Consider the following 144,179-nt stretch of genomic DNA (forward strand, 5'->3'; position numbering starts at 1 on the left):
GGAACACATGTACACCTATTTATTCATGTGATTATCTAATCAGCCAATCGTGTGGCAGCAGTGCAATGCATAAACTCATGCAGATATGGGTCAGGAGCTTCAGTTAATGTTCACATATACCATCAGAATGGGGAAAAATGTGATCTCAGTGATTTCGACTGTGGCATGATTGTTGGTGCCAGACGGGCTGGTTTGAGTATTTCTGTAACTGCTGATCTCCTGGGATATTCACACACAAAAATGCTTTAGAACATTAAAATCTTTTTGTTTAAACATTGGCCCCTTACACTTACTTAGTTTACTCATTTAAAATCATGACTTGTACTACACTAAATAACTGACATTGGCATTATATTCATGCTGTTTAGCCAGAGGGGAACTGGCCCCCACAGTGAGCTTGGTTTCCCCCAAGGTTATTTTTCTCCATTAACCAACACCTTATGGAGTTTTGTGTTCCTTGCCACAGTCATCTTAAGCTTACTCACTAAATATAAATATAATTTGCATATATTTTATTATTTATTTTAAGGTGCAATTTACAATTTACAGCTTTTTCAAGCATAATTTTCTGTAAAGCTGCTTTGAAATTATGTAAGTTGTGAAAAGCGCTATACAAATAAAAATGACTTGACTTAAAAAATGACTAGAGTTTTCTCAGAATAATGCCAAAAACAAAAAAACATCAAGTGATAGCCAGTTCCGCAGACGGAAATGCCTTGTTGATGAGAGAGGTCAACGGAGAATGACCAGGTTCGAGCTGACAGAAAGGCTCCGGTAACTCAGAGAACCACTGCAATCGTGTACAATTGCAGTGAGCAGAATAGCATCTCAGAATGCAAAACACATCCAGTAGCGGATCCTGGCATAGGTGATATAGGCAGGCGCCTAGGGCGGCAATGCTCTCTGGGGTGGCACGAAAGGGCACCTGCCCAGCCACCCCTGCACAGAGCTTGCAAGATCGCGATAGGAGAAAGGTGCCCTGAATTATGCCGCAACGCCCCATGGCTCGCAAGATTGCAGTGAGAGAAAGGTGCCCCGATAGGTTGCTCAGCCTTAAATGTTCTATATGGTTAGGATTATAGATGTTCATTATGTATTCTTACAACAAACATAAGATAACCATGATCAACAGTATAGGTAGGTTACACCATGACACAGGATCGCCTCAGTGGTCTTGCAATAATTTGTATCTCAACCATGTGATTGCTGGGCAGATATGACGAAGTCATGATGATTTTGCATCATTGAAAACTAGGAGGGGAGGTTAAATTTGAAATGAGGTATTAGATGTAATAGCACAGAGTAGCAGCAATCTGTAAGAATTCTGACATTTTCTTTATTTATTGACTCTGTTATACATATATATGCCCCAGCGTAAATAGCATGTGGGCAGATATCATGAAATGTAAGAACTGTTCATGGAGAGCATGGGCAGATGAATGGTGACCAGAACGTTGAAGCTGCCCACATGCTATTTACACTGGGTTATGCTGGCTTACATGTCACATTATGCAATTTTCAAATTTCAATTTTCAAAGTGTCATCTCTGAAGAGGCACAACATAGGCATTTGTAGGTAGTATAGCAATTCGAAACATGTCCATGCATAGTGCACTGGGCACTGCCTCCTGCTATTCTGGAAGGCTTGGGGGTGGGGGGGTTGTTGTTAACGGGAGGCTCCGTGTCGGATCTCGCCTAGGGCATCAAGTAAGCCAGAACCGCCACTGAACACGTTGAACCTTGAGGTGGATGGGCTACAACAGCAGAAGACCACGTCGGGCACTTTATTAGGACCATAGTGTTCCTAATAAAGTCCTCAGTTAGTGTATATCAAAATACTGTGGGGTTACCACACTGCACCATGCTAGAGCAACATACATTTTTTGAAGGGCAAGAAAAGTCGCAGTTGTCCCTTTGCAGTGCTGTGTGAATATGTCATGCCATAAAAAATGTGCCATCCTTTGTAATCATATTATTGGGGAAATAATTATTTCAGGGTCATTGCATAATATTCCTGTATTTTAGTTTTCTTCAGAAAATGTGAGAGGTTTTTACCACAATGTTCAGATTGCCTTGATTTGTAGAAAACCTGTACAGCAAGGCATCCTCACAGTATATTCCAAATCCAGGCAGCCTTGAAGCTGTGAGCCTCTTTTCATGGGCCCATGGGAGAACATGGTTCAATAGAGAAATAGGGAAAGAAAGAAAAAGGTAGAAAGAATAGCTTTGAGCCTTTGGAGCACAATACAGGGGCTCAGACTGAGTTAGCTAATGGATGCTCTTTGGCTATCTGAGCGGTGGAAGAAAGACAGAACAGTCCGCCCTTCTCTGTTGTCATCCTGCATGATCTGATGGCTTTAATGGAAAAGGGAAATTTTTTTTTACTGTTTGTCCGTGTAGAGGGAGTTGGACATAACCGGAATCAGCTGCAGTAATGGGGAGCTGTGATGGGATGTCAGGTCAGACTCCTGCTTTAGAGATGTCATTAGACTTGTCCTGCTGGTATTGCCAGTGACAGAGCCAGTGGGCTGCACCGAAGCAGGAGGCAGGTAATGGGACCAGCTTAATGGGACTGTCCTCAGGACAAGTCATCGCAAAGGTCTCACGAACACACCAACAAAGAAATAAATACACTCTAGTAGTGCGGCAAGCCAGTGACTTTCCCTTCTATAATGGCAGGTCAACACCTGGTTTGTTATAACCAAAACTTTGCTTGACAAATTTGGGATAAAAAAAATTATGGCTGTTTTCATGCTTGGTTCCAAAGCTTGGTCAAAACCTGAGTTTGATTCCACACTCCTCCACCTACCCATGCAGGTCCCTTGTTTTGTTTCGTAGAGCACTTTCACACTAGATATTTTAGTCAGGACCTGAGTCATTTGGATTTCAGAGTCCAGTTCATTTGGTTGGTGTGAAAGTGGTTTGTTATCATCATGAAGACTTGTACATTCCAATGAGCTGTCTGAGTCTGATGCCAATTCTTTATTTTATTCTTTGTTTAGTATATTTCAAAGAATATGGTGAACTCTTTGCCTACTTTCAGTACAGACTTTGCATCAGGAGTGCACCTATGATGCCTTAAATTGCTGCCTACATAGGCTTTGGAACAGAGCCAGGGGCTGGAGACACTAGCCACTGCAACTGAGACATATACAGAGACCCCAAAATTAAAATACTTTAATCAATATGGGAAAATAAATGAATCCTTTGAGCTATTAGACTTGTCCAGAGCACCAGACATTCATGCACACACAGAGCCACATTGTATCATCTGCTGCATCCTTCTAATTAAATACCAATACAACAGTGAGTGATTAGCTTATAGTGCATGGTATCTGTGGTATGTAAAATATTCCAGTTTTATACAGTAAATTAGCTTAATTATTTATGATTAACTTCTGTTGTCTTTGTTTTTTGTGTGTGTGACCCCACACATTTATAACAGTCATCCAATCGTTATACAATCAGACCCTCATTAACTAATTATTCCCTGCACCAAATATGTCATTACCATTGGCCTCATATCTCATTCTTTAAGCATTTTCCTCTTTTGAAGCTTTCAGCTAAACTTGTTGCCAAACGTTCTGAAAGGTGCACTTCAGTCACTCAATACTCAAAGTTCAGTTCGGTTCAATTCAGAATAAAAGCAAGCTTCTGGTGATTGAAACTGATACTTTGTTCTCATTTAAATGCTCCTGTCAACATCTCCATTGAAAATGGCATAAACAAACAGAGTAATTTTTAAACACTGTAAAAAAATAAAAAAATAAAAAAATAAATCCTGTTGTTTTTACAAAGAAGAAAAAATACTGGAAGCTGTGGTTGCCAGAATAATTATAAATACAGAACAACCTTTAAATTGTACAGATTAAACTGTTTTGCGGTATATTTTACGGTGCAGTACCATCATTTATATTATTAAATGATAAACTTAATACGTTAAACTTCTGAAACTGTAAAAATCTGCTTTTCACTTTATAATGTATTGTTAATCACCATAGTAGCTACAGAAGGGCACATGATGACATGAAGCTCACCAGTAGTGGCTTTTCCAGGAGCAATTTCCAACAAACATGTAGCGACAGTGCTCAGTGTCACTCACACAAACACTAAACACCATCAGGGTAACACATGTAAAGTTAAAATAATGCAGTAGACATTAAATAAACTACATCGAATATAACACAAAACACCCCAAAGTACATAACTGATATTAAAAATCAGAAGAAACATAACTATTCCCATAAGATATAATTAAATTGAATGGGTCACGCAGGGAATTCTGGGATTTTAACAATAATTTACCATAAAAAGTACATGTTCTCTCTTGTTAAACATAATATAAATTTTAATCGTTAATTATACAGGAAAATCATACTTTTTACATTTCAAAAATTATTACTTTTTTAAAAAATTTTACCATAAAACTACATGTATTGTCTTTTTAAATATATTTTAAGGTAATTACTCAATCAATTTACGTTTTTCTTTTTTTATACTGTAGCATTTTCACAGTCTTTTACCGTTAAAATTACGGATTTTTTTTAAAAGTGAAGGTTTCATTTTATCTTGATTATTAATTCAACATTTTAGTTGAATATTTCATCAGCTCAGAGGAAATGACTCGAGCTGTTCATAGAACAATGTTAGAATAACTAACATCTGATGACTAAATCAAGACAGCTGATTTACTGCCAAATTACTCAACAACAACAAAAAATCACAACCTTATTAAAAGCTTTAAAACAGAATGTTGAAACCTGATCAATTGATCAACACTACATAATTTGCATCAGTAACAAACATATAACTACTTTGAAAGAAAATGAGTAAGACAAATCCTTTAAAAAAAGGTTTAGATCTCTTGTTTAGGTCCAAGAAATTGGGAGCAACAGATGCCAGTGGACAAAAAGCAGTGCTTTCATCAGGCATCAGAATTAACTTAAATATATTCTCAGTCTTTATCAGCTAATGCTTTTATCGTATTGACTTTGCCTCTGAAAAAAAAAACATGGATAGGATGAATTAGCGTATAAATGAGATTTTGGAACTTGCTTCAACTGGGTAAGGTTATGAACAGTTTTCTGCACTCTGTGGGGTTCTTGCAGACTTCAAAGAGGATTAAGTTCTTATAAAATGAGTGTTCTGTTGTGATAGAATCAAAGGGGGGCTTCAAATCTTATAAGTCAGGGAAAAGAAAAAAAAAAAAAAACAGTAAGGAAATAGAATGATGGTTACAGTGAATTAGACAGATGTGAGCTTGTTTGGGCTTATCTTTTTGGTCCAAACAAAAACCTAAGGCTGTTTGAATAAGGCTTGACCATTTCCTAAATACTAAAGAGAACAATTTAGAACAGATCTTAATACAATAGAGAGATTACACAAGAATCAATGAGGATCATTGGATACTCATTGATTCCATCCTTCTTTTGTATTTCTTCTATCACAGATCAATAAAGTGTAGATCTGAGTCTGGGAGGGATCAATACAGCTGCTGATTATTCTTGTCACTGCAGCTCAGATACTTGAGCACAGCTTCAAGTCTGGACATTGCTTGTGAAAACATCAAAGAAGGCAGACACACTTGCAGTGGCCATGGAAATAAAATGTGAAAAAGACTGTATCCTGAAATAATGGAAATAAAATACTAATATTTATATATTTATTTTAAAGTAAATATACAGTACATCAAAGACACCCTTATGGACAAATACTGTTATAAAAAAATTAATATATATATATAATTTATTTTTTAACAGTATTTGTATATATATATATATATATATATATATATATATATATATATATATATATATACAGTGGTGTGAAAAAGTGTTTGCCCCCTTCCTGATTTCTTACTTTTTTTGCATGTTTGTCACACTTAAATGTTTCACATCATCAAACAAGTTTAAATATTAGTCAAAGATAACACAAGTAAACACAAAATGCAGTTTTTAAATGAAGGTTGTTATTATTAAGGGAAAACAAAATCCAAACCTACATGGCCCTGTGTGAAAAAGTGTTTGCCCCACCTGTTAAAACATAACTTAACTGTGGTTTATCACACCTGAGTTCAATTTCTCTAGCCACACCCAGGCCTGATTACTGCCACACATGTTCTCAATCAAGAAATCACTTAAATAGGACCTGCCTGACAAATTGAAGTAGACCAAAAGATCTTCAAAAGCTAGACATCATGCCGAGATCCAAAGAAATTCAGGAACAAATGAGAAAGAAAGTAATTGAGATCTATCAGTCTGGAAAAGGTTATAAAGCCATTTCTAAAGCTTTGGGACTCCAGAGAACCACAGTGAGAGCCATTATCCACAAATGGTGAAAACATGGAACAGTGGTGAACCTTCCCAGGGGTGGCCGGCCGACCAAAATTACCCCAAGAGCGCAGCGATGACTCATCCAAGAGGTCACAAAAGACCCCACAACAACATCCAAAGAACTGCAGGCCTCACTTGCCTCAGTTAAGGTCAGTGTTCATGACTCCACCATAAGAAAGAGACTGAGCAAAAATGGCCTGCATGGCAGAGTTCCAAGACGAAAACCACTGCTGAGCAAAAAGAACATTAAGGCTCGTCTCATTTTTGCCAGAAAACATCTTGATGATCCCCAAGACTTTTGGGAAAATACTCTGTGGACTGACGAGACAAAAGTTGAACTTTTTGGAAGGTGTGTGTCCCATTACATCTGGCGTAAAAGTAACACCGCATTTCAGAAAAAGAACATCATACCAACAGTAAAATATGGTGGTGGTAGTGTGATGGTCTGGGGCTGTTTTGCTGCTTCAGGACCTGAAGACTTGCTGTGATAAATGGAACCATGAATTCTGCTGTCTACCAAAAAATCCTGAAGGAGAATGTCCGGCCATCTGTTCGTGACCTCAAGCTGAAGCGAACTTGGGTTCTGCAGCAGGACAATGATCCAAAACACACCAGCAAGTCCACCTCTGAATGGTTGAAGAAAAACAAAATGAAGACTTTGGAGTGGCCTAGTCAAAGTCCTGACCTGAATCCTATTGAGATGCTGTGGCATGACCTTAAAAAGGCAGTTCATGCTCGAAAACCCTCCGATGTGGCTGAATGACAACAATTCTGCAAAGATGAGTGGGCCAAAATTCCTCCACAGCGCTGTAAAAGACTCATTGGAAGTTATCGCAAACGCTTGATTGCAGTTGTTGCTGCTAAGGGTGGCCCAACCAGTTATTAGGTTTAGGGGGCAATCACTTTTTCACACAGGGCCATGTAGGTTTGGATTTTGTTTTCCCTTAATAATAACAACCTTCATTTAAAAACTGCATTTTGTGTTTACTTGTGTTATCTTTGACTAATATTTAAACTTGTTTGATGATGTGAAACATTTAAGTGTGACAAACATGCAAAAAAAGTAAGAAATCAGGAAGGGGGCAAACACTTTTTCACACCACTGTATATATATATTAATCTTGGTAATAAAAATGTATTAGTATGTTGAAACTAATATTAACCGTGATTAATAAATGCTAAACAATAGTAGTTCATTGATAGTTCATGCTAACTAGTCAACTAATGTTAACATACACAACTTTAAATGTTAAGAAATGCATTAGAATACTGTATGTAGAAATTAATATGAACCTAGATTAATAAATGCTCTAAAAAGTAGTGAAGTAGTGATATTTGTTATTTCTTGTTAATTATTGCATAAACTAATGTTAATGTATACAATTAACATTATTGTAAAGTTTTACTAATGTTGTTTGGTCTGCAGAAGTGTTCCACAGAATAAACCACACACACACAAACACAGCACACACAGGTCTTAACATAGACCACAAAAATAAACTATCAACATCAGATATAAGCCCACAGCAGTGTTTTGCAGTCTCTGTGGGTTGTGTGTTGCACTGATAAACAAAATGAACTGCCCTCCTTGTTACCATGAGTTAATTGCCTCTGGGTTCCAAAACTGGACCACAATATTTATTTGTGTTATGTATTCATGTAGTTAGCTATCAGTATTTATAAGTCTCACTTTCCCAGTCCTGCAATGGTTTGTAATGTTCCATAAACCCTCAAGGGTCAGGGATGAGATCATTGCTATTTTCTTTTTGCATGAATAAATAATTGACCCATTTACATAGCATTTAGCTGCACCAGAAACATCACTCAATAAATTGTGCTAAATAAAATAAAATAATCATAATAATAATAATAATAAATTTGTGTAATTAATATGCATTCTAGTTGGACAACATGAGAAAAATTCAAGTTCCTTGAAGGAGAGGAAAAGATCAGTGCTGGACTGAGTAGACCTGATTTTATCTACTCCAGTTAAGTTCAATTCAATTCAATTATTTCCATACAATGAAATTAACTTTTTTTTTTTTTACCAAAGAGGCTCAGACTTTTCAAGTCCACAGATCTATGTCATTTCCTCTCTGTATCTTCATCTCACTTTCATTCTCTGCCTACTAAACATTAGCATGCTATGTCAGAACATGAGACAGACACCTCTGACAGCACCAGGAGAGTCTGTGCTCAATATATTTGTTTTTATGAAGCCATAAATACCAGCCCATCTGCCACTGCCAATGATCGCAACAGCAGAGAGAAGCGCAGGTTTATGACTTCATACACAGCCTCAAGCATGGCATGCAAACAAGTAAGAGAGAGACAATCTGCAGGTGATGAGAGAAACTCATGGAAGTTTGGTTAAACTTTATGAGTATTAAAACATACAGATGAGATGTCTTGTTTGGCTTTTGTGGGAGCAGCTGTGAATTTACAAATGCAACATACCATGCACAATACGTATATTTGGACAATACAGTATAAGGTATAACCCCAAGTTCATTTCCAGACTCTGAGAGAGATTTGCATGAATTTCGACAATATGTGAACGCTTTTTAAAGCCAACCGAACTCAGAACATCTTGTGAGGTTCACTCGGTTCATTTTAAGTCTGGTGTGTGGTTTGCTAGTCATATTTGTTCTGATAGCAAAGAGGGATCACTTTATTTTCACAATGAAGCAATGGCAAATATTTTATTTCTATGGAAATGACAGAATGAGGAGCATATTAAAAAAAGTACTGTAAACTACACACAGATTCTGAAAGGTCTTTTGTGAAATGAAGGCTTGTTGCTTGCAAAGCAGCTTAAACAGTATATTTTGTATAGCCTGATGCAATATGATAATATTCAACATAATAATCATCATGAGAAATATGAAAATTGGGCGAAAATTAGATACGAGTTAACTTTCCAGGCCTGGAAAAGTGGGAAATTTTCACTTTTTGGGTCACTGAAGGGGACTGATAAGTGTGTCTCTGTTCCGAACTCTGCATTGTTCTTTCTCATAAAATAATTTCTTCCATTTTGAGTTTCAACAACTCAAAAATGGCTGTATTTAATGAACTCAGGGTTCTCTTTGTTTTCATCCATTTCATGGATTGTTGTGCTTTCAGTGTACAAGATTCCTCAAATGAAAAGCTTACTAGTTTGAATGATAATGGATGTCAGAAGCTTTGTTGTCACACTAAAAAAATGTCTGGCAAACCTGTCTGATGAATGATAGAAGACAATTGTGAATAATAATGACATAGTGACCTTGATCAGCAGATCACACCTGTTCCCCACAAAAAAATAATTCATTATCTGTTGCCCTGAACAAACAAAAATATGAGATATTCCAGAGTACATGCATGTGTAAGAGAGGTAAAAAAAATTTTTTTAAAAAAAGGGTTAAATAGATAAGCCTAGTAACTTACTCGAAACACTAACTGCTTTAGATATAAACAAAAAACAGATGGCAGTAATGGCTGCTGGTTTGATATAATGGCTGAATTGTCAGTTCTAATTGGAGCTGGGATAGTCTGAAATGGTGTCACTATTACGGTGAACAGAAATGATACACCACTAACCCCTTTAACCTTCCTCTACAGACCACATATGCTCTCTCTTTTTACATCGCTTAATTGCATCTCGCCCACTGAGGATATGGGTAATTCAATATAAAGTCATGTTCTCACACTGGAACCGTCTGTATTAAATGTCCATCAAACTGCTGCAGTTTATCACAATACATGTTTTGTGGTTACAGAAAAGATGTGTTCAGTCACAGTCAGGGAATTTGTGTGATGAAAAATGTTTAGTGTTACAAGATAATATAAGAAATTGTACATGGAAACAGATCCTATATTCCATTTAAAGGTCTGTTTAAACCAACTGAAATTAATAACTGCTACATCTCATGTGGCAATAACAAGCTGCCTGTGTTACTGTCTAATCAAACAATAAAACGTACAGAGTTTTAAAGAGAAAATACTGAATCAGTCGTCAGTGTGATTAAGATATGGTCATCATCATCATCATGTCTCCATTTGGGGGTGTCAGTGTCTCATAAAAGGTAATATAAACCACTTTGAGAGGTTTTACAGTGTGCTTTTAATAACCACCCCAGAAGCAGCTATAATAACAGTAAACCTGTCCTCATCCGATCCTCATAAACATTTACATTTCCAGCCATTGGTTTGGACACATTTTACTAAATTAATGTTTCTCATGATCAAAAAACTCTTTGATCTAAAGGCTTAAATTATTGAAATTAGTTCTGTAAGAATTCGATGGGTTGGACCAGATAGTAAAGGAAAAGCAGTCAACAAGTGCCCAATATACATGAAAACTCTTTCAATACTCGCACCTCGTGAAGTTGTTTGTGAGAACGAACAGTGCTGTAAAATATAGGCAAAAGGGTGGCTTCATTGAAAAAGCTAAAATTTAAGACAGTTTTCCTTTGATTTCTCTTTATAATTACAATATTTCCATTCGGGATATTTCAAAGTTTTGATGACTACTATTATTCTAAGTTATAATAAAGAATGAGTAAGTGTGTCTAAACATTTGACTGGTGGCATACATGTCACTTACCCATATTATGTAAAGGATATTGGTATTATGCTAGATGTCAGAGAACGTAATCTTGGTTTGTACTTTACTGTAACTTGCCATGTACACACTAGAAACTGAACGGCAAAGCAAAAGATGCCAATAACATTAATTTAACTTTCCTTGACAAATGAATAACTTTCCCTTTTTCAAAGTCCTGCTGAGATGCGTCTGAAAATAGAGGCAAGACGTTAGCAGGCGGTGATGACTGATCATGAAAGTGAGTTTGACTCTTTGAGAGCAGACTTGTGTGGTGTGATGTGAGCATGTAATTCAAACTTTAATTGCCTACCCTGTGTATCTGTTCCCTCAGGCAACAAGGTGTACTGTCTTCAGAACAGAGCTCCCAGAGCCATTATCTCTTCTGTCTGTTCAGTAGATGAGAGCAGGGTCCCACTGTACATTATTAGTGTTGGCAGGTTAATAAGAGGCGGTTTAAAAGCACTCTTTAAAGCACTAATAAGTACCACACACTACAGTAATGTGAATTTTCTGCCCATGTATAGTGAAATTGTGCCTGATGTCTCTATTTAATGACTCTATCTGATGTATTACTTTTCAGGTATGAAGATTCCAACACAAGTGCTGGGATGTTGCATGCAAATACAAAGTAAACCAATGTATGATCTAAAGACAATGTCGCTTTAAAAGATAATAATTAAGGTACGATTTTTTTATTTATTTTTTTAGTTTTACAGGCTGCACTCAAATTTGCTATTTGAGAGTTGCTCAAACTGTACAGACTGACACTCCCATGCAGCATACTTGGAATAAGCCCCTGTCTGGGGCATACAGTATATAACTCAGAGTACAACCGCCATGCTGTGTTGAAGTCCTAAAAGCATGTCATTAATGTGCTATTCGAGCAGAAAACAACATTAAAAAAACTCTAAATGGAATCTGATTCAGCTCTTAGGAGCTTTTATAATGCTGTAAATGCCACTTTTTCTTCAGTTAATGCTTCCAGGAATTAGTCATTTGTTCAAAACTCATTGAGAGGCCAATACATGACTTTGAATTAGGTGGTTTGCGAAAATGAAACTGCTTTTCTCTAAGATTTTCAAGGGTATCTGATACATAAGCCATACGATGGTATGCATCTTAAAATTGCTGTGTTGAGGATGGGCACAACGAATTAGGCATGGGCACCTTTTGAAAAGTGAGTGAGAAGGTTCATTAAGATCATGTTTCTTATAGATCTCAGACAATTTATTACCAATGCTCTCTGCTGGTCAGTTTTAATAACAGCATGAACCTGTGCATCTATATCAGTAAGAAACCAGTTAGCTATGTAAAAGATCAAATACCCCATGCTTCTCTAAATACATTAAATGTTACATTTGAATCAAGGTCAGATACAAGCTTCAATGAAATCCATCTTCCTATCTTTTTGTAAAACAGAGCATCCATTAAGAAGAAAAATGTATGCAGCTCTTACATACCAGTTGTAAAATCATTTTGGCACCCATGATATGACAGTGTGAAAATACAATCACAACTACTACATGCATTGTCTATACAGAAATCACAGGGCAGTTAAGTTTACGTGGATCACTGTCTGTGACACTAAACATCTGTGATATATTGGTCCACACCGATACCTGGAGTGCTCGGCTCTTCTCAGCTTAGGGAGTATGAAAAGATTTTGTAGCCCTGCTCTCTTTTGCATTAGGTTTGAGAAACTGGATGGTGCTGATGTAGACAAGGTTTCAAAGAAAAGTATTCCCTTTTTCACCTCCAAGATTTTTATAATATTTGCCTGGGCTTACTGGAAAAACTCAAACTGTTTCCAAGGTAACTGCTCAATATTTAGACATAAGTTAACAACCTCAGCAACCTTAATCATTCAGTGAAACCCATTAACATCACAACTCTAAACCTCTGTCCTTTGCTTCCCATTGCTGAAATTATCTTTGAAATGAAATGCTTAATGCTATGTTCGGATTAGTTGTGTCAGTGAGGTCATAACTGCTAGTGGTCTTGCGGTTCTCAGAGGAAGAACTGTTGCAGCACGATTCAACTGCTCCCTCACAGTTGACTGGAAGAATATGATGTCCTTGCACATTCAACAAATTGTTTTGTTTGTTTTCTTATTACATTGTATTTAATTGAAAAACATTTGTTAATTTCTGTTGAAGGAAAAATATAATTGAATTCAATCAATGAACAACTTGTATTTAAATTACTTTTAATTGGTATATTGATCAGATTAGTTTAATTATGTTTCTACTTTGATAGTTCATTGTGATTTTGTTACGCTTTATTGTGATACATTAAATCACTCTATTGAATTTATGCTCTGATTTTTATACACTATGTTTATAATTGGCAGACAAATAACAATCTGTATCATTTATACCCTCTGCTAATCAGAAAATAATGTTTTTTAACTGAATAAATGCTCAGGAGAAGATGCCACATTTGATTGTGCTTTTACAGTATATGAAAATCTTTCTCAAAATTCCAAGAAGGACAAAAGAGTCATTTTACAGTAACCTTCCATTACGACGAAGCTCTGAAATCTAATCTGCAATAACGTTTAGACTGAAAAATTGGTTGGCCAATAGTTCTCTTGTTTGTTGTGAATGACCTCAACATGACAGTTTGAATATGCAGGATGGAGATTTGAGAGTTGAAGTGAAGGGGAAGATTATCAGTGAATAATAACCTAAATTTCTGTCTGTTCCGCAAACAAAGCTATCATATGGCTTTAGAAGATTCTGAATTTAGCACATGAGTTGTAAGGACTACTTTCATGGTGCTTTTATGGTGTTTTTATGTATTTTTTATTTTATTTTTTGGAGCTTGACATCCATGGTCATTATGTACTGCCGTTGCATGGAAAAGAGTTGTGTGAAGATTCTCAAAATTAGAAAATGGACTTGGAATGACACTGGGTTGAGTAAATAATAACAGAATTTTCATGTTTGGGTAAACTATTGCTTTAAATATCATAGTTCACTCACTGTGGTCTTAGACTGCCCTCTGCAGGAGACAGATTTATAGACAACTTCTCACCATCCTTGTGCATCCTGTCCTATTTGAAATCTTCTCTCCTCCAATCATATATATACATGTTCACATGGATAAATGCTAATTCCTTTTTCAAAGTGCACCAGAGGCAAGAACATCAAACACCAATGAACTGTTTGATGTTCTTGCCTCTGCTGATGTTTTCTTATTTTCTTTATAATTTTTACCAAGAATAAATATAATTTCATAGACCTTTACAAGACCAATGAAGATTTCTTGTGTTTGCTCTCTAGCAGATTAAGAGAAGCAAAAAAAAAATATTGTTTATCCAGTGACACAAAAGCAGACAACTGCACACACAAATGAAGCAATACATAGATCAGAAATGCATTTTTATTTTATTTATTTATTATTAATTTTTTATTTTTTTATTTGGGGGGGTGATGTACAAAATTGCCACAATACCACCCAAAAAAGTGTTCCTGTAGCTGGAGGAGCTTGGCACTAGCAATGTCATGGTTGTGGCTGGGTTTGATTCCAATGCGTGTTGACAAAATGTAGGGTACAACCAGGCTAAAGGCACACCTTCAGGAAAATTAGCTTTTTTTCCTGGTCACAAAATGTATCAATATCGGAAAAAAAAATATTTTCTTTTTATTGAATATCAATGGAGCAACATCATTTATGTGAAAAGTTAATAAAAATGGAAGGTTGTTTTTGATTAAAATTAAGCTTTTACCCAACACTTGGGGTAAAAGGCCCCTATGGGAGATTATAGTCATATTATGTAGATATAGGGGCAATAGTTATAGTGCAACATTTGTCAACTATTGCAAATAGTTTTGATACAGCAAGATGCATTTTGAGTAACAAATTAAGATAATGCTTACTCAAAATAACCACTTCAGAAAAGGATACATGATTTCCTGTTAATTTCAAACACATTTGGAATTTTATAACATCTCAAGTATTCTAAAAACAAATTAATCTCTATTGTGATTAAATGAGTCAGTGTGAGCCCACTTTGATCATTTTTCAGAACAAATCTATTCACCCCACTTTAAAAAAAAACAACAACAAAAAAAAAACTATGTGTTTTTAAGGGCCTTTAGCCCCTGCAACAGGGGGGTTTATTACCCCAAATACCATCCTTTCACTTACTGGATAGTTTTCTTTTTTTTAACTTTTGAATGAATGACATTGAATAAAGCTTAAATGATAAATAAGTATCTCGTCTTAAATGTGAAAATTTTAGAATCAGAATGAGCTATATTGCCAAGTATGCTTACACATACAAGGAACTTGTCTTGGTGACAGCAGCTTCCAGTGCGCAAACAATACAGCAGCAAGACAGAGATAATAATAATAATAATAAAAATAAAAAAAATGAATAAAAATAAAAAGCGAATAGAAAATATAAGTATATATAGAAATACACAATAAGACATATACAGTTGCAATCGAAATTATTCAACCCCCCTGACCAGCAATACATTCTGGTGATGTGAATTAAAACACATCATCTAAAACCTCAGTAAACGGTCAAAGTAAGTTTTTAATACACATTTGAGTGATTTTGAGAACAAGTTTACCAAAATTTTAAAATAAAAAATAACTAATTCTCTCCAGAAATGTTATGTCAAAAATATTCAACCCCCAAAATCAATCATTTGTGGAGCATCCTTTATCCTTAATAACAGCAAATTAATGTTTCAGGTAAGTGTTCTCAGGCTTCGGACACCTCTCTATTAGAATTTTTACACATTTCTCATGAGCAAAAGCTTCCAGCTCATTGACATTCTTTGGTTTCTGTGCTGCCACTGCTTCCTTGAAATCCCAACAAAGATTTTCAAGGATATGTTAATGATGGACTGAAAGGGCCATTCAAGGTCATTCCACGACCCATCCCTGAACCAGATTTTGGATAACTTGGATGTATCCTTGGTGTAATTGTCTTGTTGGAAAGTTCAGTGATCACCGCGCTTCAATTTACACACTGAAGGCATCACATTTTTCATGCCAAAGTGGCCTGATATCTGAAAGAATCCATGGTGTCAGTCACATAGTCAGGATAGCCGTTTCCTACAGCTGCAAAACACCCCCATAACAGGACTGATCCACCTCCATGCTAGACTCTGGGGATGGTGTCATTCTTGTCATCACCTTGTCATCTTACTCCAGACGTACTGCTGACCCATGGGTCTAAAACTCATTTTCAGTTTAGTGTCTTACGTCTATAAAACCTTCTTCCAGGACTCCATAGGTCTTTCCTAATTACTTCTTGAATATTCAAGTCAACATTTCCCCTGGTGAAGTTTTGCTTTCTTCCACACCCCAAGAAGGTTGCTGTTGTACAATATTTAAAAAATGTATGAATGGTGCTGCCAACTTTGGAAACTGAAGTGCCTTGGAAATGTGCTTTTAGCCATGACCTTTCTTGTGTAATGAAATAATCTCCTCTATTAGCTTTTGAGACATTTTTTGCATAGAAATACATTTTTGCTTACAACGCTAAACATACATTTTAAAACTTAAATAAGTGCCATTGCAGATTGATGACTTAATTTTGTTTTAAAACAATTACTTGTGTAGCCTTACATATTTAAGAAACAGCTACATGCAATAGGGGTTGAATAATTATGACATGGCTGTATTTATTAAAAATCCTGCTATTTAGAAATATTAGGTTATATATTCACACTATGACTTTGAATGTGTCACTCAACTGTTTAAAAATTCTGGGTCATCAGAAAAGCTTACCTTTGTAAATCCTTACTGTCTTCGGGGGTTGAATAATTTCATTTGCAACTATATATATATATATATATATATATAGATAGATAGATAGATAGATAGATAGATAGATAGATAGATAGATAGATAGATGTACAAATACAAATCTGTTATATACAGATAGTGCAAGGGAATGTATAAATAAATATAGATACATAAATATAAATAGATATATATAAATAGACTAAGCTGTGTATTGCACATAATTATTGTATATTATTATCAATGGGGCAGTTTTAACTGTTCATGAGATGGGTTCCGGTTCTGGTGCTCAGTGCTCTGAAGCGTCAGCCAGAAGGCAACAGTTCAAAAAGTTAGTGGGCTGGGTGTGTGGGTTCCAGTGTGATTTTTCCAGCACTTTTCCACACTCTGGAAGAAGACAGTTCTTGAAGGGAAGGCAGGGGGCAACCAATAATCAGCTCAGAAGTCCGAACTGTACTTTGTAGTCTTCTGATGTCCGATTTCATAGCTGAACCAAACCAGACAGTTATAGATGTACACAGGACAGACTCAATGTCTGCTGAGTAGAACTGTATCAGCAGTGCATGTGGCAGGTTGAACTTCCTCAACTGGTGAAGGAAGTACAACCTCTGCTGGGGCTTTTTCAGTGGAGTTAATGTGGGGCTCCCACTTCAGGTCCTGTGAGATGGTAAAGCCCAGGAACCTGAATGACTCCACTGATGCCACAGTACTGTTTAGAAAGGTGAGAGGGGGTAATGTTGGGGAGTTCCTCCTAAAGTCCACTATCATCTCCACTGTTTTGAGCGTGTTCAGCTCCAGGATGTTATGACTGCACCAGACAACCACTCCGCCAGCTGTTCAAACTCCCTTCTGTATGCAGACTCATCGTCATCCTGGATGAGGCCAATGGCAGTAGTGTCATCTGCAAACTTCAGGAGCTTGACAGAGGGGTTCTTGGTGGTGCAGTCATTTGCGTACAGGGAGGAGAGTAGTGGGGAGAGCACACATCCCTGGGGGGCACCAGTGTTGATGGCACAGGTGCTGGAAGTGAATTTCCCCAGTCTCGCTAGCTGCTGCATGTCTGTCAAAAAGCTGGTAGAGACACTGACAGATAGAGGTGGGATCATGGATTTGCATTAGCTAAGTCTTACAGCTGGGATGAATTGAATGTACTTGCATCAACAATAACATACACCCTGAAAATAACGTGGTGGTCAAACATGCAAGGAAATTGTGAATTTCATTAAGAAGACACTAGATGCCGCTGTATGCTTTGTACTTTATGTAAGAGATAAACGAAGAAACCTTGCGGTCCCCGTGTGTTTCTGGGATACTACTGGCGGACTAATTGTGGTCTGAGTGTCATGGCGACCAACAGCGAGCAACTTTCCAGAGGTTTCGTAACTGATACAAAACAATTCAAGGACACAGGTCAGTAGACGTGAATAAAATATTCGCCAAGAACAGTAGCACTTAAAATTAAGAGTATGGCAGATATAACCGAATCGGGTGCTACTATTACTATACGCGTTTGTTTTAAAGCCTGTTGCAAATGGGATGCTAAGCTAACATATGCTAACGAGTCTTTGTCCGCGTGATGAGCGAAAACATTAAGCCAACCTTAATTTTTCGATGCATTGCTATTTTTACGCACGCGTCGTTTTATACAACCCAACTAAACAGATTAATTGTATCGCACCTAAAAAAACAAATAATAAAAAAAAACACGTAGTCATCATAAGTACTGGGCACGTTTGCAGTTGTAGGATGCGCGTGCTGAAGCCGCGTGCGAGGCTAGTCTCTTATGTCTTTTGAATGAAACGACACGTAAACAACCACGTAAGAACATTTGGTATTTCGCAATTACATGTGCTGAAATGCCATGAAAATATACTCACAATTATGCCGTATATTGTTGAGCGTATTAGGTTTGTTTGAGGTCACGCGAGCTGTGTTTTCGTGCGCATTCTTCGCCATGCTAATCAGTTTGGCTAACATTGTTCACGGGAACATGTACAAGTTCAATGTAATGTATTATTTATTATTTATATATGTGCTCCTGTATGTTTGGCATGGATAGCCGGTTGAAAAAACTGCGCTGGTTGATTGTCGTGTTTGGGTAACTACGTTGTTCTTACGTTCTTGTTTCTAGACTTGCAGTTGCATGTTTACACCTCTGTGATAGCACTATTTATTACCTTTCTGAATTCTTCTGACATATAGTTTATATCCAAATAGTATTAGGAGCGTATTTTGAATATTAATATATTTCGAATATTCCCAGTTCACGCTTGTTCCATGATGACGGTAGTTTCCACCAAAACAGCATAGTTACCACAGTCATTGTTGCTACAATTAAACGTTTCCATAGTATACTTTAACAGGGAACTTAGTATTAGCCATCACTTTCATATTTAGTGAAAAAAAAAATAGAAATTAAAATGCAGATTAAGGATTTTTTTTTTTTAATTTTTTAGTCCAGGCTTTTAAAGAAGAAAGATGCCACATTTATGAATCTCCTGTAGAACACAACTGTAGCAATAGCATTTTGGGGCAGACTGTAATTACCATGGTAAATTATTGAAAGAGGTGGTACTTGGTTGTGATACAATTGGCGGTTGGATGGCTGTGGGTTTGCCCAAATTTAATGAGGTAACCATAGTGTCATGCATAATAAATTTTTTGAATGATATTCTATATTTGTAAAGCTATGACACTTTGGGGCAAACTGGTTGCCATGGTAATTTGTGTGTGTGTGTGTGTAATGACTAGTACTTTGCTATGAGTGTTAGGTTTGCCTTCATCTGTGGAAAGCATTACATTCTGCAACATGTTGTATACTGTGCTTGTACAGCACAGATTTTTAGAAACCTTAGCCATCAAAGTTAGTCCTTTTTGTAGAGTTCCCATAACCATGAGAGTTGTGAACTGCCACAATCACGTGAATAACGCTGTTTCAGTACACTTTTTTGCAACATAAGTTATGTAAAACACCGGCATGGTTCACTGGTTAAACAGTCAATTGTTTTTAATCGTGTGAGGATCAAAAGTGATTTGCCAGACTGGTTTTATTGTGTAACAACTCTACTGATTGAGTACAAGCTCTGTGTTCATCCAAGTGGGTCAGATATTATGTAACATGCTCATGCAACTCACAAATAAGCCTTTAATTTTGTCTGTTCAGGACTTAAAAAATTCACTAAGGATTTCTGCTTTTTTTCTGCTTGCCCAGTTGGGCGAGTAGTTCAGATGTTTTCTTGGCCTAGAGCAAAAATAAATAACGTTTTTTATTTTTTTTATTTTTTTTTAAGCAACACAATTTTGTGTGACAAAGATATATATATTTTTTAGCTTTCATTAAATGTAAGTTTTCTTTAATTAAATTACTAGATGTTTAATTTGCTGTAATAGCTGGAAATTCTGTGATGATTATTTAAGTTCATAAATGCTGCAAAAGGATGATATATACATTTCTAGATAGTGAACTGAATTTTAAGTCTTGCATAAATTATATTACTTGGACCTGTTTTTATCATAGACATGTTACAAATTAGACCCTTTGTTTTCACATAGATTATTGTAAAGCACTTTATACAGGCTTACCTATGAATAGTATAGATAAACTGCAACTGGTACAAAATGATGCAGCCAGAGTGCCTACAAGATCCAGGAGGAGAGACCACATTACACCTGTTTTAGCTCATTTATTACCTGCAAAATACAGGATTGATTTTACTGTTCTTTTTATGGTTTTAAAAGCACTTGATGACCTAGCACCATCATACATTTCTGACTGTTTATCAAAATATATCAGGGCAAAAGTCCCATCAACTGGCCCAAAACACAATTAACTGTAGTCCTAAGCAGTCTGGCCTGCCTGCCTTATTGTTGAGCCCTGCTTTTAATCTATTCCTTTTTTCTGTTTTTCTTCTGTTGCATTTAATGTTCTATTTAGAACATTGTTAAAGTTGTGCAGACGTCTGAGAGGCTTCCAACTCATTCTTTTGCCCCCAGAATATGGACTGAACAGTTAGCTAATTTAATAAGTTGTATTAGTAAAGTTCATTGTTTTTCTTTACAGAGTGAAAATTGAGGGTCAACACATTTTGTGTATCCCAATTTGCAGAGCAAGGACAGCAGAATTTCACACCTAAAACTAAGATTGGAATTTGGTTGTACTGGTTTTTGATATGGAATGTGCCACGAACACCGGTCCTGGTAAGTTACTAATGTTTTGCCTCTTTATGAATTCATAATTTAGCAGTGTACTTAATCAAGAAGTTATGTGGAAGGTTGCTTATAACTAATTACATTGAGAAAATAATGTAGAGCCCTGTGAAATCCATTTTATTTTATTGATTTATTTTTATTGATTTCAAATTTTTTCCCAAATTCCATGTTTTCCCTTTTATTTTTTTCTGAATTCCATGTTTTAAAGTTTAATTAAATTTTATCACAAACTGTATAGCCGAATCTGATAATTTAATTAGACTTTAATTAAATTAAAACAGAACAATTACTTTTCAACATTCCATTGCATTATTTTTTTATCAAATTATGTGCTTCCATACAGATTCTTACTGCACAATCGAAAACACAACATTGTAGTTATTTTTTGTCAAATGCAGTGCTGCACAGCAGAGCATCACAGTATTACTGAAAGCATTGATGAAAACTTTTTCTGTACAACAGCATTCTTGCTTAAATATAATGGAGTTATTATTTATTATTATTATTATATTAAATATTATACTATACAGTAGTAATATATTTCTGTCACAATTTCTTCAATGTCATGCGTCTAGTTAAATTGAGCTTTTATTTTAGTGGAAAGCCAAATGAAGCACTTTGTCTTTTTTTTTCTTTTTTTTTTTTGACGACAGCTTTACACTTCCGGATAAGCAGTTTATTATATGGCTAAATGTGCTTATTAAACTGCAAAAGGCTATGATTTTATTATATTAGCATATAGTCTGTATTTGCTGAACACTTTAAAGTTAATAAACACTGCTTTCTGTCATCTACACACAGAACATGCGTGATGCTTGTGATAATGTGTTATCAGTGTATGAGTGGGTGCTTAACATTCATTTTGTGCATTTATTTCATTAAATCTCAGCCTTTTGTGGTTTAGTATTCACACTAGGACTTATCACGGTTTTTATTCATTGTGCATTCATACGATGATTTTATCCCAAATATGTCACATTTTGCGACATTCCGAGTTTTGTCGTTAATTCCGTTTTTTATGACTAGATTCTGCGATTCCATCCATGTTTTCCTCAACGCGAAACTCATAGGGCCCTTAGAATGGGAGAGTTTTACATGTCTCCATATAGGCAAGTTTTTAATTTTCACAATAGATAAGAATTGCTGTACCTGCCCTATAGTTTGTTTTAGTATTCCACATTGCCCTCCCAGATGTCTGTATTGATGTTCCCATCATGTGATTTTTGTCATAGGATAAGTTTGAAACATAAAAAACAAATGTTCCTTTGTTATTGTCCTCCTCGAGGAGATAGAAGTTTTTGTTGTAATCACCACACGTTTCATACTGTAGGCCAGGCATGTTAAACTTGGTTCCCGGAGGGCCACAGTCCAGCAGAGTTTAGTTCCAACCCTAATTAAACACACCTGAAGCAGCTAATCAAGATCTTCAGGAGTGCTTGAAGATTACAAGGAGGCATTTTGGAGCAGGGCTGGAACTAAACTCTGCAGGGCTGCGGCCCTCCAGGAACTGAGTTTGACACCCCTGTTGTAGGCTGTGTTTGTTCATCAAATATGTTTTTAAATCGTGTGTTTCCTCCACAGAGGATGACCCAACTGATACTGCTGTTCCACATGAAGGCATTACTGTTAAGGATGGCAGTGAGACCCCAAGAAAGAAAAACAAGAAACATAAGAAACACAAAAGTAAGAAGAAACGAAAGAAGCGAAAGGGTGAAAAAGAGAGTAGCTCTGAATCTGGAGTAGAGACAGATGGAGATTCTCGAACAAGAACTAGGTGAGTTTGTTTGGTTGCTTGGCAACTAGGGCTGTCAAATTAAAATTAAAATTTCGAATATTCATCGAATTTAAGGAAAAAAAAAATGCACATTCAAATGCTAAAACTGTGTATTCGAATTTTGGATTTGTGCCAAGCACTGACTATGACTTCAGATCGATTGCGTTCTTGCGCAAAAAAAGGCTATACACAGTGCAACAAATACAGTTTAACAGAAAGCAAGTGTCTCAAGATACTTTTTAAATGTATTTTTAATTAGAGACAGCATCTAAAAAACAATGCTCCTGCACGAGACGCTGAATAAACAAAATCAAAGCGAAACAAAGACGTTCGTCTTGCACGCGTTACATAGAAAAACAAATAGATGGTTGCAAAAGCGTTTGGTGTGAACCGCCCCTTACAGTTGGCGGAGGTCTTTGGCTGTTGTGTCTTGCTCTCTTAAAAGCATTTCTCAGATTAAGCAATGAGTTGTTTACACACTTTGTCGGGAAAGGAGTTCAACTTGGAAATATGTGTTTTGAGATTCTCGCATTCGGTTCCAGTCTGTTGTATTCCGTCTGTTTGAACAGCCTCTTGCCTGGGCTCATAGTCTGAGACGCTTCACAACCGAGTTCAGCCAAATACCACTGACATCTGGGAATAATGCTACCCTACATACAACTGTACTAAATAAAAAAACAATGTGGTATTTCGCTGTTATTATGAAGTTTGAGTCGGGGGTAGTACTTTGGCATCAGTAAGTGTAACACCATGTGAACTGTCTATTGAAGCGTCCCCCCCCACTTAACATTTGAAAATATGGACCGGCTAAAACGTTTTATTTAGTTTATGCACATTAGTTGAAAATGGAATGCTCCTTTTTTTTTTTTTTTTTTTTTTTTAAAGCCAGGAATGTTATTTGCAGTAATATAACGGTGCTGTATGGTTTATGTATTTAATGCACCCTCTTGTGGACTAAGGAAACAATGTCAATTAAAAAAAATCAGCTGACTTTAAAATTTGAATATTATTAGAATTTTGAAAATATTTAAGGTCAAAATTCAAACTTAGTTTCTCTGCCCAGTTGACAGCCCTATAGGCAACACAGTGTTTCAATCAAAGTTTCCTAGATGCTGTATTTATTTTCATTAAAAATTTATACTTTTGTATTCTAGCATGAAAAAAGATGTCTCATCGAACATTGAGGCAGATGATCGTGCAAATGCTACAAAAAACTGTACAGAAGGTATTTGCTTTCTATATATTACAAAGCTTAACAGACCACAGGCACAGGTTATTATTACACGTGCATGTACGATTAAACCAGAAATGTGTATTCTGAAGAATGAATTTATTAAACCATAAAAATATATTTCTTGCCAGATCTTAGTGATGAGGAAGGTGAAAACAGAAAAAAACAGAAACATCGCATTGGGAAGAAGAAGAAGAAAAGACGACGTAAAGAGGACGAAAAGCAAGGGAAAAAATCCTCATCTCGCTCCAGATCAGAGAGTACCTCAGTATCGGGGTCAGAATCGGAACCCGAGTCCAAACAATCACAAAAGTTGCAGTTGGAGTCCTTAAAGTTGGATAGGAAGTCACCCATCACTGCAGCCAAGGACAAATTTAAAGACTGCATACCCCAACTGGAAGATAAAAAGATAAATGTGTCTCCTGATCACAGTGAAGAAGAAAGCTTGACACCAAGAGGGAGAAGAAATGTTTCTCCTGAGGGTGCACTAATTGCAGATAACGAGACTCATACTGAGAGGGACAGACATGTGGAATCTATTGGCAAACATGAAAGTTTAAGTAAAGCTCAAGAACTTCCTGATATTATCCCTAAGCAAGAGAATGTGCATAAAGAGCAAGCTGGGCAGAAGGATATCTCAAAGGAAGCAAATAGGAAACAGAAAGATAAGAAAAAACTGTCCCTCTCCAGGTCAAGGTCACGATCACTCTCAGACACTAAAGGGACAAAATCTAAACATAGTCGCTCCAGAACTCCAAAGCGGTCATTTGGTAAATCAGGACATCGTAATGACAGTTCGTCTTCAAGGGAGAGGTCTGAGTCTGCCTCTGGTGGGAAAGATCGAGCAAAAACAAGATACTCAAGATCTCCATCAGGAAGGTCACCATCCAAAGCAATAAAGAAACCTGGACGCAGGTCAAGGTCAGTCTCTGGAAGGAGAGGGTATCGCTCTGACTCAAGATCTAATGAAAGGACTAGAAGATCAAGGACCAGGTCCCCATGGCGTAGTCACAGGTCAAGATCTAGGTCAGCTGGAAAACCAAGGCGTTCAGGCTCGAGATCAAAACAATCCATTTCTCGACGGAAGATTCGTCGCTCAAGATCACGATCCAGATCTGGATGGAAAGGAAGACGCTCAAGGTCTCGCTCTCGCAAAAGGACACCTATATCTCGGAAAAGACGGTCCAGGTCCAGATCTGTCCGAAGAGCAAGGCGAACACGCTCAAGATCCATTGTGATCCTAAAGAGATCAAGATCAGACTTGAGGAAGAACAAAAGATCTAGATCAAGGTCCTTGCGTAGAAATCGATCAAGTTCGTTAAGTCCAAGATGTCGAAGTAAGTCTCGGTCCGCTCAACGCCTTAGACCCTCTCAATCAAGATCTCCTGCAGTCTGTCAAAGGAGTTCAAAATCCAGAAGCCCTCTAAGCACAAAGTCAGAATCAGTATCTCCACCGCGATGCAAAAGATCCAAGTCACGATCATCTTCACTTAATTCAAAGTCTGAATCCCCCAAATTAAGAAGGCCTAAAAAGAATAAAGATAAACGATCAAGATCTGTTTCACAGAGAGACGCATCAAGATCTATTTCCAGGGAACAAAAGTCATCTGATAGTCTGTCCCCTGCCAAGAAAGCATACTCTAAATCTCCCACTCCTTCTAAAGAAAAAAAATCTTCAAGGGATAAGAGTTCAAAGGAATCTGAGACTAAATTGCACATTTTGGATACTAGCAAGGAAAGTTTAGATTTAAAAGAGAATGCGGGGTCAAGTGGATGGAAACCAGTGTCTACTGAATGTTCACCTGTGCAAAAGACATCAAATGAGGATTTAAAATTATCTGAATGTGACAAACAAAGTAAAAAAAATAATGAAGACTTTGAAGATCCTTCCGATTGTGAAGGAAGACAAAATCGATCCAGGTCCTCCTCCTCAGAACCAGTGCCTCAGTGCGGGACTGTAGGGTCAGATGAAGATGATCGCTCGGGCAGTTCACGATCACCTTCACCAAGTACAAAAAAAAAGGAATCAAAGTCCTCCAATAGAATGTCTCCTATTCGGAGAAAACGCTCAAGCTCGGCTTCGTCCACCCAGAAGAGGCGATCCAAATCAAAATCTGTGAGCGCAAAAAGGAGGTCAAGGTCTCCTGCAAGAAAACGCAAATCCAGGTCTCCCTCACCTAGTCGAAAAAGGATAATAAAATCACGGTCCCCTGTTCGGAAAAGGAGATCACGTTCAAGATCAGCCAATCGGAGGGCAAAGTCAAGGTCTAAATCTCACACAAGGACCAAGCGTTCAAAATCCCCTAAGCGAAAACGGTCAAAGTCTAGATCGCCAGTCCGTAAAAGGAGATCCAAATCGCGTTCCCCTGCTAGAAAGCGTAGATCTCGATCCCGGTCAAGAGCTCGACAGTCGCGATCCAAAAGATCACGCTCTGTGTCACGCAGAAGGAGACCAGCATTTCAAGGGAGGTCTTTTGATAGACGTGATAGGTGGAAACGTGAACCGAGCCACTCGCCAATTCTGATTCTCCGCAAAAGGAGGTCTACCTCGAGATCTCGCCGCAGTTCTAGCAAGACGCCACCACGCCTGACTGACCTAGGTAAATATACCTTTTTATCATCTCCTTCAAGTATACAATTGTTAGCAATATTTAATAGTTAATTTAACTTCAAAGTAATAAGAAATATCTGTTTGTATCACAGCTGCGTTTCTTTAATGTCTTTCCCTCTCAGATAAAGATCAACTGTTGGAGATTGCAAAGGCTAATGCTGCTGCAATGTGTGCAAAAGCTGGAATGCCCATACCTGAAAGTCTCAAGCCGAAGGCAATTCTACAGTTACCCCTGCCAACACCAGCTCCAACCCCCTTGTCTCTGCCTCTACCACTGCCTGTGCCCAATTTACCTATGAATCTGCCCATGGGCATACCAGGTATGCCTACAATGCCAAACATGACAATGAATGCTGCCATGGCAAGTATGACAGCAGCAACGATGACCGCTGCCCTCTCTAATATGGGTGCCCTGGCAGCTATGCCCTCGATGCCTCCCCTTCCCACCATTACCAACAAGCCCCCTCCTGCACCCACGCCTAATCTCGCCAACATTGAAGAGGTCAAGAGGAAAGTGACTCAACAGGCTAACAGCATGAGCATCAAGGAATTCACAGAGGTGAGATTTATTTGTGAAAAATTATACATATTTACATCCAAGCATTAACAACCAGGTTGCACATTTAAAGTTATTTATGTATTTATTTTGTACTTCTTTTTAATAGAAGCATTAGTGCAAGCCCGAACAATTGTGCAAAAAAGCAAAACAAAATTATTATTAATAATTTGAACAATTTAAAAATAATGTTTGTCCCTTAATTTCATGGCATTGGTGTTATCAATGTTAAAACATTTTTTTTTTTTTTTTTTTTTATGTTTTAAAAATATTTTCATAGGCTGCTTAAATATGCATATTGTGTTTTTTTTTTTTTTTTTTTTTTCCAGCATGTTAAAAAGTTATTGATTCACATTTTAACTTTAATATTTTCACACACAAAAATTTGGTGTTGTACCCCATTGAACTCTCAAAATTTAGTCATTAGTGTTATTTAGAGTTAACTTGCTTCGTTCTAGAAACAAAATTAAATATCAAAAGAAAGAAAAACAGCCCAGTTGTTCTTTATGAATAAAAATAATGTCAACATGTTACAAAATGTTTACCCTCAGCTTTTATGGGCAAAAACGGAACTGAATGGGAAATTTCAATTGTAAGTTGCAAAGTCAACATTTTTTGAGAATGATCCATTTGCAATTTGGGTCAGTTCTGTTGTGTGACTTTAGAAAACATGGAACACAGCACATGAGTCGTATAGACTACTGTTTACGGACACAATTATTCACTTTTGTTGGAAAGCAAAGTGCATTTTAAGGGAGCACACTACAATAACACATCAATTTCGTCATGAATGAACCAAGAATTGTTACTGAGAATATTTAGTTAAAGATGCACATTGAGATATGTTGTACTTGTAATAAGTGGTGTTTTATAAAAATAAATTAACTGAGTGAATAAAATATTTTTATTTAAAATGAACAAATAAAGAACTAGTTTTAATGACATCTCAAGCATAGTCCTTGAAAACAAATAGAAATGTGCTTGAAAAGTCCTTGAATTGAACTTTGAAGCATCTGTACGAACCCTGTATACCTCATGGATTGGCTGCATGTAATGTCACCATCGCATTAGTTTGAGGCATGATATGCCATAGTTACATTTACACTGCATCTAAGGGGTCAACTCTGATTTTGGTTAAACTTTACCAGAGACTGTTTTTACAAGATTCTCCCTTTAAACACATATGCCTCTAAAGACGAGTGTAATGTGACTAATCCATTTAATGTGTGTCCATCAAAGACGAGATCCAAGCAATTATTTTTCATTGAATAATGTCTCTTATTATCCTTTCTGTTCTTTACAGACAGTTGTTCATCAAAAAGTACAAAGAAGCATTAATTCTAGTCAGACATAGTGCAGATGCGATAAACTTGCAATGAAACTCTTCTCTCGTTAATGTGCATCCAAAAACATGTCTGTCAGACACTCGGTCTGAAGTGCTGGATATCTTAAAGAGACATTACCATTTTGGTACTTGTCAATTAAATGAATGTAAACTCAAAGCAAAATATTTGCAAATAGTAAATATTATTGCAGTGACAGCTCATCTTTAAATATATATACAATGTCATTACATCATTAAATAGAAGCTAAATAAAAGCTAAAATGAGTTTATAATAATGATGACATACAAATTCTGAATATACTTTTTCACATATTATACATAGTGAGTTACGTTTCCTGGCTGATTACCTCCTATACATTTGTTTATGGTCCATTCATGCCATGTTGGAATTACTGTAATTGCAAGTATCTGACTTGTAATATTGTTCATTTCACTCGTAATACAAGTTGGGAACTCTGAATTATATGAAAGCTTCAAGTTCTTCTGTGAAGTCCTTAAAAATGAAAACTTGGTTCTGGAAAGAGTACTTGAAAGCCTTTGATTTTCATTCAATGATGCCTGTATGAACCCTGCACTCAGTACGCGTCTTAAGACAACTGTGCTCAAGAATCAACACTTAAGCACTGCCTTTCAGTGTAAATGCCGCTGTATGGTTAAACAGATGCTAGACCAATCACAATTTTGTATGCAAATGAATACAAGACAGCAATAATTACAAAATCTTACAATGATTGATCGACTTTGACAAATTTCTATACGTTAAATGGTTTGAGCTGAATTAATTGAGGAACATTTTGGTGAACATGAATCGGAAGTTTGAGGACTATCAATACAGTGCTGCCTTACATGCACTGTAATAGTCTATTTCAAGATGGCATATGTTTAATCAAAGCACATCTTTATTGTCAATATTCATTTTTGCTAATCATTTGTTTTTTAGAAATGTAAACAGATTGCAGAGAGTAAAGAGGAGATGAGGATTGCAAGACCACATGTTTCTGATGATGAAGATGATGATAATCGGGTGAGTGATTATCCAAGTATTTCTTTGATTTATATACTACATATGTGCATGACACATTTTAGGTCAAGCTTACGTATATGTTCTAAAACATTGTTTTTGGTCAGATTTTAATACCGTTTTCTATCTTCCTTGCTTGTATTTACCTCTTGTTTATGTTTTATTAAATATGTTGCAGTAACCCACTGTCGTCCTCCTGTATTCCGAAAACAGTCCTGATAATGGACACCTGTGGCTCATATTTGGGATAAAGGATGAGCTCTGCCAGAGGCTTTTTGTCATATAAATTAAGCTTTCATTTGCTCAGAGGACTGGATATTTGAGCAACTTGAAATTTTGATTTCAATGGTTTATTTCAACAATTATCTTTTAATTTTCACTTGTTGCAACAACTGCAAACTACAGGACATTTTTTTACCATAGGACTTAACTACCAGGTTAGACCGTTTAGTGTGTCTAAAAGTGAAACAAAGGGGTTAAAGTCTAAAACAGACATGCTACCTTTCCAGGCTGACAGTGAAATGTTTAACTTTCAGGACTGTTCTCACCTTTACTATATATGGTGCCTCTTGATGCCATTAAGAATGATCTCTGGTAGTTTTAACTCAGAATTATAGGTGTAACTTTAAAAAGAAAATACATAATTTGTTATATATCTTAGATCACAGGTCAGAGCTTTTGGTTCAACCACACATTAGATCTTTTCGTTAATGTGCAATGATGAGTTTGAGTATTTTTTGCCTCTGTCTTTTAAAAACCATTAATTGTAAATCAGTTGTTTAAGTACATTGATAAGGAGAATTCATTAATCCGTTATTTGTTCCTTAACAGTTTTGTGAACTTTTAACAATTAAATGTTGAGACTCGAAATTGTACTTGAGTGCTATACTTAATGGATGGTGTTTGCATTGATGTGCATTGTAAGGTTACTGACCACAGATTTTCTTTTAAATACATTTGGTTAAACCTTGCCATGCTGCTTGCTGGTGACTGACATTGTGGTCTGGCTTTATCTAAAAATCGCAGAAGATACTATTCATTGTTGACATTGAGAATCATAAAATACGCCCTTCTCCTCTACAGACCATGATGCAGTAATGTGGTAATACAGTTCTGTTTTATCCTGTAAAATGAATTGACTGAATTTTTTGACCCAGCACTGCAGGGCGGAATGCTGTATTTTGAGTACTGAGAATATTCTGCCACAGGGTTCATTACATCGCATAAGATTTACATTATAAAGGTAATTGTTTAGACACTAGGCTACTTTAATGTGTACTGTATAATGTGTAGGTGTGCATTGTCTATTTTTACTTCACTCCTTTGTTGTGATACTGTTGCAATCATTTTCCTAATTTCTTAGAAGAAATGTGATGAAAGCATGGCTCCTACAAATCTCCTCAGAAAAGTCTGAGGTAGACATAAAAGTTAACAGTTTAAGTGTACATTTCAATATGAAGACGTGTGCCTCACTACGGTTTGGCAATGTAACACTGAAACATCCACAATGAAGATACATGTGATGTTTCACTGCATTGATAGGGCTTGATGAACTCAATTAAGCATAAATTATTCTTGAGCAGTGTATTTGGTATTAGATCGATATTTCAACCAATTTTCCAACTGGGAATGTGAAGCGGATTTGTATTTTTAAAACCTCATGGATTATTAAGTTTAATTTTGTCCCATATTTGTTCCCCTAATTGGAAAAATAATGTTATCATGGAATGAGCATTGCCACATAGGATACATTAAGGTTGTTATGGAGAAGTTGCATTTAAGACACAAGCCAAGCATCGCATTCCTAGCATAAAATGTGAAGCGTTTTTTAAATCCTTTTCATCACATTGAAACAAAATGGCACACACTTTGTATATAAGGCAACATTAAAAAAAAAAAAAAGTGAAATGAAACTATGTAATTGATTTTTGAAAATGTATTTTCTTTTCTTCATTTCAAATGAGTTGATCAAAATTATGTTGTTAAATGATGGTAGGAACTTCGCGTCGACTTTGTCTCTTATTGAAGTATGATGGGACGAAATAATCTCTTAAATTAACTCTTCAGTGTATATTTTTAATTCAGTGTCTATTAAAATGTATACAAAAATAATTCTGTTGTAAATTATTGTTCAGACCTCCCACGCAGTGTTATCACGTGGTACCTGTTACTTTTCTCAGCGCTCTTGTAGACAAACCAATCGGTCGTATGTGTTTACTAGATAATTCATTTTGTTTGATCATTTCACAGATATTTCAATTGCAATCCTTACATTTGTATGCTTTAAAAGATTACACATTTTAGTGTAACAACTACAATATGATCAAAGACGTTCAGGGATTTGAATGAATCTCAACCAGTTCAAATAAACGTATTATTATCTAATACGATTTACATTTTCCTCCTGGCTGGTGCAGTCTATAGAAAGTAATAAACTGGTAGCTAACTAATAACATTTGCCGCTCAATGTTTAAAACAAAACTTTAAATTGGCAAAATCCTGTCATTAGAAAGGGATGTCTTAACGCCCCCTGCTGGAATCATTGAAGATGTTGTAAAAGGAAACGGGAAGTTGTAGCAGCTGACATTTCCACATTTTCCACAAAGGCAGAGTTAAATCGAGGTAATTTATTTCCGTTACAACCGGCAGGTAACACAAACGTTAAGTCTTACTTTCAGTTAATAAAGAATAACTATTACGTCAATTTTTACAAAGTGAGTGGTAGTCGTTCAAAGGTGGTGAAATTGTCATGCATTATAGTTAGATCAGCTTATTACACCACAGGATCCAGACCCCTTACACCAATTCAGTATGAATTAAACTTATTTAACTTGACTTAGTATTACGTATTGCGGTCTGGATAGTGGTTTCTTATCTTTTCTCCATATATACATCATGCAACAGTCGAATAATGAGGACACTGAGGTCACCGTGGACGTGTACTTCACCGACCTGCCTGAGTCCCTAGTAGCCTGGAAAGTTCCTGTGGATATGTTTACCTCTGAAAACCCGTTAAGAGTGAGTTATATTAAATATCTTAATGGATTTATCCTGCTCATTATTCTTATAAAATACATAGCCTGTGCATATTTAATACGGATATACTGTAAATATATCTGTAACATTTATAGACCACATATGTTATCTATTCTCTGTTATTCGTCCAATATTCTTATTTAATGAACCACAGGTCTGAGATGCAGATTATATAGATGTATGAACCATAATAGATACAGTGGGCCCAAAAAGTAGTACTGATATAAATGTATGAATGTTACTGCATTAGATAACAAAATGTCAAACCTAGGTGGAATTTATTTTAAAGAAATAATACAAGTTTATGAGGGTTTAAATTATGAACCAGTCCTCTTCAGGATTTAGACAGTTTCTAGTTGTTCTTAAAAACGAATGAAACACGTCAATACAGTAAATGTGAAGAAACTGCACTTGTGGTTACTCTGCTAGGACACCTGTGTGAACTTGAGGGGAACTAACATGCCCTAAGAAGGACTATGGAACTATTTGGTTAAACGATGATGCAAAATTGGCTAGTCATATTGAAATAAGTTTACGAAAAGTTCTAGCATCATTTGTTTGCAAAAGGCTTTTAGTTTGATATTTCGTATCTAATGCAATGAAATGTAGCGTGACAGTGTTCAAATACTTTTTGGCTCCATTGTACACAGACCATATACACTCAATAGCAATTCTATTTGGTACACCTTTCTAATACTGAGTAGGACTCCTCATTGCCCCCAGAACAGCCTGAATTCTTCATGACATGGTTTCAACAAATGTTTCAAAGCTTGAAACATTCCTTAGAGATTTTGGTCCATGTTGTCATTATAGCTTCATGCAGTTGCTGCAGATTTGTCAGCTGAACATTCATGCTGCGAATCTGCCATTCACCACATCCAAAATGTGCTGTATTGCAGTGTTTCCTGATCTTGTTGCTGTGGCATTTAAACTATGCTTGATTGGCCCTAATGTGTGCCAGGAAAACATTCCCAACACCATAACACCACCACCCCAGTCTGCACCATTGACACAAAGCAGGATAGATCCATTGATTCATGCTGTTTATGGCTAATACTGCCCCTTCCACCTAAATGTCATAGCAGAAACCAAGATTTATCAGAACACGTACTGTTTTTCCAATGTTTTACTGTCCAGTGTTGGTGAGCCTGCACCCACTTTATCCTCAGTTTCCTGTTCTTAGCTGACAGGAGTGGAATTTGTGTGGTCTGCTACTGTAATAGCCCATCCATGTCAAGGCTTGGGACGTTGGGCATTCAGAAATGCACAGCACTGTTGTAATCCAGGGTAGTTTCAGTTACCATTGCCTTCCTGTTATTTTGAATCGGTCTGGCTATTCTCCTCTGACCTATAAATACACACACACTAGGGGTGTAACGGTTTAAATTTCTCACGGTTTCGGTTGGTATCATGGCTTTAGGGTCACAGTTTCGGTACAGTACTTGCTTTGTTCAGAAAAAATACTACTGCCAAATTCAAAGACAGAATACTCAATTTGGTAACAAACACTTCAACATGTTTCTCCATGGTTTTACTGCAGTAACAATTTACCATAGTATTTTTATTAAAACCGTAGTAACCACAAAATTAACCATGGTTCATACAGTCATGGTTACCACAATACTGCTATAATAAAACCATGGGTAATTGTCCTTTTCTCTAATTACTAAATCAACATTAAAACTTAAAGCTGAAATTATGTAAAATCTGCAAAGAATGACTGTTTTGTCAATGTTTTTTGACAATCGCTGTTGTAAATGACTGCAAATCGAGGATGATCCCAGTCAGGAGACTTGATTGATGCAGGGGCTTCTCTCTCAGTGGCTTATCTTCTCCGCTTGACACTTTCAACTTCACACCAATGCGTGAAGTACTGTGATGTCATTAACTGATTTAACATACTAACAGTTAATTGGACAGCCACTCTCTAGAAAGTTTACCCACATGAAACACAGGCGGACCGTATTCATCTACAGAGCCATACAGGTGCATTAGCAGAGGTTGTCATTGTTCCTATCTGTTTGATGCTGTTTTCTTTACCAAACCGAATGCTCCAGATGCGTCGTTAGACTTGAAATGAACTGCAGTGCAAATGCTTATCGAAACACTGGTGGCGAACCGTACATCTCGTTTTTTTACAGAGAGCCATTACACAACACACACAGGCATTATATATTGATATAAATATATTGATATACTCTCTCTCTCTCTCACTCTCACTCACTATCTCTCTCTATTTATCTACAGTATCTATCTATCTAGCTATATAAATATATATATATATATATATATATATATATATATATATATATATATATATACACTCACCGACCACTTTATTACGTCACCTGTAAACCTACTTATTCATGCAATTATCTAATCAGCCAGTCATGTGGCAGCAGTGCAGTGCATAAAATCATGCAGATACGGGTCAGGAGCTTCATTTAATGTTCACATCAACCATCAGAATGGGGAAAAAAAAAATATTTAGTGATTTCGACCGTGGCATGAATGTTGGTCCCAGACCGGCTGGTTTGAGTATTTCTGTAACTGCTGATCTCCTGGGATTTTCACACACAACAGTCTCTAGAGTTTACTCAGAATGGTGTCAAAAACAAAAAACATCCAGTGAGTGGCAGTTTTGCAGACAGAAACACCTTGTTGATGAGAGCGGCCAACAGAGAATGGCCATACTGTTTACAACTATATTTAGCATTGACCTTTGCAATCGGATCATCCGAAACACGTCTTATTACCAGCTGTAAACAGGGTCTGCAATGACTGCAGCCAGAGATAGGGAATGCTGTAAAACAACTTCCGGCAGATGTCCCACCCACATTCATTTCCTCAGTAAGACCCCCAGGAAAAAGGTGGATAGTGGTGGAGTATTCAGCAGCGAGATCCTTTTACTGCGTAATGAGAGTAAAAGTTGTTCCGTTTAAACTGGCAGGGATCGCCGGCAATCTTACGATCGGTATTGTTTGCATTAACTGTATGTTATTAACATTCAATTCTTATTTAACCGTGACAAATTATACATCATAAGAAAGGTGTAATACTTCAGCTTTGATATTTAGTCAATGTTACACAATAGAAATGTTACTGCCTGAGTAATTTCTTAATTTATGTCAACATATCAAAATATCAAAACGAGATTTATGAAAATGAAACTGTAATAAAGACGCACTTACCTATTCAATGATGTAATCTCCATATGAGTTGCCCTTAGCAGGCTTCCGAGAACAACACCCAATAGAACATTTAGTCCAACATTTATGGAAATTTTGACATATTTACTAAATAAAGAATAATTATTTAAGTCCATTTTCCACTAAATAATGCGATATCAGAATCAGCTTTATTGCCAAGTATGCTTACACATACAAGGAATTTGTCTTGGTGACAGGAGCTTCCAGTGTACAACAATACAAAAACAATACAAAAACAGCAGCAAGACATAGATAATAATAAAAAATAAAACTAATTATACACATACGTACAGACACACACATACATACATACGTACACACATACACATGGGTAGTGCAAATCTAATACAATCTGTTATGTACAGTGCAATTACAAATCTGTTATGTACAGTGCAAATGTTTTTTTTTTGTTTTTGTTTTTTTCAGAGGAATGAAATGGCAGAAGATGTTGGATGTGTTGGATAAATATAAAAAAGTCTAAAATGTGTATTGCGCATTGTTATTGCTCAATGGGGCAATTTCATGAGATGGATAGCCTGAGGGAAATTTTTTTTCCTGTGCCTGATGGTTCTGGTGCTCAGAGCTCTGAAGCGTCGGCCAGAAGGCAACAGTTCAAAAAGGTAGTGGGCAGGGTAAGTGGGGGCCAGAGTGATTTTTCCAGCCTTTTTCCTCACTCTGGAAGTGTATAGTTCTTGAAGGGGGGGCAGGGGGCAACCAATAATCCTCTCAGCAGTCCGAACTGTCCTTTGTAGTCTTCTGATGTCTGATTTCGTAGCTGAACCAAACCAGACAGTTACTGAAGTGCAGAGGACAGACTCAATGACCGCTGAGTAGAACTGTATCAGCAGTGCCTGTGGCAGGTTGAACTTCCTCAACTGGCAAAGGAAGTACAACCTCTGCTGGGCCTTTTTCGCAGTGGAGTCAATGTTGGTCTCCCACTTCAGGTCCTGTGAGATGGTAGTGCCCAGGAACCTGAATGACTCCACTGCTGCCACAGTGCTGTTTAGAATGGTGAGAGGGGACAGTGTTGGTGGGTTCCTCCTAAAGTCTACTATCATTTCCACCGTTTTGAGCGTGTTCAGCTCAAGGTTGTTTTGACTGCACCAGAAAGCCAGCTGTTTAACCTCCCTTCTGTATTCAGACTCATCGTCATCTCGGATGAGGCCGATGACAGTGGTGTCGTGGTGATGCAGTCGTTGGTGTAGAGGGAGAAGAGTAGTGGGGAAAGCACACATCCGTGGGGGGCACCAGTGCTGATTGTACAGGTGCTGGAAGTGAATTTCCCCTGTCTCACAAGCTGCTGCCTGTCTGTCAGAAAGCTGGTAATCCACTGACAGATAGACGTGGGAACAGAGAGTTGTTGTAATTTAGTCCGGAGAATAGCTGGGATGATGGTGTTGAAAGCCGAACTGAAGTCCACAAAAAGGATCCTTGCATATGTCCCTGGTCTGTCCAGATGTTGCAGGATATGATGCAATTCCATGTTGACTGCATCATCCACAGACCTGTTTGCTCGATAAGCAAATTGAAGGGGATCTAGAAAGGGATGTCCTTCAGGTGGGTCAACACCAGTCTCTCAAATGACTTCATGACCACAGACGTCAGGGTGACAGGTCTGTAGTCATTAAGTCCTGTGATTTTTGGTTTCTTTGGGATGGGGATGATAGTGGAATGTTTTAAGCAGCATGGGTCTTCACACTGCTCCAGTGATCTATTGAAGATCTGTGTGAAGATGGGGGCCAGCTGGTTAGCACAGGATCTAAGACATGCAGGTGAAACGCCATCTGGGCCCTGTGCTTTCCTTATCCTTTGTTTTTTAAAGACGCGGCTCACATCATTTTCACAGATCTTAAGTGCAGGTTGAGTAGCAGGAGGGGGGTTGCAGGAGGTGTTGGTGTTTGTGTGAAGTGAAGGTCAGAGTGGGTGTTGGGTGTGAGATTGGGCCTTTCAAATCTACAGTAGAACACATTCAGGTCGTCAGCCAGTTGTTGGTCCACCACAGGGTTGGGGGTAAGAATCCTGTAATTCGTAAGTTGTTTCATGCCACTCCACACTGATGCAGGGTTGTTAGCTGAAAACTTGTTTTTCAGCTTCTCAGAGTATCTTCTTCTTATATTCTGATTCCCTTATTGAGTGTGTTCCTGGCCTGATTGTACAAGACTTTATCCCCAACTCTGTAAGCATCCTCTTTGGCCTGACGAAGCTGCCTGAGTTCCGCTGTAAACCATGGTTTGCCGTTGTTAAATGTTAAATAAGTCCTAGTAGGAATGCACATATCCTCACAGAAACTGATATATGATGTAACAGTATCTGTGAGCTCGTCCAGGTCTGTGGCTGCTGCCTCAAAAACACTCCAATCAGTGCAGTCAAAGCAGGCTTATATAGTCCCAAAGCTGCTCTAGGGACAGAGCGATATTCAACCCTTTTTGTTGTGTAGCATTGATCCAGTATATTTCTGTCTCTGGTTGGGCATGTAATGTGCTGTTTGTATTTGGGCAGTTCACGTGTGAGGTTTGCTTTGTTAAAATCCCCAAGAATAATTATAACTGAGTCCGGGTATTGTTGTTCTGTGTCTGTGATTTGATCAGCCAGCTGTTGCAGCGGCGCATTCAAACACGCGTTTGGCGTGATATATACACTCACAGAATAAACGAGGAAAACTCCTGCGGCGAGTAGAAAGGCTTACAGTTAATAAAGAGCACTTCCAAATTAGGACAGCACATCCTCTTTAACGCTGTTACATCTGTACACCAACTTTCATTGATGTAAAAGCATGTTCTACCGCCTCTCGTTTTCCCCGTTAACTCCGCTTTACGATCCGCTCAGAACAGCTGAAAGCCCGGCAGATGTAATGCGCTGTCCGGAATGGCTTCACTCAGCCAGGTTTCTGTGAAGCACAAGGCAGCAGAGGTTGAAAAGTCCTTGTTTGTGCAGGTGAGGAGATGTAGTTCGTCCGTATTGTTAGAGAGAGAGCGGAGATTCGCTAGATGAATGCTCGGCAGCGTTGTTCAAATGCCCCGCCGATGGAGCTTGACCAGCGCGCCTGCTCATCTCCCTCGCCTGCTTCTCAAAGCGTGTTTAAACAACACAGCCGTGCCTCTGACTAAAATGTCAAACAAAACGTCCGAATTTTCAAAATCCGGGAAAAGATTGACTGGTATATGCTGTCGAATGTTCAGCAGTTCGTCTCTGGTAAAACTGACAGGAAAAAGATTACTAAACACAGGACAAACAAACAAAAACAACAAAACAATAGAAGCGCTCCACACCGAGGCTGCCATCCGTGGCGCCATCGTGATGTATTTTTTTTTTTTTTGCCCATTTATACCTGTAATACAATGTGGGGATGAACTACAGCCATTGTATTTTGATTATGGCTTGTGCTCAGAACAAGGGGGTGCTTGGAAACAGGAATAGTTCACCAAAAATGAAAATTCTCTCATAATTTACTCACCCTCATGCTATGCCAGATGTCTATGACTTTCTTTCTTCTGCTGAACACAAACAAAGATTTTTAGAAGGATATCTCAGCTCTGTAGGTCCATAAAATGCAAGTGAATGGGTGCCAAAATGTTGAAGCTCCAAAAAGCACATAAAGGCAGCATAAGAGTAATCCATATGACTCCAGTGGTTAAATCCAAATCTTCAGAAGTGATATGATAGGTGTGGGTGAGAAACAGATCAATATTTAAGTCCATTTCTGCTAGAAATGATTCTCTCTGCAAGGGTGTATGCATGAAGAATGTGAATCACCAAAAACACAAGAAGAAGAATGTGAAAGTGAAAGTTAAAGTGGAGATTGACTGACCAGGGAGGAGAATTTATAGTAAAAATGGACTTAAATATTGATCTGTTTCTAACTCACACCTATCAAATCACTTGTGAAGACATTAATTTAACCACTGGAGTCTTATGGATTACTTTTATGCTGACTTTTGTGATTTTTGGAGCTTCAAAATGTTGGCACCCATTCGCTTGCATTGTATGGACATACAGAGCTGAGATATTCTTCTAAAAATCATTTGTGTTCTGCTGAAGAGAGAAAGTCATACACACCCGGGATGGCATAAGGGTGAGTAAATAATGAGAGAATTTAAATTTTTGGGTGAACTATTCCTTTATTGCATGTCCAAAGACAAGATACACGCGACCCATTTGTCACTGAATAATGTCTCTTTTAATAACCTTTTGTAAGCAAAAATGATTGTTGATCATAAACAACAAAAAAATAAAAATGTAATTCTAATCACGCATAGCACAGATGAGATAAAGCCATTCTAGTCTCTCTCATTAACATGCACTCATTTAAAGACACTGTTTACAGAAATGCAGGATTCCTTTAAAGAGACAGTACCAATTTTTAGCACGTTCAACAAATCAATGTAAATACGTGTAAATAGTACAAATTATGAAATAAAACAATAAAAATGTAACAAATTATAATATATGCCATGTTATATTATATTTATTGATTAAATACATTGATTTGTTAATTTTTAAAAAGCTAAAATGTGACCAAAATGATGAAAATCTAATAAAATATAATTAGTAAAATTAATATTTTCATATTGTACCTAGTTAGAAGGTCCCCTGTATAATTCATATAGAGCATGTACAATTAGCTGGGAGAGAATTTAGTTCATATGTAAGCAAAAGGGACATTATAACTTAAATAAATATAAACATATGAATCAAGATCAAATCAAAATCGTAATCGAATTGAGAGCTTGTGAATCGTAATCAAATCGAATTGGGAAATCTGTATCGATACCCAGCCCTAGAGATCACATGGGCTGGTCAATAACTTGTTGATAGACGTAAATGACTGTAACCTAGATAAAACATTTAATTATAGTGTTTTTTATTTATTATTTATTATTATTATTATTATTATTATTATTATTATTATTATTATTATTAGGCTGTTTTTTTCTGGTTAAGTTCTGGTTAAAATCTTTTTAGTGTTACAATTAATACACTTTTGGACTGTTTTTGTAAGTTTGGAAATTTGGTAATCAGTGCTGTGACTTGAATTTCTCTGTCAGCATGTTTCTTTTTTGTTAACAAGGAAAACAGGAACTTGGAAAGAATGTTCTCATTGTAAAAGTATCTGACTCAATCCAGTGTTTTTATATGTGTTTTAGTTCTGTAAAGTTTTAGAAAACCTTCACACACAATGAAACATTTAAACCACTGAGCGTTAGGAAGTTCCCTGATCTCTGATGCATCCGCAATAATTTGATTAATAATGACAGCTTATGATGTATTTAAGTAGTAATCATTGCTTACAGGAAATGGAAACTTATTATAGTTTCCATATGCTTATTATATATACCCACTGTGTCACTTGAGTGTAGTTCAAAGTTTTGGAAGGCTTTAGAAGTGAAGCAACTGAGTTAACAAACAAAGCAATAAATAACAAAGAATATTGCACTCATTGTACTATTTTCCTACAAGTGGATCATGACATTGCAGGATGGTGAATAGGTGTGTTTGTTGTCTCTGAAGAAATTTTCCACTTGACGTCACTTTGTTGGGCTGTTACACAAATCCTCTCCATCAGATAGCCTTACTGTAAGTCAAGTTGTAGACATTGTTATTACAGTGTAGAGCAATGCCCTGTTGTTTCAACAGCCCTTTTTTATATAGTGCAGTCTAGAGATTGATTTACCACAGTGACGCACAATGCAGGTTTTGTTAGTGACAGTGTCTGCATGCTAAAACTACTTTTATCCAAGATGGCTTCATACACATTAAAGCATTGATATCCAAAGATTAGACATCAGCATTAGCCCAAGTTGGTTACGTTTGAGGTTGGACAAAACATTTTTCCAAGTAAGGCAGAAAGCTTGAGTTAGATGAAAACGGGATGAGAGCAAAATAGAGATAGGAAAATAGTCAGCCGCAGAGAATGGAAAAAAGGAAAATCTGTTCCATTGTTTTGCAATGTGGAAACAGGAAGCAAGTTCTAGGACACGTATTAAAATGCATATAGTTCCGGCTCTAAAATGTAATTAAATAAATGGGGCCATAACCACCATAGACATTCAGTACATTTACATGCACAGTTATAATTGAGCTACAGCAAGTTTCTGTGTAGTCGAGATACAGTTTTCATCTGTCTGTCTAAGTATAAATGACACATGCATAGTCGAATATTTGAAGGAAGGTTGTCAGCGTAGTTGAATATTTGAAGGAAGGTCGTCTGAGGATGTGTTTTTATTTATTTATTTATTTTATTTTCAAATCAAATCAAATCACATTTATTGTCACACAGCCATATACACAAGTGCAATGGTGTGTGAAATTCTTGGGTGCAGTTCCGATCAATATAGCAGTTGTGACAGTGATGAGACATATACCAATTTACAATAACATCAAATTAACACAACACAATTTAAAGTCTAATATACATATAATTACACACAACAATATACAAATAATAACATACACTGTACAGTATACAATACGCACAATATAGATACACATTATTCAATAAAAATAAAAAAGTATATATAGTAGTATATATAGAATGTACAGTATCGGTTGATAGTAAGATGTTAAGAGAGAATATATATATAATAATAATATAATTTATGACAGTCCGGTGTGAGATATAAGAGTAATAAAGTGCAGTGCTGATGTATTTTGATCGTGGAAGATCAAGAGGTCAAAAGTCTGATTGCTTGGGAGAAGAAGCTATCATGGAGTCGGCTGGTGTGGGTCCTGATGCTGCAATATTGCCTGCCTGATGGTAGCAGTGAGAACAGCCCATGGCTCGGGTGGCTGGAGTATCTGATGATCCAACGAGCTTTTTTCACACACCGCCTTGTATATATTTCCTGGAGGGAGGGAAGCTCACTTCCGATAATGTGTCTGGCAGTTCGCACCACCCTTTGCAGTGCTTTGCGGTTGTGGGCTGTGCTATTGCCATACCGGCGGAGATGCAGCCAGTCAGGATGCTCTTTACAGTGCAGGTGTAGAACTGTGTGAGGATGTGGCGGTTCATTCCAAACTTCCTCAGCCGTCTCAGGAAGAAGAGGCGCTGATGAGCCTTCTTCACAATGACTTCAGTGTGGATGGACCATGTGAGTTCCTCAGTGATGTGGACACCCAGGAACTTGAAGCTGCTGACTCTCTCCACTGGTGCTCATTGATGGTGATGGGACTGTGTTCTCTGTCTTTTCTTCTGAAGTCCACCACAAGCTCCTTTGTCTTACTGACATTGAGGGAGAGGTTGTGCTTCTGACACCAGTGTGTCAGAGTGTGCACCTCCTCTCTGTAGGCTGTTTCATCATTGTCAGTGATCAGACCTACCACTGTCGTGTCATCAGCAAACTTAATGATGGCATTGGAGCTATGTGTTGCCACACAGTCATGTGTGTACAGGGAATACAGGAGTGGGCTGAGAACACAGCCCTGTGGGGCTCCAGTGTTGAGGGTCAGTGATGAGGAGATGTTGCTGCCTATTCTAACCACCTGGCGTCTGCTTGACAGGAAATCCAGGATCCAGCTGCACAGCAAGCTGTTTAAGCCCAGAGCCCAGAGTTTCTCATCTAGCTTGGAGGGCACTATGGTGTTGAATGCTGAGCTGTAGTCTACAAACAGCATTCTCACATAAGTGTTCCTTTTTCCCAGGTGGGAGAGAGCAGTGTGTAGTGTTGATGCAATGGCATCATCAGTGGAGTGGTCGTTGCGGTAAGCAAACTGCAATGGGTCAAGAGAGAGAGGCAGCACAGAGCAGATGTAATCTCTGATTAGTCTCTCAAAGCATTTGCTGATGATTGGGGTCAGAGCAACAGGACACCAGTCATTTAAGCAAGTTATTTTTGATTGCTTTGGAACAGGCACAATGGTGGATGTTTTAAAGCATGTGGGGACTACAGACAAAGAGAGGAAAAGGTTGAAAATGTCTGTAAAAACACCAGCCAGCTGGTTCGCGCACGCTCTGATGACGCAGCCTGGAATGCTGTCTGGGCCCGCGGCTTTGCGGATATTCACCCGTCTGAAGGATCGGGTTACATCCGCTACAGAGACGGAGAGTGAACTAACCTCTGTAGCTTCGGCCGCAAGAGCTCTCTCCGTGAGGGCGGTGTTATTTCCCTCAAAACGAGCATAAAAAGTATTTAGCTCACCCAGGAGAGAGGCAGCGGTGTTCATGGCGGAGTTTTTATTCCCTTTAAAGTCCATGATGGTGTTAATTCCCTGCCACATGCTTCTAGAGTTGGTGGTGTTAAACTGTCCTTCAATTGTTCCTGTACTGGCGTTTTGCTGTTCTGATTTTCGGAGGGCATAACTGGCTTGTTTATGCTCCTCTGCGTTCCCAGAATTGAAAGCGGAGGTCCGCACATTAAGTGCCGCGCGAACATCGCTATTTATCCATGGCTTCTGGTTTGGATAGATCCATATTGTTCTGGTCGGAACTACGTCCTCCATGCACTTTTGGTCATCAGAGGCAGACCGGAACATCTCCCAGTCCGTGTGATCAAAACAGTCTTGTAGCATAGAGTCTGATTGGTCCGACCAGCACTGGATCGTTCTGAGGGTGGGTGCTTCCTGTTTCAGTTTCTGCCTGTAAGCGGGCAGAAGCAGAATGGAAGAGTGGTCCGATTTGCCAAATGGTGGGTGGGGGAGGGATTTGTAGCCATCCCGGAAGGGAGAGTAGCAATGGTCCAAAACCCGGTCTCCTCGTGTGTTGAAACTAATGTGCTAGTGGTATTTTGGTGCAACTGATTTGAAACTGGCTTAATTAAAGTCCCCGGTCACAATGAATGCGGCCTCAGGGTGCACAGTTTCCTGCTCACTTATACTCCCATACAGTTCCTTAAGTGCCTGGTCTGTTTCGGCTTGTGGCGGGATGTACGCAGCAGTGATAATGACCGCTGTGAATTCCCTCGGTAGCCAGAATGGTCGACACAGATGCATGAGAAATTCCAGATCAGGAGAGCAAAAAGACTTGATAGAATGTACGTTCCTCTGATCACACCAGGATTTGTTGATCATAAAATATACACCACCACCTCTGCTTTTACCTGAGAGGTCTTTCGCTCTGTCCGCTCGGTGCACGGAGAACCCCGCGGGTTCAATGGCTGAGTCTGGAATCTCCACAGACATCCAAGTTTCTGTAAGGCAGATAATGCAGCAGTCCCTCGTCTCTCGTTGGAAAGAGATCCACGCTTTCAGCTCGCAGAACTTGTTATCCAGAGACTGAACATTTGCCAGTAGCAAATGGTGCTACTCGTGGTGGCGTAGTGACTCGCCTCAATCCGGGTGGTGAAGGACGAATCTCAGTTGCCTCCGAGTCTGAGACCGTCAATCTGTGCATTTTATCATGTGGCTTGTTGAGTGCATTTACCGCGGAGACATAGCACACGTGGAGGCTTCACGCTATTCTCCGCGGCATCCAAGCACAACTTACCACGCGCCCCACCGAGAGCGAACCACATTATAGTGACCACGAGGAGGTTACCCCATGTGACTCTACCCTCCCAAGCAACCGGGCCAATTTGGTTGCTTAGGAGACCTCACTCAGCATGCCCTGGATTCGAACTCGCGACTCCAGGTGTGGAAGTCAGCATCGTTACTCGCCAGCTTAGGAAGTGTTAAATACGCATCATGTGGCACGTCTGACTTTCGGAGCATGCACAAAACACTTAGGCCAATTGTGGTCCGATTAACGTGTGTGCTGGATGAAGCTGAGCTATAATCTCTGTTAGTCCAGCTTCGCAGAAATCAGACAGGTGCGATTTAAGTCTGACTAAAGCATTTGCATGACATTTTAAAAAGATGAATTATTCCACTGAAGTCAAACTTTTAAAGTGAATGTAAACATACTGATTGAGGAGGGCGTGTACTTATCTTTATAACTGCATTGTGAATTGCACTCGGACATATTTTGGAATGACAATAGCCAGAAGCATTTGCGTTCAAATTCATAAGTGTCAGCCCTTAACTGTGATAAAGTCATTTCAACACACATCCTCATGGCTTATTGCTTTAATAAGCTACATGTTTGTACAAAGAGGTTCAACTGGAATACACAGTTTTGTTTGTTGTATTTTTCAGCAGTTTTTTTGCGTGTATTTTTAGGATTCGTTTTTTTACCCTTCATAATGCATATGCAGATCTTCTCTGCCCCAGTAAACAATCTTAACTTCACTTATCATTGTAGTGCCATCTTCCAACCTCAGTTCTTTGTACTGGCCAATCTACTGTGACAGAGCCATAAACAAACTAATGCAATACATGCAGTTTTGTGATCTGCTTGGAACAAACTTCTTTTCATGTGTTTGGCATGTTTTCAATGCAAAGCGTATAAGATAATTAACATTTAACATTGTTGGATTAAGTCTTAAAGGGATAGTTCACACAGAGCAATGTTTTGATTTCACCAAAGAGCCACAGTATTCACAGATTGCAAGAAATATTGTAAATTCAACCACTCTCAGCTTTATTTACGGTAGCTTGCAATTTTGGATAATTTACGCAATTTCCACATATCCACATAAACTGCTGCCATTTTCCATTATTTCCACAGTAACAGAGTAACCGGCTCATCTCCTATGTATCAATGCATGTCATTAACCCTGAGTGTATGAATCGGCAGTGACCATGAACATTTGCCATTACACTAATTTTGCTTTGTGTTCACTATCAAAATCCTTATCTACACTTCCGCAGTATATATCACATAGCTAATCTTCAGGAGCTGCTCTGAGTGTGGTCCATGGTGCAGGACAGTGGTGGTCTGAGTTCATTTGGAGTGCTCACATAATGCACCATTGCACCAGAAAATGAGACACACAAACAAAGCGTTTATGGCATATTCGCTTGAAATTCCTTGGATAAGAGAAACACCACTCTGTGTTCATTCCATGCAAAATTTTCGCCTTACTACTGTTCTACTATAAAGTTATTTCAGTATGCTTTTAAATATCACAAACCTCCATGCGGAAGATGTATTAAAAATATAAATACACAATACTAGGAGAAAAGCTACAATGTGCTTTATTAGAACACTTACATTAGCCCAAGTCTATAGTAAATTATTTTTGAACTTGTTTGCAACATTTTCTGGATTAAATAAATTACCAAACGAAAAACCCCCATGAAATACATTTAAAAACATAAATTACTAAATGAAAAAAAAAAGTACCAGTACGAGAAAAAAAACAAAAAAAAAACATTAAATTAAATCAAATAAATCAACTACCAAACGGAAATAAAAAATACCACAACGAGAAAAAAAACAACTTTAAATTAAGTTAATTGAATAAATTACCAAATGAAAAAATAAATAAAACATTATTAGGCCTAGGTATTATTGCCATTTCTATTATTGCCCTTTCATTATTTAAATGATAAATTAACCTTGCCCTATAATTCTGTGAATGATAAAAAAGGTAGGTTGAATGACAGTCTCAGAATGTTCTACACTTTTGTTTTTAATCAAGACTAGATAAGACTATCAAAACTATATGTCCAATGCTTAGTTTACTTTAAGAAATGCAAGCTTTTGAATATTTTAAATATTTTAAATCAACCTCTCTCGGCTGGCATTTGCTGAGATGCTTTATCCGCAAATGTAAATTGCATAAATTACGGCACTAAAATAAATTTTAAATGGCAATCAATTCAAGTCTACACAATATTAACAAATTGAAAAGTTCAGTTGGTGTTTAAGGTTGTTAAAAGTTCAATTCTATTTCACGCGGGACATAAGAAAGTTGAGATGGTGATGCATTAGATTAGAATGAAAATATGATTATTCAAAATATTTAATAGGGGGGAGACAGAGTGAGATGTATTACTGACATTTAGATTTTCTTCCACATGTGAAAAAATATTATTGTGTTTTCTAGATATGTCTGTTAAGTTTCCACAACAAACATTTGGTTGTGGCAGTCACCTCCCCTATTGCGTTCTCCTTCGCCGTCATTCATTTTCAATATATACCAGCTGACGTAGCAAGCGACGGAGCCGAGACACGAACATGTAGTTGAAGGCGAGCTTAACTCAATAATAGGGAGCGAGAATGAACACAATAGTGTTTCCCAGAGGATTTTGTGAGACTGTGGTGGGTGGACCTCAGACTCTCTAGGAAAATGTTGTACATTTTAAAGTTAAATGCATCAATCTGGTGCACTTTAAGAGCAAAATCAAGAGGCTTGATCTATGAAGAACTTTGTGTTCTTGTAAACAATTTTGTGCTCTAGTAGTAATTTAATCATAAACACATTGGTTGTATAGATATGAATGGCGATGACACGGCAAAACAGTCACACCCACAAAGCATAAACGAGACGGAGTTTAACGCAGTTCACAAATAGTCAAAACACAAAATCGACTAGAGCATACATTTGAGCCAGGGCTCGACAGTAAGCATTGTCATGTGCTTGTCCTCCGGACAAGTAAATTGGTCATTCACTTGTCTGAGTAAAAAAGTTACATGTTAAAAAGTTACAAGTTAAAAAGACATTTAAGTTACATGCTCAAATAACATGTCAAAGTTTATGTTGTATATTTTTGTAAACGTATAACAGATGCCCAACCTAATAGTGTACCTATGCAATCAATTCAATTTTCTGCAACAGAAATGTAAACTGCACTGGGTAGGGGAGGAGACTATTGTCATATGATAATTAGTTTATGTTATGTATGGTAGTCAAATAAAGTAAAGCCTCCATCACCACCATTAACAGAAGGGATGCTCATAGTTCTATAGAATGAGATCTACTTTTTCATCATGTTACTGCAGCAAGATCTACCATGTACAATAAAGTCTATACATTATCACAATACCAAATTATCTGTAGTCGGTAGTGTAATTTGATGATTCTCAATACCAGCTTCAAAACCACAACAAATAATAACACTAACTAATATGCTAATTATGGAAGAATGGTTTCAAGTTCTTAAGTAATTATTGAAGACTAGTAAACAGTCAGTAATAAAATAACAATAAAAAAACAGCAATAAATAGAATTACAAATAATAGAACAAAAAATATTCAAATTCAGTGCTTTTTTAACAGCTTTAAAAGTTTTTAACAGCAGTAGGCTATCAAGTATTCAAGGAAACATTCAGAATGAAATATAACATAAAACTACTACTGATATTCACTGTATGATTATAATACATTAATACTTTTTAAAGCTACTAAAGTAACCCAGTCAAGGGCAGTGAGTGTTTTCTTGTTTTCTTGTTCTGGTTGTTTGATTATAATAATGACACACTAGACAGCAGCAGGTCTATTAGCTTACATTTCTACTTACAATTAAGTCATTTGAATACAAATCCGCTTTTTTCCTCTGCTGTTTACACTCAGTTTAGACATCACCCTCTGTGTTTACATGAATACCTCACCAAGACGGGCATTTTGGCAGAATTTTGAAATGTATTTGACCATTAAGGTGCGCATTATATTAACTTTCTAATAAGTGACACAGGCCTAGGCTATCACAAATATAGCTGGTTATTTTTTTGTTATTGACGTTTTAATCAGTCTGCTTGTCTGGTCGGCCAAGTAAAATTCTCTTTTACTTGCCTCTTCAAAAATCCACTTGTGATTAGCGTTAATGTTGAGCCCTGTGAGCCATCAAAGAACTGAAGCAAAAGTGGTTACCTGTGTTGAACTTGCTCCTCAGATGCTGAAAATAGTTACGTTGTCTGAGCCGCTGGTAATAATGTTAACGTTAGATAATTGGTTTTAGTGCATGTGTGTGTGTGAGCATGCGCACATATGAAGCAACGGTGCAAAACACGACATTAGAGATCTTTTATGTTATTATTAGAAGTGTACAAATATTTTCGGTTCATTATGAAATTGTGGGAAAACAATGACGATCAGATTTTCAAAAATCATGCTGTTTCAACTCTGCTCCACTCACATACTGGTCTTCAATAAGGCTTGGTTAAGAGAAAGTAGTTTAACATCGATAAAGACACACTTCAGCTTTAAAAATATAAGCCTAATATCCAATGTTTTATTCAGCTCTGCATACTGCCTAATGTACAGTACTGTGCAAAATTCTTAGGCACATAAGGTGTTTCACAAAAGCATTTGTCTTAAGATGGTTATTTATATCTTCAGCTTTAGTGTGTCAATAGGAAATATAAATGTTAGACTCCCAAACATTACTTTTGCAAATAGAAAAGATTAGAATAGAAGAACAGGGAGCCCTGCAACAGATGTCATGGCCCCCACAAAGCCCCCTACTGAACATCATGTCAGTATGAGATTACATAAAGAGACAGAAGCAACTGAGACAGCCTAAATAGATAGAAGAACTGTGGTGAATTCGCCAAGAAGCTTGGAACATCCTATTTGCCAACAACCAAAAAAAACTGTCCAAGTGTACCTAGGAGAATTGGGGCTGTTTTAAAGGCAAAGGTGGTTACACCGAATATTGATTTAGCTTGTTTATATTTACTGGACTTTGTATGACAATAAGTGATGAATGAAAACTATTTATGTCATTATTTTTTAAGACATCCTCACTATGCAAATGCCTAAAACTTTTGCACAGCACTGAATAATCTTTCTTGATGGCAATAAATGTGCTTGTTTTTTTTTTTGTTTTTTTTTGGGGTGTAATTCAGTCAGCTGATTGTCTCATGATAAAATAATCCACTTTGGTTACTGTGGAAAGTCTTGGAGTTTTTACACTTGCATTGTGCGACACGGCCCCTCAAGCTGTCATAAACTCAGCTTGGTGTCTGTTCAGTGGAAAATGTAAGCTGTTTTCTTAAATGAGTCAGATGAATTCATTCCGTGTACAAACCCATTCTGATATCATAACCACAGTCAGGGGCTTAGAAAGAAAACACTTTGACTCATTTAGAAACTTTTTTAGAGCGCACTTCCTCAATTGGTGCTTCAGAACTTGAAGTTAAGTGTCCCACTTGCACTCAGTGGTCAAGTTGGTAATATTAGCCTAGGGTTGTATGACCAAAATCTTGTATCACAGTGAGCAATTTTATATCACCACAACAGTATCACAATATACAGTTATTTTTGCTGGAAATCAATCCAGATATGTTGTGGAGTACATAACCATGGAGCAGTGCCTATTTTTTATTGAATACTTTAGAAATGTAACGTACGTATCCTTTTTTTAAAAATTTCATATGGAACTTGATGGGTGCAAACCAAAAGTTTAGATTATTTATAACAAATAACTGCTTCACATTATGCAACACTTGAGTAAAAAAATTTAAGACTTTATAATAGTAATTAGGGGTTCAAGCCTGAAGGGCTAGAAACCCTATCATAGGTTTTTATTATTAGGGGTTCAAGCCCGAAGGGTCATGGTTATGAACATAATGAAATTTTTTCACTGTTTTTGGTGATATCTTACAACAAGCACATATGTAATTGAATTATTGATTAATTATTAAACTGCTTCAATGGCGTGAACCTTTGCCCGTTTTTTTGCCCTAAAAGTGTCTGGGCATATGAGACTGTAAGTCATGGAGACACTAAACTTCACATATCACAAATACCGCCCCCCCCCAACACACACACACACACACTTTTTCGAACCCCTCCTAGACAGTTAGTCCGATTGGCATGAAATTAGGTATTCATCATCTACAGACCCCTCTGACAAAATGTATCAAAAATAATTTTGATACGTCAAATCGTTCCGAAGATATTAACGATATAATTCCTTCGGTTTAACGTGATTTGAGTAATTGATCAATATCTACTCAATGCAAACTCCAAACGTAAACAAACTCGGTACACATAGTCAACAGGATGTTTAGAAGATGTCAGGAAATTTTCTTACAATTCTGCCCCTAGGGGGGCGCTGCAACTAAAAAACTGTGATAACTTTGCAGCTGTTTGAGCAACAAAGTTCAAATTAAATATGCATCTTCTTTGGTTCAAATGCTAACATATTCGTAAAAAATTTTTTCGAAAAATTAACAAAAATGGACGGCAATGGCCAATCAATTTTCAGCACCTTATAACTCATATTGGGAATGGCCGTGGGTTATGGAAATTACTATACACATGCAGGGTATCTACACGAAGCTGCATATCAAATTGTGACAATCAGCCACACGGTGGGGCTATAATTAGCTAATTTGTATTTTTGCTAATATATCCGGAACCGTATAGGCTACAATAAAGATTTGTAGATTCTCTGAATCCACCAGTGCCCCCAAAACATATGGTCACTTGCATTTTCATTTCCACAAGAAAAGTTTTCTCCAATTTCAATTTTTTGAAAAACCTACTTTTTCGAACTCGTTCTAAGCCATTTGCCCGATTTTCACAAAACGTAGTATATATCATTTACAGACCCTCCCGACAAAAATGTATCAAAATAATTTTGATACGTCATATCGTTCTGAAGATATAACCAAATATGTTTTGGGGCGTGGCCTATAATGACTAATTAACCTGTATCTTGTGAGCGCAATTTTCAAACTTAACAAAACTTTGTACACATAGACAAGATAATGGTAACACGCCGAGTTTCATTCATTTTTGATGCTAGGGGGTGCTATAACTTATGAAAATTCTAAATGTGCAACTGTGCTCAAAGCAGTTGAATTAACTCCAGAACTGTATAGGATAAAACATTTTTTATTTTATTTCTGTGAATCCATCAGTCACTCCAAATCATGTGGCCACATGAATTTCCATTTCCGCTATTTTTATTTTTTGAAAAACTTACTTTTTCAAACTCATCCTAGGCTGTTTGCCTGATTCACTCAAAACTTTGTATACATTATCTACAGACATTCCAGACAAAAAGTTATCAAAAGAATGTTGATATGGTAAATTGTACAGAAGATATTAGCCGATAGGTTTTTGGGGATGGCCTATTATGACTAATTGACCCATATCTTATAAGCACATTTTTTAAACTTACCAAAACTTAGTGTACATGCACAAAAGAACATTCTGAGGTAACATGCAAAATTTCATCAATTTGGCATGTCTGTAACATAAGAAATACCTCATTTCTCAACTGTATTTAAGGACTTCATAGGCATATAAGGCAGTACTGTTTGTCCAACAGAGGGAGCCACATAACTATAAATCATTCAAAGGGTCTTAAAAGAGTAATTAAAGGTAGACTAAGGTTGGGTTGCACCAACCAGGATTGATTTTATATTTAGATTCAATCAAGGTTTATCTGATAATTCTGTTGCACCAAACTTTATTTAAAAGAAAACTTTATTTAAAAAAAAAATCAGGGTTACATTTAAATCATCGTTTTAGATTTAGATTTAGATTTAGATTTCACAGTAAATCTGAATTGACTTTAATCCGGTTGCTCCATTACTTTAAACTCTGATTTAAATCTCAGTTATGGAGTAAACTTTCAGCTGAGGTGGTTTAGATATAAAATTTACCTACAATAAAACATGAATGAGTTTGTAAGAGAACAGTGAATATACCGTCAGCCCTCTGAAGGCAGTTAGGGTTTGAGTTAGGGTTTCCTGTCAAATCAGATTGTTTTTGTCATTTTTCCATATGTGCTTGGCCTGTGAGGACAGCCGCAAATCTTGAATCATCTTTTAGCAGCTACCTGATTGGAACCAAACCAGTGCAGAAAGATTCTCTGGAGTCCCATTATTAATAATTATCAAAAAAAGTTGTAACTTTCAATTCATCGTCGCAAAGCTACACCAAAACGTAAGCATAGGGTGTGGCCACTTTTACTTAAACTCTTGAATGGAATGAGATTTTTTCACAGAATTTGAGTCAATTATGTATGGGGTCATTCTGAGGACACATGAAAAAATTGCGTACCTATGCCTTTTGGTGGCACCATTACAGTCAGGAATGTAAAAAATACCATATCTGTGTGATATCTAATTAATACTTAATATCTGTTGCATGTGAATTTAAAGGACCTTAAAGGCTTGAACCTTGTTAATCACTGCTTGCAGCTATATTACGTTATAAATATGATTGTCTGAGCCACTTTTTGCTGTCATAAAATAGATAACATACACATTGTATATGCACACAGTGACCAAATATCATTTGATTTTTATTTCAATGCTTATATTTAATACTTAATATAAAAATTAACCATAAACAACCTACAGTCACTGTGTTTACTCTGAGTGGCCTGTTGTGATGTGTCAAAAAATAAAATGGATAAATTCATTTGTCGTTACTTTGATGGACATAAAATTCTGTGACCTATATTTCTGGATCCTCAGATAACTATTTAATGCAGCTGAACTCAACTGAACTGAATGTTTATGTTGTATGCTACTTAACTGAATTAAGTGTTTATGTTATATGCATAATAATACCTGTCAGACTCTTTCCACCCGTATTAAAAGTACCGCAACACAACATAACACTGCTCTGCTCACCATTTTCCACCCTGGATTCCTTCCATGTTTCTTGCTTTTCCATTCCCTCATGGTTCCACTGGAACAATGTACCCAGCTTATGGACTGAAACATTTGCACACATGAGTGACAGGTGCTTACGGCTAGAGTACACATCTCTGTGCTTATCTCAAACATGAAAACTTAAATTAGATAGAGAGGAGAAAAGTTTGAGTGAATGATATGGGAAGAATGACTAGCATGTATTTTCACTTCAATGTGTTATTGTAATTTGAAATTAATATAGTTTAAAGAAATTTGTGGAAGTGTATGTGTGTGGACTTGAGAATACCCAGAGTTAGTCAGTTATGTCCAGTTCTCTGTGTTAAAATCCATTTGAAGCTATGGCATAGCAGTTAGGACACTTGATCCAACACGTTGATCTGTGCTGCTTATTTAGGCAATGCAAGGTCGAATCTGCCTCAACTTGTTTTTTTCTCTTCTCCTCAATTCTCTCCATCTCCCCATTTCTGTTCTCTTTGCTCTCCACTAAAGTGGCAAGAGATCCCAGAGATTTTGAAATCATGTTTATCATAGATTTTAAATCACCTATTAAAGTTCAGATGCATGTTTGAGATGCACACTTTTTTCTTTTTATTTTCTTTTTTTCTTTTTTATAGCAGTGGCTCTGAACTAGTTTTGCTTTAGAAACCAGATTTTATACTAGACATCAAGTGGAGACCCAGCATAGCACCAAAATTTGTTATTGTACAAATATAAACAAAAATGTCCTTAAAATCAAACACATTTAAAGGTATTATTATTATAATGAATTACTTAGGCACAGCAATTTGCAAACATTCTAACCCAACTTGGTCTCATAGAATCACATTACTATATCTCCATTTTTGCTAAATGATATTTACGTAGCTCGTTTTAAGTATCGGGGCAATTTCCTGGTTAAATAAACACTAGAAATTAGGGATAGGCACATGTACTTGAGAAGTGATAGCAATGATTGATCGTGAAAACAATGATCGATCATGAAAATGTGTGACGTGACTTTTCACTCAATTTGAAATTCATTGACAACTATACACAAACGTGTCAAAAAGGGGCCTTATTTTTAATTTTGATATTGATTACTTTTTGATTTTCAGCAATACCTTGATTGTCAACAAAAGATGCCACATAGCAACCAAAATGATAAACAATGCTGCAATGCTAGCATTTGTTCTACAGGTTTACGAAAATCAAAAGAGAGTATTATTTATATGGATGTCCTGATACCATTTTTTGGAGAACGAGTACGACTACCGTTACTTTTTTTAGTACTCGCCAATACTGAGTCCGATACCTGTTTTTTTTTTTTTTTTTTTTTTTTAACTCAATATCAGCTGTTTATTTCAATTTTATCATCAAATAAATTAAAACTTTAATCAAATGAAAGTATAACAATTAATTTTCAACATGACATTGTATTATTTTTTTATCAAATGAAGTGATTTTATATAGAACCTCACAGCACAATCCTAAATACAACATTGGAGTTATTTTTGTCAAAAAAGTGCTGCATAACAGCACATCACAGATGTGAGCTATTGCTTAAATATAATACAGTTACTATTGATTTATTATTAGTAGTAGTAGTAGTAGTATAACTGTGAATATTACATAACTATACAGTAGTGATCTATTTCTGTAGTACTTTTTTATTTAAATTGAGCTTTCTTTTTGGCAGAACTTTTATTTTGAAATGTTTCTGTGTTATTAGACCAAGGAGCTCTGACATAATGATGGCAGATTCCCAATTCAGAAAAGCCAGTCACTACACATTCACAAGCACTCACATTTAAAATGCTGCACGTGCAAACTAACTATTTATCTCATTAAATCGCAGCTTTTGCTGTTAAATAATCTCACTAGGAATTGACCTGATATTAATCTGAGTTCTGAATGTTTACGTAATGACATTCGTTTGTCAGATGGTATCGGGTTATGGTATCGGAGCATTTTTACATGTACAAGTACCAGTCCATGAGCGCGGTATCGGACCCAATTCCAATACCAGTATCGGTATCTATGTATCCCTAATTATTTACAGTGTTTTGAACACCTACCTACCTCTGCAGACATTTGATAAACAAGATTTATCATCATGTAAAGTAGAAACTTTGAGTCATTGATGTATATTATTTTATAAGAGGGAATGTTTATCATTGACTCTGTAAATCTCCCAGGGTGCCGACATGTTTGCGTGACGTTAAAATTGGAGTTGTAGATTTCCGCACGAGTTTCCAAGCTGAGTGGTGTTCCATTGCACTTTTGGAAGTTCAAAATTCCGAGTTTAATGGAAAGAAGCATAAATCATCACAGCAACAAACTCCAACATAGTACTGCATGGCTTTCTGTCCAGTACAGAGACAGTGCTCAGCTCAACACTCTAGGGATGCACATACACACCAGGTGAGTTCTTCCTTTCAAACAGCTAGGTGTCTTCACATAATGACAAAATATGATGAATTATATTTTCAATATGCCATCTTATGTACTTATTGTAACAGATTACATTAAACCTACGTTAAATTTATGTATTTATTTTATTATTTGCATTTAGCATTGTTTTTTCCCTGCTGCCAACGACCCAATCAAAATAGACCTGGGACCCATTTTTGGGTCATGACCCAGCAGTCAAGAACCACTGTTTTGTTGTGTTATCAACTCTATACAATTTTGAAAGAACACAGAGCTGATATATTTATCTTGATAGAGGATTACAATGAATCTCTGTGCATCAGGTGTACAGCCATCAGCTTCTGTATCTGGTAGGCCTAATAATTGTGCGTGTGTCTGTGAATATGGATAGTGTTTGTAATACTTGCCAGCCCGGAGAGAATTATGTCATCCAGACTGGTGTAAAAATAAGCCTGAAATGTGATAACTGAATGCCATTTAAACAGATAGCAAAAGAAAAAACTGCTCTTTAATAATGAAGATACAAATCCACTGGACAGAGGGAATGAGGAAGAGATGACTGGAAATTAACACCCATGGAAAGTATGCTGCATGGAGCTCTTGATAACACAGCTGCCCTTCTGCCTAGCTCAGCTGATTTATATTTTCCATACAGATGGGAGGGGCAACATGAAAGATAACATACCATGAGATGAGTGATACATATCATTGTTTTACCACTGCACATGTCCTGAAATGGTGTCAGAATTGAGCAGAGAATGGCTGAACTAGATCTGAGCTCCATGGAAAAGCAGTGGTACATATTTTCCAGGCACTTGCACTCTCAGGGTGTGTGTGTATGCGTGTCAGTGTGTGATTAGTCAGCAGAGGCAGCCATTTCAGTCCAGAATGGGGAAAGTGGGTCGGCGTCTGCCTGCAGAGTCCCCCCTCCCCCAAAGTAGGTGGAGCCTACTGTTGAGAGAGGCTTTTATATAAAAAGGCTATGGGTGAATGAGCTGCAGACTTACGAAGCCTTTAAGACGTCTGATCAGTGTTGTAGTAGCGCAGTCTCTTCCAGAATATTCTCTCTCAACCAAACAGTGTTACATGACCACAATACAAGGACACTTTACCTTTATCAACAGTCGTTAGCATTGCTCAGTTCAGCTTTGACACATTTACTCTCTGAAAACATTCAAGGCTCTCTGCTGGCACAGTCTTGCATCAACTGCAGTCTTGGCCTCGACTGAGACTCTGAAAAGGACAGTCAGGAAGGGGAATTCATAGCATTTGTTTCCTGAAGCAGGCTTCATTCCTGTCCTCACGCTGGGGAAGGCAAAACGGACGCGTCTCAGTCCCTCCTGCCCTTTACATTCTCTAACCTCTCAAGTCCTGCGGAGGATCCGTCTACAGGCATCAATTATGCATCTGAAAACCATGAAGTGCAATCCTTTCTGCCTTATCGCTTCCTTAGAGGATCCAGATATGTTTAACAGTCCTGTGGAGAGGGTAAGGCTTCATGGATGTAGTACTCTGCTTCCAGTGTGTAAATCTACAATTTGGTGCTTTACAACCTCAAGTTAGATTTATCCTTTAATTAAATGTTACATGCTTGTTACAACTCCTAAAATGCACGTTATTTCAGTGATTGATCAAGCACAAAGGATGAACAGATGATAGAAAGATATTAGACAGCTAATGTAGACATGTGGCAAAGTGTTTGATAGTTTCATATGACCTCTGGTCTTTATTGGTGACTAATTTGATTTGTGCTTTCTGTCAGATTTGTCATTGAATAAATAACCTACTTATGTGTTTTTATTATGTATTTATATATTAATACTTTATATTACAATGTTCCTATAATTCCAGTAACAATAAGCATTTCCCACAAAATTAAAACAGCATGTACATGTAGTTCATTATTATTACTCAGTAAACAGTTATGTAGATACATATTAATGCTTAAAATACATTTTTTAAACTTATTTATCTAATGAACTAAATGTTTGGTTATAGTACAGGTTAGATCATGGAAGAGGAGGCTGTGGAAACAGTGAATGAGCTGTGGGGTGGGCTAAATAAGTTATGTGACTGGAAAATATGGGAAATTCAAAAATGACGTAAACTGTTATGCACAAATGCATATGCTCACATATACATACATATACACAACAGAAATAACTCCGTATTTGTGGTCCATAGTCTACTATACTAGTCTGTGTAGCTTCAAATGGTCCATTAGGACTATTTTTGTCATGTCCGTCTGTGCGTTCACAGCTTGCATTAAGTCTCTCTGTTACCTTGGAAACCAATATCTTCCCGGGCACTGACAGACGTGGTCATTTTAGGATGTGTATTAAATTAGCACTGTGTGCGTCAGTACGGTTTATTATAAAAACGTTTACTGAATATCAATCTGTCTGTATCCCGCAAAAAATTAATTCAGCATTATAATGCCTGATTGGTACAGTCGCAAAGCCAAATGTATTAAATTAAGATGCTTTTTTTCTCATCCGCAGACCAGTTTCGAGGAGCTGTTCCATGCATTTGACAGCAACATCACCTTCCAGTATTTTAAGAGTTTCCGTCGGGCAAGGATTAATTTTACCGATGCTATGGCAGCTACGGAGGCAAGAGCAAAACTGCACAAAAGTGACTTTAATGGCAGGGAGGTTCGACTCTATTTTGCCCAGGTATGTCACCTAATAAAAGAGTCTGTATGTGTGAGTGTGTGTGTGTGTATTCCTAGCTGAGCTAGTTGTATGTCTGGTTTCATTACACCCCATGGTCACTTCCTTAAAAAAATATCCTCAAATTAACATTTCTTGTCTGCTTTGTGTCCTGGTCCATATCATATTTTATTTTCCGATAATGACCTGCTGACTGTACATTATCTCTTACTTAGTCATCTGTAACACAACACCATGTCCTAACCAAATGTCAGGGTTTTTTCTGGGTCAAAAATGGTCTTTGGTGGTGACTGACATACACAGTCATCCACATGCTTGAAGTTGGTTTATTGCATAATTGCATTTAATTCATAGTTAATTACTTAATTGTGTTTCATGTTTATGTTCAATAATATTTATTTTTTTACCATCTAAATATATGGAACCTTTTGTGTTCAACACACAATTTTTTACTTTAAGATGCTATGTGAAATAAAATGAAACTTAATTTAACTAACACCTTATTTCTAGAATTTATTTTTTAGCTACATTAGCTACATTGACCTGACCACAGAAATGAGGGACCATCCATGGTCTTACCTATGCTTATGGCATTGTACTGTAAATATAAGGGCAAGTACAAGTTTAAAGTCTGGACCTCCAAGAATTATCGACAAATTATGGACAAAGTTTTCCTCCTGTCTAATATGTGTTCTGTTTAAATGATTTTTGATATTAGGAAACTGGCCTTGTTTGCCTTTTGATATTCCCAAAGTGTACTTTATTATGAATTGCTAAATTATTGAGAGCCTGATGAAAGAAAAACAATATTTGTAATGGAGTTGGAAACAAATATTTTCACTAGCACAGTCCCGTCTCAGTAAAGTGTTCTTTTCAAGGGACAGTAAAAATATTATAACTAGTCTTGCTGAATTTATGAAAAATATTTTTGAAAATATATATTTTGTTGAAAATTATTTATGAAAAACAGTAGCCTAAACACATTTAGAAACTTTAACTACAACTGCCACAGTTGAAATAAAAAAAGTCCAATATATTCCACCTAATAGATTAGCATATTTAATATGAAACAGCAAAATTTTTGTTAAAATACCACAGTTACTGTTACTTCTGTAAAGTTGTGATACATTTTAGAAAAGGGTGGTGATGTGTATTTGAAAAACTTTTATTTTGGCTCATGTCAAAATAATCCAGCGGAGTGTTTTGCCACAATGCAGAAAAAAACCCTGAATGTGACGCAACATATTTAATGCGTCACTTCCTCGCTGAAAGTGAATCGGAAGCCAATCAGAACAAAGTTGATGTTCAGTGTACAGCTGTGTGGAGCATGATTGAGGACCAATAAGATTTCTGTATGGGCAAGGATACCTATCCTGACAAAAATATTTTTATTTATTTATTTATATTTCAACTATTTATCATGTCACACCTGGTTAGCACAAGGAGTGAGGCATAACATTCCTAATATTATTTGTCAGCCTTTAAGTGCAATGATTATTCATATTAAGCTTCAGTAAATAAACGTATATTTCTTTGTCCAACTTGCCTTTTTTCTAGTCCGTGCACATTGGCAGTCCACGCCTTGAACCTCCTAAACCAGATAAGCAGTTCCTCCTCTCCCCTCCTCCATCACCTCCTGTAGGTTGGGAGCAGTCCAAGGACGCCACACCTGTACTTAACTATGACCTTCTGTGTGCCATCGCCAAACTTGGGCCAGGTACTGCACACGTAGCATCTCACATTCCCACTGACTGTTAATCCATTTTCTAGTCTGATTTAAGTAAGATCATTGAAAAACCGTGAAGCACACACAAGTAAAGCTGTCTTTTCCTTACATAATTTGTAGGCCAACCCGCGGGCTCGTTCCCTCTGAAATATCCAATGGGTTTTTAGAACAGTTTTTCAATTTATGAGTAAAATATTGTCTGTGGTAAACATTACTTGAAGAGACTTTCCTGCTTTGTTCTACAACAAATTACACCATTATAGCCTACCTCAAAGTGAATTTTGAAACCACTGCCTGCTGTAAAAATTTAGGGGCTGTTCATATAAAAAAAAAAAGAAAAAAGCTAGACACAGTGCAATGAATTAAACAAAATGCAAGTGTGTTTTAAAAAGTGCGAGTTCTTTTGAACTTCTGCACAAGATGTTGAAAAAACATCCATTGCGCAACGGTCAAAGGTGGCCGTCTAGCACGTTTGCATAGAAAAACAACAAATAATACAGCGTAAATGGACACAAAAACGAGTTCTGTGTGAACGGCCCCTTAAGTTGCTACATAAGGACTTCAAAGGTTGTCCTAATAATTACACGCCATTCCTCAAGCATGTAAACTCACATATTCTTACGCACTTAAACCCAGCAATGAGAACCTTCGTGAACAGCCTTGGCATCTGAATGGCACATACTTTTAAAACTAGTAAAATTATGATAATTTGTAACTGCACTGCTTCATTCTAAGATTTAATTATATCTGTACTGCCAGGTGAAAAGTATGAACTCCAACCAGGTACCCCCACCACTCCCAGTGTGGTGGTTCACGTTTGTGGGAGTGACCAAGACAGCTCAGGAAATGAGGAGGATATGGAGGGTGGCCAGCATCCCCGTCCGAAAATCATCCAGACCCGTCGACCAGAATACACTTCCTCAGTCATGCATTGAGCCTTTGGAACCACTCGTTGTGCCATAATCTTTAGTATCACAGGGCCCTATGGAGGATCTGCCATGGCATGCTGTTGGTCCTCCAAACCACTAGAGGATGCCTTAAGACAGAACCTAGCCCTGTGGAGAGAGACATAATGTCCACCACCCCACGGGGCAAAGGGTTTCATTGCATGTGTTCGCTGGTAGAGTGACTCATTTATCTGCAGTAAAATGTCTGAGGGTTTTCAAGAGTGCTTTCATTGGTAACTGTGGCCAAGGGGAACATGAGTCTCCTATTGTGTAGTTTTTTTGTATCTTGGGAAGCATGTTGTATCCCAGTCAGTGCGTGTGTTGTTAATAGGATTTTGTATTTCCTTTAGTTTTACTTGACACTTTCAGACTCTTAACTCTTAGTTTAATTAACCTTCTTATATACTCATGAGCACTCAAAATTATTGAACTGAGAAACTGAATGAGAGTAAATGTTGAGAGAAAATCTTTTTGTCATAAAATTGTGGGTTTTGTAATTTCCCCATTCATTCGACACTGTAAGGCTTGTTCCACCCTGTGCCTCAACATGTTCCAAAATTACAGATCATAATTAAGTGATACAGTATGACGTACTTTGATCTAGATATTTTATTTGTCCAATTATCTGTTTTCTTTGTTTTTCTGGGGGAAGCTGAGTTAGGGTAATGAGTGTTCAATGTTGCAATGAACTCTGTACCAGGAAAGCGGCAATTTATTTTGTAACATGGAGCTTAATAATGTATTTCTGATGTCTTTTACGGTTTATTATGTCTGTATATATGATATATATGCTGTTTTATATATATATATATATATATATATATATATATATATATATATATATATATATATATTTTTTTTTTTTTTTTTTTTTTTTAGCTGTTTTGAAAATGACTTTACTTGGTAATGGCTTGGGTGTTTACCCTGTTGTACATAAATCATAAACAGCCAAAACCTGACATTAAAAGTTTTTCCTCACCAAGTTGGACTGTGTCCTTTTCTGGCACCCTTTTCCCCATTGGAACAGCTGTATTTTAGTCTGTGACATTGTGAGTGTTCTGACTTTTGCCCACATGCCTCTTGATCTTTATGCATTTAGCCGTTTAAAAAAGATGACTCCATCTTCATTCTGCTTGCTGGTATTGCAATAATGACGCAAGTTAAGGATTTTTCAAGGTGATGTCTGTTTTTTTTTTTTTTTTTTTTTTTTTGCCTTGGAATAGAATCAATGAATCTCAAATGCCTGCCTCAATGAACACCATTGTTCCCTCATGAGAGTGGAGTTATTCACCATCAAGGTCATGTTCATAGTCGATAGAAATATCTACAGTTCGCTGATGCTCAGTGACTCATACTCCCCTCCACCAACATAACTTCTTTAAACTAGCTTATTAAAGTAAAAGAAACAATTGAAAACATTCTGTCCAACATGATTTGTTGTAAATAAAATATTAATGGAAACATTCTGTCCAATTCATGTATTTCAGTACCATAATGCAATGTTATATTTGGAAGGTCTTCTTGCTAATTATTTTGTGACGCAGGAACATTTTGGTACAGTATCTGATCAGTCATGTGGCTGCTAGGTTACTAGACATTTCACCTTGTAGAAGCTAATGACCTTGACTAGTTTAATATTCATTAAAGCTGTTGACATCTTGAGTGGGTGGGATCCATGTGGATAAGTGGTCATATGGCCATAATGGGGTGGAACTAAGATCTCAAAGACTGTCCAGTCCTCCTTAGTGTATTTTGTAGATGAGCTATAGCGGGACAAGCAGGAACAAAGTAGTTTCCATTACCACCAAAGACTTTGAGGTATGTCCATTAAATTCTCTCTCTCTCTCTCACTCTCTCACTTGCTCTTAAATATATTAATTTGTACAGCAGCTGGACTTAAAGTTATCTGGATACAGTGATTTCGACTGTGCCAATTCTTTATTATTACCATTTTACACATTTTAAAATAAAAGTCATAACAACTACAAAATAACTCAAGTTCACACTTGTTGACTGCTTTTCCTTTACGATATTGTCATAACTTTTTTTTTTTTTTTTTTTTTTTTTGCACTTGATACATATTGTTTCAAAACCATTTTACAAAGAAAATTAGTTCATACAAGAGCACAATTTGCCAACAAAATAATTTCAAGCTGATTGTAAGCATAATAAGCCTTCTGATCAAAATGTTTTTAAGATCAAGAGAAACTAAATTTAGTGTCCAGACTTTTGACTGGTATTGTGGATTTGGCTGTACATATGAAGTACTCTTCGTAAAGGCTAAACAAGTCATGTAAAATACAATGGATCACATATCTGTATTGATATACTGAGCTCAATTTCTTTATCAACAGTGGGAAGAATGCTTGAACAGAACTACACAGATGTGCATGCACTGTTGGTGTCCTGGCTGCAGCACTACTTTAACGAGACAATGGCATTTGGATCAGCACCGTATACACCACCACACCAGCTACCTGTGCATCTGAGTGGAGCTCCAGTCCAAGATAAAGGTTACGGCATGATCTACATCTGTCTGATGGTGGGACTCTTTAGTTTCTTCACCTTTGGCATTATGTTCAGCTACATTCGCTCAAAGAAGGTGGAGAACTCACAGGATCCATATCATCAGTATATAGCTAAAGACTGGGCCAGTGTAGCATATCCTGTAGTCATCAGTAACCCATCTGCTCTTGGACACCTTCCAGGGTACAGTGGAAAAGACCAGGAGTGGGCCTAAATTATCCTGTCAGTGACTTCTGCATAGTGCATTGATTTCCATACAAATTATGTAAAGTTTTTAAATGATTCTGTTACATTACATCATTAAATTAGTATTACAATGTCACTATCATTCATATAATGCAATAATCCTTTCTTGTTTAAAATAAATGAGAAACTATACAGTCTGCTTTGTTTTGTAACTGCTGCAAGTTCATCTCAACTGCACTGAGGTTTACTGTATCAGTGTGTTAACTTTCCCAAATTTGTTGGTTTTTGTTTTCTCTGACCAAACATGTTCGACTGGCATTTGTCGGGCTTGAGCAATTTAGTATGATTTTCCAACAAACCCAGACAAAAACTGACTTGACTCATCAACTGTTGCCATTTCAATGAGGAAAGCATCCCAACATTCCCTATTAATGAAAGTATGTAGTCAATTGTGTCGAGTGAAAGAAGAAGAAAAAAAGAATATGTGAACTCTTTCATTTAAATACAATTTATGTTTATTTACAGGGATTTTAGGCAAACATCAGAGAAGTGGAGCATTCCTTCTCAGTACCAGATTGAATCTCACACTGTCTGTCAAGAACATGTCCAGGTCATATTTCTCCCCAAAGTCAAAAGAAGAAGAAAAACCATTAAGAAAATGAAACCTATTTTTAGAACTATTAACAGGTTTTTAATTTAATGATTTTTTTTATTTTTATGTGCAATATGACTTGTGCATTTTTTAAAAGACTCAACTACCAACACATTTTTTAGATCAATACCATCTCATCTGAGAAGATTATGTAACCATGTGATAAGTCCTCGTCTGGTGTGCTCAGATGTTCTTGCCATCTCCATCTCCTCCTTTTGCTTTCTTTCTTTTTCTTTTTCCCTCTCCTGCCTGATGAGCTCATCAGTTTTCAGTATTTTCTCCACCTCTCTTTTCAAGTTAAAATGCACCATCTGCCTACTCATTAGAGGCACAATCAGGTTAAAGTTGTCCACTTTCTTGTTGAGTTTCCCCAGTTCATCTGCAAACACAGCACAATGCTCCTTCCATTGAATGTTTTCTGAGCAGCTCATAGGTTCCCCCAATCTAGCCCTGACATTCTGCAATCTCTCTCTTATTTTTCTGATGGTTTCCCTAATCTCCTTCTGTACCACAATCCACTCAGGCTGGTAACCATTGTCAATGAGGATTCTGTTGAGATTGTGAGTCATGGGATCCATGTATGGGTTATGGTCAAACTTGTTGAGCGGTTTGCCAGTGCCAGGGAGATTCTGAAAGTCCCCACGGGCCATCGACTCCTGGATTAGGTCCTCCACCAGCCTATCCAATGCCTGGGTGATTTTGATCTGCTTGCTGCGTAATCGTGCATCCCGGATCACCATGGCTCCCTCTTCTGCTGCCGCCTGCTCCATCTCCTTTTGTCGATACTCCAGGACCTGGTCGGTAGCACGGTCTACGCGGAACTGCCGGTACTGCCGCTCCCTCTGGCTGGGAGTGCCTGACCCCACACCTTCAAAACTGAGGTAGTGTCTGTGTTGAGGGGCTTGACCTTTAACTTTATCTTCCTCTTCTTCCTCCTGCGTTTGAGTGTACTGTGAGGCTGATCTTTGCTGACAGAGATGGGTTAGCACGGCCCTATAGGCCTCCTCTATTTGGGAGAATAAAGCTGCATCTGCGGTGGGAGCTCCAGAGTCTGGATGGTACAGCTTGGCTAGGTGCAGGTAAGCTTCCTTCACTTCTGCCGGGCTGCTGGCTCCATCGTCAGGCAATTGCAGGAGACGATAGCTTTCCTTTAAGCTGCGGCTGATAGATACAGAGCTGAGAGCTCGCAGTGCAGGGGAACAGCACAGAGGCAGCAGAGCTCTGTGGAGTTTCCCTGGGTGTAACCGTAACAATAGCGAACAGCTCATTGTGCTTCCACGCAAACAGGACCTGAACATAGTGAAATTACAAGATAAAGCAAAATAAAAAGGATTCATCTCAAAGTACAAACCATAGCAACTTTTCTTCTAGTCTTTAACAACTTGTCTAAGTGCACATTGCGTGCAATTCATTAATTATAATCAACTGTATAAGTGTAAAATAAATCTGGAATACATATAAATATATATCAGTGTATATTGTATAGAATGTGATGTATACACCGACCATACAGTGCATTGGATGGATAGATAGATAGATAGATAGATAGATAGATCGAGATCCATCCATCCATCCATCCATCACAATTGTAAAAAAAAAAAAAAAGGTTGAAATAAAAACACTCTAAATCAAATGAGAGCCCCCATTCTAGTCATAGCATGACACTAGCCCAGTTTCCATTGCGTCTTGCTAGGTCAGATGATCTCACAAAGCTATAACAGTAATGATTGTGGGCTGTAGTGTTATTACATTATTACGAGAGGCATGTGCATATATTGATAATTTTGAAAAATATCCCAGTGTTACTGTGTTGTAGCATGAGAGTGCTAATGAACAGAACTACATAACAATCATAGACACTTCAGACCATTCATCCTAAATACAACACAAAGAATATATAACAAGAACATACCTTACTGATTTAGCTCATATTCTTTTCCATTCCAGCGTATATAGGTCAACATGTCTTTGTGTAATGAAGGACAACGTTTTGCACTGGGGTTTGTTGTTATGTATTGGTACAGCATGCTGGGAAATGTAGTCACTGTTTCCATGGCAATGCGTATTATAGAGATTGTCCTGTAGAGAGCGACAAATCTCAACAGCCTGATTACAGGACGTAAAAAAAAAAAAAAAAAAAAAAAACTCCATTAAAAAAGACAATTTTTAAAGATGTGAAGGTTTCTTTTTTTATTATTATTATTTCTTCTTCTTCTTCTTTCTTTCTTTTTTTTTTTTTTTTCTTCAACAGATCTGTCCAGGACACATCTGCAACTACCTTCTCTGTTCAGTAATTTATTTAGGTAATATATAAAATGTAAGAAGGCCAGTGCCAATTAACGTTTCAGTGGATGCTGCACTTAGAAAGTAGGCCTAATTAATACATGATTTAGTACCTTCATCAATCACAACCTGCCCAATTAATGTGCCACATCTAATTGCATGTTTAAGTGTTATGGATTCTGAATCACTTATTTAGTAGGCTAAGTAATTTAGTTGCTTTATCAGTCACAACATACTCAATTTATTTGCTACATCTAATGGACCTTATTTAGAATAGCGGCATATATTCCCACCAATTTTTGATGGGAATTATAAAACGAGACTGTGAGGGATAGACTTACAATAGATTTTAAGGGCGTTCTCCTGACAAAACATAAAAAACATCTTTCAATAAAAAAAAAAAACATCAGTCGAAAAAAAAAAAAACAAGTTGTAAATATTATATGTGATGTAAGAGTTTTATACAGCTTTACACAGTGCATGGTATGCATGCCATTAAAGAGTCTGTAAGTCTATTCCTCACAGCCCCATTTTCATTCCTGTCAAAAATCAAATTTGGCGCTACTCTGAAAAAGGTCTATTGCATGGATAAGTGCCATTCATGATGTTGTTAATGAATTGGTTTTGTCTACCACCCAGTTAGCCAGACCCATAAGAAATTAGTTCACTTTCTCCCCATCATTGACTGCAGAAGGTTAATGTGTGTTAATGGGGAGTCTGTAGAAGTGATTGAAACAGTTTTTTTCCCATACTGTCTTCACATGACCTCTCCTAAAGTGGACAGTGCAACGGGCCTACCAGTTCATGCAAGTGCAGTGAATCGGAGTAAATTAATTTGTGATGGTATAGGCTTACTTACTGTTGTCATTGATAATGTAACACAGACGAAGCCCCTGGTCTTCCTGTAAATAGTATATTCCACTTCTCTTCCTCATAATATATTATCTGGAAGTAGTAGCCAATATTGTTCTATTTGGTCAACTATGGAATTCTGCTGTCAGATATTTTTGTGTAATGATGTAAATTTATAAATGATGTGTAATTTGTTTTTATTTTTGCGCAGAAAATGTACATGATATAAAATCGTTTTTTGAAATGTTTTAATTTTTATATTGTTAGTCAATTCATAAGAGAAAGGTTGAGAAATACTGAAGAAGTGGGGGCATAACTGGCTGAGGTAAAGGAGGTGGAATGAGGTCCCGGGTCACTAAAGACCCAAGGTCTGCATTTAAGGGTAAATTAAATATTCATAGCAAATGTTTACATTCAAATTATCTGTCAGTGTGATCTGCCATGTGAGTAAGCAATTGGTGAACTTGGATGCCTGAGAGCTTTTTAGCATCTCAGAAATCAATATTATGAGATCAATGGCTCTCTGTTGAAGTGCTTTTCCCACAGCGCAATCTGTGTCACACATACACAGGGACACAAAAGAACCGCAAAAAGGGCCACACAGACCTCAACACATTAAGCTCCTGCAGCTCAAGAGAAGATTAAAATAGCATTTGAAGAGCATACAAAAGGAGAGATTGCAAAATGACCAACTTCACTGATGAAGACCTGGACCACTATTTACAAAATCAGGTGACCTACTTCTGTTGTCATGGGTTCTATTAAGTACTGTGATCTAAAACTGAGCAAAGTATTACATTTTATTTATATGACATTATTTGCAGTCAGTTTTCTCTGATAGCTAAAAGATGAAGTACGTATTTATGCTGTAATGTTCTGTTGGCTTGGCTAGTTAACAAATGCTTTGTTGTTGGCATTTTATTCAGTGTGTTTGATACTAATTTTGTTCAGCTGTACTATTGTCAGGTGGATCTCAGGCATCGACTGGTTTCAAAGTCTGTGGAAGACGTGCAGAAAATCATAAAAGCTCTTACAGCTGAGGTCAGCTCAAAGGATGCTCGCTTCCAGTCCATTGCAAACTCTGGTGTTCACAATACCAGCCTCAAAGTAAATAAAAAATACATCATATAGGCCTTTTGACTATCAGACAAATAATTAATATTAATTATGGATGCTTTTGTGTAACGTCATAATTCCTGTGGTTCTATTTAGGATCAGCCAGCTTTAGTGTCAAAATGGGCCGCATTACTCCGGGGAAAATGCGCATTCAACCCAGCCATCCAAGTAAGAAAAGTGAATATAAACAGCAAAGCCGTAAGCTGTAGTATTATTTTAATGGAAAATTATAGTTTAAAATGTGTTTCATGCATGGTAACATCTAAATTAACTGCTTTTATTTAAGTCAAAAATATTATTCGGTATGAATAAATCAAACTGACTACAATAGGATGCACAAATGAAAGTAATTTGCAACAGTCAGGTTAGGTAAAATAGCTCCTTAAAGTGACAGTTGACCCCAAAATTTTAATCCCCTTTTAATTTACTCACCCTCATATTGTTGCAAACCTGTACTACTTTCTTTCATCCGTGGAACACTAAAGAAGATGACAGGCAGAATTGCAGCCTGAGTCACCATGCAGTGAAAGTGAGTATTGACTGAGGCTCTCAGCCCTTAACATTCTGCTAAACATTTCCTTTCATGTTCCACACAATGCCATTCAGGTTTGGAACAATATGAGGATGAGTAAATGACAACAAAATGTTCATTTTTAAGTGAACTATCTCTTTAACTATATACAGTACATTGTACATTTGCAGTGTGTTAAATGTGTACAGCTTGCATAGGATTGTGGATTTCCTGTTAGATTTGGATTGTAAAATGTACTTATTCCTCCAGGTGCTCACTCCCACTCTGTTCCTGATCTCGGTGCCTCTGCGGGGCTTGATGGGCTATAAGAGGAGGCGAACACGACAGTGGCGGTACTACACACTGAGCGGCTCTCGTCTCCTCTCACCTGTCCGTGAGCCAGAGAAGCTCCACCAGTGGCTGGAATTGGAGAGTTTTGTCAACTCAAATCAGGAGTGGCATGATACCTGCATGACCATAGAGGGTGATATTGTGCCAGCTAAGGTGGTGAATGTCTTCAAGGAGCATCTGGAGACATCCATAAAGACCTGTGGACTAACAAGTCAGAGTATTCATAGTGTCCCCTTGTTTGCTCACACAGTAAAATAGAAAGCACATTGGAGTGAGAGAAAGAAAAAGCAAGAATTAGTTTCTAAATTATATTTCTATCCTGTCAGGGTTCGCACAGTCATTGGAAACCTAGAAATATCTGGGATTTTTTCAATTGTGTTTTCCAAGCCTGGAAAAGTTATGGAAATTAAAGGGAAAGTTCACTCAAAAATGAAAATCCTCTTTTCATTTACTCACCCTAATGCCATCCCATATGTGTATGACTTTCTTTCTTCTGCTGATCACAAAAAAAAAAAAAAAAAAAAAAGATTTTTAGAAACAGTTTTAGCTCTATAGGTCCTCACAATGCAAGTGAATGGGTACCAAAATGTTTAAGCTCCAAAAGGGCATAAAGACAGCAAAAAAGTAATCCATAAGACTCCAGTGGTTATATCCATATCTTCAGAAATGATATGATAGGTGTGGGTGAGAAACATATCAATATTTAATAATTTTTTACTATCAATCTCCACTTTCCCTTTTAAATCCTTCTGGGCAGGGAGGAGAATTTATGGTAAAAACAGACTTGAATATTAATCTGTTTCTCACCCACACTTATAATATCGCTTCTGAATATATAGATTTAACAACTAGAGTCTTATGTATTACTTTTATGCTGCGTTTATGTGCATTTTGGAGCATACAAATGTTGGTACCCATTCCCTTGCATTGTGAGGATCTAAAGACATGCAACAGCATTACAACATTAAGTAAATGATCCTCATTAAAGTTGTTCCTTGTATCTTACATTTCTTTTCACCTTTCTGTGTCAGATAAGGTGAGTGTGCTGGAGTCAGTCGGGTCAGTGGTGCGTGTTGCTGTGGAAACATCAGAGGCACAGATCGAGGTGGATCTGGTTCCTACAGTGGAGCTAATGAACTGCTGGCCAAAGAGAGCTCGGTGGCCCCGCCTCTTTCGGAGATGGCCCTCTACAGAGCGTGCTCGCTGCATTAAGGTCAGTGGGAATGCTGTGAATAATTAGCACTATCTAGTTCTTATTAATCAATGTTTTTCAGGGCCAGAACAACTTGTAATTATAAAGAAAATGCTTCTGTATATTCGGTGGGGTCCATATTGATAAACTGGGATTTTTTCATTTAAATAGAATCAGAAAGTTATAGGTTTTGGAAAAATTTCATAAAAAGTTTCTGCACTATTTCTAGGTCACTAATTATATGTAAACAAATTGTTTGCATGTCAACTCCTTTATACAAAAGGTCGGATTTCCTTGATTCCATAAAAACACACAATATGCTCTTTGGAACATTCTTTAATTATGCTGGAATAACATGGATCAGCAGGTTTCACACTGAGCACTCAAGGCATGCTCGAGTGCATGCTGTCATTAAAGCAAAAATAGGTACCAAATACTGATAAATTCTGAAATTCACATATATTTTAATGCTTATACAATATACATTTTAATGAAAACAATGTGAATTACATTAGAAAAATAGCATTTTCACTCCCATTGTACATTCAGTAAACACCCATATTTACTTGTCATAATTGTGCATTATATTGTATGTTTTGCTTTGTATTGGTGGCCTTTTTTTAGATAAATATTTCCCTTACTTGTCTGGCTAAAATGGTAATTTGCAAGGTGACAACAATGGTGATTTTTGTGATCTAAATAAGCTTTTATTCATGATTAACTACTGTATGTTGGACTAAGTAACAAAATATGCCCTGAGTAATGTTTACATAAAAGAAAATAATACTTAATCTAAATAAATTTTCTACAGTCTTTTGGATACAATCTAATGGCCACATCAAACTACCACTGGCTGCTGTCATTCTCACGGGCGGAGCAGGTGCTGTTGAGTAATATAGATGAGGATGGCGGTTGCCGCAGGAAGTGTTACCGTGTGGTCAGACAGCTCAAGGAAGATGTCTGGTGTCCTGGAAGCAAACCTGTCATCACTGCCTACCACCTACAGGTACTAGACTAATCCCTCCCAACAGCCTCTTTGCTTCTATCTTGTCACCTTTTATTTTAACACTCTGATAGTTTCATTAAAGGAATAGATCACAGAAAAATGCACTGACTCTTATATTGGTCTAAACCTTTATTGCTGTTATTTTTTATTTTATTTTTTCACACAAGGACAAATAGTTGAAGAATATTCATGCAGCTATTTGTTACTCATTGATAGTCTTTACTTAAACAAATAAATTATATTTGATTATAAACCAAAATCTATACTATGGTCCAAATGTAGCAAAGATCTTTACATGTTTCTCAAGTTGATATGATGGTCTCATAGAATCACGTTACTTACATTTATGCAAAATATATTTTTACATGGCTCATTCCTGGTGAATTAAATGCTACACTACAACAATGACTTTCATTCACTTTCACACAAATTATGAGTGAAATGGCAGATTATTAGTTCATAAACACTTACTTTTCTCTCTTCCTCACACAATGCTATTTAATGACAGATCATGACTTGCAAGGTGATGCATTTTAACGTTTGTGTTACATAACCAGCTACATTTACGAGCTTATTCCTGTGCTGTCAAGTTGTGCCGTATAGCAAACGTAACACAAAAGACTGGGGTGCGAGTCGACACAAGATCTGAAAGTGTCAAGCCCAAAATATACTCTGGTCAGACACGTACAGGATGCATGATGCAAATCTCGTCATCAGCAGAGTGCGCGAGCACTGAACGCACGCAGCCCGATTTTTCTAACCATATGTCTTTGAACGTGCAGAATGCGCATGCGCCTGGAGTTATTTGCACTTATTTTTGGGTCCACAAGGTGGCAACACTTACAGTACATTTTGAGCCGTTGCTGTCACGAAGAAGCGCTAGAAGCTGTAATCGATGCTAAACATCAGGAGATGATGCTGGTATAAACAACAACAATGTATGTGCAAGTCAAGAGCGCGTGTGTAAGGAGGTCTGGAGAAACCTGCATTTTTATAACTCGAGTTCGAAGGAACATAAAGACATCTTTATGGGTCTAAACTCCTGAAGAGAAAATCTGGTGTCTCATAGCAAATTTATCGTGCATGCGCCAACAATCTGTGTATTCGCACACAGTTATATGGAGTATAATTTGATAGGCTCGCGTTCGACTGTATGCAGACGCTGAACGCTCAGGTCAAAATGTAGGGCTTCATACAGTATAAGCACCACAAAAAGATGTGGTGGCTTCAGCAATTACGCTTTTCATCTCACATTTGCTTTTAGGACACTCTTAGTTAGGTTTAGGTTTAAGGTTTAGGTAAGGCATGTAGGTTTTGTTGATTTAAAACTAGATAGAACATTAACCTTAAAAACCAAATCTTTTTGGTAGAACAAATAACTTGCTTTTAGCCCCATACAGTGGACCTTTTACTGCAGAACTGCCACGTAATGTCATTTTGTAAAAATGTTGACACAGTGACATAATTTTCATCAGATCAGGCTGTTCATTGGCTGTTGAAACACTGTTTTACTGTAATTTTCCAACTGCTCGCACAAAAGTCACATTTCACAATTCTAATTGTAACTGTAAATATTTTCCCTCTGTGCTTTCCTCATCTCTCTAGACACTGCTGTTTTGGACCTGTGAGAAGTATGCCTGCACCAGGGACTGGAGAGACTTCAGGGGATGTGTATTACGACTGGTGCAGAAGCTGTATAAGTGTGTTAGCCAGCGCTATCTCCGCCATTACTTCATACGATCCCACAACCTTCTGAAATACAGCAATACAAATGAGTTAGATGACATGGCAAAGAAGATCAATAATTTCCTGGACAATCCAGGAACATATATTCATTAGAAGCATCCTCTGATTGTTAGATGGCATAGATCTGTGTTAGCTGTGCTCTGTTTGTATGACTGCATCATATTGATGATATGTTCATTATAGGCTGTGGTTGACTAAAGTAATATATGTCTTTTCTCCATATTGCTCATTACTGAAATTTTCACCAGAATCATGATGTCAGCTTTCTTAACAGCAGGCCTACTTCATGAATAAAGGACATGAACTATGTTGAACTATATAGAACTATAATAAATTATTATATGGTATAGTATACTTTTAAAGCTTCTTTTCTCATCACAAATGCACATTTGCTTAATAAAGGGAATGCAAAACATGAAACTTCATTTAGTAAAAATCAATTCTATAGTGTGACACAAACACTACACACAGTTTTTAAATTACTTATAATTTATTTGTATTTATTTTTATTGTATTAATATAACATTTATAAGGGTGATTTGTTTCAAAATATGTCCCATTTCCCCATTTCCTGTTTAATAATGGCCCTGAGATAGGCTTCCACGTGACCCAGGGGCATGAATTTCAGTGCCTTGCCTGGATAGTAAAGCAGATTGGATGTACTGAAATGGAATTAGTGTGCATGTATATTTGGTATGGCAACTTAGAACCACATTAGACAGAACTACTAACTGCAGTACATCACATCCTGATCTCTCAACACATCCAATGCAGGAACAATTAGTTCTGCTCTCCAGCAGAGGGCACTGTGATTACAACAACACGTTTTGCAAGCGTTGTTAATATCCTTTGTAAACAGAGCAAGGACATTTAAATTATGAAGAAACGTTTTTTATTTTTTATTTTTCATTCTCACTAGAAGGCTATGTTTTGATACAACAATGGAGCAAACTAGACTCAGTGTGAAGGGAGTGAATCAAAATAGACATACAGGGAACAGTTCAACAAAAGATGAAAATGCTGTCACCATGTACTCACCCTTATGTTGTTCCAAACCTGTGTGATTTTATTTCTTCTGCCACTATTGTTCTGTAAGTTATCGAAATGGAACCTACCTAGCAAACATGTAACAGTCATTAAAACTTACGCTATGTCAGAGCAGTCTGGTCCAGAATAGGTTTCACAATAAATGTCTCTCTGTTTTCCAATAAAGTGCTCTGACCAGAATGTTTTTTCTAATCAAACATTGAACCATTTGACTTGTATTTATCTGTCCCCCTTCTGTTGCTTTTTTTTCTTTTTTCTGACCTTAAACTGGAATAAGTAGTCAGGTAAACTAATACTGTGCAAAAGTAGAAATGTGCTATTATTAACATTATCTTATACTATACATAAGTATAAGAGTGACTCAACCTAGCTACATTAGGTTTAGGCAACTTAAGTAGTGTTTATGTGTTAGATGAAGTGGACATAACACTTTAAGGTAACAACTGCACTGTTAAGATTACACTGGTGTAATAATTATAATAATAATAATAATTTTCTTTATTTATCACACATTATACATTTGCACATATACAGTGAAATTCTTCTTTTTCACATATCCCAGCTAGGCTGGGGTCAGAGTGCAGGGTCAGCCATGATACGGCGCCCCTGGAGCAGATAGGGTCAAGGGCCTTGCTCAAGGGCCCAACAGTGGCATCTTGGCAGTACACTGTACTAATAGCAATTACACTGTAATAGCAATTACACTGATAGTTTAATGGTTGGTAATAATACTCCATGTCCAAGTCATACTATGCTAAGATAAACTAAGTTGGGGCCAAACGAGTTTTTGCATCCACCAGTGCTGTTTTTTTTTTTTTTTAATTATTATTGTTTTTCAGTGTACATGTGCACTAGATGGACGTCTTTTTTATTTTTATTTTTATTTTTTTATTTTTTTTATTTTTGTGGATTTTTCCCCTTTTTCTCCAAACTTGGAATGCCCAATTCCCAATGTGCTTTTAAGTCCTCGTGGTCGCATAGTGATTCGCCTCAGTCCGGGTGGCGGAGGACGAATCCCAGTTGCCTCCGCGTCTGAAATTGTCAACCCACGCATCTTACCACATGGCTTGTTGAGCGCGTTGCCACGGAGACATAGCGCGTGTGGAGGCTTCACGCCACCCACTGCGGCAACCACGCTCAACTCACCACGCGCCTCACCGAGAACGAACCACATTATAGCGATCACGAGGAGGTTACCCCATGTGACTCTACCCTCCCTAGCAACCGGGCCAATTTGGTTGCTTAGGAGACCTGGCTGGAGTCACACAGCACGCCCTGGGATTCGAGCTAGCAAACCCCAGGGGTGGTAGCCAGCGTCTTTACCACTGAGCTACCCAGGCCCCCAGCCTAGATGGACGTCTTTGACCATTGCACCACGTCTTACTGTGTTTTCAGTGTCTTGCGCAGGAGTGCTGCGTTTTATAGAGGCTGTGTTTAAAACAATGGACCCTTTTCACACTTCTGTGTTCGCGAAGCAGAAGTCATCATAATTAGTAAACTATGGTTGCGATTGTGAAGAACAGTAATAACCAGTGCCACTACAGTGCTCCTATTTGCATAAATTCTATAATAAAACGTCCGGATTTATGTTTTCATTAATTTCCAAAAAATGCTGAACTTTTTACGAGTTCGGTGGTTCAGGCAATTAAACACCAAGGAGATCACTGACGTGCACAGAATGGGGGCAGCAGGTGTGCAAGCCCCTGCCCCTTTCGTTCACAAATCTAAAGGTGCCCTTTTGGTCGTCCAGAAAAAGGGGAGACATTTTAATTAAATTAAAATAGTTAGATAAAACAAAATTAAAATCTCATCATAATCTCACAATACATCACAGCTTCTTACATCTTATTGCTTAAGGTGATGTGTGTAATTTTTATAATGGCTCTGATCCCTAAGCTATTCGGTGGTTGATAACCCAAAAAGTGTAAACACTGAGACATTTAAAACATCAGTGTTGGCAATGTTCTTTATTTTACATCCAGTGGCAGAAAAAGTACTCAATTTCCATACTTAAAAGTAAAAAATAAGATTTTTGGATAAAATAGATATTCAATTTTATACTTAATATTTTCTCTACAATTTTCAAATGCTTATTACTTTTTTATTGATTGATTTTATTTTTTTCTAGGGAAAAAAGCCTATCTAGAGACTGGAGATGCAAATTAGCATGTGCTATAATCTCTATATACAATGCATCTCTCTTTTTTTCTTTCTTTTTTTTTCTGAAATTATTTTCTTGTGCTACAAATAAATAAATAATAAAAAATAAATCAGTAGTTCAGTATACAAAAAGTAAAGCTGAGTTGCAGGTGGATAAGGACTGGGCATTTTATTCAGAAAATAATTAATTCAAACAATAATATCAATGATTTTATTATAAATTAAATTAAACATTTACTTATTCTGTCCCTGAGCAATTTTGAGTTGAAGCTTCCCTTTTAAAAATAGTTGGCTACACTTCAAGCTATTAAAAAAAGGGCCTAACTACATGGAAGTATTATCTTTATAACAAAATATTATTATCAATAGCCTATTAAACAGCATTTGAAATGTAAATAAATTAATCGAAAACAGTGGTGAACAACAGCATTTAACGAAACATTCAGCAAGACAAAATAAGAAGTTAAATAATGTTTAGCGTATTCTATATGAATCGTTCTTTAATACAGTTCATGTACACGTATCCTCCAAACAAACCGATTCACTAAAATGAATTGAACTTTCCAATGCTTCATATGAGAGAGAGAGGGCGGTTTAGGAAAGCTTCATATGCATGAATTGTCCAAAGGAACCAATTCACTGAAATGAATCTGACTTAGATTCATATGAAAGAGCTGATTTACAAGGGCATGTTTGATCAGTCTTCTTGAATAGTGTACACATAAACAAGTGCTCATATGGGTGAAAGCATCAGGAAAATTGCCAAATTCCGGGACATTTTGCGAGTGGAATATAATTTTTCCAGGACAGACGGCCAAAAACCGGGACGATCCTGGGAAAACACAAGTAGGTATAGCTGCAGACTGGAGACCTCCAAATGGGGGCAGAATCTCCAAAAGAGGGTGTGGTTACTCCAAAATTGGGCAGGGTTACTCCAAAAGGGGGCATCACTTCCACTCACAGTTAAGGTTAGGTAAGGGGCCCCCTATATCTGTAATGACGATTTGGAGTACATGCCCCTTTTTGGAGCAATGCCTGCAGCTATACCCTTCTCGGAAAACATGGATTACTGGCAACTTGACATGAGCGCTCTTTGCAGCACACGCAGACATATGCACACATGTGAGTATTTGAAAGCAGCTGAGAAACAGTGAGTGGACACCAAATTGAGTCGATACGGCACCCAGTTTTCCATTCATCATTATCCATGAATGAAGCAAAATTAAGTTGTAAAAAACTCCTACTGTAATCATCCTCAGCCTCTTAGAAGAGTCCTCCATTGTTCCTCATATTCTGTGGCTTATATACAGTGATGAATACATTTACACAGCTGGGGTAAACTTTATCTTATCTGTGCATTTGGAAGCATGTTTATTTCAGCACACCTCACTGGTCTGACACAGACTCCATGAGTGCATTCGCTGAGTGTCTGTGCTTGCTCTGGATGCTGTCAATCAAACACACTGATCTCTCTTTGCTATGAATGAAACAAACATTTTTTAATCCAGGTAACGTGTAACAAGAGGGTCTGTATCAGAGTAAAAAGTATTTGTTTGGCTGAAAAATGTAGCGAAGTAAAAGTTTCAAAAAATTTAAATACTCAAGAGAGTAAAAAAAAGCTACTTAAGTACAGTAATTATTTGTGCTTAGTTACTTTACACCACTGTTTAGATCCAATCATAAATAATATTATGCATAACAGGATTAACATTTGTCTTCGTAGCACAATTAGAAAGACTGGACTTTCTCTCTTCTTACTGTCAGAAAGTTCTGCCCTTTGGGCCTGTTATGTGCATATAACTCTCTCTTGTGTTTATATGTTGTGTCATGCATTTTAATGCAGTATTTGTCACTCACAGTGAATTGTAAGAAACAAGTGGGTCTTTGTTTTAGGTGCCAGGCGCCAACTCATGCATCCCGAAAGCCTGGGAGACCCTCCTCCTTTTTCCGTCTGTCTTTCACCCTTTCTCTTTCTCTTCATCTTTTTATCCCCCTCTCTCTTTCTCTTCCAATTGTTTTTTTTTTTTTTTATTAGAATGGTGTCTTATGAAAACTCCTTAAAAAATCAAAACTTTTAGCACAAGAATCCTGCATCAGTTGTGTTTTGGATCTTGTATTATTAAAGTATAGTGATGAATTACGCTTGAGGAAGGTTGAGTTCATTGAGGGTACACAAAAAAGAGAGGCCAGCAATTGCCTCAATGAGTGGCCGAGAGAACATTCCCTTGGACGGTGGTATACATAGTGGCCCTCTCTTTCACTCTTTGTTACTCTTTTTTTTTTTTTGCTTGCTGGCTTTGAAAAGGGACAATTGTGCTTAACATCCTGCTGGGATGGTGGCATAGTGGTTTCAATGTGAGACAGCTCTCCTTCTGTAAGCTTGTTGGCATGGGGCATTATGTGAAGCCTTGAGCAATAGCCCCATTTCATATAAAAATGTCAAATTCAAACATTACTTCCCGTAATCTGTTCCTACTAATCAATCAGATGCAGTATAGACATTACCATTGAATGCAGGATGGCTATTAATGTGACAAATGTGGACAGGTGATATACTGTATTTAATTTTCACTATACAAAATTGAAGATGAAGTGTGTAACTTCTGGTGTCTTGTGGCAGCAAACAAAATTGCAAAAATAGACTTGACTGAACTGAAAAAAACATGACAAATTAGGTTACACCAATGAAAGCAATTTTTATGGATAAGATCCAGATAAATAGATCTTCGAGGTAACAACTGCAGGTTATCACTTTTTTTTTTCAGTGTGGATATTGCAATGATTTTGATGCGCCTTTTTTATCGTTAAGGTTTTATTTTTATTTTTATTTTTTTTTACCTTTATTTAATAAGATCTTGAAGTTTAAGGACAGATTGCAAATTGTTCCAAGAAAATGGTGCTGAAAACTTAAAAGCCTTTTTACTCATTTCAAAATAAGCTTTAGGAACAGTCATGAGTACAAAATCCTGAGAGCGTAGTCCAGAAACACCACATTTCTGTGGTGTTTATCATCAAAACAGATAAATAACTAGGTAATATCCCTAAAATTGCCTTGTATATAAATGTATATCAATGACTTTGTCAGCACATTGAAAGCGACTGCCATCCGACTTTGGAGTTTAATTTACAGTGGTGAGTAAGGTTTGAGCAAATAGTAAGAAAACATTAAGGCCCCATGGTAGACGACATCCATCATGTGAATACTTCATAACAAATTTGTTGCTTCAACCAATCTTCTTCTTACATCAAGTGAAAATCATGATTTGTTCCTAAAACAGAAAGCTAGTTTCAATTTCACCTTACTCACTAACTGCTGTATATGAGGCTTAAAAGGTAATTTGTCATCAATTAAAAAAACTCTAGTATTTAAAAGTAGAAACCACTTAAATTTTTTGACCTTGCAGAGTGACAATACTTTTAGTACATTTAACATTCCTTGAATTTGTGAAAATCATAAACTTATTTTTTTCCACATTTAACACTTTTAAAGCTTCAGTAGATAAAGCTGAGCTTGAATAACATAAAAAGCATTTTTCAAGCACTTTGCTCATGGTGGATTCACAGCAATATATCAGCATAAAAATGGACAGACACATTTGTAATATTATACCCCAAACAATTTATATATATACAGTTGTGCTCAAAAGTTTGCATACCCTTGGAGAATTGGTAATATATGTACCATTTTTAAAGAAAACATGAGTGAGCAGGCAAAACACATTTCTTTTATTTCTTATGGGATTCATATTCAACTGTAGGTTATAACAGAATGGCACAATCATAAAACAAAACATGGCAACAAAGAAAAAAATGAAATGACCCCTGTTCAAAAGTCTGCTTACCCTTAGTCCTTAATACTGTGTATTGCCCCCTTTAGCATTAATGACAGCATGCAGTCTTTTGTAATAGTTGTCTATGAGGCCCCAAATTCTTGCAGGTGGTGTAGCTTGGCAAAATGCCTCCAGGTCATGCAAAGTCTTTGGTCGTCTTGCATGAACCGCATGTTTGAGATCTCCCCAGAGTGGCTCGATGATATTATGGTCAGGAGACTGTGATGGCCACTCAAGAACCTTCACCTTTTTCTGCTGTAACCACTGGAGGGTCAACTTGGCCTTGTGCTTAGGGTCATTGTCGTGCTGGAAAGTCCAAGAGCGTCCCATGCGCAGCTTTCGTGCAGAAGAATGCAAATTGTCTGCCAGTATTTTCAGATAACATTCTGTATTCATCTTGCCATCAATTTTCACAAGATTCCCCATGCCTTTAGTGCTCACACACCCCCAAAACATCAGTGAGCCCCCACCATGCTTCACAGTGGGGATGGTATTCTTTTCACTGTAGGCCTTGTTGACCCCTCTCCAAACATAGCGCTTATGGTTGTGACCATAAAGCTCTATTTTGGTCTTGTCACTCCAAATTACAGTGTGCCAGAAGCTGCGAGGTGTGTCAAGGTGTTGTCGGGCATATTGTAACCGTTTTTTTTTTTTTTGTGGCATTGGCGCAGTAAAGGCTTCTTTCTGGCAGCTTGACCATGCAGCTAATTTTTGTTCAAGTATTGTCGTATTGTGCTCCTTGAAACAACCACGGCATATTTTTCCAGAGCAGCCTGTATTTCTCCTGAGGTTACCTGTGGGTTTTTCTTTGTATCCCGAATAATTCTTCTGGCTTGTGGCTGAAATCTTTCTTGGTTTACCTGACCTTGGCTTGGTATCAAGAGATCCCTGAATTTCCACTTCTTAATAAGTGATTGAACAGTACTGACTGGCATTTTCAAGGCTTTGGATATCTTTTTATATCCTTTTCCATCTTTATAAAGTTCCATTTCCTTGTTACGCAGGTCTTTTGACAGTTCTTTTCTGCTCCCCATGGCTCAGTATCTAGCCTGCTCAGTGCATCCACATGAGAGCTAACAAACTCATTGACTATTTATACACAGACACTAATTGCAATTTAAAAAGCCACAGGTGTGGGAAATTAAACTTGAATTGCCATTTAAACCTGTGTGTGTCACCTTGTGTGTCTGTAACAAGGCCAAACATTCAAGGGTATGTAAACTTTTGATCAGGGCCATTTGGGTGATTTCTGTTATCATTATGATTTAAAAAGGAGCCAAACAATTATGTGATAATAAATGGCTTCATATGATCACTATCCTTTTTTTGCATGATCAGTCATATTTTCAAAATCAATGCCAAAATTTCACAATTTCTGCCAGGGTATGCAAACTTTTGAGCACAACTGAATATATATATATATATACACACACACACACACACACACACTGGCAGCCAAACGTTTGGAATAATGTACAGATTTTGCTGTTTTGGAAGGACACTGGTACTGTAATTCACCAAAGTGGCGTTCAGCTGAACACAAAGTATAGTCAGGACATTACTGATGTAAAAAACAGCACCATCACTATTTGAAAAAAGTAATATTTTGTCAAATCTAGACAGGCCCCATTTCCAGCAGCCATCGCTCCAACACCTTATCCTTGAGTAATCATGCTAAATTGCTAATTTGGTACCAGAAAATCACTTGCCATTATATCAAACACAGCTGAAAGCTATTTGGTTAGTTAAATGAAGCTTAACGTTGTCTTTGTGTTTGTTTTTGAGTTGCCACAGTATGCAATAGACTGGCATGTCTTAAGGTCAGTATTAGGTAAAAAAAAATGGCAAAAAAGAAACAGCTTTCTCTAGAAACTCATCAGTCAATCATTGTTTTGAGGAATGAAGGCTATACAATGCTTGAAAAAAAACCCTGAAGATTTCATACAAAGGTGTACACTACAGTCTTCAAATTGGCTCTAACAAGGACAGAAAGAGATGTGGAAGGCCAGATGTACAACTAAACAAGAGAATAAGTACATCAGAGTCTCTAGTTTGAGAAATAGATGCCTCACATGTCCTCAGCTGACAGCTTCATTGAATTCTACCAGTTTCATGAACAAAAGTAAAGAAAAGACTCAGGGGTACAGGCCTTATGGGAAGAATTGCAAAGAAAAAGCCACTTTTGAAACAGAAAAACAAAAAGAAAAGGTTAGAGTGGGCAAAGAAACACAGACATTGGACAGCAGATAATTGGAAAATAGGGTTATGGATCTTAACCCCATTGAGCTTTTGTGGGATCAGCTAGACTGTAAGGTGCGTGAGAAGTGCCCGACAAGACAGCCACATCTATGGCAAGTGCTACAGGAAGTGTGGGGTGAAATGTCACCTGAGTATCTGGATAAACTGACAGCTAGAATGCCAAGGATCTGCAAAGCTGTCATTGCTGCATGTGGAGGTTTTTTTTTATTTTTTTTATTGTAATAGTACTTTTTCACTTTATTAATGCATTGTGATCAGATGAATGCCACTTTGGTGAATAAAAGTACCAATTTCAATTTGGAATAATAGGGTTCAATACAGAGTTACCATGAATGCAAATTTAATACAGTGAAAAAGACACTCTATTAGCATAACATAAATATATATAAATATATAAAAATTTCCAACATTCTTTTGAATGTCCATGTACTAAAATAAAATATTTGATGCCATGAGTGTACCTTCATTTACCATTATTTTGTATGGCCATGGAAAATGAAGCAATGTAATAACAATTTTACATGGTCGCAAAAAGTAGTCCGTTCATTTACCTGATGAACTTTCACCTTTTGCTGACCCTTTATGCTTCGCAGAGCTAATGTGTTCTTCTAAATCACTTGCACCGTAATTAGCAACTGACACATAAGTGCCAGCTTTACATGTCAAACATTCTGCTTCCCACGGATCTCGACCTGGACGAAAGCATGGGAATTTTTTGTACAAATCTTCTGTAAATTTGCACTTTCGTTTGGGCAATGTTTCCACTCAGCTGTCATTTGCTGCTACTGTCAAGCAACTGTAGTTTGATGCCGAACACAACAGCGCTTCGGGTCTTCGTGGAGAGATTGACAGGTAGGAATTTGGCCAATAGTTGCTGCAAGCCTCTTATAATTGACCAATTGATGTGCGAGAAGGCGGGACTTCTAAAGAGGGGTTAAAGCAATGCAAATATGCGCGCACACACAATTAAGTATAGACCAGATGCACATCATAATGCAACTAAAGCCGAATCCCGGACATTTTCGCAAATTAAAAAATCCCGGCCGGACGCTATTTTAAGGTCTGAAAAAGAGAACATGCCCAGGAAGAAGAGGACGTATGGTCACCCTATATAAAACAGACATATATGATTGCCAGATCAGTACTTCATAGCCGTAGACTAACCAGAAACAATGACCTAGTATCAATAACACAGATTTTATTAAATATATTACCTTTACTTGAACACAAAATCCATGCGTCTCTCCTTGCAGTTGCAAATAAGGGTGGTAAACAATGCTTTGAATCTAAGTCAGAGAAAGCATAACATAAAGTACTTATACCTGAGGGCATGCACATAGAATATGTGGAGGATGAGTGGGACATGTCCCATTCATCAATAAAACCAAACTTCGTCCCCCGCACTTTTTCACGGGACAAATGTGTTTACGTTGTGTGTTTCATAATGCAAATGTGTATGTGTAAATGCAAATGTTAAAATTTACTGATCAATATTTTAAGAGAGGATAGCTGCTCAACCACGTGCTAGCCTACATGAGCTCATGTAGTGTCGGTTCCATGGCGACCACGTCACTCACCCGAGCTGGTTCTCAGCTAACTACCATTGGTCACGAACTCAACGTGGCACAATACTCTCCACTCATGTTTTTACTGTGACACCAAGCAATGTAAGTTACCATTTGTCATCTGTTGATGTTTTTGATGATGATCTATGATATTATTATGGTATAATATCTTGCATCTGAAAGCGGAATAAGCTTCATTATGCACGCAGTCAGCACTCATGTTTACATTTGCACTTTTCATCCAACACTGAATCATAGTGGGTAATACAACATTGCCAGAGTGTAAAAGTTAATTTGCACACTTTGCTTTCAAATTGTGCCCCACAAAGGCAAAATGCAGTAACTACGGCAACACGGTAACTTTTTTTCCAGCCAAATATTTATCATCACATTTTCACACTTCGTTTAAGGAATATTAATTATTTTTAGGATAGTTGAGCCAAACCTGTCTGTCACAGTATCAATGTAAAAAGTGGAAACCTGCAATTGTTACCATAAGGAGCTATTCCTACTTGATATAAACCCCAAAGCTAGCTTTTTGTGGTGTAACCTAATGTAGTTAAGTTAATTCAGTTATATTAAATAATATTTTTGACTTCAAACCAATAACCAGTAATTTAGATATTAGGACATGAAGCACATTTTAAGTCTAAAGAGTCTAAGACTGAAAAGACCCAATTCCAGTCCTGACTCAATTTGGACAAAATGTGTTGTACTGTGTTTTGCCTTTGATATACCGTATACTGCATATATATATATATATATATATATATATATATATATATATATATATATATATATATATATATATAAATAAAGATCAGGTAGCTTGTGTTAGGTAAAATGTGCTTCATGTGGTAACATCTAAATGAACTGCTTTTTTAAATGAAAAAGAAAAACATCATTTAATATGACTGAATCAACCGTATTACATTACTGTAAATTAGACCAATAAAAGTAATATTTTTAAGATTAGATCAGGTAGACATAGACCCTCAATTAAAATACCCTCTTTACAGTGTAGGCTATATGAAATGTTAAGCTTTCTGCTAAATGAAATGAATACATTTCCATGTGGTCCCTTTTAATCTTATCCAGTATTTGTTTTTAAAGCAGCATAAAGTTGATTTTGGACTTAATTAATTAAAAAATATATATCATATATACTTACATATGTTTGTCTTGCACTAAACATTCAGTCCCCCTCACTTTTAAAATGATGCCTACGCCCCTGCCTGAGGGTTGCGCCAAAGCAAATAAATGAATAACTGTCTGTGCTGCTCAACTGAGATGAAAGAATACGAATTTGAACAAAAACAGCAGTTTATATTAACAATTATATTTAAATATTTCATAGTGTCATTTTTATTTTCACCCTTCTGTTAGGTAAGCACTGCTTACCTTGCTAATATGGACTGCACATCCCTGCCCTTTACACACTCTCAAAGTATCAGATATCGTCTACCCTGTCTACGGGTTCTGTCCATAAGAAAGCTAGTAAACCAGCCTACAGCATTTTTTATTTATTTATTTATTTATTTATTTATTTTTTTTTTTTTTTATAAAAGCCTGAATTACCCAGACGCTGTAATAAAATATCATGGTTGGTTAGGTTCCAGTATAGTCTCATGACAATTTTGAAATGAGGTGGCAAAATTCCCATAGACCAACTAATCAACAAACACGATTTCAAATCGATACAATATACAGGCATCACATTTTAGCTATCACACTTGGTTACTATTTTTTTGTGCAATAAAAATTAGTTTTTTTGTGTGTGGTACACAACAATGATTTTCCTATTTAAATCAATGTTAGGTTTAGTGTTTTGGGTTAGACTTTATGGTTAGGTTTTGGTTAGGGGTTGAACTTAGGAGAAATCGTGATAACATCGTTCGCTGGTGAGATTTATTTTTTATTTTTTTAAATATATATCTCTATGAGAGTAAAATTCATACGTTTTTGTTTGAGCCAACTTGTACAATTTCTTGCGATTTCACCATAGCAAACTACCATCATGACTTGTCATGGGACTGAATTATAAGTTTCCTAATGATTGCAACATTACAGTTATTTTACAATTCATCCTTGTCTTGTGTCTTGTGACTATAAAAGCATTAAGACAGATGTTTTACTGTAATAACATCTCTGATTTAAACTTTAGTTGCATATATAATCAAAATATCCTCAAAAGACTGAAAAATTTGACTATGTTTTTTCACTATATAGCCCAGCCCTAATATTCTTGTGGAGAACCTTCACATCTGTCGCATCTTGGCAAAGCTGAAGACAGGGCTAACGTCAAAGGACTTTGATCGAAGATGTTCAGCATCTCAGACAAGATTGAGTGGCACTGTCTGTGAGAGAGAGAGACACAGTGGTGACAGGTGCACTGATAGAAAGAAACGTGAAGAGAGAAAGGCGGGCGTAACAGCAGGACTGACATGAAGATTAAGTGTCTGTGGTTGAGAGACAGATACAGACCGACAGTTACATATCTGCAAAGACAGACAGAGAACCCTTCCTAAACTCAGAGTATAGGAGGTGTTCTGGAGACAGGATGATGAATAAATTTAGAAAATGTAGATTAGACCTAGACAAAGAGAAGAAGCTGAGAGAGATAAAGACCACAAGATTTTGTTATGCTGTGTTTCAGAGCAGAAGATTTTTCAGTTTGGGTTAATGTATTTGAAAGATACTGTAATTCACAGTTTACCTGTCTAGATTATGCTTTTCATGAATTCTTAGAGATTTTTATGTGTTAAGACTAGTAAAAGGGGCAGTTAACATGCTCACATTAAATTTGCTGACTGCTGTTAAGTTACCTAAGAAAGAGAAATCACAAATTAGGTATCTTTAAAATTTCCAGTCTCAGCCTAGGTCGCCTACTTTTCTAAATTTTCTTGTGAGAAAATGATCACAGTAATCTCACATGAGTCTCCTGTAGATTTACAGAAGAGACTTCAACGTCACAAACTTTGCTCAGAGCTGCCTGGATACCAAAGTCTGTGATACTAAGTCAGAGATTTCAATATTAACTAAAATATTTCTCATTAAATTCTTCCAAGACCAAATGCTATCCACAAAATTGTTATCGCTATGTACTTTTACTATATATATTCTCATTTGTGTCTATTTTTATTTCTCCTAAAGAATTTTAGGAGAAATGTCTGAGATCAGTAAATGTGACAAAACTGAGAACTCTTAAAATTTTAAGAGTCATGAAAGAGGAATCAAAATTTCCTCTGGGGAGGTGCATCACTGCATCCAATAACATAATCATTAGGCCTCATTCATGAAACATGAGCAGAACGAATTTCTGTTTAGATTAAACATTTCTTACATAAATTAACCAATTCAGTTCAATGCAACATTTTACATAAGAATGGATTTCTGAATAATTTTCACAGTAACTCGTTCTGCACATGTTTGATGAATAAGGGCCATTGAATGTATGTTCCACATGCCTTTGAGATGTTTATAACCCATTATATATATAAATGGGTAATACATAGCTTTTACAAGCATCTGGCTTAATAAAGATGTATTTTATGAAGCCTGCTGTTTGCTGTACCATGTTAATTTGAAGTGTCATTATTTGCTGTCCTGCCTAAGGTCATATCCCTGACATAATTCAAGTTCCCATAGTCTGACAGGTTTTGACATATGTCATTATCAAGAAAAATCAGCAACATGAGGTCATATGATCTCTGACATAATGTCCATCCGCACTGGTGCTCTTCTGGAAGAATGAGAAATGGCTTGTCCATACACCAACAGGACTGTTACAATGGCATCTCTGGCCAGTGTATTTCAGTCTGGATATTGACAGCGTTATTTAAAGGCTTGTCTGTAGCATGTCAGGCTTATATTTATTTACAGCAGAAATGACCCCATTAAAAGGTGTGTGCAGCCTATATTTGGTGCTTCACTGGGACATCTGCAATAGGGAGAGAGAATGAATGTGAGCTGCACAGAGATCAAGAGAGAATAGTAGTCAGCGAGCATAAAGAGCAGGCCTTTGATATGTCCCAATGGAAGAGATACCTTCAATGGATATGTGATCAGATCAAAGCGATTGAAAAGGACAGTGTATTTGTCTAGGTAGCATATGTGTCCCTCTGGCATAAACTGATAAAACAGAAAACAGAGGCTTGAGTGATATAACCATTTACAATCACAGGCTTATACACAAAATAAAAGCAATGCATCAAATGAAATTGGAAACCCCATGGAAGTGGCCCTTGATTCACACCATTTGCTGCTTGTGACTGATATTTTTCAGGTATTTAAGCTTGTTTGGTATCAGAAAAGCATGGCTTGGTTATGAACACCGATTAAGGTCAAAGCTCTTGCATAATAGGTCCAAAACCTCATGTTATAAGCATGCAGATTTATAGAGCAATGGCATTAAAATGCAATTATATTCAGACATTAGCTAACAATTCTATTGTTGTGTAATACATACTGTAGGACAAACTGCAAACAATTACATACCATACTATTTAAACACATAATGTTTCAGGATGTCACTCTAAAAATCTCAATTTACCCAAATGTTTTTCACTCATTTGTTCAATAGATCTCAACACCAGAATTTAATTATCTTCAACCCACTTGTAGATTTCCTGGCACTGCTCTTGGTTTCCCACATTGCCATGGTTTCCCTTCAAGTGGGTTGAAACATGCATGAAGATTAGGATAAAAGCAACCAAGATTTTAGATTTTTTAGGCAGCTCTTTTTATCCTCGGCAGTAATATTTGTTCACTTTTACTGAATAGTATAATCATATTAAAAATGACATTCACCTAGACAGTAATGCAAATAATAAAATAAATAAATAAAAAACAGTGTATGACATTTTTTTCTGTCCATACCATAAAATGTATTTGCTTCTAAACCTTTTAACTTGCATAGTACACATAATATTGACAAATTGTATATCCAACATGCAGACATTATTCTATATCTCTATATCTTCCACAGAAACATTAAATCAGTGTTTTGTTTGTGCATCGGTGTATCATTTGTTCATCACAGTATTTGTATTTTGTTGTCATTTATTTCTGAAATACTGTTATTTTTGTTGTATACATTTCCTCATACCACTGTACTGTAATTTTTTTTGTGCACCATAGAATAGATTTTTGCTTCAATGCTATATTGCATTCTACTATTATTGCATAGTTACAAAAACAATAAGCTGACACCTGTGCTTTACAGGAGCTGAATTACATTTTCTCAACAGCAAAATCATGAATAAAAAATAAATAAAAAAAATGCAGATAGCCTACTTAAATTTTGTATAGTATGTTTCACTTCCTTTTAGATTAAATGTTTTATTTAACACCCATGTCACTACTGATTATACAGTTTTGCATGTTATACAGTATTGTAGTGAGTGTTATGTTGTTACGTACAGTATAAAGAGTATAATAAATGTGTCTGTAAAGAAAGAAAGAAAAAAAAAAAAAAAAACTCTTTCTCGGCTCCCAGGATTCAAACTTTACATTTACACTTCCCTCGCCTTCTGCACACATACATAAGCAAAAGTGTTGTCTTCCTATTGGCGCTTCAGCATTCTACACCGACGCGTAAGTGGAGACTCCTTATAACATGAACTTTCATCAGCACCCGATCTGAAGGCGGGACACATTTGGATGATCTGTTGCTGTATGTCGCACATCAGCAAGAGAAGCACAAAAGTGGGAAAGCAAAAATTGTAAAAGGGTTTTGAAAGGATCGGAGCATTGAAAATAAAGGGGAGCAGTCGCCGTTACAAGCGAAAATGGGAGTTGGGGTGAGTAAAATACTTTTTTGAGTTTCAGTTTCGTGCCACGGATATATTCCGAAGGACGATATTCCATTTCTTAAGATCACTAGGGGAAACACAAGCTTTCAAAACAAGCTTCATTATATATATATATATATATATATATATATATATATATATATATATATACATTTATGTTGGCGTTTATTATAGCCTAGGCATATGCTGCTATTTTATATTTTATGTATATCTATTTATATATTTATTATATTTTAATATTTTTAAGATAACAATGTTTTATGACCCAAATGTTAAAATGGACTAAGCCTTCATTACAGTTTTTCCTAATTGCTAATAAACGTTTCTTGAAACCTTTTCCCATTTTCTCACAACTTAAAACACAAAACCAAGTCTTCAAACTACATTCACAAAACTCATAACTCTTCTGGCAAAATCAAACAATCGCCTCAAAACCATTTCATCTGTGCTCAAAATCAAACAATGCTTTCAGATGATACACACAGCCAGTCAATATATAAACACTACAGAGCATTCATTAGACACTACATCAGAAAATGGAGAACACAGTGTCCAGGACATCTAGTTACCGGAAATTTTTTTTTTATTTTACATAGTAAACACATTTTAGGAATCACAACTTAGTACAGTGAATATATTGTATACAGTAAGTACTGCAATACAGCATTGAATGTCCTGATTTTGAACAGCACTTGCACAAACTACAGTAGCCCAAATGCAAAAGCCCAAAGAAAACTCTAAATGAAAAGCACATTACAGTGCACTCAAAAATGTTGTGCAACTGCAAAATCAAAGTCATTGAGAGATTCATTCTGCCTCAGCATCACGTCTTCGTGCTTCGTGTATTTTGTATAATTGGTTTGATCACATCATGAGAAACAAGTGTGAATAAATTTGAGTCATTGTGTGTAAACGATGACAATTGTTTTGTAGTTGTGTTTAACTTTTGTTGGCCGCTTTTACCGCTTTGCAACACAAGTGCATCACAGTGCAAAATGTGTTTCAGTGAGTGAGAATATGTTTAGAGTTTTGCAAAAAGAGTGGATGAGATTTGCAAATGGTGTCTAACTACCTTAGCTTGTTTAAGGTTCTGCGAAAAGAGTGATTTATTCGAAAAATGGGTTTAGGCCACTGAGCATCTGATTCAGAGAATGGGGTTTAGTGTTTTAGCAATTAAGAAAAACTGTAATGTGACGTGCAATATTACAAATCTCCTGAACTTTTTTGGAATCTCGGTCATGTTGTGAGAGAGTGTAGTTTATTGTTTCCTCCTTGTATTCTCTGATTGCATTGTTAATATTATGAGAATATATTTCCCTTTGTCTTAATATTAGACTGAGAGAGAATAAAGTATGCTACTGTTTGTGTATGACTAGTGTAGTGCATGGAGTACTCATCACTATTTCCAGCTATAGCATACTTATTGTGGAATTATGATTTGGGTTGTGCTTCCACTTTTTACAACTAACTTTCTACTTTGCTTTAGACAATTTAATAATTTCTGTTCCTGCAGTGTAAAACCTGCATAGTAGATCTACTAGTGTACTATTTTCATGTCTCTTGCAGCACTCTGTGGTCTCTGTCTTTTCACAAAATATAATAATTTCAAAATAAATCAATATTTCATGTCTATTTATTTACTTAGTTTGTATGTAGTCATGTTAAAAGGGGAAACTTTGCATCAGGGTCCTGATCACCCTGTCTGGGTTTATTTTTATTATTTGCTATGGGATGACAAAAATGATATTTACAGCGATTGTTTACTTATTCCCCTACATTTTACCACAAAAAGACTTCATTTATAGAGATTTAATGTTTCAAACATCTATTTCAGGATGGACGGGACCAGTATGAGCTGGCAGCAATGTCAGAGCAAGGTGGGAAGAAAAAGAACAAAAATAAGAAGGAGAAGAAAGAGAAAGATATGGATGAGCTGAAAAAGGAAGTGGATTTGGTAAGGCTTTGTCTTGTTCAGGTCATGATTGTGCCAATACAATATTTTTTCAAACTGTATATTTCTGTTTGTATTATGTGTTTTTAGGATGATCACAAACTGACTTTGGAAGAGCTCCACCGTAAATATGGAACAGATTTGAGCAAAGTAAGTAAAGATGTATGCTTGTGTGTGTGTGTGTGTGTGCGTTTAAAGGCATTACATATTGAAATAGTCCTTTTTAACTGTTTGTTTAGGTAACAAGCGTCATTCATGATTACTTTTTTTTATGCACAACACATCTAACTTCAAAACATTGTTCACATATACAGCAATTTAATATAGGTCGTGGGGTCAGAGTATTGTTGGTTGTGGTTCCTGCAGGATGCCCTAACAATATTTGGGGGCTTTACAACTGCTCATAACTTTTGAAAATATGATCACAAATGAAATAGATTGCCAGTAAATAAAAAAGATGAAATTTAATGATTTCCAGTCACTGCAAATGTTGCTGCAAATCACTGTATGTAAACATCCCATAATAAACAATTATTAATAAATGTCTACATATAGCTTTACAATAGCAATAGCTTTCTCTGTGACTCCACCAGGGTCTTTCAAATTCTCGTGCAGAAGAGATCCTAGCCCGTGATGGACCTAATGCCCTCACTCCACCACCAACCACTCCAGAGTGGGTCAAGTTCTGCAAGCAGATGTTTGGAGGTTTCTCCATGCTGTTGTGGACTGGTGCCGTTCTCTGCTTTCTTGCATATGGCATTCAGGCAGCAATGGAAGATGAGCCAGCCAATGACAATGTGAGAGGATATGCTGAGAGATGTATTTAATTTTGGGTCCCACTTATATTAGGTGTCTTTAACTACTATGTACTAGCATTAAAATACATACAATACAATGTACTTATTGTGTAATTACATGTCGTTCTGTAAAACATTTGCTGCTATTGAGGTTGAGGTACGGGAAGGTGTAGGGTAGGGTAAGGGTTTAGATTAGGGTTAGGGATAAGGTTTACAGTGTGACTCTAGCTGTAATTAAATCCAGGTATGTTAAATGTATGTACAATGTAACATCACCTATGTACATTATAATTACATTGTATCAAATGCTTTAGTAAATAGTAGTTGAAGGCACCTAATATGAAGTGGGTCCTAATTTTGTTCCACTTCTCAGAAGTTTTATCATAAACAATCTCATCTATCCCTATGTGCAATGCAGCTGTATTTGGGAGTTGTGCTGTCTGCTGTGGTCATCATCACTGGCTGTTTCTCATACTATCAAGATGCCAAGAGCTCTAAGATTATGGACTCTTTCAAGAATTTGGTTCCACAGGTACAGATTTCACAAGTTCACAACTCACTCTCACTCACTCACTCTCACTCTCACTCTCACTCTCTCTCTCTCTCTCTCTCTCTCTCTCTCTCTCTCTCTCTCTCTCTCTCTCTCTCTCTCTCTCTCTCTCTCTCTCTCTCTCTCTCTCTCTCTCACACACACACACACAAGGAACAGGTTTGGGGGGCAGTGGTGGCTCAGCAGTTAAGGCTCTGGGTTACTGATCAGAAGGTCAGGGGTTCAAGCCTCAGTACTGCCAAGATGCCACTGTTGGGCCCTTGAGCAAGGCCCTTGACCCTATCTTCTCCAAGGGCGACGTATCATGGCTGACCCTGCACTCTGACCCCAGCTTAGCTTGGGATATGTGAAAAAAAAAAGAATTTCACTGTATATGTGCAAATGTGTGATAAATAAATTAATTATAGGAGGAGTGATTTTACCAGTTTATTGTCTTTAAAGACCCCATGAAATTGAATGTATCCAGTTTTCTGTCCTGTGTTGACATATTTCCTGTTGAAACAGTAAGTTTGGATGGAACATATCGAAAGGACCTTTTTTTGAAATAGCCAATAGACTTTAGTTACATAACAGATATGAATGATTGTTTGCTGCTTGCTCCAGGTGGTTCTAGGGGGAGGGATATTCAAGAGAGCATGTGATTGGCCAAAAATTGTTGTGTAGTGCAACATGAATCGTCATATTTTTTTGTCGGTTTTTCAGGGAAGACTGTACATTTCAAATGCATTTATCTCCTAAAAGTGAATTTTGTCAACATTTAAGAGTGCATGATCAAATGGCTTCAACGGTAATAGACATGGACTAAAAGTCACAACACTCCAAATTTGGGGGGTCTTCAAAGCTATCAAACCTGTCCATCAGCTTAAATACATAGAATTTTTTCCCAACCAAATAGTTTTATTTTGTTCTGATATTTCATAGGCATTCACTTGGCCATTCTGTAATTTTCTTTCTAGCAAGCTTTGGTTGTCCGTGATGGTGAGAAGAAGCATATTAACGCTGAAGAAGTGGTGATTGGTGATCTGGTGGAAGTGAAAGGTGGTGACAGAATCCCTGCTGACCTGAGAATCATATCATCACATGGGTGCAAGGTTATTATGAGCATCTTTCCACAGTCTTTGCTCTCTATTTTTGAGTGGTATAACCTTAACAATTCACATTTCTCTTAGTGGCATTGACAATATGTTGAAATACTTAAAAAAAAAAAAAAAAAGCTTTTAAATAGAATGTGTTTTTCAGGTGGATAACTCCTCTCTGACTGGAGAATCAGAGCCTCAGACACGGTCCCCAGATTTCTCAAATGATAATCCTCTTGAGACCAAGAATATTGCTTTCTTCTCCACAAACTGTGTTGAAGGTATTTGATATTCTTATTCATTGCAAACTCAAGTGTATAGGGAAGATCGGGGCTGGTTGTCACACAGGGAAGCTGTCAAAAGGACTAAATCTCAGTAACTATTTTTTGCTGTTTCATGAATTGTTTTGTGTTTCATAATAGTTTTACTGTCTAAATGTGTCTGTAAAGCCTATAATAGGCTTTTTAATGGCAGGTTCCATTGTGGCAACATGCCCCAATATTTGTACAAAAGGTCAACATGTGTTCAGTGAACTGTATCTTTTTTCCGGGGTAATAATGGTGGGAATTTTTTAATTTATTTTTTTAGCCAAGCCTTAAATTATGTGCCTACACAATTTTGACTTTCAGAAATAAACTTATGCAGAGAAATATTCACTGGAGTAAAAAGTGTGACAACTAGCCCCGGTCTCTCACATATTATTTATGATATATATAATATAAATACATTTTAAATAGTCAAGTCATTCTCAACACATCGTTTCAAAGCAGCTTTACAGAAAATTATGCTGTAAAAGAAAATGAAATAATATGTATTTAAAGAAAAATCTTGCAATACTTCACTTTTGTTTTAGGTACTGCACGTGGCCTCGTTATCAGCACTGGAGACCGTACTGTAATGGGCCGTATCGCCACCCTTGCATCTGGTCTGGAAGTTGGGCGCACCCCCATCTCCATTGAAATTGAGCATTTCATCCACATCATCACAGGCGTAGCAGTCTTCCTGGGTGTCTCTTTCTTTATCTTGTCACTTGTTCTTGGTTACTCCTGGTTGGAAGCTGTTATCTTTCTTATTGGGATCATTGTGGCCAATGTGCCTGAAGGTCTTCTTGCTACAGTCACAGTAAGTTTGAATTCACTTTATTTGAAGCTTAGGCCCTTACATTGGCAGATTTTCAATTTTCACATGACACCTACTCTCTGTCTCTCAATCCTCAGGTTTGTCTCACCCTTACAGCTAAGCGTATGGCTAAGAAGAACTGTTTGGTTAAAAACCTTGAGGCCGTTGAAACGCTGGGCTCAACCTCAACCATCTGTTCTGATAAAACTGGCACCTTAACGCAGAATCGCATGACTGTAGCCCACATGTGGTTTGATAACCAGATCCATGAGGCTGACACCACAGAAAATCAGAGTGGGACTTCCTTTGACCGTAGTTCGGACACCTGGGCATCTTTGGCACGCATTGCTGGGCTCTGCAACAGGGCTGTGTTCCTGGCAGAGCAAACTGATGTGCCTATTCTGAAGGTTTGTTTTTGATGTGGAGCACAGCAATTGTATTAATACACAGGGTCCAAAATGAAGTTTTTGCTATGCCTACTAATGGTGGGTGATATAAAAATTTTTAGAGGCCAAAAATACTTCTTACTAGTCATTAAACTATTTTTCTTTACTTAAACACAAATACATGTCTATAATTTCAAATTTTTGTCCCAATGACAATATAAATATGTAGCTGTATATACCGTTATGTATATCAGTGACAAACAGTGCAGGTCACTGTGTCATTCATAGCATCATATACAAGATGAGTGAGGAATATTCCACATACATTATCACATGCTGTTTAGGATAACAAATATTTAGGCATCCTAGATGAACCTCTGATGATAAAATATTCACTGAAGTAAACATTGGATGAAGACATGAATCGCAACATATCTTTTCTTTAGTAAATTGTTTGTGTCTTTGAATTGCATTGTGCAAGTCTCTTATGTCAGTGAGGATCAGATTATCATAATTGCAATTTGACTTAAAGGGATAGTTCACCAAAAAATTTTAATTTTCTCATCATTTACTCACCCTCATGCCATCACAGATGACTTTCTTCTACTGAAAACAAATTAAGATTTTTAGAAGAATATTTCAGCTCTGTAAATGGTGACCAGAACTCAGAAGGTCCACAAAGCATATATAGGCAGCATAAAAGTAATCATAAGACTCCAGTGGTCAAATCCATGTCTTCAGAAGCAATATGAAAAGTGTGGGTGAGAAACAGATCAATATTTAAGTCCCTTTTCACTGTAAATATACACTTTCATTTTCACATTCAGCTAACTACTGGTTAGGGCTGGTCAAAGGTAGAGATTTATAGAAAAAAAGGACTTAAATATTGATCTATTTCTCACCCACACCTATCATATCACTTCTGAAGACATGGATTTATCCACTGGAGTAGTATGGATTACTTTTATGCTGCCTTTATGTCCTATTTGGACCTTCTGGTTTTGGTCACCATTCACTTGCATTGTGAGGACCAACAGAGCTGAGATATTCTTCTAAAAATCTTTGTTTGTGTTCCACAGTGGAAATAAATGACATAAGGGTGAGTAAATGATGAGAGAATTTTAATTTTTGGGTGAACTATCCCTTTAAAACATGTAATGTTGCAGTTCCTAATAAAGTTACTGGAAAATTAGAGTAATTTTCATTTTATTTACCTGCAAAATCCATTTAAAAGTTTTTATTTTGTATTATTTTATTTTTTTATTTTTATCCCCTTTTTCTCCCAATTTGGAATGCCCAATTCCCACTACTTAGTAGGTCCTCATGGTGGCACGGTTACTCACCTCAATCCGGGTGGCAGAGGACAAGTCTCAGTTGCCTCCGCTTCTGAGACAGTCAATCCACACATCTTATCATGTGACTCGCTGTGCATGACACCATGGAGACTCACAGCACGGGAGGCTCATGCTACTCTCCGCGATCCACGCACAACTTACCACGTGCCCCATCGAGTGCGAGACCCCTAATTGCAACCATAAGGAGGTTACCCCATGTGACTCTACCCTCCCTAGCAACTGGGCCAATTTGTTTGCTTAGGAGACCTGGCTGGATTCACTCAGCACACCCTGGATTCGAACTCGCGACTCCAGGGGTGGTAGTCAGCGTCAATACTTGCTGAGCTACCCAGGCCCCCCGCCATTTAAAATTTTTGACTTAATTTTGGACCCTGATCCATCTTACTCAATGGTTACAGAGGAATTGCTAGTTATCCTAAATGCCTATCCTATTTCACCAATGGCAGTCAAAAAATATAGTTGACAATATTACATTTTTTTTTTTTTTTTTTTTTTTACGTTTTCTAACAGTACAACTTGGTGTTTCAATCGTGCCATTTTTTATTTATTGTCAAGTTGAATCATTTTAGCTGTTCAGCTGAGATATTTCAGAAGAAATAAATATCACTTGTGTGTTTTGTTTGACTGTTTAGAGAGATGTTGCCGGGGATGCATCTGAGTCTGCTCTGCTGAAATGCATTGAGCTCTGCTGTGGATCAGTAAAAGAAATGAGAGACAAGTACACCAAAGTGGCTGAAATCCCTTTTAACTCTACTAACAAATACCAGGTACTGGAATTAGGCTCTTACATCACTACCTAATACAAAAATACTTGGTTTTCCATATTCTACCAAGAAAATAAATCTCATCATTCTTATGAAATTATTTGATGCTTGCATTGGTAGCTGTCAGTGCACAAGATCCCAAGTGGTGGCACAGAGTCTCAGCATCTGCTGGTGATGAAAGGAGCTCCAGAGAGAATCCTGGACCGCTGTGCTACCATAATGATCCAAGGGAAGGAACAACTATTAGATGATGAAATTAAAGAATCCTTTCAGAATGCTTATCTGGAGCTTGGGGGACTTGGAGAGAGAGTATTGGGTAAGACTCTTTCCACTCTCTCCAATCAAAGTTGCAAGCTTAACTGATAAAATTGTAGACTTATCATGCACATTCTTCTCTAACAGGGTTCTGCCATTTCTACCTTCCGGATGAGCAGTTTCCAGAAGGCTTCCAGTTTGATGCTGATGATGTGAATTTCCCCACTGAGAATCTGTGCTTTGTTGGTCTTATGTCAATGATTGATCCCCCTCGTGCTGCTGTACCTGATGCAGTTGGCAAATGCAGAAGTGCAGGGATCAAGGTATAGTAGAGCTGCTTCTTGGCAAATCTACTAGCCTGTGCCATAATCAGGATTGGAAAGGGAAAGTTCACTCAAAAAAATAAAAAATAAAAAGCAGGAAATTCTGTTATCATTTACTCACCCTCATTTTGTTCCAAAACCATGTATTTCTTTAGGCAGAATGACTTTTATTGTATATTTTTCCATACAATTAAAGTGAATGCAGTTCTGAGACTGTAATTCTGTCTAACATCTGCTTTTGTGTCAAATAGAAGAAAGAAAGCCATATGAGTTTGCAACAACATGAGTATGAGAAATGATGACATAATTTCCATTTTAGGATGAAATACAACTTTAAGGTTAGGCTCCCTTACAATTCGTGAGTTGAAATTTGATTCAGTTGTTTATACCACAGGATGGTAAATTGGAATTTGAATTTACTAAATTTAAATTCAAAGACATTCAACCAATTTTGTTGGTTAATCAAAATCGGCATCCACGTGAGAGGTAACAAACTCATTGACTATTTATACACAGGCACTAATTGCAGGGCACAATTTCTGCCAGGGTATGCAAACTTTTGAGCACAACTGTAAATAAGACTTTAACAGGTCTGAGATATACTGGGGAGCTTGTCCATGTAAAGCCCTGAAAGTTAAAACCAATGATTTGAAATGTATTCTAAAATTTACTGGCAACCAATGAAGAGACGATAGAACAGGTGCCTTGATTCATTAAGTTTTTTTTGAAATTCTGACTTGGCTTATTTGTAGGAACAGTTCCTTGGAAACATTCTTAGAGGTGGCTTTTCGTAAGGGGATGGCTTCGGGGTACCTCATGGCATATTCTACAATGACTAATATATACTTGTGGCCCCAGGCTGATTTTGGCAGCGGTTCTATCAGGTCCATGCCGACATGCTCAAAAGGCACCGGGATGAGTGGGCTTAGGGGCAGACCTCGCACCGCTGACAGAACCTTTTGACCTCTCTGTCTAGTCCTGGCCAGAGGAATCTGTCGCGGATCCTTTGGGTGATGTTTTGGGCCCCCAGGTGCCCAGCCATAGGATGTGAGTGGGCCAGGGTTAAGATGGTTTCGGTCCTTCCGCGTGGTACCACCAGCAGCCATTTTTGTTCCCCTCTCCTCTCAGTGACACAGTACAAGAGCCCATTCTCAACAATGAAGTGAGGAGTTGGGTGAGGTTCGGCTTGCCGGGGAACCCCCTCGATTTCCCGGATTTGGTTCCAGCAATGTTTAAGCCTTTTTTCCTCCCTTTGCTCCCTGCCGAACAATCCCCCGGCTGAAATCTGCTGGAACAGATCAAAGAAGAGGTTACTAGAATTCCTGGACACTCCTTCTCTCTCACTCTCCGTTGCCAACAGTGCAGTGAGGGGGCTGGGCTGAGGTCTTGGTCGTCCAGTCCTCCGCTTGGTTGTGGGGGCTGGAGTTGTGCTAAGGAGCCACTCTAGACCCAGCCAATCTTGCCCTAACAGTAAGGGTACTGGTAGCTCCTTGATAACTCCTACATCGATTCACCAACTACCAGGTTTGGCTGCCACCATAACTGAGGCCGAGGGGATGTATCGGGTGTATCCTTTTGGCAACACCGTAAGATGCAGGATGCACCCTGCAAACCAAGCGCGGCCATCCTGGGAATTGGGTTCCGTCGGCAATGGTTCATCTTTAGGGCTCCCTCCAAGCGGCTGGAACTTCCTTCCGTCGGGTGCCTTCTGGCGCTCGCCTCTCAGGACAGCACCTCCGGGGAAATCCCACCGCTCTCTCTCCACCGTCTCTAGCATTTGCTGTCTTCGCCAGCTCTACTGCTTTGACCAGCTCAGCCATCATGGAGGGGTCTTTCATTCCCACGGCCCGGCAAATGGAACAATGCAGAGACCTCAGCAGTTTATCAGCGGTTATCTTTTCCACTACTTTCTCTGGGGTTGGGTTTCCGCCGAGAAGCCAGAGCTGGACGAGGCGTACTAGTTGAGATGCCTGGACCCAAATCAGAACATGGGGATCGTATATCCATTCATGGAACTTTTGAGTGGCACACACCAGAGACAATCCCACCCAGGCTAGAATCTCCGCTTTGAGAGTGTCATAGTTGTGGGAGGCTTCGGCCGACAAGGAGTAGTAGGCCTGCTGTACTTCCCCCGTAAGGAAGGGCGGCAAAATCGCAGACCACTCCCCTCACAGCCAGCCCTCCCGAACTGCCATGATCTCAAAGGTATGGAGAAAAGCCTCTTAATCATCCAGCTCAGTGAGCTTGGTCAGTACCTGCTGGACTGTATGTTTTGCTTCCGGTGCACGCTCTTCCACTTCTGCCTGCAGACAAATGATCTCCTGTTCCATTCAGGTCAGTCTGGCAGCAAGCTTCAGATATGTCAAGTTCAGATATTTGTTGCTGGTGGAGTGAAACTTCGGCAAGATGGTGGATGAGGTCTTCCATAATTCGAGGGACAGAGAGAGCGGAATCTGTGGGAACAGAGAGAATTACGGGGTAAGTAATTGTGTCTGTCCTCACAGATGAAGCATTCTCCACCAGTGTTGCGGAGTTGAGAATGAGGTACAGACAACCGTAACACTTTAGTGTGACCGGAGGGGTGTTTATTACAATAAACGGTGAATTTTCAAGTGCAGTAATAGACAATGAAGAGAATGCTTGAAGTGCACATTTGGTTCCCATGTTCCACTGTGGATGTACTAGGTACTCCGTTGTTGAGTGTGTGGCATGCGTGGTTTTGTTGGCTCATAGTTCTGGTGGCTTATACTCCGATTCTGTAACAGGAGACAGAGAGAAAACGTTAGTGAAAGTCTTCTCAATGTCGGACCTCGGGTGAGTGTTCTGTGAAAGCTTATATGGTGCTTCGTTGATGTGGGTGATTGGTGTCAGCTGTTTCCACTCCGGCATTTCAGCCGTTTCCAGGTGCGTGTGATTGTGGTTGTCAGGGGCAACACTGACTTTGGCATGGGAGGCTCTCCACACTGCCATTATATCCTTTTTGGAGCTTTAATGTTTAGACCCAAATTACTTATTTTGTAAGGATATATTCACATATTATCTTCATCAAAATATCTTCGTTTGTGTTCCGCAGAAGAAAGAAAGTCATAGACTTTCGCATTATTTCGTTTCATTTCGTTTATTTCAGACTTTCGTTTGAGACGGCATGACATTAAATGTAAATGATGAGAAAATTTTCATTTTGGGGGGACCATTCCTTTAATATCGTCTAATATTTTTGTAAATATCCCATATGTTGTGTGCATGATAACATTATGGGTAAATTAATCCTGAAAAATTTTATGTACAAATACAAAATTACACGTAAAGGGGTAATGCCTTAATTCCATTTTTATTATTTTTCCTTAAATTCGAATTCAAGTTCTGAATCCTGTTTACTACCTTAGATCAAATTTAGTTTAAATTCAGGAATTTAAAAGGCATTCTCTGTTCAATTCTGAATAGCACAAAACCCTGGAAGAAATTATCATATGATTTGAGTTTACCTTTATATTTCTGAACACTTAGGTTATCATGGTCACCGGCGACCATCCAATCACTGCCAAAGCCATAGCAAAGGGTGTTGGGATTATCTCTGAGGGCAATGAGACTGTGGAAGACATTGCTGCTCGCTTAAATATCCCAGTCAATGAGGTCAACCCCAGGTATCACACTGTATTAGTTTAACTGAAAACATCACTGTTACTTCCCTTGAAATGAAAGTAAATAAGTCAATAACTCTGTCTTTTCAGAGATGCAAAGGCATGTGTGGTCCATGGTGGAGACCTGAAGGACCTCTCCTGTGAACAGCTAGATGATATTCTGAAATACCACACAGAGATTGTGTTTGCCAGAACATCACCACAACAGAAACTGATTATCGTGGAGGGGTGTCAGCGAACGGTAATGATTTAGTTTTATTTAGATGCACTTCAGGTATTAGGAGGTGCTAAATACTTGAATAAATCTGACAGTTACAGTACTAGCATACTTTATTTAGAGAACTGTTATTTTGATCAAGAGTTTTAAAGTTTAAGGAATAGTTCACCCAAAAATAAAAATTCTATTTCCCTCTCATGTCATTCTAAAATCATATGTTATCTTTTTTCACTGAACACAAAAATATAATTTTTGAAGAATCTTCACACACCAATTTTCAATACAGAGACAGCAAACCACAGCTGTTAAGCTCCAAAAAGTAAAAAAAAAAAACCACCATGATTAATTTATATGACACACACACAGTGTTCCAAGTCTTCTGAAGCCATATTAAAGCATTGTGTGGCACAGACAGAAATTTAAGTCATCATTCACTAAAAATCTTCCCCTTCCATTTGGTGGGAATGACATCAAACCTAGCTTAGTGCTTTGATGCACCATTTCTTTCTGAACCTGAACATAAAATGATTTCAGAGCTTTAGCAGAAGGGGAGATTATTATTAAATATAAACTTAAATTTGAATCTGTTCCTCACAAAAAACTATTACATGGCTTCAGAAGACTTGCAGCGTAGTGCATAAGTTGTGTGGAACACTTTAATGTTGTTTTTATTGTGCTATGTGGTCCTTTTTGGAGCTTGACAGACACTGTGAACTGATGTTGAATGGAAACAAGCTGTGTGGAGATTCTTCAAAAATTCCCCCTTTTTGTTCCATAGAGAGAAAAAAAACTGCATACAGAACAACATCATGATGAGTAAATAATGACAGAATTTCAATTCTGCATGAACTAATTCTTTAAGTTAACAGTAAAACTGATTTCTCTTCCAAAGGGAGCCATTGTGGCTGTAACAGGTGATGGTGTGAATGATTCTCCAGCATTGAAGAAGGCTGATATTGGTGTTGCTATGGGCATTGCTGGCTCAGATGTGTCAAAACAGGCTGCTGACATGATCCTGTTAGATGACAACTTTGCCTCAATTGTCACAGGCGTAGAGGAAGGTATGGGTGCCACACATCTTTTTTATGTCTTCTCAATGTTGTGGGTTCCATTATGAGTGTTTTCTCTCCACTCTAGGCCGTCTGATCTTTGACAACTTAAAGAAGTCCATTGCTTACACCCTGACCAGTAACATCCCTGAGATCACACCCTTCCTTTTCTTCATTATCGCCAACATCCCCCTGCCTCTAGGAACTGTTACCATATTGTGTATTGACCTGGGAACAGACATGGTCAGTGCTGAACAAACGTTATTTTCTATTTCACACCTTTTCACATGCATTTGGTTTTCTATACCAGTTATCTGTTGTCAGACGTCTAGGTCATCACTACTGCTACCAAAATGTTCCTGTGATTGGACTGCAATGAGATGAATGACAACAAACTTAACTTGTACAAGATATGACAGTTAACCATTTTGTTTTGTTTTCTAGCTCCCTGCCATTTCGCTGGCATATGAGGCTGCTGAGAGTGACATCATGAAGAGACAGCCCAGAAACCCGAAAACAGACAAATTAGTGAATGAAAGACTTATTAGCATTGCGTATGGACAAATAGGTTGGTGGCCATTTTGATAGTCTCAGAATATTTCCATTTAGAATCTATCTTTAACACTTATAAGCAGGATCAAAAATGTGAGTATATGCAACAAAAATAAGTTAAAATTGGCTTTGGTGAGTAAAAAAAAAAAAACGTACTTGCTAGATGGATGGTAAATTCATTAGAAACTGCATCTTAATATATAATTAAGGGTAAGAACAATAGTCCGACACTAAATGACGTGATTCAATACAAACAGTACAAACATACAACCATAGACATACAAACCATTTACAAAAGAAAACATCTATTTATGTGTCTTCCATCATTTGACCATCAGAAGTTTGTCTGGGATGCCTAGATTTTTCCTCCTCTAGAAATCTATGTGGTGACAAATATAGTAAATATTCCTCGCACTCACACTTAGAAAAAAAACAATGGGTCTTCATGTTTTTGTAACAGATCCAGTTTCACCAAAAGACGGCACCTTCACAATATAAAAATGATTTTAATATAATGTAAATTTTAATGTTTGTCATTCCCCAGGTATGATTCAGGCTCTGGCTGGATTTTTCACATACTTTGTCATCCTTGCCGAAAATGGCTTTTTACCGCCAAGGCTGCTAGGAATTCGTATGAGTTGGGATGACAAGTATATTAATGACCTGGAAGACAGTTATGGACAACAGTGGGTAGGTTTTATTTTACAATTATTTAAATATTAACTGTGTGATTCTTGGGGAAACTATCAAATTAGTATTTTATCAACATTTTATGTTTTCTCAGACATATGAACAGAGAAAGATTGTGGAGTTCACTTGCCACACTGCATTCTTCACCAGCATTGTGATCGTGCAGTGGGCCGATTTGATTATCTGCAAGACCAGGCGAAACTCTGTCTTCCAGCAGGGAATGAAGTGAGTCAGGGAGAACAAATGAGCTCAACATTTGCTTAAGTTATGTTTTGGGGTAGATTTTCATTCATTTTTGGCCTACAACCACAGGAACAAAATCCTGATCTTTGGATTGTTTGAAGAAACAGCATTGGCAGCTTTCTTGTCCTACTGCCCTGGCATGGATGTGGCCCTCAGAATGTATCCACTCAAGTAGGCTAAAATAATTTATTTGTATAAAAGAAAATCTACATTCTTGCTTCTTGTCATTACTTTTGTCATATATATTTAGATTTGAAATTATGTTGGGCTTATGCTCTGTGCTCTATCTACAGGCCCAATTGGTGGTTCTGTGCCTTCCCCTACTCTCTTCTCATTTTTATTTATGATGAAATCAGAAAGCTCATCCTTAGACGTAACCCTGGAGGTAATCAGAAAACAACAACCTTGTCCTTAACAACAAATTTGATATACTGTATGTGTAAATATGAGCGTATCAGTTCCTTATTTTTAACTACAAAACATATTTATTCTTAATTTACAGGTTGGATGGAGAGAGAGACATACTACTAGACCATCGGGTCAACATGACACCCATGTGTTGTCTATGTGGAATTAAAGTTACAGAATTTAACCTCTGTACATTTTTAAATATTTTATATAGAACAAGTTTAGAACTGAGATCCTACTGGCACTACATTCCATTCTAAAGGTAGACTTGAAAATAATAAAATCACGGGAAAAGATTTTAAAGGTGCACTCAGTAATTTTTTTCCTCATTAAAAATCCTACTCCTAAAGACATGAATTGTAATTTTGCAATATATGTAGGAAATCATGACCACTCACATTTAAATGAAGACTCCAGTCATTACTGTAACCTTATAAAAGCTGTTTTATTCTACACTGAGAGGTTCCGCATATGTTAGAATCACACGACCAGCCGAATACTACTCGCTTACTCTTAGTAACCATCCTGTTATTTGACACATTCACTCATAGATTACAGTAATCATGGTTGACTGTGAATACTAAATTTCTACAATGGCATCTGAAACTGAAAACGATTGATTTTAAATGATGCTGCATCCAAGCCGCTAGGTGTCAGTGTAAGTCCAAGATGACACAAAGACAAAAGTTACTGAGTGCAACTATAAGTGTTTTATGTGAATAAACTCTGTGTCATTCACTAAAGATGTGGTCTTATTGAATAAATATCTACCTTGTAAGCCACAATATGGTTTTTAAATTTTTGTGCTTGCATGTCATTTAAAAATATTGATAATGGTACACATGGAAATACCGGTTAACAGGTTCTGAATTTAGAAAGTATGTCAGTGATAATGGCCAGTTTTTGTGCAGAAGTTGTCAGGGATGTTGTTGCAGGTCTGTATTGTGTAATCTAGTGAAATTCATAGTATTGAATTTACACTCTAAATTTCAGAAACAAAGATAATAGGCCTGTGCGGTGTAAGTTGTAAACAGGCAAAATAATCATTTACCTGCATAGCCAGGGAAATTGAAGGTCCTCCATTGTTAAAATATCTAAGTAATACCTCTCTTATATTGTTCATGCTGAAGAGTGTTTTTGCATTTTAAATGCACCCTGAATTGCTCTTTTAGGATGACTAACTGCCTAGTAACCTAGAAGAAAAGAAATCATGTTGGCATGGATAAAACCCAGTAGCCCTAAACTATTTCATTCAGAATTTAAGGCACAGAATGTATTTTCTTTCATTCTTTCATTCATTTAGAGTCCCCTGGAATGTTAAGCCATTCACTTCCTTTGTTTATCTACTTTACATGCATGCAGTTACTCCAGCAGATTTGGCATAACACACACACGCTCACACACACAGAAGTTTGTTTCACTATATTAGTGAGGATTTTTCATAGACTTCCATCGTTTTCATACCAGGCTAATGGTATTTTCTAGCCCCTATCCCTTCACCTAACCCTAAAACAAACCTGTGCACATCAGTAGATTTAGAGCTAAAAACGATTTGCCCAATTTGTGAGACTGTTTTAACTAGTGAGGAGGACTAAAATGTAATGTTTTGTTATATTAGTGAGGGCATTTGCGTATACACGCACGTGCACACAAATATGATAAACGCTTATTTTAGCAAAACAATTTATTAGACAGTGCCTCATTCATATGCCTGCTAACAGGCCTACCTTAGAGCAGGTCCCACAGCATCAGTGGTTCACAAAAAAGAAATTAACCAAATTTGAGCATGAATGTTAAGCTAGTGTTGTAGTGTATGGCTTATGTTCCTTTGAGAGCATATCTGTATTCATCACCTGCAACAGGAGTAACAAGAGTGACACTGTAAAATATTCACGCTCCAGGTTGTGCAAGGTGCAAAACACTGGTGATGTCTATTCAAAAAACATTCTGACTAATACAGACATCTTGCAGTTCAAAATGATTAACTTGGCTGTGGTGAACTACTTGGTTGTTTTGGTGACATACTGTCTGAGATGGTACAAGGATTTTCACCCTTTGTCTCCATTTTTAAAAGAATGAAAATATGTATAGAATGTACTTTACTGTTACTGTAGACAGCGTAATCTGCGTATAGAGAGCTGCGGAACTGAAACTCTGTATATATCGTAAATGGGTCATTCCTACAATTAGGTGACATTCCGGCTTTGAAACTTTTGAAAAATAAAACATACTTTTACAAGTTTCTTCATGTTTCATCATTACAGGGACATATTAAAGATTGTATTAGTCATACTGGTCAAGCTAAATTCAATTTTTAATAAACAATTCAGAAGGCCATCCAGTTAAATGGGCAGCATCAGGGTGGACAATAACAGGGTGGAAATTCAGTGGATAAATGAGCCACTACAAGGTCTGTGACTGATATCTTGGAAACATATTTGTAAACTAATATTTATGATTTTATTTCTGTTTCTATAAATACTGTATATTGAAATGTTAAAATTATATTAGTTTCCCATATATCTTCCCATAATAAGGTGGACATGTCATATGCTTGACCACATATGACTAACACCACAAAATAATGGAAAACATAAATAAAACAAGAGTTATAAACTTCAAATAACTCAAAGTAATTTTGCAGAATGGCTGATGTCCACCTCCAGTGTGTGTGATGTAATTTCCTAACATATATCTTCAATGAAAGGTCATGGTATGTGTTGAGTTGATCCTGTTGATAGATTGAATTTATTGTTCTAGTGTAGGAAATAACGATGTCTTAGCAGCCACACAATAAACTGTACCGTACAAATGCAATACAAATATACATATTTATTTGGACATATATTATAAACATTGTACACAAAAGTTCAATGTTCTCAGTAAAGCAACTATAAAACAGTATGTATTATTAAAAGCACTGTACAAATAAATTTAATTGATACTGAATTAATGTCCACACTGTTTTCCAAATCACCTTTTCCCCTTAAAGGAAGACAAGCACATTCTGTAAAGACACTCAAAAGAAAGTGAACTGCAGGCAGGAAAAATGCAGGAAAGAGGAAAATCATAATACTATTAATTTCAAACATGATAAAACATCTCACTACTGTACATGTCTCATATAATAATTATGGTCTTCCACTGTAGAATTTATCCATTTAGCATCACAGCATGAAAACAACTGAAAACATAGTCACTACTCACTGAGTTCAGGAAAGACACTGTTCCTTTTTATAATCAGCAATAATGCCATTTCAAAACACATGAAGCATTACAAAGGCCAACGCTGAATAAAAATAAACAAAATCTCAAAATGTCTAATGAACTTTCAGCACGTTCACACACCTGTTAGCTCAATAATGCTACCGTTTATGTAATTCATTGTGCTCTGTTTCTGGACATCTATTGTAGCCGGACCATAACAGTGGATAATATAAGTAATCCCCACTGTTGAATTCTTGCAAATAAAGTGAAAAGAGCACTCAAACAGATTATTCCAAGCTTTGTCAAACAGATGTTCCTAAGTCAATCCTTCTGTAGGCAGCCGATGGAAGAAGCAGCATCTGAGACAGGAGCGCTGTGCTTTGCGAGTGGTTTCTGATCATAACATTGCTGTTTTAGACAAAACTTTAGTTTCGCTTGATTATTAGGATAACCACTAACTGCACACCTTGTCCGGAAAATTTAATAAAGACATCTTACAACATTTAAAAAGCAAGAATCTAACCGAATGACACACAAACAAGCAGTGACCAGCTACACACAAAACGCCAACCAATCGCACTTCCGTTAGCCAACCGGAAATTCCACCCACCATGGAAATACAGTTGACTTGAATATTGTGGATCCGCAGATTACGTAGTCTACAGTAACAGTAAAGTACAATCTTTAGTAACAGACACCCCGAGTCAGGGATTGGGAAATAGTAAACCACTTTTTTTGGTAGGACTACACCACTGGTAGCAAATGATTCAGGCTTCAGGCCATGCAAGTCTCATACAACATGCTGGCTAATACAGACACCTTGCAGCTGAAGTTGATTGACCTCTGTAGTGGTGAACTACTTGATAGATCTGGGTGACCTACCGGTACTCTCTGAGATGGTAAACGGAGGTCCAAAAGCCAGCTAACAGGCCTACCTTAGTAGGTCTTAAAACACAAGTGGTTTACAAAGAGGGAATGCACCAAATTTAGGAATGTATGTCAAGCTTATAAGGTAGTCTCTGACATACAGATGTATGAATGTTTTGAGGAGTCAGATCAATATGTCCTAATTCTTAAATAATCTTGTCCCTTTGAGAACTTGCCTACATACATCACCCATATCAGAGGTTGCCTGAGTGAAATGGTAGCATATGACTCATGCTTCAGGCCATGCAAGCTGAAAAACATGGCATTGAGCAGCACAGTGACATCCATTTAAAGAACATGCTGATTAATAAAGACACCTTGAGCTGAAGTTGATTGACCTTGGATGTGGTGAACTACTTGATAGTTCTGAGTGAAATACTGTCAGATTGTAAATTAATGTTCACCATTTGCCTCCATGTTTAAAAAACTGAAGATATGAACAGAAAGCCATTCATTTATTAAACGATGACCAATTACAGGTGACTATAATACACAGACATTAAGCTAACTGGAGAGTTCCCTTCAGAACCATCAGAAATCGCTCCCTATATTCCCACTAATCATATTTATTTAAGATGAGTTCTATTTGTGGATAAACTATTTTATGGGTAAATAACACATTTTATGGAGATATGAAAGCAATATAAACATAATATATTATAACTGGGGAAGAAAGCAACAACAATCAACTTACTTTGTTTAAGTGGGTGCAAGCAGTTATGAATAATGACACAGAATGCCGAACTCAGCAGCATCCATCCATCCATTTACCCTCTTAACTTATGGTTAGCAGGGGTTGAACTCAGCAACATGAACTTTCTTTCTTTCAAAGTGTCCTTTTTCCCTTCAGTCTTGCTTGCTCCACACCTGTGGTCGGAAGACTTGTGTAATCTGAGATGGCATCTGTATCACATTGGGTATTAATATATTGATGATAATCGATTCTTAATTTCTGTAATCAATGCATCGAAATTCCTAAAATGTATCAAATTTTTTAATGCATTTTTACACCCCTAACAGCTAGTGTGGTAGAGTATGACATGCAGATAGGACTATACTGTATGAATGGTTTAAAGACCCAGATCAATACATCCTCATTCTGGAGAACTCATGATTCTGTGAGAAATTGCCTTCTTTCATCAGCCATATCAGAGGTTGCCTGAGTGATATGGTAGTATATGACTCATGCTTCAGGCCATGTAAGCTGAATAACATTGCATTGAGCACAATGGCATCCATTTAAAGAACATGATGATTAATACAAACACATCGCAGCTGAAGCTGATTGACTTTGGCTGTGGTAAACTATTTCTGAGTGAATCACTGTTTGAGATGGTAAATGGATGTTCACCATTTGCCTCCATGTTTAATGGAAATTACTGAAATTATGTACAGAATGCCAGAGAGTCAGTAGACAGCACGGTAAACAAACACGTGTTGTTTACAAAGAAGTAATGAACCAAACCAAGTCTTACTTGCGCAGATATTGGGTAAAAGTTGAACCAAGTACATGGTCAGGAAATAAGTTTAAAGATCTGATACAACTTTATACAGACAATATTCTCAAGCTAAAAAAAAAAAAAAAAAAGGGAATTAATACAAAGAAGGAATGAACCAGCTCTGAGAAGTCTTACATGGTATCCTTGCGCATAAATCAGGTGAAAGTTAGCCAATATCTGCAAATATTGGCTAACTGTGATGCATTCAGCAGTTTTATCTGCTGTTGTATAAAAACTGAATTTAGTAATTGTATAAAATTACTAAATTGAAAAAAGAAGAAAAAAAAAAAAAAGATTGGCTGTGCAAAATTAAATCCCTAGTTAGCCGTTGTGATTGCCTGACTGCAAAATGGTAATACTATTTTTAATTTCTATTCCAAAATCCTATTCTTTGTTAAAACCCTTAACTAATTAGGCAGATTTGCTTAAGTTTTATCTTAAATAATGTCCTATACACTGTTCAATTTCAATTTACACTGGACTTTCTAGTGTATGAATTTTCAGGGTAGTCTTGTCTCACATGAAACACTTGCATTTTAAACTCATGAAACTCATGTGATGCTTTGCCACTTTAACATGCTAACCTACTCCAGTCCAACACTTTTGTCTCAAATTATGTACATGAGTCATTCCACGAAGGTAGTGCCATTTGTGTCAACAATATTTGATGAAGTACACTAAACACAACAATCTGTTTTGCAAGCTTAAAGCGTATGTGCATTTTGACATGTCCGTATAACCAGTCAGAGTTCTATTCAATATATATAAAACGTGAATTATCACCAGAACTTTGCCATGACAAAATGTGTATTAGTTTTCACATTCACACTAGATCAATAACATTTATATAAGAATCAAATATAAAACATCAATCAGTCAAAGTTCTTACATTACCGATAATAAAACTTGTTTAGCTAACGTTTCAAAAAACACTTGTGTTAAATACAGTAAATTACACTCTCTTTTGTAAACCGTACACATGAAGAACAAATGCTAGCATAACATAGCAATTTTTATCCTTCGCAATTTGGTTGCAATGAGAGGTCTCTGTTGACAGCCAAAAACCTGCTAAGCTAACGGGATCTTTGCAGTTTTGTTTTGCTGCTTTGGGCAATGGAATGCCTTAATGGTATGATATCAGAGATATCAAGTAGGTGTTACGATTCTCTGTTGTTTGCCCTATGTTTTGCCTCTGTCATCTGTTTCCCCCTGGACTACACTTCCCTTGATTCCCTGCCCTGATCACTACCATCTGTTCCCTATTGTTTTCACCTGTGTGTCATTTACCTAATTATCCCTCACATATATAATGCCCTGTTTTCTGTTCACCTTTGTCGGTTGTTAATTTTTCTCCCCAGTTCATGCTCCGGTTTCAGTCCTGTTTGTTTTTGTTTGTTTTTGCTTCCTGGTTTCCTGTCTTGCCCTGTTTCCATGTTCATCCTATTTTGTATTTACTTTTATTCTTATTAAAATAGCTGCTCTTAGATCCTGCCTTCGTGACCTCCCTCATTGCTACAGAACAACCGAACAAACTGAAATGGATCTAGCAGCACCCTTCATTCGGCTGACCCACGTGAACTTACCCGTCCCGGCATATTGCCGTCTGTTTTGTGTCATTGCCAAGTGTACTGACTTTTCCGATGCAACCCTGAAGTCCATGTACTCTATCGGTCTCATTGCACACCAGTGGAGGGAGTTGCCGGCGACCAGAGATTACACGTGGGAGGAATATGTTGAGTTGATATTAGAGACATTCACTTCAGCGGATCCTCCTCAATCAATCCCGATCCCGGTTTCTGAGTCATCCATGCCTGAGTCCACTCCATGCCATGTCACAGCCATGCCTGAGTCTGCTCCATGCCATGTCACAGCCACGCCTGAGTCTGCTCCATGCAATGTCACAGCCATGCCTGAGTCTGCTCTATGCCATATCACAGCCACATCTGAGCCTGCTCCACGCCATGTCACAGCCACGTCTGAGCCTGCTCCATGCCAAGTCACAGTCAAGTCTGAGTCTGCTTCACGTCATGTCCCAGTCAAGTTTGAGTCTGCTCCACTCCATGTCCCAGTCAAGTTTGAATCTGCTCCACGCTATGTTCCAGTCAAGTCTGAGTCTGTTCCATGTCATGTCCCAGACAAGTCTGAGTTGGTTCCACGCCATGTCATAGCCTTGCCTTCCACGACTCCCTGCTCGAAATCTTTCTCGGCCATTGTCTCCAAGTTGAACTCTCCACCACTGATGTCAGTGCGTAGGGTCACGAAGACCCTTCCTCACAGCTTGTCAGCACTCCTGCCTGCCACGGCCAACGAGCCAACGCCCACGCCTGCCACAGCCAACGAGCCAACGCCCACGCCTGCCACAGCCAACGAGCCAATGCCCACACCTGCCACAGCCAACAAGCCAACGCCCACGCCTGCCACGGCCAACAAGCCAACGCCCACGCCTGCCACGGCCAATGAGCCAACGCCCACGCCTGCCACAGCCAACGAGCCAACGCCCACGCCTGCCACGTCCAACGAGCCAATGCCTGCCACGGCCAAAGAGCTGGAAGCTTCGTCCATCCCAGATCCTGCGTTGCCAGAGGTCGTCTCCGTGTCTCTGCCCATATTCACGACCACAGAGGTCTTCTCCGAGTCTCTGCCTATATTCATGACCACGGAGTTCGTCTCTGAGTCTCTGCCTATGCCCACGACCACAGAAGTCGTTTACAAGTCTCTGTCCATGTTCACGACCACAGAGGTCGTCTCCGAGTCTCTGTGTATGCCCACGACCACAGAGGTCATCTTCGAGTCTCTGCCCATATTCATGACCACAGAGGTTGTCTCCGAGTCTCTGTCCATGCCCACAACCACAGAGGTCTTCTCCGAGTCTCTGCCCATGTTCACGACCACAGAGGTCGTCTCCGAGTCTCTGCCTATGCCCACGACCACAGAGGTCGTTCCCGAGTCTCTGTCTATGCCCACGACCACAGAGGTCGTGCCCGAGTCTCAGTCCATGCCCAAGATCACAGGGGTAGCTCCCGAGACTCTGCTCATGTTCACAACCACTGAGGTCATTTCCCAGTCATCCTGGACTCTTAGCCTCGAGCCTACCATGGCTCCGCCTTCCACAGCTCCACTCCTTAAGCCTCCTACGGCTCCGCCTGCCATAGAAATGCAAGACTTTGGAAATGCAGTGAAAAGCAAGAAAAAAATTGTGAAAAGACACGCCATATGCATGAACGAACTAGGTGAAATATAATATTTTGCAAAATGTTTATTTTAATATGGAGGTGCTCAGATTATGAAAAAGACTGAAAATGCAATGATATCTGCAAATGTAACTGCTGTACTGGAAAGAGCAATGCTAAGCTACAGCATAGAAAGGGCAACTTCTCACTCTTTTGAAGGAGTGCAGGTAATTAATGGAAACAACATGGGAAGTATATTTATTTAATTACTCTAAATGCATCCTGTATAAGTTTCCAAACGGTATTTGTTAATTATGTTTTAGATAAACAATGACCTGATTGAAATGTGTTCTGAACTTTATTTATAAATGTATTTATTTATGTTTTGTTGTTGTTGTTGTTGTTGCTTATAATAATCTACTATTTATAGTACATATAGGCTAATGTAAAAATAAAACCTAAGCATATACATACATATGTGTAACCAGTCCTGCTTGACCCGCTCCAAGCGGGATCTGAACTGGCATCTCCAGCATGGGAGGTGGACACACTAACGAGAAGGCTAAAGGCTACAGCCTCTAGCGTCAGTCGCTAGTGTGCCTTTTTGAGGCTAGGGGAATGAGGTTTACACACTGCACAGCTACCTACCAGCTGGCTCCCGTTACATATGCATGTGTTTATAGTTTATGTCTATTTTTCTATGTTGTGTGTTAATGAATGTCTGTTATACTGTTTATTTGCTTTATGTAAAGTTCAGTATGTCTTAATGTTCATCAAACTACTGTATATTACATGATGTATGTTAATTTATTAATGGAATAATATGTATGATAATTTATGTATGGAGTGCATAAGTTGGAAACTTGTTTAATAAAGGTTTCTTTATTGTGTACTTTACAATAAGTTTCACTCTCGGAGGTTATTAATGTTATAAAGTCATTAATAAATGGCTCACAGGTGGTCACTTTAAATTAAGGTACACATTTTAATTTACTAACATTTGTAACTCATTAATAAATGGTTCACATGTGTTCACTTTACATTAAACTACACATTTTCATTTTCTAACGTTTGTAATTCATTAATAAATAGTTTACAGGTGTTCACTTAAAAGTACACATTTCCATTTACTAACGTTTATAACTAATTAATAAATGGTTAACAGTTATTCACTTTACATTAAGGTACACATTCAGCTTACTAATGTTGGTAACTTATTAATACATGCAAGGAACATTTTCATAGGTTAATAAAGTTGTTAATAAATGGTTCATAGTTAATAAATAACATAGGTGTCCTTTTGCATTAACGTACCCTCTCTGAGGTTACAGGGTTGATATCTTCATCTTAAATTTTTATACGGTACAATTAAAGTTAGTTCATAAACAGCCAATAAAATTAAAGATTCATGAACAATCTTTTTATAAACAATAAAAAATTTGAATTGTCAAACAATGCTGTGTGTGTGCATGAAGACCTACAGAGGACTGTGTAAGACACCACTCAGAGTAGCACCATTATTTTTACATAACATTACCAGGAAAGTGTCAGTCATAGACATTACAATAATGAATATAGACACAACACCCTTTAATCTCTATACTAGTCTATTTTTGCTGGATCATTACATAAATGATGAATTATGACATTTCATGATTTTGATTAAAGTATGAACAAGTACCTTTATTAAGCATTTATAACATATGAGTTAAAATTGGCTCACTATTTGGCAGGTATTGCATGTGCATGAAAGTCGCCCTTTTTATTCATGTTGTTATAACTGTACATAAATTATTTATTGTGCATTTGTAGATGAGTTATTAATCATTAATGAACCCCTTTATAAAACCTTTACAAAGGGAATGTTAATGTAAAGTTTTTTTTTTTTTCCTTTTTCACCCAATTTCACACTTATTAAGTCCTCATGGTCGTGTAGTGATTCACCTCAATCCGGGTGGTGGAGGATGAATCCCAGTTGCCTCCGCTTCTGAGAACATCAACCCGCGCATCTTATCACGTGGCTTGTTGAGCGAGTTGCCACGGAGACATAGCGCATGTGGAGGCTTCACGCCATCTACCGTGGCATCCGCACTCAACTCACCACGCACCCCACCGAACCACATTATAGTGACCACGAGGAGGTTACCCCATGTGACCCTACCCTCCCTAGCAACTGGGCCAATTTGGTTGCTTAGGAGACCTGGCTGGAGTCACTCAGCACGCCCTGGGATTTGAACTAGCGAACTACCGATCTCCAGGGGTGGTAGCCAGCGTCTTTTACCACTGAGCTACCCTGGTGTTACCAATATTTCTTAACATACTGTAAATGTATGAAAAAACTAAATTTTCCTGGCTTGTATAGCTAATGTGCAGGAGCATTCCGAGTTGACTGCTAGGCAATGTCTGTATCTAAAAGGTGATTGGCTCTTTTACCTGTTAGGCGGGACTTCATTTCTACATCCGTTTACTGTTGGGCATTTCAGTTTCTCCCATTCATTTTAATAGAAGTGGCATGTTTCTGCTAAATAGTCTCTGGTTCTACTTTAATTTAACATTATAATTTGTTTTTACATGTGTGACAACATTTTTCAAGCATAGCATGTCCACCGTGTCACATGTAATACACAGACAAAATATTTTTTATTTGTATTTCTGTACTATTTATAGAAAAGTAACGTTGTTGACTCCTGAATGCTAATGCTAGGAGGCCGTAACCTTGATAACAGCAAAAGCAGCAGCCATTTTGGTTTGAAATGTTTCAGAAGTATGGTGGATAGGCTACAGAATATCAAGATTTGAAGGCTGATCTATATGCCTGAGCTGGCAAATTATGTCTTTGGTGAAAAATAACGAGTATTCTAAACTACTACATATAAAAAGGTATTTTTGCTTTGCATTTAAAATTTCAAAGTAGCTGCATGCACATAGCATTCTTTTAATGGAATCACTTTCATACGTCATATTTGTGAGGTATTAACTTCTCTATTTAAGTTTTGGTAGTTGCCATGTCTGCAACTGTTGAGTGCACAAAGTGTCCCAACATTTCATATTCTGTTAGCTTAGAACAGTGCAGAAGTATGTAAATTGGGAGGCAGCTTAAATAATATTCTAACCTCTCGGGCCGCAAAGGTAGGTGTTATGATGCCTGAATGCAAAAAGATGTGTGAAATTGTATACCAAAAGTTGTCTTTGACAGTAAAATGTGAAAACATCTGAGAAACTCTGCCATACTTTTTTCTGATGTTTTCTGTTTTCCAGTGGAAATATCTAAAAAAACATAAAGCTCATGTGTGTGTTTTTTATGCGATGTTAAAATTATCTCTCATATCCCAGCTTAAAGGTGCACTCAGTAATTTTTTCCTAATTAACAAAGTTTATCTCCCAAAGACATAAATTGTAATTTTGCAATATATGTAGGAAAACATGACCACTCACATTAAAATGAAGACTCCAGTCATATCAGTAACCTTATAAAAGCTGTTTTATTCTACATGGAGAGGGTCTGCAAATGGAGGCTGCATTGTTAGAATCACATGACCGGCCGAATACTACTCGCTTAATCTCAATAACCATCCTGTTATTCGACACTTTCACTCATTGATTAAAGTAATCATGGCTGACTGTGAATACTTAATTTCTACAATGGCATTTGAAACTGAAAACTATTGATTTTGAATGATGCTGCATCCAAGCCGCTAGGTGTCAGTATAAGTCCAAAATGACACAAAGACAAAAGTTACTGAGTGCACCTTTAACAAGCAGATAAGTATAGGAATGGCATTTGTAGGTTGATTACATCTAAAAGTGTAACACTGTGTCTCTTGGAAGCTATTAAAACATTTCTCTATTTGTTTGAGCAGCCTGTCCAGCCTGACACAGCAGTACTGGCTTGACCAATGGTGTGAATTTTGGGTGGGACTATCTATTTGTACAACCAATGGAAGATGAGGGTGTTTTCTGGAATCTGTTTGAAAACAGCTTTTATTTTTTAAATTGCATTTAGAGAAACTTGTTGCACGGAAACAACCTCAGATTTACGACAAGATAAATTTACTGGTATTGGTAGCTGTAGGTTACCTTTGTTGTCACATATTGAACTGCACATTTAAAAACCTCCACAATAGAATGTCAAGTGTCTTTATTGCTCTTGACATGTCAGTGGTAAAGAGCTATCAGGTGTGTGGTTTCACCAGTTCTATGTGGGTTTGCCAGGCTTCGAACTAAAACCAATTGGCTGTTTTTCAAAAAGCATTCTAAAACATATTAAAATATGTATATATCAGTATGTATCGTTGTTGGAGCAAAAAAAGGGACAACATCACCAGCAGCACCATTTACCCTGTTATAGTTTCCTTCTTCCAAATCCCAGAACTGTGAAAAGGATCCAAGACCAGAACAAAGAGTGAAAATTTTGACACAGAAGTAGGTGAAAAGTCACCTGAGTTGGAGGTGAATTTAAAGGAATGGAATCTCTTTAGTTTCCATTCTAGTTTTATTAATTTTCATTCATTATTATTTAAATTCTCTTAATAGTTTAAGTTCCTAACTATTTCTAACTGATGTCTGTTTGTGGTGTACACCACCAAATGAAGGAAAATTTATAGAAATAGAGATGAGATACAATAGACAGCCATTTAAATTTGAGCTAGGCTACAGCAGTTCTAGCCTATAAGCTTTTTCTCATAGCCATGAGTGAAGCCTTTGTCTTAATCAGAGTGTCATACATTGTATTCCACTAGATGTAACTAGGCGGGAACAGGAACACTCTGCTAGCAAAGAGAGAATAGAGCTTTTGTTGGGGTGAAAATGGGATTTGATTCAGGGGCCCATTACCTCGTGACAAGAATGAAGTTCAGCTCAGAACAAAAGGCTGAATGAAAAATTTGCAATTTATTTTCTCTGCTTTGAGACAACCACATAATCACAGGGCAGGAAATCCCACAGTTTTCTCATGAGGCTTATGCAACCAATAGTCAACATATTTATAGTACTATTTATGCTTTTAAAGACTGCATGGAATCGCAGTTTGTTTTTTGACTTTTAGTCCATGTTTGTTAGCTTTGAGGCTATTTACTCTTGAAGTTGGAATTCTGACTTCAAGTGGCGTTCCATTGCACTTTCCTAGTAGGAAGTTGGAAAACCCTTCAGAGCAAAAGGGTTTATTTTGCTTTATATCTGGTGATTTCATTATTCAGTATCTTTACTCATTTGCATTGAATAACAGGATAACTTCTGAATTGGTCCAAAAACAGAACTGAATATTAGACACAATGGCAAATGGAAGATGGCGGGTTACACTGGAAACTCCACAGACATTAAGAATTATTTGTGTTGTATGTTATGACAAAGCAGAGCACTTAACCACTGTGAAGCATGCAGCTCAAGTAGACTATACTGTATATTTATATAATTAAATCACAGCATTTGCACTTAATCAATCACATTGTGCTATGTAGCAAACTGGTTATCTGTCAGAAGAAGTGAAGCTTCCGTCAAAACCACACGTCAAAATAAAAGCTCACGTCAAAATGAAAGCACGATTCAAAATAAAAGCTAGATGCCTGAAATTGAAGAAACTGCAACAGAAATATATTTTAACTGTATAGTAAAATGTAATATTCACTGTAGTAGTGTCATTATTAATAATATACACTGGCGGTCAAAAGTTTGGAATAATGTACAGATTTTGCTGTTTCGGAAGGAAATTGGCATTTTAATTCACCAAAGTGGCATTCAACTGATCACAAAGTATAGTCAGGACATTACTGATGTAAAATTTTTTATCAAATCTAGACAGGCCCCATTTCCATCAGCAATCACTCCCAACACCTAATCCTTGAGTAATCATGCTAAATTGCTAATTTGGTACTAGAAAATCACTTGCCATTATATCAAACACTGCTGAAAGTGTATTTGGTTCATTAAATGAAGCTTAACATTGTCTTTGTGTTTGCTTTTGAGTTGCCACAGTATGCAATAGACTGGCATGTCTTAAGGTCAATATTAGGTCAGCAATGGCAGAAAAGAAAAAGCTTTCTCTAGAAACTCGTCAATCAATCTTTGTTTTGAGGAATGAAGGCTATACAATGCTTGAAAAAACTGAAGATTTCATACAAAGGTTTACACTACAGTCTTCAAAGACAAAAGACAACTGGCTCTAACAAGGACAGAAAGAGATGTGGAAGGCCAGATGTACAACTAAACAAGATGATAAGTATATCAGAGTCTCTAGTTTGAGAAACAGATGCCTCATATGTCCTCAGCCGACAGCTTCATTGAATTCTACCCGCTCAACACCAGTTTCATGTACAACAGTAAAGAGAAGACTCAGGGGTACAGGCCTTATGGGAAGAATTGCAAAGAAAAAGCCACTTTTGAAACAGAAAAACAAAAAGAAAAGGTTAGAGTGGGCAAAGAAACACAGAAATTGGACAACAGATAATTGGAGAAGAGTGTTATGGATCTTAACCCCATTGAGATTTTGTGGGATCAGATAGACTTTAAGGTACGTGAGAAGTACCAGACAAGACAGCCACATCTATGGAAAGTGCTACAGGAAGCGTGGGGTGAAATGTCACCTATAGAGTATCTGGACAAACTGACAGCTAGAATGCCAAGGATCTGCAAAGCTGTCATTGCTGCATGTGGAGGATTTTTTTTATGAGAACTCTTTGAAGTAGTTTAAGTTCTAAACATTTTTTTTCAAATGGTAATAGTAATTTTTCATGTTATTAATGTCCTGACTATACATTGTGATTAGCTGAATGCCACTTTGGTGAATAAAAGTACCAATTTCTTTCCATAAGAGCAAAATCTGTACATTATTCCAAACTTTTGGCCATGAGTGTGTGTGTGTATATATATATATATATATATATATATATATATATATATATATATATATATATATATACACACATCACTACGTTCAAAAGTTTAGGGTCACTTACTTATTCTTTATTATTATTTTTTCACATTTTAGAATAATAGTAAAGTCATCAAAACTATGGAAATAGAAATGGAAACATGGGAATTATGTTGTGACAAAAAATAAATAAATAAAAAAAATCCAAAATAAATCAAAACTATGTTATATTATATCAGAGTGGCCACCCTTTGCCTAGAATTTGCAGAAATGTACTCTTGGCATTTTCTCAACCAACTTGAGGTATCACCCTGGGATGCTTTTTAAACAGTATTGAAGGAGTTCCCATCTCTATTTTGGGCACTTAGTGGCTGCTTTTCTTAATTATTCGGTCCAAGAAAAAAAACTTTTTTAAAAATACAATTTTAGTTTTGTAATTAAATAAATTAATATGTTGGCAAAATTAATTTCTAATTTTCTTAATTTCAAACATTTAAGCATATGCCTTCAGATCAAAAGGTTTTTGTGAAATGTGAAACATTTCAGGCAAGTGACCCCAAACTTTTGAATGGTAGTGTATATATATATATATATATATATATATATATATATATATATATATATATATAGCAGTATATCACAAGCAAGAGTGCTGTTGTACTGAATAAAAGTTTGTTAAAAATGCAATGGTATGTTGAAAAGTAATTATTTTTTTACTTGTTAATTTTTTTAAAAAGTTTTAAGAATTAATTTGATTACACACCATTTTGATAATGAAATTGAATTAAAATGTAAAAACATGGAATTCTGGAAAAACAAACAAACAAACAAAAAAAAAAAAAAAGGAAAAAAGAATTTGGGGATAAAATACAACTTTAAATAGACTATATGAGTTTGTTCAATAGCACACTATACCATATTATTAAATTTTTATGGTGGTATCATAATTGGTATCGAGAACTGTGACATTTTACTGGTATTGGTACAGACTACTGAAATTTTGATACATTTTTGTATGCCAGGAACTATGTCTGTAAAGCCTTTTGAGGAAACTCTCAGGTCATAATAAGATTTTCTAAATTTTTCTCATCATAGGATGAAGCCATGGAAATGTCTGCGCTTCAGCCATGAATAAGGCTGTAACAGGGTTTCTTCTTTTACGGAGTGACTGTGGGGCTATTTGCACTCCAATAGTTTGGTGCAAACACAGAAATAAAAGTCAAACTGCGCCCCCAAGTGTCGCTGCACTAGCGTAGTGTGTGAAGACGGTATGGATCAGTTTTTATCAGGCGGATGCCCTGAGCTTGATTTTCCCATTTGTCCCACTTTTTCCCATCCCTTTTTTCTGTCTCCACTCTTAATGTTTCCTTTAATACTACTTATAATAACAAATACAAATGTAGAAAAAAGTGTAGATATTTCTTTGTGGTGTAGAAGAAAGATCTAAGACAACACTGAGCGTGCCATCTTTTGGTGTAATTATTGAAATTATGAAATTAGTAAAATAATTTTAACACTGAAAGAAAGCACAACAAGAGCAATAAAACTTTGAGGTATTTCTTACTGAGACAAAACATGCATTTTGACTTATCGATTTGGTTGCTTTATTTAGACAGTCATGGTGTAAGGAAAATTGTGTCCTTGTTGCTCCTTAAATTAAGAGTTCAATGTGTCCATGTTTTCTGTGTTTTAGAACTCCTTGTTCAGTAGAGGTCAAACAGTACTACAACACCCTGTCCTGTATTTTGAATATAATTTTGGAGGGTAGCTTAAGCTTTCACGAAGTTACATAAAAGATGAGAGCTGAAAACACTATGTGGTCATTTCCTGTTGCTTTGTGAAATAAATCATGCTGTTCACCTTGTTAGTTTGACTTGATGTCACGCTTTGTGTTATGTTTTCGTGATGTAGCACTAGGCTTATTTGATGTACAGCTGGTCCCAGTAAGCCACACACATATACATTTCTATGTGTTATTTAAGAAAATGTAAAAACAAGTGGCATTTATTGTAAAGATATATAACAAACACACATTTCAAGCAAAACATTTACAAAAACAGGGTTTTAAGCTATAAACTATATGTGGCAATATCTAGGTCACTCAAAGTAAGGAGGAAGCGGGCACCGGTTAAACAATCCAGTGTGAGTCCTTTTTTATTGAACATACTTTTCAGTGTCTATCGCAAGCACACAAAACACACAACAACATAAACAGCCACGTGCTTGTTCTCTCCCCCTCTCTGGTGGTCTGGCTCACTCTTATCCCTCTCCAGCTCTCACTGCAATAGAAAACAGCTGTTACAGATAGTTCACTCCAGGTGTAGATCCTTACCACTCTCATCTCCCGAACTCGCTCTCCATTCACAAACCAGCGCTGGACCATGCCCACACCATCACAATATATATATATATATATAAATTAGAACATGTCCATAGTTTATGTGATGAACTTCACCTGTGGTTACTCTGCTAGGACATCTGTGTGAACTTGAGTAGAACCGACTTCATACATTCACTAAAATTGACGTTGAGACCAAATGTCTCAGAAAAAATAAAGTTAGTTCTTAGAAAAGCGGGCTGATTTGTTTGAAGATGCCAGTTGGATTGATATTTGCTATATCCTGCAATGGAATCCACATATTTTAAAGTTTGACTCAAGTAACCAAATACTTGTTGGAGCCACTGTAATTTTTTTTCTAAAATATATTTAATATTCAGTGATTAGATTATAATCTATAATCTGTAAAAGTGAGAGATGGAACATGATAATTTCATATTGCAAAGTTATTTATTTTATTATAATGTTAAATAAGTCCTGATGACATCTTCACCTTTAGTTACTCTCAACAATAGGTGGACATAAATCTGTTGTGCTATTCATTTTCTTTATACTCTGTTGCCCTCTACTGGCAATGGTATACTGTTGCCTTTTAATTAAAAGGAAAAAATATACCCTGTCTATATGACAGCTAATGCATACCTTCTGCTTTCATTCATACATATAGTCACTGTCCAATCTGAAGGACTCTTGCCTTTTCTTACCTTTCAATTTCATAGATATTTGAATGATTCATAAATGGACCTCATTCTGTGTGTGGACACAATGAATCACACCCTCTTTGAATAGATTCTCAGGGACAGAAAAAGGTATGAGAATCCTTCAGATCCCAAAGTAATTACATGGAATTGTATGCCACTGGCTGAGCTGAAGAGCCTGACACATCCGCAGTCTTCTAAAATGATACGTCTAGATAAGTCATTTTGTATTTGTTAGAGAACAGAAGGCAAGGAATTGCAGCTGAATGTCACACTGTAAACAAACACTTATCACTTAAATACACCATCATGAACCTGTAAATTATTAACATGTGCTTTTTAACAGAATGAGTTTTCATAATCTCAGAAAACAGCTGAAGCACAGAGATAGTGCAGTAGAGTATACAATTACAGGTAAAAATAATAGTGGCTTTAAGTAAACACAAACAAAATGCTAAATCTAATGTAATCAAAGCAAGACTTCTGACTGCAACTGAAACTCATTTATTCACTCAAATGGGAGAGGTATCATCGTATCATCCTGATGATACATTTGAACTTGCTTAGTTTGTTGAAGCATGCAAGGCCCTTTGTAGGCAGTATACAATTGAATAACTATGTCTGAAATGTATTTAAATGCCTATATATTGTATACTTTATAATGTTAATTTACTTCTAGTTGAGTACACAGTATATAAGAAAACATTTTAGGGTCTAAAAATGAATGAAAACAACACATTGCATGATTAAATAGATGCAAAGTGTCATTGCCTGCACATTTCTTAATGTTGAAGTGACTCAAAGAGAAGCCTGATGATATTAAAATGTAATTAAGTTAGATTCAATTAATATTCATACACTAGTTTAATAAAAAGTATTTTCAAATGAAGTACTAAATATATACAAACTATTTGGTACAGGGAAAGGTATACTCTATACCAACTAATAAATAATATTTTTAAGAAATGCTCAGGGGAGACCATATTTTCTTTCTTCTAGTGGACAGCTACTGTTTTTTTTATTTTTTTATTATTACAATTATTATTTATTTATTAATAACAACAACTGTAAATTAAAAATTTTACAACATTTTAAGCATGCATTTACATTGACATTGTCATTGTAAAAAGCAACATTAATTTCTCAAAGAAGAAACTTATTTAATATCTCTTGGACCAGTAGAGAGTGCATGATTGCCAACCAAGAGCTGTACAGAATTATCTGTAGTTTAATCAAGTTAAGTCTCTCATTTCCTGTAGTGTCCAAATTAAAAACCCAGCAGAATTAAAGAAGGTTATTAATACCACCTGAGGCTACCACACATTTACAGCTTTATTGTAAGTTACATTGTATGATATTGTAAAGACTTTTCTGACATTAAAATTGAATTAAAATGTTTCTAAATTTTTTTCAAAACAATAAGTTCAAATCTCTGAACAATTAGATTCTTGTTCACACCAGATTTGAATTTCTTATTCATTTAAGCAAATTGCACGTGTTTTGGCACATGTGTGCAAAAGAGTAAGTACAATTGTCTACAATTTGCACAATAACTAAATGCACGAGTTGATTCTCAGTGAAATTGTCATACTCTTCACAACTTCTAAACATTCTTTCATTGTGTGAGCCATCACATGCAAAATTGTCCATTCAATTATCAAAATCTGTCAGACATACATGTATATTCCATAAATATCTATGACATGGAATGTTTGTGATGTCTGCTAAATCATTGGCCAGACCAACAAGAGGGACAGGATGTCCACTAAGAAGATGGGAACTTCTTAGTTACGTACTGTGAGGAGGTACAATTGTTTTTTACAGAACTACTGCAGGTTTTTTCATTGTTGCAGATTTTTTTTTTTTTTTTGCATGGAAATCATTTTATGGCCATTTTCTGTTCACTATATATGACTTTACATGTAAGAAATGTGTAAAAATGCAAATGAGAATTTTCTGTTTACATGGAACGCATTGCTACAAAAATAAATTTACTGTATACATACAAATGTGCATCTAATTTTTCTGTGTATTGTACAGTATTGACTTTTCCCAATAAACTTTTACCTACTGTTGAAATTGGTATCTAAAAAGCTCAGTGTGATACACAATAGCGTTCAGCTAGACAAAACTGTCATTCTTGTATAGTACAGTAAGCAGTCAGTGTCAACAAAAATGTACAACAAAAATAACATTTGTATTTAACAAACATTTCCAGGGTTGGCTGCCATGGTGAAAAAAACATCTAAACATTTTGACCAGTACGGCTCACACGATGACAAAAAAACTTCATTTGGGTGGCATTGGCCAATTTACTGACACAATAACAAGGTTTTGAAGCATGAATTAAATGGTTTGGGTGAGTTACTGCATTTTGCAGACATGCAATAGAGTTGTGATGTCCCATAAAACAGTTATGACAGTTGCACTTAAAGTTTAGAGAATGTTAAGACTGTTTCAAAAAATGAGCCAATGCGATTGAGAAAAACTGTAAATAATATAAAGATATATTTTGGTTTCAAGAAAAAAAGAAAAAAAAAGAATAAGAAAAGTCATTTGACTACTTTTTTGTAGCCTCTACTGGTTGAGCGAGAGCACTGCTTTTTATATGTCATGCAGACTACTACATTTTACAAGTTCAAAAAGAGGTGAAGTAGACTATAATCTGCTTGGAACATAATTTAATACATCTGAAAAGTTCACACCAACATATTCAGGAATGTGATATATATATTTAAATAAAAAGGATCATTGTGTTGCTGGTAATATTTACTATCTTTAACCAATCAAAATCAAATGTTAGCCAGAAGATTATTATTTCTGAGATGGAGATTTTGTTAGGGTTGAGTATAATGTGAGGAGAAGGTGATAGGCAGTAAAATACTGTAGAGTGCTTATTATGTGTAATAGGATGCATATGAATGAGCAGAATGAGCCAAAGGCACCCTTACAACGAGCTTTGATTGATCTTCCCTATGCTGCCAGGAGACAAAGTGACTGAACCATGGAGAATGCATGCAATAAAACATGGGCACTGTGAACCCACCAAAAATTCCTTCCACTGTACAGAATAAAAACTTACTCAGTATGCCATTCTCAAAATAGTGTATTTCAGCATGCAAAGGGATAGTAAACCCAAAAATGAAAATTGTCATCATTTACGCACCTTCATGTTGTTCCAAACCCGTATGACAAAAGGAGATATTAGGGAGAATGTTAAAGAATGAAAGCCTCAGTCCCAATTCACTTTACTGTTAGTTACTGACAAGCACCATCTCCCATCAGACATTTTTGCATCAGTTCAAGTGTATTTACCTTCACCTGTATCGCGACTGGAACATTTTTGTGTCATCTGTGCGGGAGACCTGGGTCTCCTCCTGTGTTGAAATCAGGAAGCGATTGTGTTTGCATAATGAGTGACAACCTCAATTCAGAGGTTCCATTTTCCCTCTAAGAAAAAATTACAGTTAGATTTAGGGTTGGGGTTTTGGTTTGGGGATAGAGTAAATAACTTATGCATCCCCCTTCACTGTATTACATCCTTTACAGCTAAAAACAACTTGCTTTACAACTCACTTTTAGTGCCCCTCTGCGGGCATTTCACCTGGAAACTGGAGCCAAAATGTGTCCTTGTGTTTAAAAACACTTCCCACTTCGGCCACTGGGGGCAGTGCTTCAAATTTGAAGAAAAGCAAACTTTTGTTTGCAAATTCAGCATGCTCACATGGGAAGTTGTCATGTTGTTTCTAAGAGTTCCAGTACCCTAGGATCAGACACATTATGCCGAATTACTGACAAACGCCACCTCTCATTAGTCAAGTCATTTTTATTTGTATAGCGCGTTTCACAACACACATCGTTTCAAAGCAGATTTACAAAAAATGAAACTGTAATATCTATAATGTCTTAGAGTCATCATTATGTAGTTTGATAAAATACGATTGTGAATTGTGTTTAAAAATAAGTAATTAAATAATAATTGTATTTATAACCCCAGTGAGCTAGCCGAAGACAACTGTGGCAAGGAACACAAAACTCCATAAGATGTTGGTTAATGGAGAAAAATAACCTTGGGAGAAACCAGGCTCACTGTGGGGGCCAGTTCCCCTCTGGCTAACATCATGAATATAATGCCAATATTACTTATGTATAGTGCAAGTCATGGTTTAAAATTATTAATCTAATTAAGTGTTAAGGGTCAGTGTTTAAACAAATATTTTGTATGAACTGTAAAATGAATGACTGATGTCTTTGAAGTCCATCCTGGATTAAATGCATTGTACTTGTTAGTTGGCTGATGAAGGGTTTTGTTGGCAATTAATTGATAGTCTATGTATTCCATTATAAGAGTGTAGTCCATCATTAGACCTTGGTGATGCAGGCAGAGATCAGTAAGGTGCGTCGCAGTTCAACCTGCCAGTAGTTTCGGTGAAGTCCAAGGTTCAGGCAATGGCATATGATGAATCCCATGTCTTATGGTTGGAGTTGGCATCAGTTCATCCTCTGAAGTCCATCGTAATAGACTGAAGTGATGTTTGGCTGGCACTGGTTGCTATTAGTCATCATCACTCAGAGACAAGTAGCAATGGAGTCCAACACGAAGCAGAAATGGAGCTGGATCCAGCCGGTTCTGGTGACCTCAGGATAGGAGTCCCGAGGTTGAGACAGGGAAACAAACAGAATAATATTAGCATAGATGCCATTCAATTTATTGCACAGTTATAGATCATGATCAATGTTTCTGGTTCCGGCAAACCCAAATAAAGCAGCCTAATTGTGAGTTGAAGGATAAATTAGGTGTATGCCTGGCTAAACAGATGAGCCTTTAGTCTAGACTTAAACTGAGTGAATGTGTCTGCATCTCGAACAGTGTTAGGGAGACTATTCCACAGTTTAGGAGCCAAATATGAAAAGGATCTACCACCTTTTGTGGATTTTGTTATTCTAGGAACTATTAACAGGCCAGAATTTTGCAATCGTAATGAATGTGATGGAATATAGCATGGTAGAAGGTCACTTAAGTACTGAGGAGCTAGACCATTCAAAGCTTTGTACGTAGTTAACAGAATTTTTAAATTAAAATGAAATTTAACAGGTAGCCAATGTAACGATGATAAAATGGGGCTAACATGATCGTATTTTTTGGTTCTAGTCAGCATTCTGGCTGCTTCATTACACCCCACTCCACTACCCCTTCAAAACACATCCAATAAGTATTCATGCACCCACCGTTATCATGATAAGTCAATATATAAAAGAGACATATTTGTAAATGCACAGACTGGGATTTGACATGTCAGGGGTAATTAATCAGAATAAAGAAAAACAATAACACAGAAAATGAAACTGTAACATGGGTAAATGTGGGAGTAGTCATTAAAATCTAGGTTCTTCAGAAACAATTTGCAATATCAGAGAAATTCCCATTCTCTCAAGGCCCCCCACGCCCCTGAATCAAAGCCTCCATTTTCCTGACTCATGAACCCACATCCCAATTTCCTATAAAAAAAAATTGTATTACAGTTTTTCTCAGTCGATTTGATAAATTTCTCTAAACTATAATTAGTGCTCTCAAAACAATTTACACAGTGGATGAAACAGACACTCAGTTTTGCAAAACAATTCAATTTCACTGCATAATGAAGCAACATATTCTTTCCTGATAATGCATTTATTAAAACTAAATATTAACATCAGAACTATAGATGTGTTCTCTATTGAATTAATAAAATGTTCAGCTATAGACATGCTATGATTGAAATATCACATTTATCATAAAAATCCACAGTAAAGACCTTTTTCCATCTGTTTTAATAAAATGCCTCTAAAATGATAGTTGTTCCTGCTTTTCCTCTGGAAGGATGATGAAGAAGTTTACTGTAAAAAAACAACAACAACAAAAAAACAACAACAAACAAACAAAAAAAAAATAGCAGTCTTGCTAAATTGTATGGACCTTGGGCAGCACTAAAAGCACAGATGGCACAGTAATTGTGGACATTGATTGACTGGCATGCAGAGGAATGGCATTTCTCCCTCTTCTTTTTTGTTGAGATTGAAGTCACTGTAGATCTGCTCACATTAGGCTGAACACTTTGTGTGTCTCAGAGAGACCGTGATCCATAATATGATAAATTAGAGGAACTATCAGATCATTTGAGCCTCTTCTGTGTCTTCTTTACTCTTCCACTCTGCTGTCCTCTTTCTCTCTGCTCACCATCATTACACCATCTCCATTTGGTCTTTCCTCAACTCTTTCAATGCAGTGCTCACCCCTGAAAGGGTTGAGAAAACCTTCCCCTTTTCTCATCTCTTCTTCCTCCTATTTTCTCTTCCTTTACCAACTCTACCTCTTCTCATTTTGCACCTCTTCTTCGTGTTGTTCTTCCTCTTCTTCTTGTTCTTCCTCATTTGTTTGCTCTGAATTTTCATATTTGACCCCTTTTATAGATAGCAAAGTCATGACAGTTGTGTGTAAAATTTAGTAAATTGCATTTTCTTTGCTGTGTGCATTACTAACAAAGCAGATATCAGTATGAAGGCATTTGACAACCTGACGTGCATTTGAGAGTATGACTTCAATTTAGTTGCTTGTGTTAACTGTTTTAAAAGCATGAATTTTAGATCTGAGAAATTTGTAAGTAGTGTTTCGAGAAAATTAGGAAAATCAAGAAAAATGCACCATCTGTTTAGGACAATTACAAAGTGTTCAGATGGCTGTGTTAATTGTATTGAGAGCAGTGACCTGAGTTTAGAGAAATGCGTAAAATCAATTGAGAAAAACTGTAAAGGTACAGTATGTAAGATTCAGAAACCCTTGTTGTTAATGACACCTGTGGCTGTTAAGTGAACTGCAGCCAGCTACCTGTTGCTTGTGCTCATGCGCACACTCCATAGGGACGCCCCCCTATCGACCAAAACAATGACGTAACGTACAAAGAGGCTGAACGTGATTCACCGACATCATGCTGACAGATGAGGTAGCATAATTAAAATTACACTGATATGATTGTTTTACTACAAACTTTGAGACTGCATATTATATTTGACTCTACAGTGCTGGAACAGGGCTAAAACAAAGTGTGGATATAGGTCTGACTATGCGAGACTGTAGTTTGAAGTAATCACTTTTCTTTGCATGATACATTGACTGCATTTATACAATAGCCTATGTCGGCATTAGCTTGCTAGCCAGCTTTATCAATAGCTGTTAACTAAATTTGGTGGATGATGACAGTAGCTGTTTATAAAATAGTCTGTACATTATAAATATGTTGACACAATTCAGTATTGATGTGATTCCATCACAACTGTCATTTTGATATATCGATGCGCTATTGTTTTATAAAAAAAAAATTTATATATTTTTTGTATAACCGAGTTAGGTTACACTAATGAATGGAGCTTTTTGCATTATCTTGAACATTGTCTAGCATACATTTAATGTATTATTGTAGTTTACCTTGCTGATTAATTACAGATTAACATTGACATTAACCTGACTTTTAGTATAAAGAGAAGATCATTGAAATTATTTGAAATTTACAAAGCAAGGTAGCTTGCAATTCGTCAGCATTAGCAGGCAAGATCAAGTTAGCTAAAATTACACAGATCAGTCCTTATGGCACTATATTTCACATGCTTTGCAGTTATGTAAACTTACCTGTCCAATAAGAAGAACACCAATTCAGGGTCGGATTTGATCCCCAAAACCGGTTTTGATCCCCAAAACTGAACAAAGGTCCCTCCAGGAATCAAATGCCCTGCCGATGTTCACTCTAGTTTTCGCTCAACCACGATCACGTTCCCACTTAGCCAGATGGGATTCAGTAGATAAATGTTTTTTTTTTTTTGGCTTACTCTGAGTTTGTCGGTGTTGTGCTGGATTCCATCTCTAAGATAACATTACCTAGTGTTGCAGACTGTCTGTTGATGCTGTTGAATAGCGGAAGAGAAGCTACTGTCTGAGGCAAGGCTCTTGGGAGCACGCGTAAACGTCACATCCTTTGGATTTTCCCGGCAAAAATGACCCGCTCCCTTCGCATGAAAATCAGTCTACAGGCTTTAATAGGCAACCTAGGAAGTCCGGGAAGGGCTAATTTTTTAAGCTGTGTTACAAGCCGTTTACACATTGGCAAAAAAAAGGCGAATATTACATGAAAAATTTTACATATTGCACCTTAAATATCCTATCAAAATCAATGCCAGGGTAAAAACTAGAGTCCACCCACCCCCAGTTCACATGGATGCCCACTTGACAACCAATCCCTCTTCTCCCTGACTCTCTAGAGAAAAAATGTTGGTGCAGCAATCATTATGAGGACTCTCCATAGACATAATGATTTTTATACTGTATGAACTATAGATTATACCCCCTAACCCTAACCCTACCCCTAAACCTAACCCTCACAAAAAACTTTCTGCATTTTTACATTTTCAATAAAACATCGTTTAGTATGTTTTTTTTTAAGCCATTTGAATTATGGGGACACTAGAAATGTCCTCATAAACCACATTTATAATACCCTTGTAATTACCAGTTTGTAACCTAAAAAAAAGTCCTCGTAAACCACTTAAACCTGCCCACACACACATACACACAACATCTCTCAACATGTCACACTTGACACTGTCCTTCCAGGAGAGACAGGGAGATGATGGTTTAGGGAGTGTCCAAGCAGGGGCAGTTCCCTACAGCCCCACCCACCTTATCCTACAATGAAGAAATGAACCCATTTTAGAATGGTGTTATTCAGCGCCATGGTTCAAAAACTTGCAGACATTAGACATTTTTGCATAGTCTAAGGTGTGTTTACCTTTACTTGTGGTGTAACAGGAAGCACATTGCGTCAGCATTATGGTAGACATGGGTTCGGTGTTGAAACCAGAAGTGATCACTGAAGTGCAATTCAGAGTTTGTATTTTCCCCTCTTACATTACATTTTACTCCACTGATGCTTAGGTCTAGGTTTGGGGGTTTGGGTTGGGGAGTGCAGTTTATAAAATATGTATTTCTCTTTACTTTATTACATCCTGTACAGCTGAAAACAACTCGCTCCACAGACATTTCACCCAGAAAAATGGAGCTCACACGTGCCCATACGCACAACAACACTAAACGCTTGGGCCACTGGGGGGGGCAGTGTTTTGAATTCGGCACAGACCGATTTTAGCTAATGAAAAGTCAACCTACTGTTTCCAATTTCATTGTGAGATCAGTCTTATTGGATAGAGCAGCAACACTCTTGTGTTCATCGAAAGATAGAAAGTCATAAAGGTTTAAAAACACATGAAAGTGGGTAAATAATGATTTGCTTTGAAGTGCTAGATCACCGTTTTCCTATCTCCTCATCCACAGGGGACAAAAACCCTTGAATACTCTTCAGCGGGACATTCAGCCTTAGGAAACTTTTAAGATCCTTAGGAGTCAAACTTACTTTTGTCATCACATCATAGTTCTAAAAACTTTTTGGGTGGTGAAAAATCTATTTAAGGCCTTATCCATTAGCACAGTGGTTCTAAATTGTTTTCCGAGACCTAGATTTTATATTTGACATCAGTAAACAAAAATGCCCATGGTCAAATATTAAAATGTGCCAATATTACTGTTTTTGTCAATAAAGGCATGTCGTGCAACCTTACCATATTGGCCAGATGAATTTGCACCACATTACTGGTAAGGTTGATTGGACATAGGACCTTTGACATCAACCAAAGTTATGGGAAGCGTTTTCTCTTCCTCTATCAAAGTTGATAATCCTATTTATTTTGCTACCCTTCCTGTGCATGAATATATGCTTAGTTCCCATTTTTGAGTCACAACCCACCAGTGGAAATCTGCATTAGCACATATTCAAAAACCACAAAACTGTATCTGATCTTGAAAAATATAAATATAAATATTTCATGGCAAAATATTATCTTGAATTCTGACTTCTTTAATAGGGACACAGAAAAAAGTGTCAAAATTGGAACCTCTAACATGGAGCAGACTTACTGAAAAAAGTGTCATTCAAAATAAAGAGGATAGATCATGATTATGGCCTTGGTGTGTATTAGAGGTCTTTCACAGATTTGCGTAGTGCCTTTGATTATGTTTAAGTGGTAGGATGGGAATAGGACTCCTCTAGAAAGTTGGCAGCCATGTGGGATGAATGTGACTGAAAGGGAGAACAGAACACAGAGAAAGAACACATTCAAGCTGACAAACATGAACCACTGTGGATTTCAGTAATTGCCGTGAGACAAGGAGAAAGCTCATCCTTTAGAAACAGACTGCTTTTCAAAAGCATGAACTCTATGACATGCATGACATGTATTAATGATTATAGTACAGACCCACAAGTGACTTAATATTCTTTAGTTAAAGCAGCAGACATTGATCCTTTGAACAGAGGTCACAGCTCTAATGGCCAACAATTTACTCTGAAAGATTTAATAAAGATATTGTAATGGATTTGAAAATAAATTCATTTGGCAGACGCTTTTATCCAAAAGAGGAACACATAAGCAAATCATCTTAAGGAGACAGTGGTACGAAAAGTGCCATATTACAAAGTTTCACTAGCATCAGAATAGCATTCAAAACAGATTAAAGTTAGTGTCCGGTTAAGTGCTCATGGAAAAAGATGTGTTTTTAGCCAATTTTTGAAGACAGAAAGTGAGTCAGCTTCACGGATGGAGTTGGGAAGGTCATTCCACCAATGTGGTATGATGAAGCCGAAAGTCCAGGAAAGTGTTTTGGTGCCTCTTTGTGTTGGTACAAAAAGGCGACGTTCCTTAGCCGACCGCAGGCTTCTAGTTGGCGTGTAGCTCTGCAGAAATGATTTTAGGTATGCTGGAGCAGACCCAGTGACTGTTTTGTATGCCAGCATCAGAGCCTTGAACTTGATATGTGCATCAACCGGCAGCCAGTGAAGAGAAACAAGGAGTGATGTAACATGTGCTTTCTTTGGTTGATTAAAGACCAGATGTACTGCTGCATTCTGGATCATTTGCAGGGGTCTAATTGCACATGCAGGGAGGCCAGCAAGGAGAGCGTTACAGTAGTCCAGTCTAGTTATGACAAGTGACTGAACAGTGCCCCATGTAGCAAGTTCAGAGAGGAAGGGTCTTATCTTCCTGATATTGTAGAGTGTAAATCTACATGATCTTTTGGTCTTTGAGATGTGGTCTGTGAAATTTAGTTGGTTATCGATGGTTACTGCTAGATTTCTGACCGTTTTGGAAGGTATTACTGTAGTTGCAAGGTGATGTTGTGTTCAACAGCAGGGTTGGCTGGAAAGACAAGGAGTTCGGTCTTGGCTGGGTTAAGTTGCAGGTGGTGTTCCTTCATCCTGGTTGAGATGTCTGCCAGGCAGGCAGAGATTCAAGCAGTCACTGTGGTGTCACTGGGCTGGAAAGACAAGTAGAGCTGCGTGTCAGCATAGCAGTGGTAAGAGAAACCATGTGCCTGAATGATGGGTCCCAATGATGTTGTGTATATAGAGAAGAGAAGTGGCCCAAGCACTGAGCCCTGAGGTACCCCAGTAAGTAGCTGATGTGACTTGGACACCTCACCTCTCCAGGCTACCTTGAAGGACCTACCTGAGAGAAAGGAATTAAACCAGTCAAGCACAGTTACTGTGATGCCCAGCGAAGCGAGGGTGGAGAGTAAGATCTGATGGTTGACTGTGTTGAAGGCTGCAGAAAGGTCCAGTAGAATCAGGACGGATGATCTGGATTCAGCTTTCGCCTGTCTCAGCAACTCAGACAGACAGCAGGGCAGTCTCAGTGGAGTGTCCACTTTTGAAGCCTGACTGATTGTCATCCAGCAGCTTGTTCTGTGAGAGATAGGCAGAGATTTGATTGAAAACTGCCCTTTTAAGTGTTTTTGCCATGAATGGGATAAAAGAGACTGGTCTGTAGTGTTCTATTTGTGTGGGGTTAAGTGCGGGTTTCTTCAGCAGCAGGGTTACTCGAGCCTGCTTAAATGTAGTGGGAAAAGTGCCTGTAAGTAGAGATGTGTTAATTATGTGAGTGAGTGCAGGTAAGATGGATGGAGAGATGGCCTGGAGAAGGTGATAAGGAATGGGGTCAAGGGAACAGGTGGTGGGGTGGTTGGAGAGGAGGAGTTTAGAGACCTCAGTGTCAGTCAGAAGAGAGAATATAGAGACAGAGAGGTTGCATACAGGAGATGGGTGTTTGACAGGGTGAGGTGCTGAGAATGTATTGCTGATGGTTGTAACCTTATTAGTGAAAAATGTGGTGAAGACATCTGCTGTCAGTGATGTGTCAGGCGGTGGAGGGGGAGGACAGAGAAGTGTGTTGAATGTTCTAAACAAGCTAAGAGTGTCTGTGGTGCTGTTGATCTTGTTCTGGTAGTGTAGTATGTGCTGGCCTTGAGGAGAGAGGACAGATGTTGTCTAGACAGGTTGTTAAAGTAGAGCTTAGTTTGTCTGTGGCAGTGTTTACATCAAGGGTGGAAAATACATTTTGTGTGGGAAGAAAGGTAGAGACAGCAGTGGAAAGGTGAGAGGGTGAAAGAGAATGGAGGTTACGGCGAAAGGAAACCAAAAGTGGAGTCCGTTTTAATGTAGATGGGAGAGTCATGTTGAATTGAACAAAGTAGTGATCAGAGACATGTAAAGGAGTAACAAGTATATTTGAGTTGGTACAGTTACGTGTAAAAATGAGGTCCAGCTGGTTGCCCGATCTGTGAGTTGCTGTGGTGCTTAGTCTTTCCAAGTCAAATGAGGCCAGAAAAGCATTCAGTTCAGTGGCCTGGGGCTTGTCTTGGTGTATGCTGAAATCACCAAGAACCACAAGCGGCTTACCATCCTCCGGCAAGGAGGACAGCAGGACATCCAACTCCTCGAGAAAGTTTGCCAGCTGACCTGGAGGGCAATAAATGATAACAAAATGTATTTTTGTGGGATGCATTGTAGTAATAGCATGGAATTCAAATGTAGTATTGTTACATAGAGAAGAGTGTGGTGAAAAAGTTCAGTTGTGATGAATGAGCAAACCTGTTCCCCCACCCCTACTGGTGTGTTGAGGTGTGTGAGAGAAGGAGAAGTTGTTGGAGAGAGCAGCAGGTGTTGCTGTATCCTCTGGACGTATCACGAGGGCTACCATTTCAGCTGCCTCTTCCACGTCAGCATTCACGTCAAATATATACACAATGCTAATGAGCCGTACATTGAAAAAAGCAGGACATGCCTTAATGCTACTTAGCTCAAAGCTAGTCACGTGGGCAACCAAAACTATGGGTCACGCAAGATCAAACACGACATCAGTACACCACAAATATATTATGCTACACTTTAGTAATAAATAATTCTCTAAAACAAGTGAAGCACTGTTTATAGACACTAAAAACAACAATGGTTTTACACACACTGGACAAACAACTCTAAATCTAGCAGTGAATACCCTGGGACAAGTCAAAACAATATAGCACACACACCAACACACATTTAAGCGATGTGAGTTCAAGCCAGTGAAGAAACAGCACAAGTCTAGCAATGAAAACTACTCTACAACAAAGTAAATCAATGAAATAAACACACTTACACATAACTGCAGACTCCTATAGATAAATCGCTTCTCCGCACTACATGTGTTGCCACACTTCAAATAACTGAGATCACATTTTTTTCCCCATTCTGATGGTTGATGTGAACATTAACTGAAGCTCCTGACCCATATCTGAATGATTTTATGCACTGCACTGCTGCGACACGATTGGCTGATTAGATAATCGCGTGGATGTTTGTTGGTGCCAGACGGTCTGGTTTGAGTATTTCTGTAACTGCTGATCTCGATTTTCACGCACAACATTCTCTAGAATTTACTCCGAATGATGCTAAAAACAAAAAAACATCCAGTGAGGGGCAGTTCTGCGGATGGAAATGCCTTGTTGTTGAGAGTGGTCAACAGAGAATGGCCAGACTGGTTTGAACTGACAAAGTCTACAGTAACTCAGATAACCGCTCTGTACAGTTGTGGTGAGAAGAATAGCATCTCAGAATGCTATTCTGAGATGCGGGTTGGCGCTGTTTTGGCGGCACGAGGGGGACCTACACAATATTAGGCAGGTGGTTTTAATATTGTGGCTGATCGATCGGTGTAGTACACACATGTGTCAGTCATTGTCAGTCTGATATACTTTTTTGTTTTGCAAAGATAAAGGCTTTTCTTAAACATTTTCCAACTTCATGACCTTTTTTCAATTTTGCTCTAAATCATAATTGTCAAAGCTTCATCATGTGTTCATGTGAACTGTTTATAGAGCATTTTAAAGTCCCTGTTGTCATCCTTTTAACTTATATTCAAGGTATGTCAGAGACATATACATTTGCCCCAAAAACTTAAGCCACACTTAATGTATGAATGACAATGCATTAGATAGTAAAATATCAAACCAAGTTTGATGCAAAACATTTCATAAAAATAACAATGTTAGGTTTAAAAAAATTAGATATACTCTTCCATATTATAACAAAAAGTATTTGGACACTGGTTGTCAAACATAATGGAACGTGCATAGTTAGTGTGATGCACAAAACTTGTGGTTATTCAGCTACAACATCTGTGTAAATGTGAGGGGAACTGGCTTCATACATCCACTAAAGATTACCTTGGGGCCACTTGGTTAAATGTAACTGCAAAAATGGTCATGAGAAGTGAAGTTAGTTCTGAAAAAATTTCATCATTTGTTTGCAGATGGTTTGATATTATGTTACAGTATATAATGCAATGAAATACATACATTTTTAAGAATTCCTTTAGTGTCCATATGTTTTGGAGCCACTGTATACCCAGGAGTTTGAAATGCATACGCTGCAAAAATTGATATTAATAACTGTAAGTAATAAAATAATACGTTTAGTAAGGCTTATGCATAAAACAAGTAAAAAAAAAAACAAACCATAAAATAAAAATTAAAACTGCCTATAGAACAAGACACAAAACTTGTTTTTCTTTCTAATATCTTGTTGTATGGATGTACTGCAGTAGAAGTTAAACTGTAGCACTTTCAACACTAGAAATGAGCTTTAGTCATACAGTGAGTGTACAATCCATTGTGCTAAAGCAATGGCATGTCACATATATAATTTTGCATTATCTCTTCAGTCAGGAAGTGATACAAGCCTTATTGTTAGTCTGCCAAGGCAGAAGGCATATGAGTGTAAGCATAAGTGAGTTCTCTCTTTGTTTTCCTCTTTAAAACTCTACACTTCCAAGTCACAACAAGAAGTAATACGTTTTGATCCCTCTGTGCAGTGTGCCTGTACTTATTTCAGCCCTGACACAATGTGCCTGGCAATCACTCATCTTTCAATCCAATAATTCATGCTTTTAGGTCAAATAAAACCCTGGAGACACCATTTCGTCATCAGTCATGCATGGTCTGTGGACTGATCTCATACTGATCAGACTGATTATCGTTATTTCAGAATGGGACATGCTGACATGTTAGGGGGCAATATGTCAATTTAATGGTCACGGCATTTAATTGGGCATACTCTATTAATCCCACTAGAAGTATAAACCTGCTGTTGTTTTACACCGTCCTATTTGTACGACTGAGGTACATGTTGGATTCCCTGATCAATGCTCACTTCAAGCCATATGTTTACATGGATCACAGCACTTCTGACACAATTATGATTCTTAAGTCTGGCTAATGAATTGAAGATGACAGATATACACTTAAAGCGATGCAACCGCTGCTAATTGCTGGGTGATATTAATTAAACTACAGACACTTTAAATGACTAATCAAAACACTTTACAAGCCCATTCCTACAGTGACGGAGGCCTGTGTGTTTTGCTCATGCAAGTGTTTCTTTATGATGAGGATACTTAAATGAGCACAACTTTATTAGAATGGGACCAATGGTGAGCAGGGAGAGAGGAGTATGTTGACATCTGCTTCTGCTGGAGGAGTGCTAAGTCAGCATTTTCTCATCAGGGGACAAAAATGCAAAAGGACTCTAACTCTAGGACTCTAGGAGAAAATAGAGATTTTAAGAAAGTCATGCAGGTTTGGAACGACATGAGGGTACATAAATGATTTTTGGGTGAAATATCCCTTTAAACCCAAGCAACAGTTCCTGTTTCACAGTTTGTAATGCCCATGCTTTGAGCTGTGTGTCTGCTCAGACCAGGGGTGGACTGGCCATCGGGAGAACTTTTGCCGATGGGCTGGCCGCGAAACGGGGCCGAATGGGCCACGATAAGCTGAAATGGGCTGCCGCGTTATGCAGAATGGGCCACAAAATGGGGGACAGCGATGTGCAGAAAAGATACATTTTATTTGTGTGATATTATGCTGTCCTATATTTCTCCACATATTATAAAATGTTTTGAGTAGAGCTGTGCAAATTAAATTGTAATGAAATGTGTACAAGGAAAGTGTGTTTCATGTAGTTCAGTTCTCTTGCTACATGTCTGAATATTACATGTGTTTATATTTAGCCTAGTTGATTTGCTAAGAATGACTGTTCTCAGGGGCACTGCTTTTCTTTTGTAGAAGTTTACATTAGAAGCTGGAATCCTTTCATTTCCTTGTACCTTTGAGCATTCAAGACAACTCTTTGTGTGTGAATTGAATGCTATTTCCTTTAAACCCTAGGATTTTTTAACTTAAATGTGAGAGAGTCAGGTTGGTGATCTGGAGAACAAAGAGGCACAGCAGGAGGAACAGTGAGGCAAACATTTGTAACATACTTTTTCTCAAAAATCCCATGTGGAAATACCTATCGTTTTGAATTCTAGGTGTTTATCTTACTCTTCACACCCTATTCTCACTGCCCACAGTAATGCATATTACACACAAAAATGGCAATGGCTTTCTCAATATGGCAAGCTCTAATTTGATTGGCTGACTGCTATGACATTTTCTGGATTCAGGGTATCTGCTAGGTTTATCAGTTTGCTGGGAAACAAAGTCACATTTAGTCAAGTCATTTTTTATTTTTTATTTGTATACCGCTTTTCACAACACATCGTTTCAAAGCATCTTTACAGAAAATTATGCTGTAATGCCTGTAATATCTTAAAGTCATCAATAAGCAGTTTAAATGAAAAAGGTGATTGAAAATCATGCTTTTAAAATTATTTGTATTTAGGCCCCTAGTAAGTCAAATGCGACTGTGGCAAGGAACCCAAAACTCCATACTATGTAAGTTAATGTAGAAAAAATACCGGACTATTCACCTTATGCGCCAGAGAAACTAGCATGCAGCCATCCAGTAGCGAATTTAGGCATGGGCGACATGCAGTCGGGGTTGAGGTTTGCCCACACATTTTATTTGATATTCCGTTTTCAGCTATTTTAATCATATTTAAGCCTTTTAAGAATGTGGGGTGACAAATAAATTCTAAAAAGTACAAATGTAATTTCCTTTAATGTCATGAACCTGCATGTGAAATAATACTAGCTGTCACTGTTTGAAATTTCATGTCAAGTACATATGTTAACACAAATTATTAGCAAGTTGAAACCTAAAAATAAAGCACAATTACACGTTTCCGGAAGTTAAGAGACAAAACATGGAAGCATGGAAATCTGAAAAGGGGTGGGGCTGAAAAAGGTGACTATAGCATGAATATAATGCCATTATTAGTTATTTATGTGTAATACATGTGAATGTGATATTGAATTGAGTAAAGTGAGTAGATGTTGGTGGGCAATGTTTAAAATTAAAGGATATTTATTGAACTGTAGGATTAATGATAAAGTGTTTTTGAAATCCATTCCCAGTCCAGTCCATACACTTTATGTCTTTGAAGTCCAGATGCAGTGTCCTTTTTTATTTGGCTGATGAAGTGTATAGTTGGCATTCATTTATTGTCTTTGACCATCCTATGACCAAGATGATTCAAGCAGAGTTTAATGAGGTGTGCCTCGCAGTCCAGCTGGAAGCTTGTGACAGTTAAATTATGGTGAAGTCCATTCTAAGTCTGAGGTTCAGAGATTGGCCAATGAAGTATCCCTTGTATGGTTTTAGTTGGCAGCAGTTCATCCTCAGTGAAGTTCATTGTAATTGATTGAAGTGATGCAGACAGTGATCATCGAAGTGCCTCTCGCAGTCACACTGGTTGGCACAGGCTGCAGTTAGTAGTCATCGCTTAGTGACACATAGTGGTGGGAGTCGAACATCAGGCTGGACCGGAGCTGGATCTGGCAGACTCTGGTAACCTCGGGATATGTATCACAAGAAACTGACAGGAAAACAAATAGAATAATCTTAGCTTAGATGTCATTCTCTTTAAAGCAGAATTATAGAATATGAGAAGTGTTTCCGGTTCCGGCAGATGTGACTAATGCAGCAAAAGTACATGTTGAGGGATAAATTAGGTGTATGCAGAGCTGAATAGATGAATCTTTAGTCTAGACTTAAAGTCCCCTGAAGTGCCATGAAAAACACAGTTTTCTTTGGCCTGTTGACATATTTCCTACTGAAATATACATTTGGGGTGGGACTTGTCAAACAGCACGTGCCTTTTTTTAAAACAGCCATTAGGCTTAAGTTTACATCACAGCCCCGGCAAAGCAACACACACACAGACATACACACACTGCTTCTCATGCCGGAGAGAGCCGGTGTTCAGCCGGACTTGAGGACCGAAAGATGAATTAACTGATCTGTTTCTACATAACCAGCCCACAAACTAATACAGCACATCATGGTATTTGCTTACATCAAGGCCGGAGCAGTTGTGCACGTCAGTGCAGATATATGAGAAACAACCAAGGAAAACATCACGACATATTGAATCACAATACATTAAACATAAATATAAATGAACACTACCTCGTGCAGTACATCCTAAGAAACCACAGAAAAACAGCTGCATTAAACATGAATAAACTCCAGCGAGTTTCCTCGTGTCCAGCTTCCGCGTTAGCACATCCCAATCAGCAATAATCATCCCTGTGCCCTATTCCATTCAAAGACAATTACCCTCCACTCTAAGAGCTTCAGAGGTCAGAAAGGTGATAACGGAAATTTACAACTAAATTTTTAAATAATTCTTATTTGAAAATCAGTTTGGAACCACACTACAGCATTTGGTTGCTTAGGATTGTGCTCCCTTCGAAGTGCCCTGTGAAGTCATAATCAGTGCCTGTTAGAACACTCCACATGTGCTAATCAGATGTAGGGGGAGGGTCTGTTCTTATTCTAGAAAGCATTTGAATAGACAAAAT

General features: G+C 37.4%; 6 protein-coding genes across 8 annotated transcripts; 5 read left to right on the forward strand and 1 right to left on the reverse strand.

Moving 5' to 3' along the window:
• The first annotated feature begins 17,977 nt into the window (after positions 1 to 17,977).
• Positions 17,978 to 31,541, forward strand: LOC127446896 (serine/arginine repetitive matrix protein 2-like). The gene is made up of 8 exons (XM_051708213.1): positions 17,978 to 18,092; positions 20,743 to 20,879; positions 22,473 to 22,665; positions 23,820 to 23,890; positions 24,028 to 26,496; positions 26,630 to 27,066; positions 29,349 to 29,432; positions 29,608 to 31,541. The coding sequence occupies exons 2-8, from the start codon at positions 20,852 to 20,854 to the stop codon at positions 29,608 to 29,610; spliced, it is 3,285 nt and encodes a 1,094-aa protein (XP_051564173.1). The 5' UTR covers positions 17,978 to 18,092; positions 20,743 to 20,851; the 3' UTR covers positions 29,611 to 31,541.
• Positions 31,542 to 31,976: 435 nt separating this feature from the next.
• On the forward strand, positions 31,977 to 63,019 carry LOC127446901 (calcipressin-1-like). Of its 3 annotated transcripts, XM_051708219.1 has the most exons (5): positions 31,977 to 32,051; positions 32,334 to 32,447; positions 58,960 to 59,133; positions 60,688 to 60,847; positions 61,616 to 63,019. In XM_051708219.1, the coding sequence occupies exons 2-5, from the start codon at positions 32,421 to 32,423 to the stop codon at positions 61,789 to 61,791; spliced, it is 537 nt and encodes a 178-aa protein (XP_051564179.1). In that variant the 5' UTR covers positions 31,977 to 32,051; positions 32,334 to 32,420; the 3' UTR covers positions 61,792 to 63,019. The 3 variants fall into 3 exon arrangements, with proteins under 3 accessions (XP_051564179.1, XP_051564177.1, XP_051564178.1); XM_051708217.1 differs by having other exon boundaries at positions 32,008 to 32,447; XM_051708218.1 differs by lacking the exons at positions 31,977 to 32,051; positions 32,334 to 32,447 and adding an exon at positions 57,435 to 57,946.
• Positions 63,020 to 63,858: 839 nt separating this feature from the next.
• On the forward strand, positions 63,859 to 64,716 carry LOC127446902 (uncharacterized). The gene has a single exon (XM_051708220.1). It carries the CDS (start codon positions 64,166 to 64,168, stop codon positions 64,541 to 64,543), a length of 378 nt encoding a protein of 125 aa, XP_051564180.1. The 5' UTR covers positions 63,859 to 64,165; the 3' UTR covers positions 64,544 to 64,716.
• Positions 64,717 to 65,007: 291 nt separating this feature from the next.
• Positions 65,008 to 67,191, reverse strand: dnajc28 (DnaJ (Hsp40) homolog, subfamily C, member 28). The gene is made up of 2 exons (XM_051708216.1): positions 67,080 to 67,191; positions 65,008 to 66,457 (listed from the first exon to the last, which is right to left on the reverse strand). Exon 2 carries the CDS (start codon positions 66,433 to 66,435, stop codon positions 65,302 to 65,304), a length of 1,134 nt encoding a protein of 377 aa, XP_051564176.1. The 5' UTR covers positions 66,436 to 66,457; positions 67,080 to 67,191; the 3' UTR covers positions 65,008 to 65,301.
• A 1,687-nt stretch (positions 67,192 to 68,878) lies between these two features.
• Positions 68,879 to 74,523, forward strand: mab21l3 (mab-21-like 3). The gene is made up of 7 exons (XM_051708215.1): positions 68,879 to 69,034; positions 69,269 to 69,409; positions 69,515 to 69,586; positions 70,200 to 70,491; positions 71,312 to 71,493; positions 72,284 to 72,478; positions 74,084 to 74,523. The coding sequence occupies exons 1-7, from the start codon at positions 68,987 to 68,989 to the stop codon at positions 74,315 to 74,317; spliced, it is 1,164 nt and encodes a 387-aa protein (XP_051564175.1). The 5' UTR covers positions 68,879 to 68,986; the 3' UTR covers positions 74,318 to 74,523.
• Positions 74,524 to 90,698: 16,175 nt separating this feature from the next.
• LOC127446897 (sodium/potassium-transporting ATPase subunit alpha-1) lies at positions 90,699 to 108,517 on the forward strand. The gene is made up of 22 exons (XM_051708214.1): positions 90,699 to 90,886; positions 92,733 to 92,852; positions 92,940 to 92,999; positions 93,443 to 93,646; positions 94,065 to 94,178; positions 95,153 to 95,287; positions 95,436 to 95,553; positions 96,126 to 96,394; positions 96,490 to 96,798; positions 98,765 to 98,899; positions 99,017 to 99,212; positions 99,299 to 99,474; positions 102,982 to 103,118; positions 103,206 to 103,356; positions 104,225 to 104,393; positions 104,470 to 104,624; positions 104,826 to 104,949; positions 105,478 to 105,623; positions 105,718 to 105,848; positions 105,936 to 106,037; positions 106,160 to 106,251; positions 106,369 to 108,517. The coding sequence occupies exons 1-22, from the start codon at positions 90,875 to 90,877 to the stop codon at positions 106,395 to 106,397; spliced, it is 3,084 nt and encodes a 1,027-aa protein (XP_051564174.1). The 5' UTR covers positions 90,699 to 90,874; the 3' UTR covers positions 106,398 to 108,517.
• The last annotated feature ends 35,662 nt before the right edge of the window (positions 108,518 to 144,179 follow it).

This window comes from Myxocyprinus asiaticus, chromosome 10 (assembly GCF_019703515.2).
Source record: "Myxocyprinus asiaticus isolate MX2 ecotype Aquarium Trade chromosome 10, UBuf_Myxa_2, whole genome shotgun sequence".
NCBI lineage: Eukaryota > Metazoa > Chordata > Actinopteri > Cypriniformes > Catostomidae > Myxocyprinus > Myxocyprinus asiaticus.

Coding starts and splice junctions, on each gene's coding strand:
- LOC127446896 (XM_051708213.1), top strand. CDS start 20,852: ATGGAATGTGCCACGAACACCGGTCCTG. Junction 20,880..22,472: donor TGCCACGAACACCGGTCCTG/GTAAGTTACTAA, acceptor TTTCCTCCACAG/AGGATGACCCAACTGATACT. Junction 26,497..26,629: donor ACCACGCCTGACTGACCTAG/GTAAATATACCT, acceptor TTTCCCTCTCAG/ATAAAGATCAACTGTTGGAG.
- LOC127446901 (XM_051708217.1), top strand. CDS start 32,325: ATGCAACAGTCGAATAATGAGGACACTGAGGTCACCGTGGACGTGTAC. Junction 32,448..58,959: donor CCTCTGAAAACCCGTTAAGA/GTGAGTTATATT, acceptor TCTCATCCGCAG/ACCAGTTTCGAGGAGCTGTT. Junction 60,848..61,615: donor CATCGCCAAACTTGGGCCAG/GTACTGCACACG, acceptor CTGTACTGCCAG/GTGAAAAGTATGAACTCCAA.
- LOC127446902 (XM_051708220.1), top strand. CDS start 64,166: ATGCTTGAACAGAACTACACAGATGTGCATGCACTGTTGGTGTCCTGG.
- dnajc28 (XM_051708216.1), bottom strand. CDS start 66,435: ATGAGCTGTTCGCTATTGTTACGGTTACACCCAGGGAAACTCCACAGA.
- mab21l3 (XM_051708215.1), top strand. CDS start 68,987: ATGACCAACTTCACTGATGAAGACCTGGACCACTATTTACAAAATCAG. Junction 69,410..69,514: donor TTCACAATACCAGCCTCAAA/GTAAATAAAAAA, acceptor GGTTCTATTTAG/GATCAGCCAGCTTTAGTGTC. Junction 69,587..70,199: donor CATTCAACCCAGCCATCCAA/GTAAGAAAAGTG, acceptor TTATTCCTCCAG/GTGCTCACTCCCACTCTGTT.
- LOC127446897 (XM_051708214.1), top strand. Junction 99,213..99,298: donor ACTTGGAGAGAGAGTATTGG/GTAAGACTCTTT, acceptor CTTCTCTAACAG/GGTTCTGCCATTTCTACCTT. Junction 99,475..102,981: donor GCAGAAGTGCAGGGATCAAG/GTATAGTAGAGC, acceptor CTGAACACTTAG/GTTATCATGGTCACCGGCGA.